The 127,724-nt window shown below is 43.1% G+C and overlaps 1 protein-coding gene across 4 annotated transcripts; it reads left to right on the forward strand.

The window, feature by feature from the left end:
- The first annotated feature begins 7,850 nt into the window (after nt 1-7,850).
- ZDBF2 (zinc finger DBF-type containing 2) lies at nt 7,851-102,601 on the forward strand. 4 transcript variants are annotated; one of them, XM_073633379.1, is made up of 9 exons: nt 7,851-7,977; nt 11,640-11,674; nt 36,739-36,839; nt 50,550-50,601; nt 53,516-53,558; nt 56,651-56,781; nt 61,976-62,081; nt 87,484-87,611; nt 99,591-102,601. In XM_073633379.1, the coding sequence occupies exons 8-9, from the start codon at nt 87,553-87,555 to the stop codon at nt 102,259-102,261; spliced, it is 2,730 nt and encodes a 909-aa protein (XP_073489480.1). In that variant the 5' UTR covers nt 7,851-7,977; nt 11,640-11,674; nt 36,739-36,839; nt 50,550-50,601; nt 53,516-53,558; nt 56,651-56,781; nt 61,976-62,081; nt 87,484-87,552; the 3' UTR covers nt 102,262-102,601. The 4 variants fall into 4 exon arrangements, with proteins under 4 accessions (XP_073489480.1, XP_073489478.1, XP_073489481.1 ...); XM_073633377.1 differs by lacking the exon at nt 56,651-56,781; XM_073633380.1 differs by lacking the exons at nt 56,651-56,781; nt 61,976-62,081.
- Nucleotides 102,602-127,724: the final 25,123 nt, after the last annotated feature.

The raw sequence follows: 127,724 nt of genomic DNA on the forward strand, positions 1-127,724 counted from the left end.
TTTTTCGTGTTGAAATTATTGGTGCCATTATAATATTTTCCAATTCTGATTCTAAGTGGCCGAGACTTGTGTTTCATAATGGAACAATATTTTGTCTAAATGTTCTCTGGATTTGATGAGATTGATTGTTACCTATGAAGAATTTTTTTTATCTATGATCTAGAGATTGACTCTGCTAAATATCACAAGCCTGGAACAAAGAAATAATGGATACTTAAGCCCCATACACACTATCAGATTTTCTGCTGGATTTTTGTATTCAGATTAAGAGATCTTCAGGATTACAAGGAACCATGTACATTGAAAAAAAAAGGTTACATTCTATTTTGAAGAAAAACAAATCTGGTTCCCCCAGTGACAGAAGGGTTAACTTCAGTTCACCGGAAGCTTTGGACATAAAATCTGAGGTGTCTGACACAGTGGAGTCTAGGTCTTCAAGGAGCTCAGCAGAATCAGTGTTTATGAGAAAAGGGTCTCTGCATACAGTGACCCAGTATATAAACTTATTATTATTTTTTTTTCTAAAGATCTGTTTATTAGTACTCATGGAAAGCACAGAACAAATTAAAAACAAGGAAAAACAAATGAACAATGAATACAATGCACAATCAAATTGTAAGTAAGTGGAAATAAGTAGCAATGAGAGTACCAAAGAACAGGTGAGGGTACTACTTGAAACACTTGGGTGTGGCTCGACCGTGAAGAAATTAAATGTAAAAATATTACACATCAGAAACAGGTGGGTGTCTTAATCAGTAGGGGAGACCAAGGCTGTAGCAGGTTCTGCCAACCACTTAGATCATATCCAGTAATATTTCTTCGGGCAACCTTGATTAATGTAAGTATCCTTGTATAATGGTAGGCTAGTATACAGTAAGTGTTTCCAAAAGGAAAGGGAGGGAGGTGTGGATTTTTTCCAAGTCATAGTGATGGCCTTACGGGTACGAGTCCAACCCTGCTTCTTTCTGCTATTGTGGGGATCGAGTCTTCTACCAGGACCAACAGGCAAAGGCTCACAGAGGGCTTCAAGGAAGTATGTGCTATTGTATTTATCACCCCCCATTACTTCCTCCCAGTATCAAGCGATCACAGGACATGCCCAAATAATAATGTGAGAAATCTCCCAAAGAAGAGCTGCACTCTTGAGAATGCGAGACATTCATTTTATGAAGCCCAGAGGGGGTGTAGTAGGCCCTATGAGTAAAGGACTCTCGATGAAACTAACATAATTAAAGGTAGACCCCACATATCATCCCAATCATCATTATTGAGTTCTGGAATGACCAGTACCCACTGACAGCAAAGCCCCACCAAATCCAATGAGGCCACAGAGAAGAGGTGAGTATGCAAGTGGGAGGTTGGTTTTTCCTCAAAATCTGCTCAACCTGCAAAATGTTTTTTTATCTTGTGTTTGGCCCAAGCCTCCGGCTCAGGTAATATATATAAGTGAGACAAGGTAGGATTTAGCCATAATGAGGCATTCTAAGATACCACCAGTTTTGGATAGTCCTCACATGCCAGGCCCACCTGTCAAGCCTGGAGCGTAGTGCCCATAGAAGGGGTTAAGGGGTAGGAACCTCTAAATAAAAGAAACTGGAGGGCTTCTAGGGAGTACACCACTGCAGCATCCAGTATGGTGGAGGGGTTGGATGTATCCGGGTGTAACCACCAGGCAGCCGTGAATAATTGGGAAGACAAAAAATACTTGTATCAGTCTGGCAGGGCCAAGCCGCCACGAGAAGTAGGGAGCATTAATATAGACTTATTTAAAAAAATAAATATATAATAAATATGTTTCCATCATTGTATCAGAGGATTTTTTTTAGGAGACCTGCAAACGGTAGTCCTTGTCCTTGCCTTATAACAGGATCACTTTAAAATGTATGCAAACACTAATGCCCCGTACACACGGTCGGATTTTCCGATGGACAATGTCCGATCGGAGCGTGTTGTCGGAAATTCCGACCGTGTGTGGGCGCCATCGGACATTTTCCATCGGATTTTCCGACACACAAAGTTGGACAGCAGGAGATAAAATTTTCCGACAACAAAATCCGATCGCGTCAATTCCGACCGTGTGTGGCCTGTTCCGACGCACAAAGTGCCACGCATGCTCAGAAGAAATTCCGACACGGGACAGCTCGTTCTGGTAAACGTAGCGTTCGGAATGGATACAGCACTTTCGTCACGCTGCAATGTTCAAAATGGTTTAATACAGCGCACTCTCTTCTTCTTTATAATGTGACAAGAATTAAGTAGTTTTGCTGCTCATATTCACACACACTTCTCACAAACTTATTTCGTTACTATTTATCGGGATTCCCTCAATATATTTTGATTTCTCACATCTGACAACAACATTTTTTTTTTTTTTTGGACTTTAATGTAGATTCTTTTTTTGTGTTTCTCTTTTTTATTTTTTTATTTTTTGGTGATTTTGATTTGTATTCCCGAAAATGTTTGTGTGTTTTTTGTGACAAGTTCCCACAACACCGCTAATATGTTGTTCTATTTAATCTGTAGGAGATTGTTTGGTGTTGTTGTCCCTTGTTAATTTCACATTGTACTTTAGAAATGTACCTGAATCGTCACCAACAAACTGTCCTTTTTGGATGAAAACACACACAGGAGAGTAGAATTTACCCCAAAAAATTTTATTAAGGGCTCACAACTAAACAAAGAGGGAGGCAACGCTGGAGAAACTGCAGAAGTGGGCGAAGCCTTGCACCCCCGGGGCAGACATCAACTATTTAAAAGCAAAATTGGTGGCCTGAGGAGTCCATATCATAAGGGAGGGCAGTCTGGTCCAGAAGTCCCAGAGATCCGGAAAGCAGCAGATGACATCTGTGTCCCCAGGCTGTGGTCATACGAGAGACTGCAGCTTCTGTCAGACCAGACTGAACCCAGGGCAATCACTCTCAGGTCTTCTTTCCACGCTTCCTTCCAGCCTTTGGCTGTGGTGGTGTAGTTGTGGCAGCAGGAGGAGGAGGAGGAGGAGGATCGTCGATCTCAATGACATCCGTCTTGTGTGTCAGTTCCCCACTCTCCCCCTTACGAAGGACTTTATAAATCAGGTCCTCAGAGATCTTGCGTTGACCCTCCTGTATGCCCTGCAATTTTGTGGCAGCCATGCAGGCAAAGGCCTCTTCAGGACTGGGGAAGGCTCGTAGGGACGCCGAAGCCTCCTGGATCAGCCTGTACGCTGAATCCTGCACGGGACTCGGAGTGGCCTTCCTGGCTCGTTTATATGGCAGGCGGAGGGGAGGGACCTGAGACTCAGTCAGGCTGCGACTTGTCCCTGGCTTCTCTTGGCTGACACTTAGCCCCGCCTCCTCCTGGCTGCCACTAATCCCCGCCTCCTCCTGACTGCCACATTCCACAACCTCCTCCTGGCTGAGGTCTTCCTGTGTATGAAAAAGGGACATAGTTTTAGTTTTTTATTCATCAATCACACACAATTTTCACCTCCTGACTGCTGCAAATTGAATGTTAACAAATATAACAGACTATCCTTCTGAGCCCAGCAGTTTTCATTCTTTTCCCAATTTTGGGTGCCCACTACTGTCTATTGATATGTAAAGCACTTTTTTTAATCAGCAATTAGTGATCAATAATAACATCTAATAAACATCATTTATTTATTGCCCAGAAATCTGTAGAAGAATGCTATACCTGACTCCAGCTGGGCTCCTCCACTTCTTCCTGGCTGGAAGGCCCAGGTTGGACATCGGAAGCCTCAGCTGGGGTGGAAGGAAGCGTGGAAGGAAGAGTGGAGAGGGATTCCCTGACTTCAGTGTGGTCTGACAGAAATCGCAGTCTCTCGTAGTACCACAGCCTGGGGACATAAACGTCATCTGCTGCAGCTCCGGACCTCTGGGAATCTGTGACCTTCTTGCGCTCCCTAAGATAAGTGCTCCTCAGGCCACCAATTTTAGCTTTCAAATAAGGGATGGTTGCTGTGGGGACCACCGGCTTCACCAACTCCAGCAGTTTCTCCAGCGCTGCCTGCCTCTTCTGTTTGTGATTATAGTGGGGGTGTCTCACTTGCCACAGACAGGGCAGCTCCCTGTACTTGTCTATGAACAGGGGCAGGAAATTGTGGTCATTGAACCCATCCATTTTCTCTGTAAGACACAACACAAGACAAAGCTTAATGTCAGGCCAAACTCCCCTAATCTTGTTACAATATAGGCTTCCATTTCGAAGCAGTATAGGCCCAAGTTTAGATCCTACCTTCGTTAGCACGATCGGCGTCTCCGATGCTCCTTCCTCTGCTCACAGATCGTACGTAAGACGCGCGCGTTACGATTTATACACACTGCGCATGCGTATAACTCCGCCCGCCCCTGACGTTCTTTCTAGTCTATTCCCCGCCCCTTTTTGTTCGGCGCAGTGGGGGAAGAGCACATGGCGGATAGACAGCAGGATCATGCTAATTGTAGCAACGAGGAGGAGGAGGAGGAGGAAAGGCCAGAGCCTGAAACGTCCCGATCCAGAAGGAGATTAAAGGACTCAAATATGTCCTTTGGGGAGATGTTGGAGATGGTGGACATCCTGAAGAAGGCCGACTATGATGGAAAGTATGGGCCTTACCCCAACTCCAATGTCCGAAAGGCCAAGATCATGGCGAAAGTGGTCAGGAGTCTGCACCGGAAATTCGGGGTACGATGATCGAAAGATCAGCTCAGGAAGCGGTGGTCGGACCTGAAATTATGAGAACATGAGCAGTACAGAAAGATCCGGAGAGTGCTGCAAAAAAGTAAGTAGTTGTGCTGTGTTCCTATTCTTTATGTTTATTACGTTCGTGCTGCTCCATGTGCTTTTAGGAACTGTTGTACAGTTTAAAATGGCAACTTTCGTGTTCATGGGCACATTATTCGTTCGGATCACACATTGTTATTTCGGACTATAAAATACCATTGTTTAGGCCATATGCATTTGGCCACCATTTTGACGCCCTATACTTGTCTTCAAAGAATTGGGTTGTGTAGATGGCTTTGTTACTAGAATGAAATGCAAACTAGATTGTGTGTAAGGAGAGGACACTCAGCAGCTGTTTTCACATCTGGACACTGGAGCACTATAGTGTGGGACACAAGAACACCATTTTTATTAGGGGGCCACACAGGTGCTCCAGTGTATACTATAGGGGGGGCTACATCTGTGAAGCTTGTACTAAACAGGTAAAGTATTGCAGCTTGACAAAGGACACTAAAAAAGCTACATCTTGGAACTCTGCTAAAATAGATAATTGTACCCCACTTCCAAGCAATGTTTCATCTTTATAGTTCTGCCATCAAATATCTGTGTGCTAATTATACCATTTTTGTTTTACATAGGGGAGAAAAGACTCGGAAGACACCCCTCATCCGAGGAGACCAGAGCCCCCCCCCTCTGGAAGAAGGGGAAATCCCCCCAAAGACAAGATGAGCAGGAGGATGAAGACGTGGTGGAAGTAGTCACCACAACAGGTGAGTGTCTGCGACCACAGGCTCCGATAAGAGATGGATTGCGGCATTTTTTTGAAACCTAATTTATTTTGGGGTTCCTCTCTTTTTAGGTGATCGTGAGGTTGTGGATCCAGATCCTTTCACATCCGAAAGTGCCCAGATCCTGATTGGGGAGATCATGGGGTGTAATTTACAATTGGAAAACATCAAGCAAAACATCAATGATGTTATTCCAAAATATAAAAACATCATTGATGTTTTGGGGCGAGTTTAAAGCCCCTCCAAATCACTTTCTTCTTTTGTGTGCTACAATGTGCGAAATGTTTTTGTGATTTTTCCCAAAGCCAAATTTGGAAGATGCACACAGTGTGTCAACATGTGCTATCTGCCATCACGGGAGATCAATGGACGCGTTTTGGGGGTGCAACCCCTTCCTCAATAATAAAGTAGCGGTGAGGAAGGGCTTTCTCCCCCAAAACACATCCCTTGATCCCCCATGATGGCAGCTAGCACATGTTGACATTGTGAAATTTGTGTGCATCTTCCAAATTTGGCTTTTCCAGGGGTGATTTCCCCCCATCTGAACGCTATATCAAACACAGTTCCTAAATACTCATGTCTGATATTGCCTTCCAGTTCTACCAAATGTGAACTTTGTAAGATCAAGATTTGTGTCTTTCTTGTTGGTTTTACACAGGCCTGTTTTCTATAAAATGCACATTTTGATTTTGGATAATGACACCACAAAAATTGGTATACAACAAACATGTTGGTTTGTCAGAAAAACCTTTGGTGAATGCACATGTGATTGTGCAGGTATTAAAAAGATTGTTCATCAAGAATGTGTGGATTATTGTCTCACGCTACAACACTTTTGGGGTGATGTAATTGTTGTTTTATGAGAAAATGGGGGTTATTTCCTAAGCAGAAATCCACTTTGCACTACAAGTGCAGTTTCAGTGCAGTTGCAAGTGCACTTGTAGTGAAAAGTGTCTTTGCATTTAGTAAATAACAGCCAACAGTGCTTTGTATAAGGTTACACAATCACGATATTTTCTGCACTCCACACATTTCTGTCAGGGTCAGCTCAAACAAACACAAGCAGTAAATGTCCACAAAGAAGAGCCTGGGGGGAGATGCCTGTCGAGAACTTGAGGTCCTGCAGGCTTCTCCCTGTGGCCAAATACCGCAAGGTAGCGACCAACCTCTGCTCCGGAGTGATGGCTTGCCTCATGCAGGTATCCTGCCTGCTAATATAAGGGGTCAGCAAAGCCAACAAACGGTGAAACACGGGGTCCGTCATCCTGAGAAAGTTCCTGAAATCATCAGGATTATTCTCACGGATCTCACGGAGCAAAAGCATATGAGAGAACTGGTGACGCTGAAGCAACCAATTCTTGGTCCATGAACTCCTCCCCACCCTGTTCATGGACTGGACTTGTGTCAAGGTCAGGACCCCAACACCAAGCCCCCGCACAGCACGAACTCTACGAGGAGTACGCATACGAAACATGGCTAGAAAACGGTCGGCTGCTCAGAACGAAGTAACAGAACGCACTGAAGAACAGCAAGGCCTGTGAAGAGCGACCTGAAAAACAGCAACGAGCAGGCAAGATCACACAGAAAACTCTCATACGAACTGACTGCACTGAAGAGCAGATACAAACCCACAAGCACAAACTGAACAGCAGAAAACGATCTGAAAGCCAGGAGTCTGAAAAAGCGCGAATCGTCTCTCACCAAACTTTTACTAACACGAGATTAGCAAAAGGAGCCCAAAGGGTGCCGCGCTTGGTTCTGAACCAGCCTTTTTTAGTCTCGTCGTACGTGGTGTACGTGACCGCGTGGTTGTCGATCGGAAATTCCGACAACTTTGTGCGACCGTGTGTAGGCAAAACAAGTTTGAGCCAACATCCGTCGGAAAAAATCCTAGGATTTTGTTGTCGGAATGTCCGAACAAAGTCCGACCGTGTGTACGGGGCATAAGAATTAACTTATTTTGGTCTGTTAAATATACCATTGAACGTGTTTTTCTATATCTGTTTTATAAGTGCAGAAACTACCTGTCACTGTTGGCAGATATATTGTGGATCTTGCCCAGGACCTTGCCCATCTATGTAATGTACAAGTAGATAGACGAGTTCCCAATAGTTCTGTTTTGTTTCTGTTGTCCTGAAGCAGCACAGAGAGTGAAAGTTGTCAGACAGAAGATATATTACTAGGAGAATCACTAGGTGAATCTAAAGGGAAAAAATCTAAATAGAGAGAAAATAATTGGAGCCACTGCATTTCAGGATTGGTAAGCTGCAACGAAAACCATTTTGTTTTTAGATACCCTTTAAGTGAGTGAATGATTGCTAGATGTGCAGCACCACCTAGTGGGTGGAAATGTGCAACACTAAAGGGATGCTGGGGGTCCCTGTTCTCAGATGAAACCCGGAAAGAGATGGATGGAACCTGGGAAAGTAGTGGAAGAGAGGCCTGCTAATTCGGTTCAACAGGATCCCAGCTCTGTCCATCACTAAGGGTGAGATATGGTGGGACCATGAACTAACCATCCACGCCCAACACAAATCCTGTGTTTACTAACAGCCCTGGCTTTCCTGATGATCTGTAAGCTAGCATGTGTGTATGTAGTCTTGCTATGTGTATATACAAACCAGCTAGAAAGCCTGGCTGACTGTATATATGCATACTACTCTGCTTGTTAAAGGGGCACTATCACCCAAATAAATAGTTTTTAATATATTTTGTATTTTAATAGTATTGTAGTTGTTTTCCCATATTTGCATGGTGTGTCCAGTGATATATTAGTAATAATAGATCTTAGTGTGTGGGAGCTTCTCTGTCACATTTTAATGTGCATGCCCTTCTCGTAGGCAGGGCCAGAGCTGGATTACGGATTATCAGGGCCCTAGGCAAGTTAAACACTTTGGGCGTTTTTTCGTAGAGCTTCAGTTTTAAATGTCTGTTTCTTTACTGCTGCTCTGTAAGATCATTGTAACCATTCACTCTCTATAAAATGTGACTTTCATTGTATGATTCATCATACATAGCCCGGTATTTAGACACAGTCCTTGGAATTCTTAAAGCAGTTCTTCAGTCTTAACTTAAAAACTTAAAAGCCAGCAGCTGCAAATAACCTGTGTCCCTAGAGCTGGCATATTTACTAAGGGAATCCGGCTGTGATTCCTTGCGGCTTCCACATGTACATGCGTGACCCGTGCTGTGCTTTATGAATGGTCACGCAGCCTTCTGGGATCTGTGACGTGTCCTAGAGTCCCTAGAATCCTAGGCGCTCAGAACAGAAGTGGGAGCAAGGTACCTGATAAAACTAGGCATCCGCGCCCCCCCCCCCCAAAAAAAAAAAAAATTCAAAAGTGGGAGAGGAGGGGGAAGGAGGTGTTAAATCTGAACTTCCCTTTTAGGGTGAAGTTCCGCTTTAAAGAGTGTCCTAGTTATCTGTCTTAGATATCTGTCTTATACTAGTGCAACAAATGATGGAACGTGCGACAGATTCATGAGCATTTTGGTAAGTTGTATATGAATTTGTAACAAAAAAACTATCTTAACCACCTCTCCTTTGAAGTGGCATATCAATTCTAGAGGCGGTTAAAGCTCAGCTCTGGGATGGAAAAAAAAATCCCTGCAGTTCCCCTTGCAGCAACTAGGGGGTAATGTAAAGATGGCTTTGCTTAGCTTACCCCTGTTCTGGCACTCCAGGCTGCAAGCAGTCCTTTGGCATCATTACATAGAGTGCAGAGCTATTACCCTGCATTATACATGGAGAAAGCAGGAGTTTGATAGCCTTAGAGAGTAGCCTTTGCGGGACCGTTTGCACCAGGAACCCTGCTGAGTGGATATGAGGGTAAGTATTACACCTTAGTCTTCGAGGAAAAAAACAATCATTTAACTTTTGCAGTGTTGAGGCCACTGCAAGGGTATTTTTTTTCTGTGTCCTGAATTGGGCTTTAAAGATACATTTTGTTGCAGAATTACACACAAAAATTACATGTGCAATATAGTCAATTGTGCAATAAAGTCAATAATCAAATATGAAAGGGGCTTTATTTAGCTTCACTTTACTTCTCACCAATATAACATTATTTCTTTCTAAATTTATCACAATAGCTTCAAACAGTAAAAGTGCCACAAACATAACTACTTAACAGAGTCGGGGGCTGTCTCTCTCTTTTGAAACCAATCTCCCTTTCTACCTCTTTTTGGCCTGATATATAGACTTTTGTAAAAAGGTACTATATACAATAACCACCTAAAGTGTATAGCACACACAATCTTTCATATATTCATTCTCTATTTTCAAAAGCCAGCATAAAGGAAGTGGTGGAAAAACACTTATAGGTTTAACCAATCGCTTTCTGCATTATAATTCTTCCTGGTCTGTGTAGCTGGGGCATGACAGTGGTGGGTCCTTTGTCTACATTCTAAAAGGTGTTAACATGGGAACTAAGGAAGTGTCTGGAACTATCTTTACCCACCAAAATAAAAGAATGTTAAAAACAGAGCCCAACCGCACATGGGGTCACCCAGGATACTGGTAAAAAAATAGAAACAAATGGCCAAAGATACATATGAGACATTTAGGTTGGGTGCACACTAATTTGAATTAGATGTGGGTTTCGATGCATCAAATTCACAAGACTGGAGAGTATGCCTGGCTTGCAATGGAGCCGGTTCACACATGTCTGGGGCGGCTGCATTTCTCTGCGTCTTTGGTTCCAATCCAGGTGCGAATTCAGGCAAAAATTCAGACCTGGTTCCCACCTGAATTAGTGAACAGGGACGCACCGGACCCCATGCTGTGAGCCTCGGGTGCAGCATATGTGAACCCAGCCCTAAAGTGTTACTAAACCTGTAAATGTTTTTTTTCCTTGAATGACCTTCAGTAATTTTTTTCATATTTCCATCTATTAAATCTTCTGATCTTGTTGTTTTAACTTTGGATAGTAAAACATTTTTTTCTGCCAGTAAATACTTTATACAGCCCACTTCCTGTTTCTTGTCTGGTCATTAGCCTAGGCTTTTGACATCATGCACAGCTCCCTCTCTCACTCTCATGAGAGTTTGCCAGGAAGGGAGGGGGGATGAGTCATAAGAGGGCCAATGAGAGCTGCAGGGCTGCAGAACTGGAGGTGTGCCTCTGTGTGTCTGTGTAAATCCAGGAAGTGAACAGGCAGCAGCTTCAGCTGCCCACAGTTAAAGTAGATGAAGCCAGACTCACTTAGCGGGAAGTACTTGGCAAGTACAAAATCACAGTATATATAAAATAATATGCAAAGTGGTTGGAGGGAAGCTTTAGAATGGCAAAGATATTTTTATCACAAATTATGTGAGCAGACTGCAGTTACTGTTTAATGCATTGTTTGCAGTAAGGTAAAACAAATTTTCAGTTTCCCTGTTCCCCCCCTTCCCCTGTGTGAAGAGTAAGAGAGGGGAAAATAGATCAGCGCTGTGCACGGCTGCATCTATTCTCCCTTTTCTTCCTCTTCACACAGCATTTGAGAAGCATCAGGAGCCATTGGCTCTTGCTGCTGTCAATCAAATGCAGTGAAGAGGAAATGGCGCGGGCCTACGTACTGCTGTGTAAGTCTATGGAGCATGGCTCCATAGACACATGGGTCAGGATTGTGCAGACCATGCTTCTCCTTATAGCAAGCGGCTGGCTATGGTGGATATAAGAAGAAGAGGAGGAGCCAAGACCACCACCGGAGACCCCAGAAGAGGAGGATCGGGGCCACTCTATGCAATACCAATGCACAGAGCAGGTAAATATAACATGTTTGTTATTTTTATGTAAAGGTCTTCATATGCATAATAGAAATTCGCAAAGAGATCCTATGATCAATGCCTTGTCATCATTATTGATAGTATTTAAATGTTTTTATTTTGTTTCGTAAAGATCGTTCCAAATATATATTTCTAGAATAATACAATTTTTTGGATAAAAAATTATTTTGAATGTGTTAATATTTATTTTCTATTATAAATGAATTATATATATTTTTAGCTTACTGTGTGTCATTAAGCCTTTATTTTGTATTTTCACATATTTATTTTTTAAAGGTAAGACTGCACAGTAATTTTTATTTGTAATTTCATGCACTGATTTGGGTAGACAAGAAAATTTAACCTTCCATAAAATACTAAAAGGTGTCTTTCTCATCTTAGAAATTTGGAAGGTATGCCTACCTCTTCCTGTTGGAGTAAGTACAATTTCCACAGCTATATTTGTATATTTGGAACATTTGGTTTAAAAAATCTACCTGTATACCCATCCAAAAGAGGGACAGTTGAGAGCTATGTACAATCAAAAGAGGGAAGAACTGCAGGGGCATTGGGAATAAGGATGATTTTTTTTTGCTTCTTATTTTGAGACACAAGGGAGAGGAGAGCTCTACAAAGTTAGGGTAAATCTTCTTTTAGTTGTCCCTGGAACCAGCGTCCCCATTGGAAGGTTTCACCCCTGCTTCTGTTCCACTGACAACTCAGAATTTTAGGTCACTTTTATCTCCTGTAGCAATGTTTACAAAAAAGACAGAGAGGGTGAGTCTTCCCAGCATAAACACAAACGGTACTAGAAACCTGACAAAGATTCTAACCTTTCCCTACTCAATCCAAAATGAAAAGAATGGCTTTAAGGTGCACTCACACTTGCAGATTTATCTGTGCCTGGGTAAGATTCACCCCCTTGGTCAAGTTTGTTTGTATAGTGTGAGTACTCCAAATCTTGCCCAAATACAGTTTAGTGCAGTGTTTCTCAACTCCAGTCCTCAAGGCGCCCCAACAGGTCATGTTTTCAGGATTTCCCCCAGATGAAACGGCTGTTGTAATTACTAAGGCAGTGAAACTAATCAAATCACCTGTGCAAAATAATGGGTAGCCTGAAAACCTGACCTGTTGGGGCGCCTTGAGGACTGGAGTTGAGAAACACTGGTTTAGTGTACTGTGCCCAGGACAACTTGGAAGAGGTGGTCCCAGGCATGGTTCACTTGTTGTCCAGAGCAATTCGCTTTAGTGTAAAGGCCCATACACACAATAGGACTTTTTGACAACAAACATGCAAATTAGCTGTCTTAAGGCAACATCCTACCGTGTGTACGCTCCATTGGACAAACTTTTTCGGTTTTCATTTGACAAATGTTGGCTGCGCAAACAGACAAACTTTACGGCAACAAAAGACCTATGGTGCAAAATCCTATCGTGTGTACACAAGTCCATAGGACTTTAGTCCAAAGTACAAACACACATGCTCAGAACCAATGCAAAAGATCAGACAACAATACAGAAGTTGACCAAAGGGCGGCAGTAAAGAGCTGAAAAAAACACGTGATTTGGTAAAAGTTGGCTGAAAAAGTCCTGCCATGTGTATGCTTATTTCGTTTACAGCCAACGTCCTTTGTACAAAAATCCACGGGAAAGTTTGTACAAAGTCCGATTGTGTGTATGAGGCTTAAGGACAAACCATATTTGTGTACAGAACTTTCCCTAGATCACTAAGCACAGAAGTAGGGATCATTCTGGTGTCAATGTTGTGTTTTTAATTTATCCATGGGTTTACTTATTTTATGACATACTTTTTCTATAACCTGATGTAAAGGGGTCTTATCACATATAAATATTAGGTTATATACTACAGATCTTCCAAAAAGTTTTCATTTATAGGTAGAATTTGATTGTATAGGTTTGCATTAAACTTAATCAACAGTGTCACAAAAGTCTTCAAAAGTCCTAGACGTTTCCTCACAAAGCTAGGATTCAGTGTAGCCATGTGTGTAAAATCAGCCATCTATAAACTATGTGTAAATGTGTTCACTAAGCCTAAAAGCACACACCAGTAATTGGTGGGTGGAGGGTATGGCACAATAGCCCAAAACCATTTGCAGTAGTTTGGGTGTGGTTCAGTGGCAGACACAATTCTGCCTGCAAAAGATTCTGGAATCTGGATTCTCTTTTGCATTTGGTGCAGTTTAAAGCATTGAAGTCACTTTAAGCTACCAAAAAAAAAAAAAAACAAGCTAAAGCTCCATTACAAGAAGACAAGGAAAAGGAGGCGCCTCTGGGTGCAGACTGTTAAAACAATTTATTAAAACGAAACAGCAACAGCTGGTAATACACTCACATTTGAGTAGAAAGTATCAGGCATTTAAAATTGTCCCAGGGCAATCCAGGGGATCCGTGGAGTCATCTCTCGGCTGGTGGATGTTAAATAGCTCTGGGCAGTCTAAGAACGCTGGATGTGGACGGCCGAGATACACATCCGGAGACAGGCACCAAAGGGAGGCTTGGTAAGCAGCCGATCCAGACACGGGATGATGACGTCACACGATATGCGACGCGTTTCCTGAGCCGGCACGCCGTGAGTGGTGTGACGGTGGCGCTCCTTTGTCAAGCTGTTGCTGTTTCGTTTTAATAAATTGTTTTAACAGTCTGCACCCAGAGGCGCCTCCTTTTCCTTGTCTTACAGTGCATTGGGATAATGGCTTTCACTCCCTCCGGAAGGCTGCCCTGAATGTGGACTCTACACATTACCCCTGCCTTTTCCACCTGCGGCTCTTATTACGGACTCACCCTCCACTCATTGCTACTATGAACTGTTAACCCTTTCATCCATTATATACCTTTTATGTGCATCATTGTATTATTGGATTTCGCTGTCCATTGTTGCGCCGAATACTTGTTATAAAGCTCCATTACAAAGATGACATTAGACATTCCACAAATTCCTTCATCACCCCACCACCACTCTCTCTGATTTTCTGATCTGCATCCTACTGACCTCATATAACTTTCCAGGCAGCTCAGGAAGACAGGCTACAGAGCTAAAATAGATTTACTCTGGCTGCTCTCTCTTAAGCCTCATACACATGATCGGACTTTATACAAACGTTCCCGTGGTTGGCCGTGAACTTGTTAAGCATACACACGGCAGGACTTTTTAGGCAATAAACACGAACGCAGTGATGTTTCAACGTACTGACGACACTTCAAAAGAGGACATTCAATTCTCTGGCGCCACCTTTTGGTCATCTTTTGCATTGGTTCTGAGTGTGCGTGTTTGTACTTTGTACTAAAGTCCGATGGTTTTGTGCACACACGATCGGACTTGTTGCCGCCAAGTTTGTCTATTCGCACAGCCAACATTTGTCCGATGAAAACCAAAAAAGTTTGTCTGATGGAGTGTACACATGGTCGGATATTGCCTTAAAACAGCTAATTTGCATGTTTGTTGTCAAAAAGTCAGATCGTGTGTATGGGCCATTAGCTTCTCCAGTGATAGCAGCATGAAGGCACAGCAGTAGAGGGAGCAGAGGAACTCTGAGGAAGGCCCAAGCACTGTCAAAAAACCAAGGAAGTGATGTCACTGCTCCACTGGGTCAGCGACAACACTTAGTACAGGGAAAATGGCAAATGAACACCCCAAAAACATGAAAACAGTATAAATACTACTGTTTGAGTGCCAAAACACCTTTTTCCCACAAAAACACAGTGTGTTTAATGTATAATGTATAAATGAAAGATAGCACAGCTTACTGTTTAATCAGTTGCTTTTATTATTTATACAGTTAACAGTACAAATCAGAACTCGCCATCAAGACCATGAGTCTAGGCATATGCAAATTATGATGTGTAGTACACATCAGTGTAATTATCAGGATGGTAGGATTCTGAGTATCAACTAGTGATCAGAAAGGTACTAATAATAAAGTAGCTACGGTTATATGAACACCTGGAAACCAGGGAGGAGGAAATGGACAATTTTTCAGGCAAACTTCTTTCTCAAGTCTGATCCACCTATACACACCTACGGTATATATAAGCTGGTCCGGGGTACCCTTTTGCAGAGAGCATGCATGGCCAAGGCAACAGCATTTCTTTAGGCACTGGTAAAGTAAGCCTATCAGAAAAGTGTAAGTGATTAAAATTTGGACTTGGGATACACTTATTGCACTTTTTGAGCCTCCTCATTGAAAAGAGAGACTGTCCGTCACAGTGTGTCCAATAGGCAGTTTTGGCAGGTCATAGTTGGTGGAGCCAAGCTTGGTGGAGACAATGTGTGCAAAAAGTACAATAATATTGCACGCATAGTACTAGGCGGTTATACCAGGTCTTGCTGTACACACTTTTGCATGCCCTTACATGTATTAATAAGCAGTTTCCATGGTGCAAAAAAGCACATTCATTTCAGTGGGTCTGCTATTAGTACATTAAAGTGTCAACCCACATCATAAAAAAGCTATCAATACATGGTGTATTACATGCTGTTCATACTCACTCAGTCACTAAGAAATTTGTTTTCTGTATTCAGAATAAAACTTGTTTGATCCTGCTGCTCTCTATCTCCTCCTTCTATCCAAGTCCCCAGTTCAGCTAGGGATTTTTCAGAGCAATGTTTGCAGCTCTGCATATGCTCAGTTTTCAGTGAGTTTCTATGCTGAGCATTTCCTATCACATCTGAGCAGCCCATGTGACTATAGAGTCACACATGTGGGGGTATACACAGTGGTAAATGAAAGTTCACTCCCTCCCTCCTCCACCATAACCGCGTCCCAGCTAAACACAATGAGGGTGAGATATTATATGTAGATTGATGGAAGCTTCACCTCCCTCTTATTCTAGGACACGGGCTGGAGGGGCGTGACACAGTCTGTAACTGGCAGAAATTCACCCACGCCATGTTATTGCCAAACAATAACGAAGATTTGATTTCAAATATATATTTGTATGACAATTTAAAACAGTCTATTGATATTAAATATTTTTACTCTGTATTCCAAAGGCTGTTTTTTTTATTTTAAACATGAGGCTAGCAGCAGAGGACTAGAATTTACTCCTGATTATGTTTCCCTGCAGACAGGATGGGAAAGATCTGAGTGACAGCTGTATATTGATTAGGAAAAAGGTACTTAGATATATATATATTTTTAATAATTACAGTGTCATCAGTCACACACAGAAATAGAAGGGACAATGTAAATTAAAGTGTGTGTTTAGTATCACGTTAACACAAAAACGCAGAATGTAGTTTTTGAAATGCACCGCATATCTGCATGGGATTCCTTACTAAACACACTTGTAATGCACTAATTACCTTCCCTGTAATCAAGAATACATTGTAAAGTGATACATATTTTATTCTTGTCATCACCTGAACACCAGCTAAAATTTCACATCTGTCTGAAACTGAGAGGACCATTGTAGGCTGTGGAAATGCAGAGGGATTATAAACAGCAGGAACACAAATCTGCAGTCTCCATTAATGACTTTGTAACTGAAGTTCCAAAGCTTGGCTCTTGTTGCAGGGATCTTTAAGCCTCACGTAGCTTGGACCCTCACTGGTACAATGAGGTTATCATGCAATGCAATTATATTATCATATTAAGTTTGGCAAAGATAGCAGTTGTAAGTCTCCAGTTGATTATTAGAAGTGACTAAGACTTAGACTATGACTAAGTGCTGTTTAGCGTGTAATGTATCAGAAGGTCATGAGTTCTTGATGTAATGAAGCATCCATAAACATTTTATGTCAGCATCTTGCCGGTGTGTGCTATCAAAGCCTTTGAATGTCCTACAAGCTTGACAAGCACCCGCAGAAGCTGCAGTGGGTAAACAGCGGACTGACCTGGAGCAGAAACAGGTGTAGGCACTTTATTATATAGCAGGAGGCTTGTACCCTTTCCTGGCCCACCTACCACAGCCCATGGGCCTGATTCAACCCATGTTCCCATTTAACTGCTGCTGCTCTAAAAAACTAAACTTCAGTCACTGGATGAAGGAGTCAGAAGTGTTTAAAGCTGGGAACCATGCCTTTTGTAGCCATAAAAGTGCTCTGTACTTCCAGATAAGGGTGAGCATGTAACCTCAGTACCTGCACAACCAACTGGCAGGGTCAAGATCTGTCATGTGGGTGGTGGGGATCTACAAATACAGACATGAACCTACATGGGCTTACACAGGGCTTTCTAACTCCAGCAGAGAGGTGGAAGAAGCATAGGGAAGGTAAGTATAAGGGGAGGGGCTATCAAGAGAACCTGCCAAATTGACATGAATTCAAGGCTCAGATAAGTTCAATCATTGATAAGCTAGACCGTATAGTTACAGTATACTATATTAAAGGGGTTGTAAACGCTTGTGGTTTTTCACCTCAATGCATTCTATGCAACTAGAAAAACTAGAGATTATTAGAACTCTGAAACCTCACACTAAAATAGTAACACCAGCCTCAAAGTCTAAAGACAAAAAACAGGCATTTCAGGAGAACTTTGAAGGCGTGTGGCTTCTAAGACTGGGCTTTTGGTAAAGCAACCACATGCTCAAGCTAAAACACAAGAATGTTCAACAGAGGGTAAAAGACACACAATAAAGTACTCATATTTGTAGAAAAACATGCAACACATCCCTGTGTTGTATAAGCCCAGCCAAGCACTGATTTGATTCGGACAGCGCCATTGCCGGCAATAGCCGCCGATTTGGCATGCGATTTGACGTGTCAAATCGCATGCCAAATCGCTGCAATGTGAACCAGGGCTTAAAGGTTGGTCTACAACTCTATTTTATTTGCTTAAATTGCTGCAGGTGAGTATCTATTAAACTATCCTGATACCTTTATGTTATTTGTGAATCTTTTGATACCAGATTTGTTTAAGCGTTTGATACATAAATATGGTTTCTCAGTATAACATTCATTTTTGCAGATTTATACTTGGCAAAACTTACATTTTTACATAAGCATCAGTTATTGGTACAATTTTGCCTAATCTTTGCAGACTTCCTCTACAATTCTTTTGTAATTGTATGGTATTTAAATGCTCCTGGATGATTGTGAATGATTCACGATAATTTGTACATTCAGAGTGAAGAAAAAAAAATAAAAAGTTAAACAATCTGCACCAAATGTGTGTTTTCTCTCTTTGTATGCTGACTTTAATTGAATTGAACTCAAAATTCTCACTTTGTGCTTGTGGATAATTATTTTTTGGAAATAAAAACCTACTGTATGTGCCTAGTTACGGCAGCTGTGTCAGTCTTTTGGCTGTTTAAGTATTTCTGTTAGCCAAGAGTTCTTATAACAAACTCAAGCACATTATTTCAACAGGAGTGGTAACTACTCATACAATTAAATTATGAGATGCTGTAACATTTGTATTTTGGGACTACTGGTGTGTAGGGATGGGCTTTATGTTTGGGTCGAACATGAGTTTGACTCGAACATTGGCTGTTCGCCCGTTCGCCGAACAGCGAACAATTTGGGTTGTTCGCGGCATATTCAAAAGCCGCGGAACACCCTTTAAAAGTCTATGGAAGAAATAAAAAGTGCCAATTTTAAAGGCTTATATGCACGGTATTGTCATAAAAAGTGTTTGGGGACCTGGGTCCTGCCCCAGGGGACATGTATCAATGCAAAAAAGAGTTTTAAAAGTGGCCATTTTTTCGGGAGCAGTGATTTTAATAATGCTTAAAGTGAAACAATAAAAGTGTAATATTCCTTTAAATTTTGTACCTGAGGGGTGTCTATAGTATGCCTGTAAAGGGGCGCATGTTTCCCGTGTTTGGAACAGTCTGACAGCAAAATTACATTTCTATAGGAAAAAAAGTCATGTAAAACTACTATCGCTAGCGCCGGCCATAATGAATTGTCAGTCCGGCAATACACATAAACATTTATTGATAAAAATGGCATGAAATTTCCCTACAGGGGAACCCCGAACCAAAATAAAAAAAAAATGCATGGGGGTCCCCCTAAATTCCATTCCAGGCCCTTCAGGTCTGGTATGGATATTGAGGGGAACCCCGTGCCAATTAAAAAAAAAAAATGGCATGGGGTCCCCCCAAAAATCCATACCAGACCCTTATCCGAGCACGCAACCTGGCAGGCCTCAGGAAAAGAGGGGAGGATGAGAGAGCGCCCCCCCTCCTGAACCGTACCAGGCCACATGCCCTCAACATTGGGAGGGTGCTTTGGGGTAGCCCCCCAAAGCAAGTTGTCCCCATGTTGATGGGGAGAAGGGCCTCATCCCCACAACTCTTCCCCGGTGGTTGTGGAGGTCTGTGGGCGGGAGTCTTATCAGAATCTGGAAGCCCCCTTTAACAAGGCTTCCCCCAGATCCCGGCCCCCCCTTGTGAATTGGTAATGGGGTACAAATGTACCCCTACCATTTCACAAAAAAAGTGTCAAAAAGGTTAAAAAACACAAGAGACAGTTTTTGACAAGTCCTTTATTAATTCATTCTTCTTTCATCTTCTTTCTTCTGGTCTTCCTTCGGTGTTCTTCTTCCTCCATCTTCTTCTTCTCCATCTTCTTCTTCTCCATCTTCTTCTTCCTCCGCTCTTCTTGTCCCGCATCTTCCTCTGGCTTCTTCTCCGCTCCGTCCGCACGATCCACCTCAGTGGGAGTCTTCCACCGTGTGACACTTCGGTTCTTCTGACACTTATTATATAACGGAGGGCAGGGCCACCCATTGACCCATTAAATTTTGGCGTGAGGTTCCCCTTAATATCCATACCAGACCTGAAGGGCCTGGTATGGAATTTAGAGGGACCCCCACGCATTTTTTTTTTAAATTTTGGTTCGGGGTTCCCCTGTGGGGAAATTCCATGCTGTTTTTATCAATTAACTTTTATGTGTATTGCCGGACCGACAATTCATTGTAGCCGGCGCTAGCGATAGTAGTTTTACATGACTTTTTTCCTTTAGAAATGTCATTTTGCTGTCAGACTGTTCCAAACACGGGAAACATGCACCCCTTTACAGGCATACTATAGACACCCCCCAGGTACAAAATTTAAAGGAATATTACACTTTTATTGTTTCACTTTAAGCATTATTAAAATCACTGCTCCCGAAAAAACGTCTGTTTTTAAAACTTCTTTTTGCATTGATCCATGTCCCCTGGGGCAAGACCCAGGTCCCCAAATGCTTTTTATGACAATAACTTGCATATAGGCCTTTAAAATGAGCACTTTTGATTATTCATGTTCGTGTTCCATAGACTTTAATGGTGTTCGCGTGTTTGAACAAATTTTTTGCCTGTTCGCATGTTCTGGATGCGAACCGGGGGGGGGGGGGGGTGTTCGGCCCATCCCTACTGGTGTGTGTGTGTGTATGTATTTATATATACGCCAAAGGGCTAACATTTTTGTGTGATATGTACAGTAATGTAGCTTTAATAAAAGAGCAGGGGACATAGACAGCAATACAATCTTAACAGAAAAATTGCTATAGATCTACTTTAAGGAGATACTGTCATAAACCTAAAAAATGCAGGTAAAACACAGAAAATCAAGTTTTTTAAAACAACAAGTTAAATTATTTTTTACAATTTTATCTCTTTTTACTATTTTATTTTTTAGGAGCCCCGTTAGGGGGCTTTGGTGAAAAATCAGGGGTCTAAACAGGGGCAATCTGCACCACAGGAGGTGATTAGGGTGTGCCCAGGCACATCTGGCACACCCTGTGCGCATGCCTATGCTGGTGACTGACACTGAAAACCAAGAGCTGAGTGGTTAGTGGTCTTTGATTACTCAGTTCTTGGCATTAGAGGGGACGGGGGGGGGGGGGGGGGGGGGCAAATGCAGCATCGGAAAAATGCTTCATCCACCTAGGTGGGTATATATATTTTTTTCATTTGCCATACTTCCTTTTACTTAACCCTCCCTCTCCCTTCACAGAAGCATACTTACCTCCATCTGATGGCAGTTGTTTAGCTGTTTGCTTACATAAAGCCTTGTAAGCTTTTGCTGTGCTGTTTATGTGTATTGCAGCTCTGTATACTTCTATGAAACTACCTCTGATCTTATCCTTGGTACACAGCCCTGTAAAAAATCATGGGGCTGCAATTTGCAAGCAAAGCCATGATAGTAAACAAACAGCAAAACTGCAGCCACTGGATCTAGGTATGTATGCATCTGTGGAGGGTTAGGTTTGATTACGGGAAAGAGGCAAAAAGGATACATGCACTTTGTTTTAAAGTGCACTTTCCCTTCATATGCTTACTTTCCAGTGCTTTTGCTTTTCCTTTTTTATTCAATTGCAATATGCACAGCCTCCTTCTTTGCATGTCATAGCATTCTCCTCTTCTGGGAGTGTCTAATTACTGTCTGTGACAGCCTAGCTCCTCTGCTCCTCCCCTCACCTCCCTGCTTAAAGATTTGTGTAGCTGCTGGGAAAATTTGGCTGTTGATATCACATCCAAGATAGTGTTGTTCAACATCAATCTCAGGCCTTTTGAATGTAAACACAAAGGAGACTTACAGGTAAATAACATACCTGGGTTCTCAACCTGTGGCCCTCCAGCTGTTGCAGAATTTTAAATTGCATCATGCCTTTAGGAGTCATACTTGTCATTGTCAGCCTTGCAATGTCTCATGGGACTTGTAGTTTTGCAACAGCCAGAGGGCCGAGGTTGAGCATCCATGTAATGAACATGTAATCTTTTGGGGAAAATTGAGCTGAAATAAATGGTCTGGCAGCAGGTAATCTTTAAATTCTCCCCACAGCTTGGGGCATCAGCTTTCTAAATCTAATCAGACGCTTCAGATAACAGAAGAGGGTAATTTACGTTGCCACGCTGCTCAGAGCTTGTACAGTGTATCATCTTTGGCAGAATACTATGGTATAACCATTGTTGTCTGTGGTGTCTCCCAAAACATGATCTTGCTTGCACAGCACAATACAGATGCTGATGATGCAGACATTTTGCTGACGTTGGAAAGCACTTCTTCTGATAACATTAGGTACTTAGTTATATGCTTCTATTTAGAAAGATGCTGCTATGGAGGGTGATTAAATTTAAATAATGAGTTTAAAAGGTGACTGCCTTAGTGCAATTACACATTAATGATAGATTATGCCAGGTAAAAAAATTGCCATTGTTTTCTAACAGATTTTAGAATTGGCCTAAATTTTCATTGCATGCAAAAAAGACAGTCAGATTCACAACATAAAATACACAGAATCATATATTAATTTAAAACTGAACTTGAGGCATATAAAAAAAAACAACACTTAATGCAGGCATGTGTTTATTTACTGCAGGTGACTCTTTGTGCATGCATTTAAATAACAGTGATTCATTCATGACTAGTGAATTTTGGTGAAAGACACCCTCGCTGCTTTATAAATATACCTCTAAGTGTACTGAAAAAGCAACTAGCTTAAGTGTCTAATTTTTTATGGTGGTATCAGTCTCTGGCAATCCTTTGTACAGCAGAGCCCAAATTGGAAGAGGGGAAAGCAACACAAGGTGCCAATCAGTTGTAAAACAATGGTCACAAGGGGAGTAGTGATAGTAAGAAAGAGCAGAGTGACAGAACGATGAACTTATTAGTCTCCAGCTTCTCCTTCACTGTCCAATCACAGGCTAGGGGTGGGGACAAAACCTAGCTTTCTTGCTTCAGTACAGTTCAGTAGAAAAGTGAGGTCTCTATGCTGACTGTGCTGTTTGGCTTGACTCTTTAAACTAAAGAATGAATGGGCATAAAAACAAATCTTTGCTATGTAAAACACCTCTCATGTGTATTTCCTCTGTGTAGTTACTTGTATGCATGGAGTTCACTTTAAAAGAGTAAACATATGGCCAAATCTTTTTTGCCTTTATTTCTGTTTAGAGTCACAGGAGTACATTCACTATTGTACTCCCATGACCCAGAGCCAGCTGAAAGAAAGCTATGGCCCCCTAGCAGCTGACGTGGCTCAGGAAGAATCCTGTGAATATTGTAGGGATCTGTCTGCTGCCTGATTGACAACTGAGTCCACCTTTTGGCATACAGGGAATGAGGTGCCATTAGTAGTGGTGCAGGATATTCACACGGACACAGAGGCCTTACAGGGTAAAAATACAATACAGCTCGCACACCTTTCTTCCATTCCCTTTAGTCTGCTTTAAAGTACATTTGTCACAAGACCTCTCAGGCTGATGCATTGGCTTAAAGTGATTGTAAAGGTTATATATATTTTTTAAATAACAAACATGTTATACTTACCTGCTCTGTGCAAAGGTTCTCCACAGAGCTGCCACAATCCTCTTCTTTTTGGGTCCCCCCAATGGTGATCCTGGCTCCTCCCCCCTACTGAGTGTCCCCAATAGCAAGCCTCTTGCTATGGGGGCACTTGAACAGGCTCGCTCCCTAGCCGTGCTCCTGGGAATGGACATTGTCCATCCACACCGAGACTGGCTCAGCACACCGAGTGTGGTTTACTGGCTGTGATTGACAGCAACAGGAACCAATGGCTCTCGCTTATGTGTGATCCAATGGGGAGAAAGAGACCTGAAAGAGCCATTGCTTTCATGCACATCACTGGATTAAGCTGGGGCTCAGGTAAGTAAAAGTGGGGGGCTGGAGGGGAGCTGCACCCAGAAGGTTTTTTATCTTAATGCTTAGAATGCATCAAGGTAAAAAAAACTGCCTTTAGAACCACTTTAAACACTTTGTGAATAGTAGACCCAAGACAAGTATGGAGATAAAGAATTCTGACACTTCTTTGAGCAAGCTTGTTCCAAGTCTGGTACTGAGACCAAGGCAAACTGTTGGTGCTTTACTCATAAATCCTGTATACAATTATTTTTATAATTATGATTATTGTCATGAAATCATGAAAGGGCAAAGACCTTAACCCCCCTGGCGGTATTCCCGAGTCTGGCTCGGGGTGGATTTTCAATACCAAAAGCGGTATCCCCGAGCCAGACTCTGGATCGCATCGCAGGATCCAGGAAGAGTTTAATCACCTTGTCCCCTGGATCCTGCGATGTCTCCCTGCTGTGATCAGCGAGCCGCTGTGTCTCGCTCGATTCACAGTGCCGAGCTCCGTTCCCTGCGAGCGTTGCGACACACGGGGACGGAGTTCGGCGGCAAATTCAAAAAGTAAAACACACAGTATAGCTACAGTATACTGTAATCTTACAGATTATAGTGCTGTATCAAATAATTACACGTCCCCTTTGTCCCTAGTGGTCTGCCCAGTGTCCTGCATGCAGTTTTATATTATAAAAACTGTTCTTTCTGCCTGGAAACTGGAGATTGTCCATAGCAACCAAAACTGTCCCTTTACATCAAAAGTGGCTTTAGACCAGCTAGAAAACAATGATAATAAATTAGAATCACTCGCAGAATTGAGTGATATTGATTTGTGGGGAAATCCATCACCAAACACTGAAAGTAATGACAGCGACAATTCTGCAACTGAGCACATTTCAGTGTTTTTGATTTGATTACATTATTGAACAATTTTTATTATTATTATATTATTATTTGTTATAATTATTTATAGTTATTTATTATATTATAATTTTTTATTTCGTTTTTCAAACTTTATCATACCCGGGATGTCTACTAGACTCCTTTTCGGACAGATTTAAGTGAATTATTCCTAAGAATTACAGGCCTATAATAAAAAACGCCAAATTTCTGTGCAAAATAATGGTACCGCTTTCAGTACCTAAAATCTGAAATAATCATACCGCCAGGGAGGTTAAAGCCCATATGAACCTACATATTGTCAAAGAGACATGCAGTACAGCTGCATAAAAAGTAAAGAATGTGTCTTTGGTTGTGTTAACCACTTCAGCCCCGGAAGGATTTACTCCCCTTCCTCACCAGAGCACTTTTTACAATTTGGCACTGCGTCGCTTTAACGGCTAATTGCGCAGTCATGCAATGCTGTACCAAAACGAAATTTGCGTCCTTTTCTTCCCACAAATAGAGCTTTCTTTTGATGGTATTTGATCACCTCTGCGGTTTTTATTTTTTGCGCTATAAATGGAAAAAGGCCGAACATTTTGAAAAAAAATGATATTTTCTACTTTTTGTTATAAAAAAAATCCAATAAACTCAATTTTAGTCATACATTTAGGCCAAAATGTATTCGGCCACATGTCTTTGGTAAAAAAAATGTCAATAAGCGTATATTTATTGGTTTGCGCAAAAGTTATAGCGTCTACAAACTAGGGTACATTTTCTGGAATTTACACAGCTTTTAGTTTATGACTGCCTATGTCATTTCTTGAGGTGCTAAAATGGCAGAGCAGTACAAACCCCCCCAAATGACCCCATTTTGGAAAGTAGACACCCCAAGGAAATTGCTGAGAGGCATGTTGAGCCCATTGAATATTATTTTTTTTTGTCCCAAGTGATTGAATAATGACCAAAAAAAAAAAAAAATGTACAAAAAGTTGTCACTAAATGATATATTGCTCACACAGGCCATGGGCATATGTGGAATTGCACCCCAAAATACATTTAGCTGCTTCTCCTGAGTATGGGGATACCACATATGTGGGACTTTTTTGGGAGCCTAGCCGCGTACGGGGCCCCGAAAACCAATCACTGCCTTCAGGATTTCTAAGGGCGTAAATTTTTGATTTCACTCCTCACTACCTATCACAGTTTTGAAGGTCATAAAATGCCCAGATGGCACAAACCCCCCCAAATGACCCCATTTTGGAAAGTGGACACCCCAAGCTATTTGCTGAGAGGCATGTTGAGTCCATGGAATATTTTATATTTTGACACAAGTTGCGGGAAAGTGACAAATTTTTTTTTTTTTTTGCACAAAGTTGTCACTAAATGATATATTGCTCACACAGGCCATGGGCATATGTGGAATTGCACCCCAAAATACATTTAGCTGCTTCTCCTGAGTATGGGGATACCACATGTGTGGGACTTTTTGGGAGCCTAGCTGTGTACGGGGCCCCGAAAACCAATCACCGCCTTCAGGATTTCTAAGGGCGTAAATTTTTGATTCACTCCTTACTACCTATCACAGTTTCGAAGGCCATAAAATGCCAAGATGGCACAAACCCCCCCCAAATGACCCCATTTTGGAAAGTAGACACCTCAAGCTATTTTCTGAGAAGCATGGTGAGTATTTTGAAGCTCTCATTTGTTTTTGAAAATGAAGAAAGGCAAGAAAAAACATTTTTTTTTTCTTTTTTCAATTTTCAAAACTTTGTGACAAAAAGTGAGGTCTGCAAAATACTCACTATACCTCCCAGCAAATAACTTGGGGTGTCTACTTTCCAAAATAGGGTCATTTGGGGGGGTTTTGTGCCACCTGGGCATTCCATGGCCTCCAAAACTGTGATAGGCAGTGAAGAGTGAAATCAAAAATTTACGCCCTTAGAAAGCCTGAAGGTGGTGCTTGGTTTTCGGGGTAGGCTCCCAAAAAGTCTCACACATGTGGTATCCTCGTACTCAGGAGAAGCAACAGAATGTATTGTGGGGTGTAATTTCACATATTCCCATGCCATTTTTGAGCAATATCTCATTTAGTGACAACTTTGTGCAAAAAAAAAAAAAAAAGAAAAAAATTGTCTTTTTCCCGCAACTTGTGTCACAATATAAAATATTCCATGGACTCGACATACCTCTCAGCAAATAGCTTGGGGTGTCTACTTTCCAAAATGGGGTCATTTGGGGGGGTTTTGAACTGTCCTGGCATTTTATGCACAACATTTAGAAGCTTATGTCACACACTCTTCTAACCACTTGAAGACAAAGCCCTTTCTGACACTTTTTGTTTACCTGAAAAAATTATTTTCTTTTGCAAGAAAATTACTTTGAACCCCCAAACATTATATATTTTTTTTAAAGCAAATGCCCTACAAATTAAAATGGTGGGCGTTTCATTTTTTTTTTCACACAGTATTTGCGCACACTTTTTAAAATTTTAATGCACTAAAATACACTATATTGCCCAGATGTTTGATGAAATAAAAAAGATGATCTTAGGCCGAGTACATGGATACCAAACATGACATGCTTTAAAATTGCGCACAAACGTGCAGTGGCGACAAACTAAATACATTTTTAAAAGCCTTTAAAAGCCTTTACAGGCTACCACTTTAGATTTACAGAGGAGGTCTACTGCTAAAATTACTGCCCTTGATCTGACCTTCACGGTGATAACTCACATGCATGGTACAATTGCAGTTTACATTTGACGCCAGACCGACGCTTGCGTTAGCCATTGCGCGAGAGCAGGGGGGGACAGGGGTGCTTTTTTTTTTTTCTTTATTATTTTTTTTGCTTTTTTATCTTATTTTTAAACTGTTCCTTTGATTTTTTTTGTAAATGTAAATGTAAATATCCCCTATGATAGAAATAGGTAGTGACAGGTACTGTTTTTTTGAAAAAAATGGGGTCTATTAGACCCTAGATCTCTCCTCTGCCCTCAAAGCATCTGACCACACCAAGATCAGTGTGATAAAATGCTTTCCTAATCTAGGCCATAGAGATGTTTGGAGCCACTCTGGTCTCTGATCAGCTCTATGGTCAGCTGGCTAAATCACCGGCTGCATTCTCAGGTTCCCTGTTGGGACAGGAGAGCCAGAGAAAAACATGGAAGACGGTGGGGGGCATTCCCTCCCACTGATTTTAAAAACAGTCTAGAGGCTAATTAGCTGCTAGGATTGCTTTTACATGAAAGCCGACCGCTGGCTGAAAAGAATGATACCAAGATGATAACTAAACCTGCAGGCATCATTCTGGTATAACCACTCAAAGTCCAGCAACATACCAGTACGTTGCTAGTCCTTGTTGGGCATATATTGTAATCTTTTTTTTTTCATGCAGCCTGTGGGCTGCACGAAAAAAAGACATTGATCGGTGGGTATGCCCACCATTAGAATACCTCCCTTCATCCACCCACTTCTAATGATGGGCATACATGCACCATTTATATATGCCGAAGCATGGGGGCATCTGCCCCAAAAGTTAGGAGCAAATCGCTCCTCCGCCCCTGCTGCCCCCATGCTTCAGCATATATCACCTCCGCTGGAGTCACAGCTTTATATATCGTGGGAGCAAACGCTGTTGCTGTCAAGATAAATAAATCTGCTCTGCAGCTGAATGGCGTACCTGAAAACAAAAAAATGGTTAACAATAAAACACAGTAAACAGTAAAGTATAAAAAAATTGCATATCTGAAAAGCAAACATGATAAAACATAATAACAATAAAACATTGCAGAATAGAATACAGTAAAAAAGAGCAGAACAATAGAGAGAGAATAGAGAGAGAGAACAATAAAACTATTTTTTTATTTTATATATTTTTTTGTGTTTTTTTTTTTTTTTTTTTTTACACTTTTTTTTGTAACTGTAACTTTTATAACTGTAAATGGTTCCAGGTTCAGGTCTCTCAAAATGCGATGGCATCTTGGGAGACCCTGTGAAAGTGTGCCTAGTCTGTGCAATGCTGTACCCTATGCTAATACTCAACTAGTGTATGGTAGCGTTCAAAACATTCACCAATGCAAAGACCAGGATTGTCAGGACAGGAGGGACAATAATAGCGGGTGTCATGCCTATATCCGTGCTTGCTGCAGACACAACATCTTTTTTGGGGGGGTTCGTTGGGTAGGGGTACTCGGGAGGACATAAAGAAAATGCCTCTCATGCAGCCGACTGCATTTGGTTGGGGATGTGAATGGGGGAAGTACGGGCGCTGCAGAAGTGGTGGGTTCCCAATTAGGATTGGCAAACGCAGCAGGAAGGGCATTATGGGCATGACGGGCCTGTGTTTGTCTTCTTCTTGGTGGCAGCGGGACACTACTTGTGCTTGCCACCTCACCAGCTTGAACTGCACTTATGGGACTCGCCACGTCACCAAGTGTTACTGCAGTGCTGGTTTGACTACGACCGGGGTGTACTAGGCCGCTGGTGCTTGCCAGTTCACCAAAACGCTACCAAAAAAACTGTTAGTGATCGCAGGGATCAGGCCTGACTCTGCGAACACTGCAGTTATGTGTTTAGTGTTTTGTAAGTGACAGTGATCGATCGATACTGCACTTGGGTGGGCTGGGCTGGGCCGGGCGGAGGGGCAAAACGCAGGTGCTAGCAGGTATCTAGGCTGATCCCGCTAACACTGCGTTTTTGGGAGCCCTAAACTGCTGGGGACGCTAGTATAGATCTGATCGGATCAGATATTGATCCGTTCAGATACTATACCACTAAGGGAGGTGTACGGTGCGTGCGTGGGTGTTAGCGCTACTGGCACTAACCTGACGCTGCCTGGGGCTGGTGCTTGCCAGTTCACCAAAACGCTACCAAAAAAACTGTTAGCAATTGCAGGTATCAGGCCAGACTCTGCGAACGCTGCAGTTATGCGTTTAGTGTTTTGTAAGTGTCAGTGATCGATCGATACTGCACTTGGGTGAGCTGGGCCGGGCGGAGGGGCAAAACGCAGGTGCTAGCAGGTATCTGGGCTGATCCAGCTAACACTGCGTTTTTAGGAACCCTAAACTGCTGGGGACGCTAGTATAGATCTGATCGGATCAGATATTGATCCATTCAGATACTATACCACTAAGGGAGGTGTATGCTGCGTGCATTGGTGTTAGCGGTACTGGTGTTAACCTGACGCTGCCTGGGGCGACGCAGAGCTTATCTGACCCTAAAACCTAAGTTATATCACCGCCGGGCGATCAGGGGGCTAAACGTTTATTAGGTAATAAACAGCGGGTGCCCTGACACTATAAAAAATTAACTAACCAGTGTCACCCGTAACAGTTATACGGTGATCACTGGTGAAAGGGTTAACTAGGGGGCAATTAAGGGGTTAAAACCTTTATTAGGTAGTATATGGGGGTCCCTGAAGCTATAAAACGCTGACGGCGAACCTAAATATTTACCTCCCTAACTAGCGTCACCTGTGACACTAATACAGCGATCAGAAAAACAATCGCTTAGTGACACTGGCGACGGGGGGGTGATCAAGGAGTTAAAACTTTATTAGGGGGGGTTAGGGGGGTATCCTAGACCTAAAGGGGGCTAACACTAACTGGCCTACCACACTAACTGTCACAAACTGACACCAATGCAGTAATCAGAAAAAAAAAAAACTGCTTGGTGTCACTGTGACGGGGGGGGGGGGGGGGGTGATTAGGGGGTGATCGGGGGGTGATGGGGGGTGTAAAGTGTGCCTGGTGTGTTTTACTGTGTGTGTAGTGTTTGTGCACTCACATCGATGTCTTCTCTCCTCGGCGCCGCAACGGAAAATACCAAGCCGAGGAGCGATGACATCACTTCCTCTGCCGCTGTTTACTATACAGCAGCAGAGGAAGAATCTCATTGGCTGGGAGCGATCGCAAGGGGATGGCCATGAATGGATGGCCTCCCCCTCACCTCTGATCGCTCGGGGACAGAAGCCGACTGCCTTGCGCACCGGGGGGGGGGGGGTCCGATCGGACCCCCCGCCCGCGGGAGGCAAGTAACATTACTTGCCTGCCCGTGCCATTCTGCTGCAGTATATCTGCTTGAGGCGGTCGGCAAGTGGTTAAAGTATAACTAAAGGCAAAACTTATTTTTTTGTTTTGTTAGAGTGGACAGGGATTAGAACCCCTGTCCATTTTTATTGATGTCTGTCCCTAAAAAAGTTTTAGAGGGGAAATCTTCCAATAGGGACAGTAGTTCTAGTGACCTGGGGGTCCCCAAGAAATTCCCTTCATTTGCAGGGATTTCCTATGCTTCCTGTTTTGGCTATGGGACAGGAAGTGAAGTTACATCTCCCCAATGGGACACAGATGGAAAAAACAAACCTTACAGGGGTTATAACCCTCCCTTACACTTTTCAAAGTGAAAAGTTTTGTCTATATTTCTACTTTAATACTTAACTACAATATGAAACTGCCCTGTAATGGCAGCAAATCCCACACAAAGCCCAGTGGACCAGGTCTCCAGTTGTGCAACACACTTTTGGCAATCAACAATGCTCATGTTTTCAAAGCAGCAATGTTGATTAAAGAACTGGACTGCTGGGTCTCCAGCATGCTACATGTACAAAGTAGTTTGATATATTAGCAAAGCAGTAACAGATTAAAAATATGCACAAAGATTCCATACTTTTTAGCCATATGATTAATTTTATGCAAGATATATATAGCACCAACAGTCTGTGCAGGATTTTACAAAGCAAAAGGAGACAGTACAGTTAATACAATTGAATAGGAGAATAGAGAATTAGGAGGTCCCTGTCTATGAGAGCTTACGGTCTAAAAATGAGAGAGGCAAATAATGGAAAAGGTAATGAGTGTGATAGGTGGTCTGATTGAGAAAGTAAATGTACAGTTTAAAGCTTAAGGAGAATGAAGATATGAATTTTCAGGGATCACCTGAAGGATGGCAAAGTAGGAAATAGCTAGGCAGATTGGGGTAGAAAGTTTCAGAGGATGGGAGTACATCTGGGGTAGTCCTGATGGCAAGCATGGGAGGAAGTGACAAAGGAGCAAGAAAGCAGGAAGTCCTGGGAGGAGTGGAGTGGACAATTGGTTAATACTTTGAAAAAAGACTGGTGATGTGGCTTAGTTACTCTCGATTTTGTATGGTGTTAATGTTTTTATTTTACACATTAGTCTAGCAGAAGCCATTGGAGGGAGTAGCAGAGGTGGGTGGTGGCTTCTAACTGGCCTGTAAGGTGGATGAGTCCAGCAGCAGTATACATAAGAGGCTGAAGGGGATAGTCTGTTTAAGGGGAGGCCAAGGAAAAGTAATTTTCAATAATTAAGGCGTGAGAAAACCAGGAAGTGAATTGGTAGTCCTATGGTATAATTTGCTTAAAAGCGGCACATTTTGCATATGTTAAGGCACAAGATATGAACAGTGATTGAATGTGGAGCCTCAAAGAGATGTCAGAGTCCAGAATTAAAGTGTAAAGTTGTATCGGATGCCATGGAAGGTAATCAACTGATGCAAGGAGAAGGTGTAGAGGGAGAATAGAACGGGTCTGAGGACAGAGGCTTGGGGGACCCATACAGAAAGAGTAAGAGGAGAGAAGGAGATAATGTTGTAGGTGACATAGAAGGTGTGCTGAAATAGGTAGTAGAAGAACCAGAATAGAACAGATGCTGGGATGTCCAGGGAGTGGTGTTTTTTGAAGGGGAGCGCATGGTCAACTGTATCAAAGGTGGCAGACAGGTTTAAGGCTAATGCCCCGTACACACGGTCGGATTTTCCGATGGAAAATGTCCGATCGGAGCGTGTTGTCAGAAATTCCGACCGTGTGTGGGCTCCATCGGACATTTTCCATCGGATTTTCCGACACACAAAGTTGGAGAGCAGGATATAAAATTTTCCGACAACAAAATCCGTTGTCGGAAATTCCGATCGTGTGTACACAAATCCGACGGACAAAGTGCCACGCATGCTCAGAATAAATAAAGAGATGAAAGCTATTGGCCACTGCCCCGTTTATAGTCCCGACGTACGTGTTTTACGTCACCGCGTTCAGAATGATCGGATTTTCCGACAACTTTGTGTGACCGTGTGTATGCAAGACAAGTTTGAGCCAACATCCGTCGTAAAAAATCCTAGGATTTTGTTGTCGGAATGTCCGAACAAAGTCCGACCGTGTGTACGGGGCATAAGAGTACGGAGTAGTGGCAATTGGTTTTAGCAGTTAGTAAGTTGTTATGACATATTGAGTATGCATTGTCAGCAAAAAAAGTCCACATGTCACCGTCTGCAAGGCATACTGTTGTGTGCATAAACCAACTCTGTGCTGAATTCCTATTGAAAAAAAGACTTATTTCCACAATTTAGCAAGCCATTGTATGTGGCCATTGTGGCTAATATTCATGCATCTAACTACTACTCACTCTTTTTGCAGTTCCATTTTTCTTATGTCAGCTGGAAAATAGCAAGAGGTGCCTCCTATTAACTGTGACTGAATTGTATTTCTAGGCAACGCACAGAAATAAGAACACAATTGTTACTTTTCTAAAATCATGCCGGGCACATAATTGCTGCACATTTTCTCACAGTTTGAGTTTTCTTTACATTTAGAGGCTAAAATCGACTCTCCACCATGCCACTGGTTTATAATTTCAATTTTTATTCCAAACAAACTCCTACCAGAAACTTGGATACAAGCCAATTAAGATGGCACAGGTTTTTATTTTGTGACAGATTGCACTTCAGGAAATTCTACACAATCCATATGAGAAACTTTGACATTAAAGGCTAAGTTCACCTTTCAAAAAAATTATTAAAAAAATAACATAATAAATGCAAATATTTTTGCAGGTAAAAAAAAAAAAGTGCATTTATTTATTTATTCATATTTACTGGAACCCACAGAGCACTGAATCCACAATCAGCAGATCGTGATTGCAGTGTCAGGCTCCTATACGGTCTTCCTCTAGCTTTGTACCTGTATCTTTGTATAGGCTTTCAGTTACAAAGCTAGAGGAAGACTGAATAAACTACAAGCATGCTGAGCAGGGCACTCGTAGCCCATTCATACTACAAGTACACCACGGTGGAAGAAGATACTTGTAATTTTTTCATTCACAGGAATCTGTGAATGAAAGATGCGGCTGCGTGGGTGGAGTCCTGCATGGCTGGGCTGTTTTCAAAAAGTGACAGTGGGTGCAGGGAGAAGACCCTCTGTTCGTTGTCACAGAGAGAGGCACGTTGGCAGAGGGAGGTAGGTGCGTAGGTGCATGTTACACCCATATATATATATATATATATATATATATATATATATATATATATATATATATATATATATATATATATATATATACACATATATATATATATACACATATATATATATATATATATATATATATATATATATAATCATCAGAAAGTGAAAGCGTATCCTTTAAATGAGCCTGAGCTTTTTAGGCTGGGCTTCTCCTCTGGGTCACAGGAGTGCAACACGTTTTGCACTCCTGTGACCCGTTTTCAGCGGAGAGCAGTCTGAAGTCCGCTCTCCGCTGACGTCACTGCCATCATTCGAGGAAGCGCGTTATCCCAACTTCCCAAGTCTAGATCCGCCAGCTGCCTTGATTGATGGCAGTCTCAGCTAGCCGCTGAGACGGCCACTCCCCGCCCCTCCACAGCTCAGCGCTTCAATGAGCGTGGAGAAGCAGGGAGGAGAGACGCTGACTGACAGTCCTCTCGGGAGGACCGGTGTTCGGTGCCTCGGTTCTCAGTGCAGAGATGGTGGGGGACAGCTGCAGTATTGGTCTGATGCTGCATCCACATAGGTAAGTATGAATAGGAAATAAAAAAAAAAAACACACACACTTCTCTTTTAAGCCCAAGCCCTGAAGAAGGAGATATACTTGGTCCCTGAAATCTGTTGGCTACCGTTGTTCTTTCTGTTGGCACATTAACACTATGGATGAGCTTCGAGTTCAAGTCGAACGTAAGTTCGACTCGAACATCGGGTGTTCGCCCGTTCGCCAAACAGCGAATTTTATGGGGCGTTCGCTGCAAAGTCGAGTGCCCCATAATCCATTGCAAGACCGCAGTGCATTGCTGTATGATGATTGCAGCATGCTCCTCAGCGAGAGCCATAATTGTCCATGCCCCACACTATATAAGGAGGCATAAACAGCGCCCGTATAGTGTGTTATAGTGGACGGAGATAGAGAGATTGAGCTAGATTAGGCAGGCAGGTTAGTTAGTATAATAGAATAATATATATATCATTGGCGTGCGCAGACTATTGCATTAGGGTGTGCACAGACAGACACACACTTATAGAAAATGACCTGGAGTCCTAAAAAAAAAAAAAAAAAAAAGAAAACATTTTAAAATGTATTAAAATGTGAACTGTGTCAGTAGGGCAGTGGATGGTATCAGGTGGGCAGTGTCAGTATTTTTTTATTTTTATTATTTTTTTACAGTATTTATTATTTACAATTATTTTAGGAGCCCTACTGGAAGCTTTGGTGAAATAGCAGGGGTCTAAACAGACCCCTGATGTTTCACTTGTGCGACAGAAAAATGGGCTAAGGACAGATATTCCCCTGCCCCTTTCTCTGCAGCGTCAGCTGCACTGGATAGTGCATGAATGGGAAATCCTCTGTACTGAGCAGCTTCCTGTTCATTCACAAACTGAAACCTAGTAAACACAGTTTACTAGGCTTCACTTATGAATTAACACAATGAGTGATCTGTACCAATCACTCTCAGTGCTCATTCAGAAAAGGAAGTGGGCCCAGGCAGAAGGAGGAATCTACGCCACACGGGGGGGGTGTTATTAGGGTGTGCCCAGGCACACCTGGCACACCCCCTGCGCACGCCTATGATATATATAATAATTATATAATTATCCGTCGGATAATTCGATCGTGTGTGGGCTCCAGCGGACTTTTATTTCCCAAAAGTTCGACGGACCTAGAAATTAAACATGTTTCAAATCTTTGCGACGGACCCGAGTCCGGTCGAAAAGTCTGCTCGTCTGTATGCTAGTCCGACGAACAAAAACTGAAGCTAGGGCAGCTATTGAACTTCCTTGTTTTAGTCCGGTCGTACGTCATCACGTACGAATCCGTTGGACTTTGGTTGATCGTGTGTAGGCAAGTCTGTTCATTTGGAAAATCCATCAGAAAGTCTGTCGGAAAGTCCGCCAGACCTAGTTAGTCGAAAAGTCCGCCCGTGTGTGCGCGGCATTAAAAGAGCAAGATGAGACAGGGAAGAGCAAATTCGTTCATATTTATGGTGGACTAACGTACTTCAGTTTAGCTTGGTTTATGCTGTGTTTTTGAATGTGATGTCTACCAGATTGCTGATATGACATCACTATTAGCACTTATTTTCATTCATGTTCCAAAGTCTGTAATAGGGCCTTTAAAGATGGGATGTGATTAGCACTAAAGCTCAAGAATGCCGATGAGTACTGAGGGCTGTTTGGTAAAGAAGTAGAATAGGAGAAACAACCCTAAAGAAGATTCTTCTTTGACTGGCTTCATCAGTAATCACGCTGACTGCTCTAGTAGAAGCTTTCCTCAACATTTGCTCTTTTGTGTTTTTTAAGCTCATTAATTAAAAATTTAGCATTCAAAATCCATTATATTATATGGTAAAGGGATTATAACAAATATATATTTATCTTATAAAATATAACTAGTATTGCTACAGAATCCTCACTTAATTTCTGGTATATTCATATCCACATCAACCATGTTCTCTAAATGCACTTACACTTGAATGTAGTTTGAGACAACTACATAATATATGTCACCTTTCATTGATACCTTACAGAGAAAGTAATGAAATAAGCAACTTAGCATTGGGGTTAATTTACTAAAACTGGAGAGTGCAAAATCTAGTGCAGCTGTGCATGGTAGCCAATCAGCTTCTAACTTCAGCTTGTTCAATTAAGTGTTGACAAGAAAAACCTGGAAGCTAATTGGTTTATCTGCAGAGCTGTACCAAGTTTTGCACTCTCCAAGTTTTAATCTCAGTTTTGCAAGAAAAACCTGATATAACATTGTTTTTTTTTTTTTTTTTTTTTTTTTCGTGTACTACAGATGAACCTCAGAGACAAAAGTGGCTGATGCGTTTCGATGAGAGGACATTCTTCACATCTATAAACCTTGAAAACTGATGTGCAGAACTTTTGTATTCCAAAGTACGTACTCTCTGACATCTAGGATTTCAAATCTCACAAGAATATGCTCCCGTAGCGTGTATTTTGATGATTATATGTAGCAATTTTAGAGTGTAGGGGAGCTACTACATAGTTTTCATCTATGTCAGATAGGAGGTTTGCTTTAAGCAGGAATGCTAATTGCATTTGCTGAGAGAGGATCATATGAGGGAACGTTTACAAATCTGTATACAAAATATAATCCTCAAGATATAAAAAATAATATATGGTCTAGTAAACTTTTTGCTCTTTACTATAAATAGATTTATTGCAGGCTATCCTTTAAAAACAATGGGGTTGATTTACTAAAGGCAAATATACTGTGCGCTTGCTCCAGAGCTTAGTAAATGGGGTAAAGCTTCACTTTGCAAAGAATAGTCAATCACTTCCAAGGGAACTAAAAACCAGCATTTTTGTTTGCGCATGATTGGATGATAGAAATCAACAGAGCTTCTGCTCATTTCAGACCTTCCCCTCAGATCTAGAGAAACTACACTTGCAGTGCACAGTATATTTGCTGTTAGCAATTCAACCTCAATGTATCATCCATAAATGTATGCAAAGAAACAATATGTAAACTAAACAATAGGGTTACACATATGCACTGATGTTCATGGAGGAAAGAAGCAATACACAATCCACTGTCTCTGCCTAATTTGTTACCGTATATACTCGAGGATAGGTTGATCCGAATATAAGCCGAGGGTTAGAAATGCAGCAGCTACTGTAAGTGGAAAAGAGGGTCAATAATGCCCACTTGCAGCTGCATGCCTCCCTGTGTCCTATGCATGTGTCCCTGTGTCCTGTGCATGCCTCCCTGTGTCCTGTGCATGCCTCCCTGTGTTCTGTGCATGCCTCCCTGTGTTCTGTGCATGCCTCCCTGTGTCCTATGCATGTGTCCCTGTGTCCTGTGCATGCCTCCCTGTGTCCTGTGCATGCCTCCCTATGTCCTGTGCATGCCTCCCTATGTCCTGTGCATGCCTCCCTGTGTCCTGTGCATGCCTCCCTGTGTTCTGCGCATGCCTCCCTGTGTTCTGTGCATGCCTCCCTGTGTTCTGTGCATGCCTCCCTGTGTTCTGTGCATGCCTCCCTGTGTTCTGTGCATGCCTCCCTGTGTTCTGTGCATGCCTCCCTGTCCTGTGCATACCTCACTGTGTCCTGTGCATACCTCCCTGTGTCCTGTGCATGCCTCCCTGTGTCCATTGCGGCCTACCTGTGTGCAGCCTACCTGTGCCGATCTGCAGCCTCTGTGTGCCGATCTGCAGCCACCATTGCCCGGTCAGCGTGTTATAAAAACATTTGGCGGCCATTCCAGTGTTCAAAAGCCGTGCCTCCTCCTCGTCTGTGATAGGCAGAATACTCAATTTCCCAGCAGTCAGTGTTCAGCCTATCACGGACATCCGCTCATCCTCATACCACGGACAAAGATGAGAGGATATCCGTGATAGGCTGAACACTGACTGCTGGGAAATTGAGTGTTCTGCCTATCGCAGACGAAGAGGAGGCACGGCTTTTGAACACTGGAATGGCCGCCGAATGTTTTTATGATACGCTGGCTGTCGTCTGTCTGCATAACACGCTGATCAGGTAGGCAGACAGCGGTGACTCGAATATAAGCCGAGGGGGCACTTTCAGCCTAAAAAAATGGCTGAAAATCTCGGCTTATACTCGAGTATATACGGTATGTTTTCCCAGTTTCTCCATTCAATTGTATAATAAGTAAGATTTAATTCCAAATGAAGAGTTTTCCAAGGTTTTAGTTCACTCAGCTGTGTATGTTTTAAGACTTTTTTGCCTGCTTTTTAGTAACAGTGTTCTGCCCACAAGGGGTTGTCCCATTATATACCCCCTGTGGGCAGCACTGCCACTGAATGTGACCCATTTAAGTGAAATGCAATGCACTCATTTGCAGCATGGTGGTGTGGTCTTGCAGTGTTCAAACAGGAGGCACAGAGGCAAAGTATTGCCTCCCATCTGCCTGTTAAATGTCCTCTGAAAAGTGACCCACCATGAATCACTTTTTTAGAGGGGCAGCAAGGGAAGAGCTGCCTCAATCTCATCCTCCCTGATGAATTAGTTCCATCATACACCAGTCTGGATCTGCAGTCTGCTGACACTCAGATTTCTTGCTTAGCTCAGGTCTATTGAGACAGGGACCACCCTGTCCCTCTTCCACTGTCGCTCTCAGACATCAGTCTAGCTCTGCGGCATGTGTGTTTAGGCTATCACAGCACATTGAAGTCCTGACCTATTGACTGTTTGGAAACTTTCTAATTTGTGGGTAAAATCAACCTGTATAAATTCATTATCCTCCCTTGGGAAGACTGTTCAAATTTTTTGAGGGATCATTTCACTTCTGATCTCTCCCTGTCACCTACTGCTCTCTACAGTGACAGACAATGCTTCTGCCAAATGACTTATACAGAAAGAATTCAATTGAATCGACTAAACATGCTTTACAAAGTGCATAGCAGTGTCAGCGAACCTTGATGCTGTAGCTTACATTAATTCTTATAAAGTGCATCACATTGAACTGTAAATGCAGTTTGAAATTGTCAGGTCAATAGAATCTTTAGGCTAAATGCACTGTGTGCACTGGGCACCAGGCGGTGTAAAGGTTCGGGATACACATATATGCACTGATGTTCATGGAGAGTCAGCAATTGCTGCAATTTCCTGAGGAGAGGATCATTGGATACTCTCTCTGCTCAGATGCAACTGAGCACCATGTATTGTATAGGGTTATTATTCCAAACCTGACAGTTCCAGATTCCACCATTAAAAATAATTGTTCACAATTGATGAGTAGCTTGAATACACATTCAGAAAACTAGGAGCTATCGGCTCAGATATTCTGGAAGAATGATGTATTATGAACTAGACAACTATAAGCCTGAAGGTTCTGGCCTGTGTAGCCAGTGACAATATGCTGCCATTTTGTCTGTGAAATAAGAGATGATGACACCGAGCAACATAATAACTGCTCTGTGCTTCTGGTTATTCCTCCTTGCTCTATAAAAAAAAAAAACACAGCCAGCATACAAAACTAGTATTTTCAATAAAGCAAACATACAAAAGACCAAGCCCCTTCCTACAAAATCAAGTGCTTATGGAATAGGTGAAAAAAAATAAAAAATTCCCTTAATGTGTTAATCTTAATGAGCTCACTTATATTGTTCTCAGCCTTCTCCAAATTCCTTTTTTTTGCTTCTGTGATCTGACACCTGGGGGTTGATTTACTAAAGGTCAATAGACTGTGCACCTTGGAAAGTGCAATTGCACTCTGCAAGTGCAGTTGCTCCAGAGCTTAGTAAATGAGGTAAAGCTTCACTTTGCAAACAATACCCAATCACATGCATGGAAAATAAAAAAAACAGCATTTTTGCTTGCATATGATTGGTTGATGAAAGTCAGCAGAGCTTCTGCTCATTTACTAAACTCTGGAGCAACTGCTCTTGCCGTGTGCAACTGCACTTTCCAAAGTGCACAGTCTTTTTGCCTTTAGTAAATCAACCCCCTGGTGTCCAACTTGCAGCCTTTGGACCTCGGCTGTCCAGCAGGTCACAGTCCACTTGTAGAGCCTTCTAGACAGTATGCAGGTCGCTTCCTCACTCCTAGCAAAACAGCTAAAATCAATAATTTTAATATATCCTTGTAAAAGCTACATGTATATAATCACTATGCCTTAAATCCATGTATACCTCTAGAGCCGCCAGTCACTTTTATGGGGTTCTGAAGATACTTACCCCCCTTCCCAATTCAGAGCTGCGACTGCTGTAGTCCATGAATGATTTGTGCATAGTCCCCTGATGGCTCAATAAAGAGAACCTGTCATCTTCCCATGCATCACATAGTGATAGCTAGTGTGATAGCATAAAGTTGACGGAAAAGTTCACTTTTTGTAACGTGTTACACCTATATTCAGGGTGTCACTCACAAAATTGCACTTTTTTTTTCCAAAAAGAGTTTTTTATTGAAAATTATACAGATAATACAGAAAGTACTATAAAAAGATTAATCAAAAAGGTGTATATGATTCCAAAAAGGAGGAGCATAGGTCAAATATTCATGAATGTAGGAACCAACAGTTGCTGTACTCTACAGTTAGCCAAAAATAAATCCGACATGCAGATACAAAGATTTTCCTAAAAGTTTGGTAAGATATAGTTATTTAAAGAAATAATACTTCAGTACATTATAAACCTGTCGGAGTAACTATGGAATGGGGGCCTTCGAAAATGTACTTAATCTAGTTTCTGATTGTACTATAAGTCATATAGAGAATAGGAATAGCGCCCAACCACCAGGTCAGCTCGCTACTCCATATCCTTCCTATGTGTGGATTTAGTATAGAAGGGGGACAAAAGAGAAGAAGAGAAGAAAGAGGACAGGATAGAGAGGCGGGGAGGTGAACCCCAGGGGAGTGTGTGGGGAGGGGGTGGGATTACCACCAGCTACCCTCTCCATTAACCCCCGAGTATTGTAAGTGATATATAGAATCCACTGTTCCCTAAAATCACCCTAATTAAAGGAGTAAAGACCCATATTACACAATTCAAGTGTTATCCCATGTCAGATCTTGGTATCGCTGTGAGTTTCGATATTCAAGCCAGGGTGCCAATGTAGCCGAAAATTTTGATATTCTGTCCTGGGTGGTGTAAATCAACTCCTCCTTCGCTGCTATATGGTTGACTCGTAACGCCCATTCCTTCATTGAAGGGGTCAAATTGGACCTTCATTGAATCGGTAAACACAACCTAGCAACATTATTCATATGCATAGCCATCGACCTATAGTATCTTTTGCGGGGAATTTTGGAAAGGTGAAGGAGGTACTGCGCTGGTGAAAACTCCAAAGGAAGCGATGAGATCTCAGTTGTCACTTCATGCACTTTACGCCAGTACGACTGAATCAGTGGGCATGTCCATCATATGTGGAGAAGAGTACCTAAGCCCTGTTCACACCTCTAGCACCGGCATGAAACTGTTGGGATGAATTTGTGGAGAACTTCCGGCGTTTGATACCACCTTGTGAATATACAGATGAACGCGGCCCCAACTAATGTCATCTATCACCATGTCCAGCTCAGTCTCCCAATAGGCATGTTCCGAGTGCAAGGAGGCATAAGGTTCCCCAAACATTAAGGCGTAAAGTACTGAAATCAGATGACTCTGGGGAGAGGAGCTAGAACATAGTGACTCCAGGACAGTAGGAGCTTTCATGAAGCTTTCTCTGCTCACAGGACTGTCTAGGTAGTGTTTTAGTCGAATAAAGGCCCAGAATGGGAAAGACTTATGCCCCGTACACACGGTCGGACTTTGTTCAGACATTCCGACAACAAAATCCTAGGATTTTTTCAGACGGATGTTGGCTCAAACTTGTCTTGCATACACATGGTCACACAAAGTTGTCGGAAAATCCGATCGTTCTAAATGCGGTGAAATAAAACACGTACGTCGGGACTATAAACGGGGCAGTGGCCAATAGCTTTCATCTCTTTATTTATTCTGAGCATGCGTGGCACTTTGTCCGTCGGATTTGTGTACACACGATTGGAATTTCCGACAATGGATTTTGTTGTCGGAAAATTTTATATCCTGCTCTCAAACTTTGTGTGTCGGAAAATCCGATGGAAAATGTGTGATGGAGCCTACACACGGTCGGAATTTCCGACAACAAGGTCCTATCACACATTTTCCATCGGAAAATCCGACCGTGTGTACGGGGCATAAGTGTTAGACATAGCTGTGAGCTCTCACTGCCGGGAGGAGCCTCCCCCTCGAGAAGAAGTGTTTGGCTTGCAAAGGCCATTCTGCTGCTAAATAGGCCCTCTCCATGCCAGGAGAAAAGTCTGGGTTACCTTTAATAGGCGTGATTGTGCAGTTTGTAGCTGAGAGCGAGTGTACTTTGCATGCCCTTTCAAAGACATGTAGGGTTGCTCTGATAAGAGGATGAGAGGAAATGATTGCCGGTATGTGCTTCTTCCAGAACCAGGCAATTGAGCGAAGTTCAGCTCCTGAGATCAGCGCCTTCAGCTCCAGCCCTTGCATCTTGTATGGAGCCTCCAATCCACTACCGGGTCAGATGGACAGCCCAGTAATACCTCTGCAGATCCAGAAGGCCAATTCCGCCCATAGATTTTGGTAGTACTAGCTTTGCCCAACCAATTTGTGCTGCCTTGGTTTCCCAGAGAAAAGCACTACACATCCACTTGCAAGCTGCAAAGAAGGAGGGTGGTAAGTGAATTGGGATAGTCTGCAGTTTATACAGTAAACGGGGGAGTACCGTCATCTTTAGAATTGTGGCCCACCCAAACCTGGAGATGGTGGGGGCTTCCCACCTGTGGAGATCCTGCTGTATGAGTTTCAATTCTGATAAGAAGTTCTTTTCATAAAGCTCTTTTAGATTACTAGGGAGTTGGATACTGTCAGGGCTGGGCTCAGCCCTTCCTTCTCTGAGCTGGCCGCTCAGCTGTTGGCTAATTGCCAGCTCCTATCTCTCCACAGGTACTTAGCTGTTGATGATATCCTGCTTATCAGTCCTGCCTACTTAAGCCAACCAGCCCAGAGGATTTCTGCCTTTGCCTGAGTCAACATCACAGAGACGCTCTCCTGCATTCCTGTTAAAAGACTTGCTTGGTTGACATCCCTTCTGGCTCCAGATCCTGCTTGCTGTTTTAATACGCTCATCTCTGGCTCCCTGACGTTTGGCTTGTCTGACTATCCTTTCCGGTTCCTGAACTTTGGCTATGTTTTGACTACGTTTGTTCTATTTACTTTTATTATTAAACAAGTGTGATTTAACTATACTTTTGTCTCAGTCTGATTTCATGGTTTCTGACAGATGCCTAAATAAGTGATGGCGTCCGTTTTCCTGCAGAACGGAAAGTTCATCTGACAGAGTTGTACTAGTTTAGGGGGTAGTGAGATGTTTAGTGCAAAAGATTTTTAATAATTAATTTTCAAGTTTGAGATAATCTTAGACTGTTCTAGCACTGGCATTAGATTGGGTAAGGACGTCAACGGAGATGAGAGGAAAAGCAGAATATCATCTGTAAAGGTGGCAATCTTATATTCCGGTTGATGTACCTCTATTCCTTTTATGTTCGGATTCGAATGCAGTGGAGAAGGGGTTCCAAGGTAAGGATATATAGTAAGGGAGAAATGGGACATCCCTGTTTGGTCCTATTATGGATGGGGAAGGCGTCTGACAAGTGGCCATTGATCCGAACTCTAGCCCTGGGGTTGGCGTAGAGCGCTCCAATAAAGGCCCCCCATACAGCTTCCCAGTCCCAGGCCTCCAGGACTGCGTCCATGTAGTCCCAGGCCACTCTGTCGAATGCCTTCTCCGCATCCATGGCTAAAAAGCAACCTTCCCATTTGGTAGAGGTGAGCCAGTGGTGTAAATTGAGAGCCTTGATGGTGTTGTCACTGGCTTCTCTTCCAGGGACAAAGTCAACCTGGTCCAGGCATACCCAAGCAGGCACATGATAGGACAGTCGGGTGGCCAGGACCTTGGCAAACAATTTGATGTCCACATTAAAAGGGAAATGGGTCGGTAATTGGCTATGTCAGTGGGGTCTTTATTCTCTTTAGGGATTACCAAAATATAAGCCTCTAATAGGCTATTCGAAGAGCAAGAGAGTGAGAGAGGGTGTTGAAGGCCTTAAGAAACCCTGGCGCTAAAGGATCTGCAAAACTTTTGTAATATTGTGCTGTGAAGCCGTCCAGCCCTGGGCTTTTGCCAGGCTTCGTGGCCTTCAAGGCCTCCTCCCACTCCTCTGAGGACAAGGGGGCTTCCAGGGCTTGCCAGTCATTAGCAGAAAGCACCCGATGGCAATATTTTCCCAAAAACTCCCTTATGAGATCCGAAGGTGTGTTCTCCGATACAGAGAATGCGCTTCTGTGTAAACCTTGCTAAGTGCCTTCCTGTTTTATTGCCCTGCTCATAAAACAGTTTCTGAGATAGCACCTGTCACTTCCGTGCCCTTTTAAATAGTTCCTCTAGTAGAAGCGCTCGTGTGTTGGCTAATTCCTTCGCTACCCTCATTGCCAGTGAGTGTTTATGCTGTGCTTCCAGCAAGGCTATTTTATCAGACAGATTTTGAATCATGGTTTGGTGTTCTTTTTTTTTCCTGGTTGCGATGGCTAATAGATGCCCTCGTACGACGCATTTATGTGCTTCCCATAGGGTCATGGGGTACACATCTGGTGTGTCATTATTCCGGAAGTAGTCCATAATGGTCTGTGTGATGTTAGCAAGATCCCCAGGTTCAGTAAGAAGGGAGGCATCCAATTTCCAGATCCTGGTAGCCGTCTACCTCTGTGGAAATTGTAAAGTCAGTGTCATCGGGTGATGGTCAGAGAGTACCATGCTCTCTATAGTCGCATCATGGAGGTAGGTCAGGTCTGTCTGGTGGATGAATAGATAATCATGCCTCAAATAGCGGTTATGCGGAGACAAGAAAAATGTATAATCTTTCTCCCGTGGATTCATAGTGCGCCAGGTGTCTTAGAGCACGAGGGAGGCTAAGTAAAGCTTCACTTGACGTGAAGCAGAGAATGGAAATGAGGAGGTACCAGTGGAGGTATCAAGCGGGTCCGGGGCCATATTGAAGTCTTCCCCCAGTATTAGAAGGCCTGACTGGAATGTCGTGAGCTTCAGGAGAACCTCTTTCAGAAAGGTCACCTGTCTAGAATTGGAACAGTATATGTTTGCCAGAGTCACCGGTCTATTTTTCCAAGTCCCTTTTAGGAAAAGGAATCTGCCATCTGGGTCAAGGACCTGGTCAGTAAGGTGAAACGCAAACGAATTTGAAAGCACTATGGATACCCTTTTCATTTTGGAGTCAGCACAAGTCGCATGATATACCTCTGGGAATCAGCTATTGGATATGGAGCCTGATTTAAAGTGGGTTTCTTGCAGAAATATCACTTGAGCTCTATGGCGGTGTGGTTCAGCAAGAACACTGCTAAGTTTTTTTCGGGATGTTGAGGCCTTTAGTATTAAAGGAGTAAACCTTGAGGGATAGAGGAGCTGATAATTGCACTGTAGAAGGCATGGTCAGCGGACAGGAGCGATTATCCATACCACCCCCAAGTTTTCAGTGGAAAGGGTCTAAGGGGGAGCAGGGGCGGATCCAGGGGGGGGAACGGGGCAATTGCCACCCCCTGAGAAATCTGTTGCAGCCTGGCCGGGCAGGTGAGCTCCGCGGGCGGCTCCGCCGCGAGTGGCTCCGCCGCAAGTGGCTCCAAGAGCGAGAGCGGGCGGCTCCACCACGGGCGGATGAGAGAGCAGGCGGCTCCGCGGGAGTGTCGGGCAGCTCCGTGTGAGGGCGGGCAGGCAGCAGGCGGGAGAGAGAGCGGATTGGCCGGGCCACTCCGTGTGTGGATGGGTGGGTGAGACTGAGGCTGAGCAGGCTAGGTGTGTGTGTGGGGGTGGCTGGCCAATCAGCGAGCTGACGGGCAGGGGAGCAGAGAGATGACATCATCTCTCACCGCCCCCACATCTCTGCATTAACTTCCGCCCTCACTGTGCAGGTAGCGTGGGCAGCAGGGAGATTACATTATCTCTCTGCTGCCTGTCTCTGGAACAAGGAAACAAGAAACAAGCAAAACACCACCTTACCTGGCATGTGACACTCCACATCTGGGTGGCAAGTGACAATCCGCATCTAGTGGCAGATGACGTGGCAAGAGACAATCTGCATCTAGTGGCAGATGACGTGGCAAGTGACAATCCGCATCTAGTGACAGATGACGTGGCAAGTGACAATCCGCATCTAGTGGCATATGATGTGGCAAGTGACAATCCGCAATGTATGGCATATGACGTGGCAAGTGACAATCCACAATGTGTGGCATATGATGTGGCAAGTGACAATCAGCATCTAGTGGCAATTGACGTGGCAAGTGACAATCCGCAATGTGTGGCATATGACGTGGCAAGTGACAATCCGCATCTAGTGGCAGATGACGTGGCAAGTGACAATCCGCAATGTGTGGCATATGACATGGCAAGTGACAATCGGCAATGTGTGGCATATGACGTGGCAAGTGACAATCGGCAATGTGTGGCATATGACGTGGCAAGTGACAATCCGCAATGTGTGGCATATGACATGGCAAGTGACAATCCGCATCTAGTGGCAATTGACGTGGCAAGTGACAATCCGCAATGTGTGGCATATGACGTGGCAAGTAACAATCTGCATCCAGTGGCAGGTGACGTGGCAAGTCACAATCCACAAGGTGTGGCAAGTGACAATCCGCATCTAGTGGCAGCTGATGTAGCAAGTGACAATCTGCAACATGTGGCAGGTGTCAATCTGCATCTGGTGGCAAGCAAGTGACAATCCACAAAATGTGGCAGGCGACGGTGGCAGGTGACACGCTAGGGGTTCCCATTGATTCTGCATTATGGTGAGTTGAATGATTTCATTTTATATTACAATGTAATAATAGAAATAATGCGCTTCAATCATCCTGACACCATAACAACCATGGTGCTGGGATGATTAAAGTACCAACAACAGCCATTTCCCCGATAAATTGTCCGCAAAAAAAATGTATATTTCTGGCAGTGCCGCTCCCGAGACTAGGCTCTGGATCCGCCCCTGAGGGGGAGGGGTGCAGGGGACAGAGGATAGAGAGGGAAAAAAAAGTATTGAAGAAGGGGAGATAAAGGTAAGAGTTAAGACTGATCCAGGAAGCCACTCAGGGCTCAGCAGCAACCTAAGAGAGGCTTAGCACTTGTGTGAGAGAACTACCCCCTATATGGGGTTCATGAAAGAAGTACTGGAGGTATTTCCAGTCTAGCTAAGTTACCTTAAAGGGAGAGCATAAACAATAAGAAGAAACCTTGGCCCTGCTGGATGGAGGGATACCGAACAGGCCCACCCACAATAGATGGGTAGAGTCCACATTAGCCTCCCACCATCTGGACAAGTCAGGGATCCCTGTCGGATTGGGGCAAACCATAACATCATATAATAACATGTAATAATATAACAAAGGACCACTAACTGAGAAACATAAAGAACTTACCTGCCACCGTGATTACCATATTAAGCTATCAGGACCTTTTCACCTGGGATCATCTAAATCATAGATGAATCCAGACACAAGAGGTCTCATCGCCCAGCATACTTTCAGGTTGTATTCCCTGGGATAATTATCGTAAGGAAGGTTATAGAGCGCTACACCTCCCAACTATGGGAGAGCACCTACTGCCCAGTGCAGACTGGGTAAGACTTCGAGATCTCTAGGTCATCTAACCTCTAGTATCTATGACCATTTATACAGCTAAGAGGTAGAGCTCTTCTTCTTCAGGGTAAACTATAAATTGTCATGGTGTTGAAAGAAACAATGTATTGAAGAACAACATGAAACAAACAACAAAACACATTCTTGGTAAGCTGTGCTAATTACTTGTCCCTCCAGAACCTATTGAATTGAAAACAATAATGGGTCTCTGTACTGCCAGCGTATTTCCTGCGTCAGCAGTATAGCATGCTAAAGCCTCCTCTACCCCCGAGAAAAGAGAGAAAAAATAGGGGGCGGAGTGGTTGTGACAAGACATCAATCGCAGTGTTTCTGCTACTTCAACATTTGTCAGGCACCTAACATACACGGATCCTTGCAGTAATAATAGCCAGGGATTCAGATACACTATAAGGATAACATGAGCTAGACAGGTAGCAGGGCATCTTTGGCCTTTTCGTGCAGTAGCTGTCCACTCAGTGTAGCAAGGTGGAAAGAGCATGGGAGAGATACAGATAATTCCAGCAGCAGTGTGAAGTAGGGCACTTATCAGTGCATGATAAAGTACATGAGCAGATGTCATATCAGTCGCTTGCTATGTGCAGGAAGCAGAAATAGTGTTACAAGCCGTTTCACTGGTCAGTACATGTCAATAAGTATTGGCAGGGACGAACTGAAGCTATGGAACAGCTCACCATACCATTCAGTGTGAACTCAATGATCAGTTCTGCGATGAGCAGATGATGGGAAGACGCGTGGGCTCTCATCGGTTTCCATGCCTCTGTGACGTCTCAGCGGAGAGTTAGCCGAGGGTCTGCAGCGGTGTTGTCTGCTTCTTTGTGACCTCGGGGTGTCACCAGGCTGGGTAGGGATCCAGGGCTCTGGTTGCAGAAGAACGCTCCATACCAGTCTGGAACGAGAACCACCGGGATGCCTCACAGAAAGGTTAAAGGTCTGCTGGTGTTCTCAGTTGCGTTGTGCGATTTCCATTAGTCGCTTGTACAATGGGAACTTCCACCGGTAGTGGATGTGTCTTTCCTGCAAGACTTGCAGGAGAGGGCGAAGATCCCTCCTGTGTTGTAAAGTAATGGTGGATAAGTCCTGGAACAGCTGGGTAAAGCTAACTAGACAGCAGACAGCATCCCTGGGTGGATCAGTGTCCCTTCCCCTAGGCCTCAGTGCTCTGTGACATCTCTCCATTTGAACAGGTGCATCTGGCGGCCTGCATAAAAGGGTATTGAATACAGCCCAAACAGCAGTTTGTAATTGGGGACCCTCTACTGTCTCTGGAATCCCCCTGACATGCAGATTGTATCTGCAACCCCTGTTATCAAGATCCTCCATGTGCCTATGCATGTCCATGAGGTGCTGGGTGTGCACATTTACCACTTGCTGTACCTGGTGAATAGCTGCTCTGTGTGTCATGGCTGCCGACCCCACATGCTCTAGACGTGAGGCAACAGCCTTAATGTCTGTTTTTAGATCTGAAATCGCCTCTGAAAAGGTGCTCTTAATGTCTAGAGCCACTCACCGGAGGTCCGCTAAGTATAGGAGAGGAGAGGTCTGTGAAGCAGTCAAGCTCGCCAGAGGGACTACAGGGGTGTCAGCGGTGGTGGCGTAGCCTGTTATACTACAGTCCGCGGCTTGAGATGCGGCTTGTGAGTCCGTGCGGAACACCTACTCAGCTGGATAGACGGGTCTAGCTGAGACCGGGTGGCTGACTGGGTCCTACCCATCATCTTTGTGCTCATGGGTCGAGGTTTGCTGAGATGCTAAATTGAAGCTCTGGATGGCGGAGCTCTTTCTCTAAGGAGTGCTGGGCCACACCCCCTCTGCACCTAATTTTTTATCTGGGAAAAGCATTCTTCATTGTCCTGTTTTTCCTCCACTGCACGTACTGTCCCATGCTGCCATCTTCCTTCTTTTCATCATCGGGAGCCAGCTGTCTCTTTTAGGTTCTTGCAGCCAGCCGCCTGATGACACAGTACCAGATAAATCTTACTAAGCTGTCGGGAAGATTCCTGCAGCCTGTCTCAGGAAGCTGTAGGAGGAGGCTTTACATAATTTTTGCCTAGGTGAGAATTGAGGCAGGAGAGAAAATAATAATAAAGGTAAGTAAAAGTGTAATAAAAAAACAACAAAAAAAACTATGGGCTTTTTATGTTGTGTAGGGGAAGGATTGGGGTTGAGTAAAGTGTCTGCACACTGTTGAGTGAAGGTCTGCTTTATTAATAAGTGCTGTTCCTTTTTTATTATACATTTTTTGTTTATTGTGATGTCAGAACGTATTAATGCAGATTTGTAAAGTTAATGAGAATACGTTGTAAATGAGGTAATCACATGAAAAAAATTAAAATAGTTTCACCTGTTTTATGATTGTTAAGATGGCGATTGTCAATAATATATATCTTAAATGTTTGTTTTAATACAGATGCATGATAAGAGAAGGCAATCTGAAGAAGGTTCATCTGCCTCAGCTCATGGTAATAGAATTCAAAAATAATAATCTGTTTACATTTCAATAAATTCATCTTTTTAATGTACAATGCTTTATAGGAAATACCATATGGTTTATACATGCTATACCACAACCATCATTTTCCAAAGTTCTGTAATTAGGCAAGCCTGATTTTCAAGCCTGACCTTCCTAATAAAATCTGTGGGCATCTTCCAATCCCCAGTAGTGGAGGTACCCATTTATGTGTTGAAACATGATTGCTAAGCGAAAAGCTAATTGGACCTTTTACTAGCAAAAAATGGAAATGAAAAAAAAAAATGTAAGTTTAGTTTCACAGCATAGCTTTTTTAGTGAGTCAAAATTGGACTGACAGAAATATTTGTATAGTACATACTTTGTACTCAACAATTTCATTCAGAGAAAAAAAAAACTCCATGTGATTGATTTACTAAAAGCAAATAGGCTGTTCACTTTGCAAGGGAATTTTCCCTTAGCTTAGTGAATGTGATGAAAATGTACTTTACAGAGAATACCCAGCCATGTGCAAGGAGAATAAGAAGTCAGTTGGGGTTTATTTACTAAAACCGAAAAGTACAAAATCAGGTGGAACTCTGTATAGAAACCAGACAGCTTCCAGTTTTTTTGCCAAAGCTTAAAGCGTAACTCCACTTTTGTTGAGAAAAAAAACTATCCCCTCTGGGTGATCTATGTACATTGCAGGGATTTTAACATTCCTACCTTTTGTTATTCTGACGAAATCATTGTTTGTTCCTTAGTGCCACTGGACTGAGTGAGTCACATGGGAGTGGTTTGATAATTATCAACCAAAATCAGTGAGCCAATCACACAAACAGGTAATGATGTCTCTGGGGGGGCATTCTGTACACATTATGTGTACAGAACACCTCCAGGTAGTCATATTGCATTGCACTTTACAGAATATTACAGAGCTGCAGATAGAATAGGAAAGGTAATTTTAAATAACATATATTCACAATATGACTTGTGTCGCAATTGTATATGCTATATTATTATTTTTTTTTATTTACTATTTTTTTCCCCATGAAAGTGGAGTTACCACTTGAACAAGCTAAAGTTAAAAGCTGATTGGCTACCATGCAGAGCTGCACCAGATTCCAAGTTCTCTAGTTTTAGTAAATCTCCCTCTGTATTTTTACTTGCATACAATTGAATGATGGAAGTCAGCAAAGCTTCACCTTTTACTAAGCTTGGGGAAAATTCACTTAAAACGTGAACAGCCTGTTTGCTTTTAGTAAATCAACCCCGAGATGTTGACCTTCTTAAAACAATTGATACTGCACTATTCTCACAAGAATATAAAAACTGTGTTGTATTACAGACATGGATTATATTTCTCTATTGCTCAGTACCTTTCCATCAAACGTTGGGACATGTAAGCCCTACTTCGGATCAAAGTAAACCTTATCTCAAACCCACCTCTATCAGAACTGTCATGTTGGCTAATGCCGCGTACACACGACCGGTCTTTCCGTCGAACCGAAGTCTGACGGTCTTTCCGACGTAGTTCTGCTGAAACGGACTTGCCTACACACGATCACACCAAAGTCTGTTAGTTTAGAACGTGATGACATACGACGGAACTAGAAAAAGGAAGTTTAATAGCCAGTAGCCAATAGCTGCCCTTGCGTCGTTCTTGGTCCATCGGACTAGCATACAGACGAGCGGATTTCCCGATAGGATCTGAGTCCGTCGGAAAGATTTGAAACATGTTCTATTTCTAGGTCTGTCAGATTTTTCAAAAGAAGAGGTCCGATGAAGCCCACACACGATTGGAATGTCCGACGGAATCGTTCCGTCGTCCGCTTGTGTGTACACGGCAAAAGTCTAAATATATGTGGGTAGAATAAAAAACAAGAAAGGGGTAAGCAGGGGCAGAAACGACTAGAGTTGACAAGGCTGAGCCACTTGAGCTGAGTTACTGGAACTAGATGCAGAGCTGACATAATGCTCCTGTTATTTTTACTACCTATGACTGTCCTACATATAAGATTACATAGGCAACTATGCTATTTATTATGTAATGGCAGAGCAGGTGATGACATTTCATTTTCACTTGTTAATATACTACTATTTCATTGTATAAAATGACTGAAAACGGTCTACTATTACAATTGTAATAGTGATGCCATGTAGAATTATTGTCCTGATCGATCTGAACATTGTTTTTCACTGATAGGCAAGCTGACAGACATATTTCTAAAGGTTAGAAAGGAAGATTTGAGTAAAAAAAATGAAGAAAGTCTAACAAGTCTTCCTTATAAATGTTCAGGGAAAAGTATAGCAATTTTTATTGTTTTGGCAGCTACAGAGCTGGTAATTAGGAAAAATGGCTGTAGTAGAGTAGAACTACTTCTAAGCAGTTTTTGAACTGGACTGTTTTCTGTAATAAATCTGGAGGTGTAGTTGGAGTTTTTGGACTTGCCTGGAGAGTAAGGTTTGTTTGAGTTCCAGACCAAACTTGGAGGTAAAAATCACCATACACTAGACATTGCTCCAGGTCAGTCCACCACAACAAGCATTAAAAAAACTGGTCAGGTTCCAGTCTGGCTCTTACCATAGAAAATCAAGAAGGCAGGGATGGATGACTGCAGGCTGATGACTGTAAAATTCTGGCTTCTTTGTTGCAATGATTAAAATATCCATAGAATCACAACACACACTTGAGGAGCAAATGTTAATGTGTTTCATGCTACATGCACCAAATTATAACATACCACTGACAGGTCCACAGCCATTTAAATCACATTATACCTAATTACACCTCACAACCTGACCCAATAAGTAATCAAAGCTTCCAAATTCACAAACACTAATAATATTTAATATTATAATATATATTTATATAAAATAGTATATGTTAACATTCTCTAATATGTATGTGTGTTCCTTTGCTGCAGATGTGGATAAGAAAAATGAGGTTACATTGGATGGGAGTAACAGGTAAGTTTTATCTGTGGTAGTTACATAGCCTTACTATTTACTATACCATATCTGTATGTGGCTTATAATCATTGGCCACAAATCTTCTAGTTATCAAACTGCACTGGACACACAAATTGTTGTTGTCCTTGTTTCAACATTCTGAAACTAACATTGGTAGTAGTTTTTAGCTTTAATCTGAATAATGGGTTCAAATTGAAGCTAAAGATAATAGGATGGGTTGGAAAACTCAGATTAGTGTGAAGTCGATCCACTTATATATGGGTCCAGTTATTGAAAGTGAAATTGTAAGTGATTGGATTAATGAAGGCAAAATTACCATTTCGTTTGCAGGGAACTATTGTTTCAGACATCATATTGATTAAAACAATTGTATCCAGTGGTGATGCATGAACAATTGATTGGTATATGGTGAGAAATACTTGGTATGGTCAGCAATACTTAGAGGGGACTAGACAGGGGAACAAAAAAGAAAATGTTCTGGGGTTGATTTGCTAAAGCTAAGTAGGCTGCATACTTTGCAAGTGCAGTTGCATTCATTTAGTACATGTGGTGAAGCTTCACTTTATAAAAACAATTCCCACTCAAGTGCAAGGAAAAAAAAAACAAAACAGCATCTTTGCTTGCACATGACTGATTAATTGAAATCAGCGGAACTTCACACATTCACTAAGCTCTCGGGAAAATTAGTGCAACTCTACTTGCAAAGTGCACAGTCTATTTGCCTTTAGTAAATCAACCCCTCTGCATCTATTAAACTGGATATCTGAAACAGTGCATGCCAATAATTCTTCTATTACCACTATCGTTAGCTCTTCCAAATGCCATTATGGACTTGCACTATTTAAAGTGCATTTAAAACCAAAAATATAGTTTTCAGTATGTTTGATATTATGGGGGAAATTTACTAAAGCTGGTGCACACAGAATTTGCAGAATTTGGTGCATTTGTGACCAATCAGCTTCTAGGTTTTATTGTAAAAGCTGAAGTTAGAAGCTGATTGGTTACAATGCACAGCTGTAACAGATTCTGTGTGCACCAGTTTTAGTAAATCCCCCATTATGTCTCATTGTATAATATTTTTTCTGTAAATCTATTGTTCGGCCGGCTGGCAACACTGCTAATAATTTGTGAGGCAGTGGTTCAACTTTGTTAGCCTGCAAAAGGAAAATCTGATCCTAACATGATCCCCGGATTAGAAACTTTGAAGAAGAAAAATGGATAAAAATGATTTTCTGACAAAAACTGTATACAGTGAAGCATGTTGCCAGATATGCTGAAAAAGTAGGACTCTGCTAATGTCTATCTAGCTGTCAATTGATACACAATGGGGATGATTTTCTAAAACCAGAGAGTGCAAAATCTGGAGCAGCTCTGCAAAGAAACCAATCAGCTTCCAGGTTTTATTGTCAAAGCTTATGTGAACAAGTTGAAGTTAGAAGATGATTTGCTACCATGCACAGCTGCGCCAGATTTTGCACTCTCCAGTTTTAGTAAATCAACCCCAGTGAATAAGTATTTTTACTTGGCCAGTTGTTGAATGGTGAGGACAACTATTGATCTTAAAGTGGATGTAAACCCTCGCATATACCTAGTGAAGTGAACTGTCAGATGATACACAGAGATGAAATAAATCTCCTTATATAAGTTTTACATGTATATCTGCTGTCATTATCTTTATATACTGTTTAAAAACTGCACCTTGTGTTAGGAGATTTTCTCTTCCTGGTTACCACTGCAGTGAAGCCTGGGCACACAGCCAAGACAGCTGATTGGAGGAAAGGCACACACCCCCTCTCCTAATAGGTAGAGACTTTCAGCTGTTTGTTGAATCCTTCAGCTCTGTGCTAATCTATTTATAGCATCCTCCCCAACAAAAAACTCTGGCTGCTTTTATCATATGTGACAGAGAACTTGTCTAGAGTTATCAGGCTGATAAACCAAGAACGGAGTAGGAGACAGCTACGGGACACAGTGCTTTGAAGAGAGATAACAAAGCACTGCAGATATATGTGCCCAGTTCCAATTTCATGAATCGGGTTTACATCCACTTTAACACAGAAGTCCCTTTGCAACTCTATCCATCACTTATACAACACCTCTATCTAAATCCAGTTCCAATGAAATGTTCCCTTTCCAAGACTCATAAAATATGTGTAATTAAGGCAGGTCATACATGGGTCGAATTTCAAAAGAATTTTCTTTCAAAAATCTTATCTAAGAATTTTCGCTCGTATTTCACACCATTAGTGGCCTGCAGCAACAGCTGATTTTCGTGTGGCCATCGAATTTGAGCAATCGGACGTGTTGGAAATTGTTTGAAAAACAAACAATTTTCTAATCAATGATGGGAGAAGCGAGAAATGTAATCGAAAAAGAAATGCACATGTGCAAGAAAAGAAACTTCCTGGAAAGAAAAGAAGATTCCCAGCCATGAAAATTTTTTTCTGTAGCAACATGAGGTGAAATTGAAGGCTTGGTTGGTTGAATTTCGAAATCAATGGTGGCACCATCAGATCACAAAATGCACAAATTTTCTGATTTTCAAAAGAAAAATTATTTTTCGAAATTCGACCATGTATGGCCAGCCTTAGTGATGAATTGGATAGCGAACATGATTAGTAGGAATAATATATATGGTTTAATATATATGGTTATACTTGTATGATATGTTTTTTAAGATTTCTTTTCAACTGTTTTATTAGATCATGTTCAGCTTACATGTTATGTTTAGATTTATCCAAAACACAATTACATTTTAACATTCTTGTACAACATACAGCCAAGTAGTGCCATTTGAACTTCATAAGTCAAAGATCCTTTGAAGAATTTACATTTTATGCTAAACATGTTTGAGCAAGTATTTGTAAAGGACTCTGCTTGACATGAACCTGTGCTAAAGTGGCCGATAATGACATGTATAAAGAGGTGGATTCACCAGTATATTTTAAGTGCCTAGCAGAGATAATATTTTGAAGTATAAATGAGAGCAACACATTATTGTACTTCTCAAATCAGAAGATGATCTTTTCAGAGAAGATATCTTTGTTTTAATTCTAAATCCACATATCCATTATTTCTTGGATGTAAAGGAATAAGATTATCGGATTCTATATTGCCACTTTACGGATGTTGCCCGGTCTATAACAAGTTATCATTTTGTTCTACCCTAATGTATTTGGATCTACAATGCAGTGGACTTCAAACACTTTTCTAATGGATGGTAACTATACAATATTTTTTAGAAAAAGATGTTGGTGGAAAAATAGCTATATAGGACATTTGAGAGCCGAAATCTGTCAAACCTGTAATGTTTTCCATGCATTATTAAAATGATTATATATATATAGAGGACATTAAGCTAAAAGTGTGGATTCCATTGTAGATTAAGTAATAAAAATATATGTAAGTAAGTTTAAAAATGACAGCATTGCAAGCTTTCCCTGTACCCCAACCCTCAGCTCACTAACTTCCACAGTAAAGGCAGAGGCGTTCAAGATTTAAAGTGAAACTGCAGAAAAGTGAAGAGTTATAATCTCTATCATAGTTTTTTTGTTATCTGTGGCCATGTTGTGAAAAATGTTCCTTCCATTCTGATCACCCTGACAACACAGGAAATAAGGAGAATCTACACAACGGGGACACATACAATAAAAACCTGTTAGATGCAGTGGTGGCTGATGGTATATTTTTTTTGGGGGGGGGAGCGACAAACAATGCACCCGAAGCCACCCCCCCCCCCGGTCGGTCAGGTCACCTAATGCTCTAATCACGTGCTTCTAAAAAAAAAAAACCCATTGAAATCAATGCTTTCGGCACCCTGCATGTAGATTAGGAGCCGGTCGCATGGATTAGGGAGGCGGCGCCCCTGCGCCCTATATGGATGGGCCGCCACTGGTTAGACATTATAAGCCTTTCTCGGTCCACTAAAATAAATGTTTTTATTGCTGTCTGTACCCTGTAGTAGAGATTCTAAAAGCCAAAGTTCCTCAACAAGCCCTTTTTTAAATCAGCTTTGCTGAAATGATTAGTGGAGATTTTGCCATTAATGCTGATGGAACTGAACTGGCATCTTTAGCAGCACCTGCTCTAAGAAACAATCTAGCACAGCAAAGAAGTCCCCGTCCCACTGCTGGAACACAGCGCTGTATACCTTCATGGAACTGATGCTACATACAGTTTATACAGTGCACACAGCTGCTGCAAGTGTTAGCAAAGGAAATTGTTTTGACCAGCTTGATCTAAACAAACTATTTAAAGTTTACTAGAACCTGGAGTTAGGATAAGGCTTTAAACAGAGAGAACTTGGTACACAACACAATGTGACCTGCATTTTACGAATGGGCTGCAAAAAGCAGGCCACAGTATGGAGTAACCCTGAGGAGTATAAGGAAGAGTGGATATTTATATCCACATTCTTCGTTATAAATGAACCCCTAAGTGTAGTTGGAATGTGTTTGATAAGAGAAGAGTACCAAGCTGTGCCCGTGAAGTCACACATAGCTCTGTACTTCCAGTTCCACTGTTATTTTTAGCTATAGTAGGAATAGACAGTGAATGTGAACCTGCTCAAGCACAGAATTTATGAATACAAGTGTCAGTGATATTCACTTGAAAAGCTGCCTAATTAAAAAGTCAACTGCCTGTTTAACTGATACATCAAGGGCAATAAAATGCCACTTCTCTAGCTTGATGCATATCCCTTCTTCGGTATTAAATGTGTGTGTTGAATGCTACACATTAGATTTGACCTGTGGCTTTTACCTTTCCTGTGGCATGGTGAAGGTCTTGAATTTTAAAATACATTTCACCGCTCTTTTTAGAAAACTCCTCCAAACCATGCAGAGTGCCTTTTCTACAGCAGAGAAAACCAGATAGAACAAAATGTTACTGTGGTCTTAATGACAATCCGCTTTTCTGCCAATCAGACCTGACCTTAACCACTTCAGGCCCGGAAGAATTTACCCCCTTCCTGACCAGAGCACCTTTTGCGATTCGGCACTTTAACTGACAATTGCGCGGTCGTGCAACTTTGTACCCAAACAAAATTGACGTCTTTTTTTTCCCACAAATAGAGATTTCTTATGGTGGTATTTGATCGCCTCTGCGATTTATATTTTTTGCGCTATAAACAAAAAAAGAGCGACAATTTTGAAAAAAAAACAATATTTTGTACTTTTTGCTATAATAAATATCCCCATTTTTTTTTTTTTTAAAAAAAGCTATTTTTTTCTCAGTTTAGGCCGATATGTATTCTTCTACATATTTTTTTTTTTTTGGTAAAAAAAATCTCAATAAGCGTACAATGATTGGTTTGCGCAAAAGTTACAAAAATAGGGGATAGATTTATAGCATTTTTATTATTTTTTTTTTTTTTTACTAGTAATGGCGGAGATCTGCGATTTTTATCAAGACTGAGACATTATGGCGGACACATCGTACAATTTTGACACATTTTTGGGACCATTGGCATTAATACATAGATCAATGCTATAAAAATGCATTGTTTACTGTAAAAATGTCACTGGCAGTGAAGGGTTTAACACTAGGGGGCGATCTAAGGCTTAACTGTGTACCCTGGAAGGTGATTCTAACTGAAGGGGGGGGGACTGACTAGAGGCAGTGACGGATCCTGGTTCCTAGCTAATAGGAACACACGATCTGTCACTTCTGTCAGAACAAAACAGGGAAGTGTGTGTTCACACACACTCGTCCCTGTTATGTGTCTCCTGGTCACGATCGCTCTTGGCCGGCGGTCATCGCGACCGTCGGCCACGAGCATCGGCACCCCCGCCGTGCATCGTACGCCCGCGCCTGTTATCCCGACCCCGTGAGCCGACGTATAGCTACGACGGCTCACGCAGGGGAGCCAACCTGCCGCAGTATAACTGCAGTGGTTGGTTGGCTAAAGTGATACTAAACACACACTGTTTCATTTATGTTATCCCTTCTCTGTAATTATTTAATATTTCCAGAGTAAAAATAAATTACTAATATCAATAAACTGTTTTAAATTGCCATACATATATATATTATTTTTTGCCAATAACATGGTGTGGGTGGATTTCTGCCAGTCACAGGCTGTGTCACGCCCCTCCAGCCCCTATCTTAGAATAAGTGGGAGGTGAAGCCTCCATCAATCTACATGTAATATCCCACCCCTATTGTGTTTAGCTGGTTAGTGTGCATAGAGGAGGAGGGAGGGATCGGGCTGTCATTTACCACTGTGTGATTCTGTAGCCACAGCGGCTGCTCAGATGTGAGAGGAAGGAAATGCTCAGCATAGAAAATCACTGAAAACTGAGCATGTGCGGAGTTGCCAACAAAGCTGCAAAATATCTAGCTGAATTGGGATCATGAACAGAAGGTGGAGATAGAGAGCAGCAGGATAAACCAGGTTTTTTGTAGAATACAGAAAATGAATATCATAGTGACTGAGTGGGTGTGAACAGCATGTAATACACCATTTATTAATAGTTTTTTAAGAAGTGGGTTTAGTGACACTATTTACTTGAGCCACATACCTATTCATCCTCTGTGAGGACTGATCCCATGTACAGTGTGCCAAAAATGCTGATATCTTGATATTATACAGTATCTCACAAAAGTGAGTACACCCCTCACATTTTTGTAAATATTTTATTATATCTTTTCATGTGACAACACTGAAGAAATTATACTTTGCTACAATGTAAAGTAGTGAGTGTACAGCTTGTATAACAGTGTAAATTTGCCGTCCCCTCAAAATAATTCAGTATGCAGCCATTAATGTCTAAACCACTGGCAACAAAAATGAGTACACCCCTAAGTGAAAATTGTCCAGATTGGCCCAATTAGCAATTTTCCCTCCCCAGTGTCATGTGACTTGTTAGTGTTACAAGTTCTCAGGTGTGAATGGGGAGCAGATGTGTTAAATTTGGTGTTATCGCTCTCACTCTCTCATACTGGTCACTGGAAGTTTAACATGGCACCTCATGGCAAAGAACTCTCTGAGGATCTGAAAAAAAGAATTGTTGCTCTACATAAAGATGGCATAGGCTATAAGAAGATTGCCAAGACCCTGAAACTGAGCTGCAGCACAGTGGCCAAGACCATACAGCGGTTTAACAGCACAGGTTCCACTCAGAACAGGCCTTGCCATGGTCGAGCAAAGAAGTTGAGTGCACGTGCTCAGCGTCATATCCAGAGGTTGTCTTTGGGAATTAGACTTATGAGTACTGCTAGCATTGCTGCAGAGTTTGAAGGGGTGGGGGGTCAGCCTGTCAGTGCTCAGACCATACAAAACACACTGCATCAAATTGGTCTGCATGGCTGTCATCCCAGAAGATGATGCAGAAGAAAGCCCGCAAACAGTTTGCTGAAGACAAACGGACTAAGGACATGGATTACTGGAACCATGTCCTGTGGTCTGATGAGACCAAGATAATCTTATTTGGTTCAGATGGTGTCAATCGTGTGTGACGGCAACCAGGTGAGGAGTACAAAGACGTGTATCTTGCCTACAGTCAAGCATGGTGGTGGGAGTGTCATGCTCTGGGGCTGCATGAGTGCTGCTGGCACTGGGGAGCTACAGTTCATTGAGGGAACCATGAATGCCAACATGTACTGTGACATACTGAAGCAGAGCATGATCCCCTCCCTTCGGAGACTGGGCCGCAGGGCAGAATTCCAACATGATAACGACCACAAACACACCTCCAAGATGACCATTGCCTTGCTAAAGAAGCTGAGGATAAAGGTGATGGACTGGCCAAGCATATCTCCAGACCTAAACCCTATTTAGCATCTGTGGGGCATCCTCAAATGGAAGGTGGAGAAGCGCAAGGTCTCTAACATCCACCAGCTGTGGAAGAGGACTCCAGTGGCAACCTGTGAAGATCTGGTGAACTCCATGCCCAAGAGGGTAAAGGCAGTGCTGGGAAATAATGGTGGCCACACAAAATATTGACACTTTGTGCCCAATTTGGACACATTCACTAAGGGGTGTACTCACTTTTGTTGCCAGCGGTTTAGACATTAATGGCTGTGCGTTGAGTTATTTTGAGGAGACAGCAAATTTACACTGTTATACAAGCTGTACACTCACTACTTTACATTGTAGCAAAGTGTCATTTCTTCAGTGTTGTCACATGAAAAGATATAATAAAATATATTTACAAAAATGTGAGGGATGTACTCACTTTTGTGATACTGTATATCCAAATTTTGAAAAGCTTATGAAACTCATAATACTTAACCTTGCTTTTTTGTATAAATATTTTTTTTTTAGCTGGAAAACACCCTGCACCATTTTAGACAAATAAGGTGGAATTTAAATAATAAATATTTGCAATAATGCTGACAGTTATATGATTCTGAAAATATCTGTGATTTCCAGAGACAGTATAAATCTATGCATGTTTTTTTTATTTTTTAAGTGGTAATGGACAAGTCCAAGAGCAGTTGGGAAGCAATTTACCCCCAGGGTATTATAGACAAGGATACTGCAGCTGCTGCCAAGTACATTACATTAACCTAGAAAAGGTAAGAAAATGTAACATATTAAAAGAACATAAAGATAGCTGTAACCTAGATTATAGTAAATGGTATTTGATAGTGTGCTCAGTTTTTCGGTGATTGAGATACATTCTACAGTGTGGTGTCACACTAAGCTTTTTGTACCTCTCCAAGGAGATTTTGGATACACGTAAGTATTTTTTATTTTTTATTTTGAGCAATGGGTTTATTTACAAATGGCTTGTGTTCAAGGGCCAGGGGTTGGCAATTAAGCGTGCCTTTCATTTGCCATGAAAGGTATGCTCTAAAGTGGTTGTAAAGTTTTTTATCTTCATGCATTTTTATCCAGTACATGAAGGTAAAAAACCTTCTGTGTGCAGAAGCCCCCCCCCCCCCCCCCCCATACTTACCCCCATCTCTTCCCCAAATACTATCCCCTAAATACTTGCCCCATCTGGATTCAGCAATGTGCATGAGAGCAGCGGCTCTCCTGGGTCTCTACCTCCTCATTGGCTGAGACAGCAGTGGGAGCCATTGGCTCCCGCTACTGTCAATCCCAGCCAGTGAGCCAATGAGGAGAGAATGAGGGTGGGGCCGAGTCAAGCTCTGTGTGTGAATGAACACACAAAGCAGCATCTTGGGACCAAACCTGCTTGCTATGGGGGCAGGAGGGAAGGTCCAGGAGTTTTGGCAGGGGACACGAGAAGTGGAGATTGGGGCTGCTTTGAGCAAAACCACTGCACAGAGCAGGTAAGTATAACATGTTAGTTTTTTGTTTTTTTTAATCTGCCTTTAATATCACTGGGCGGGCCAGGGAAGAAAGGAGTAAGTGATACTGGAGTCCTCAAGCCAGGAGATGAGGCAGACTCTTTCTGATTTCCTCTAGCTTCTAAGGCATGATGAGAAGCTCACAGTGTGCAGTGAAACCAGAGAGGATCTCAAATTTTCCGACAACCAAATCCGTTGTCGTAAATTCCGATCGTGTGTACACAATTCCGACGCACAAAGTTCCACGCATGCTCGGAATCAAGCAGAAGAGCCGCACTGGCTATTGAACTTCATTTTTCTCGACTCGTCGTAGGGGTTGTAATCTCCGACAAGATTTGTGTGACCGTGTGTATGCAAGACAAGTTTGAGCCAACATCCGTTGGAAAAAATCCATGGATTTTGTTGTCGGAATGTCCGATCGTGTGTACAGGGCATAAGAATGCAATAAAGATCATACCTGGTGTTCAGAGTCAAAGCAGAACCAAACCCATCAAGGCATGCCATGAATTTCTGTCACAGTTGCTTGTGTTCTCTACGTAACTGTCAAGCCATCAAATGACTGTTGCCATAAATAATCAAATGTGCAGCACTGAGGAAACTGCAGATCAAACAGAGTCTAAAGCTGGATACACACTATACAATTTTCTGTAGATTGTTTCCTTCAGATTTACCAAAACCATATAATATGAGGTTAAACCTTAAGTAGTTAGTGGTAAAGTGGCGCTAGTTTTAGCAGCACTTTACCGCTGTTATATCGGTGCTTTTCAGCCGCTAGCGGGATGCCTTTAACCCCCGCTAGCGGCTGAAGAAAGGGTTAAAAGCTCCCGTGTTGCGGCGCTGCTGAAGCGCTTTGCAATTGGCCGGGCGTTTTGGGAGCAGTGTATACACCGTCCTGCAAGCGCACCGCCCCAGTGTGAAAGCACTTGGGAATTCAAAGCTGGGAACCTTTTCTGGAAAACAGCCAGTTCCTGTCAGTAAAGAGAGTTTTGAGAAATGGCTGTAGCAAGCCATGCAAGCCTTAGATGAGTGGAACATCCATGAAGCCCAGAAAAATCAGAGAATCACAGAGAGTTTGAGGGGACCAGCATTAGAAGCTGTTTGCAACCTGAAACTTAGCCAACAGGACTGTACTGCTCATGACTACTTAGATATATTGCAAGACGTGTTTGGGAGAACAGAAAAGGCCTCTGACCTTGTGTACCAGTATGAGCATACCTACCAAGATAGGGAGAAGACAGTGTTTATCACCCCAATATGGTTCTTTGAGATCGACATGATGCCTCACAGTCTGTCTGGCACTCTGGCAACATTTCAGAGACTGATGGAGAAGACAGTAGGAGACATGAACCTGATCGAAGTGTTGGTATACCTGGACGATATCATCATCTTCGGCAAAACCCTCGAAGAACATGAAGAGAGTCTGGAGAAAGTCCTGCAGAGACTCCATGATGAGGGGTTGAAGCTGTCCCTGGAGAAATGTCAGTTTTACCAGCCTTCAGTTAATTACCTCGGCCATGTTGTCTCTGCTGAAGGAATAGCTACTGAGAAGTTGGAAGCTGTCACCTCTTGGCCAAGGCCTACCGATGTAACTGAGCTCCGGTCATTCCTGGGATTTTGCTCATACTATAGAAAGTTTGTCGAAGGATTTGCTAAAGTAGCTCGGCCCCTTAATGAATTATTGAAGAATGAGGATGTTTACGAGGATCCAAACTCAACAAAGCCAGTTAGATGACCCAGAGGGCCCAGGAAGCCTTGGGAGTCAATCCAAGACCATTGGACCAACCAGTGTGAGCCAGCCTTTCAGTAGTTGAAGTGGAGTCTAACGACTGCTCCTATTCTGGCTTATGCTGATCTAACCAAGCTGTATGAACTGCATGTTGATGCCAGTCGAGATGGGCTGGGTGGGGTACTGTATCAGGACACCTGTGGCCTGTTGCTTATGTGAGCCAAAGTGTTGCACCTGCTGAGAACTACCCTACTCACAAGTTGGAGTTCTTGGCTCTGAAGTGGGCAGTGATGGACAAGTTTAAAGACTACTTGTATGGTGCAGACTTTGTAGTCAAGACCGATAACAACCCGCTCACATATTGTACATGCCTATAATAGCACTGAAAACGATGCCACAGGCTATTCACAATATAGGCTAATGTTCAGAAGAGAAGCTCGACTGCCAGTTGACCTAGCATTCAGCACCTCTTTAGATCATACCTCGATGGTGTCACACAGAGGATATGTGGAATGCGTGAGGAAGAGTCTGAAAACAGCATATGAAAAAGCCCAGGTTGCCTCAGACATCCGGGGCCAGCGAAACAAGCAAAACTTCGACCTGAAGGTGATAGTACACGATTTACAGCCTGGCGACAGAGTGTTACTGAGAAAAATGTGTGTCCCTGGGAAGCACAAACTGGCTGATTGCTGGAACTCACAGCCCTACATCATTTGTAAGCAGTTGCCAGGATTACCAGTATAGATTCGGCTAGAAGGGAGCACGGGCTCGCTAAAGACCTGGCACCGGAATCATCTGCTACCTCTATCAGAAGCAGTTCATATGCCTTAACAACCAGATCCACAGCTTGCTCGAACTACTCAGAGATCATGTCCAATAACCAGGTCTCAGTCTGTGCCACTGAACCCAGATGAAGAAAACAGTAAGGACGAAGAACTGGGCATGGACTGGCTGTGGCAGTCTATGCTATCAGAAACTGCCACTCTTCTTCCTTCTAGAGAAATGGATACTGGAACCCTCAGGCCTGAGGCACCAGAATTCATACCACAGAGCCAATCATTGACAGGCAAGGAGGATCTTCTGATTTCCCTAACTGCAGAGGACACAGAGACTCTTCAACCTTCTATTGTGGAAGAAGAAGAGGCTGTTATACCAGAACTAACTGAGCCCAAAAAGCAAGGGAAAAACGCACAATTCACCCACCAATATCTATACCTCTCAAAGAACTCACAACACGCCAACCCTTCCCACTACAATTTTAGAGGAGGGCGACTCCAACTCACCCCCTGGCACATCTGGGTGGGCCATCCCAATATCGGTGGCTTGTGGGCAAGACAACCTCACCTCTTATGACAAATGGTGGGAGGTTCCCTTGCCAGGTTCATACGTGCATGCCAATTACTTGTTTTTTTTACATGTACTAACATGTTTTTGTCTCCCATTGTATTTTGAAAGCATGTAACAGGTTGTGGATATTATATGTTGATAGACTCTGTCCTTCCTTTGGGGATCAAAGGTTCTTTGGTGGGGGGGGTGTGTAGCAGGCATGTTGTAATGCTTCTCCTTTTGGTCACAAGATGGAGACAGGGAGATGCTGACTTTTCCTTCCAGAAATTTCAGAGACACAGAGCACACTGGGAAAAAGGGGAGTTTCAGGAAGAGTTGAGAAGGCTGAGGAGATTTGAGAGGGAGACAGAGTCTAGGAGCCCAGGAAAAGAAAAGGCTCTGGCATGACAGTGCAGGGACAGTGAGAAGAGAACAACCTTGCCCAAGATTGTCAGCCAGAGAAAGTGAGAGCCTGAGTTGGCAGAAATCCACAGCCATTTGGGGAATCTCCTAAGTCTGCAGCAAGTTATGGGGCCAGTGTGGAGAGAGGACGAGGCGCCATTGGAAGCTACTATAGTGTGGGGATGCAGTTCTGGGACCGGATCGTGGAGAGACAGAGCCACTCCCGGGATGCTATCTTTGCCGTGCTGCCTGCCAGAGTCACCCTAAGCAACCTAAGTGAGTTGATACCTGATCGGAGGGGCAACTAAATCAGTGTTATCATGACTGGTGAGTGGGCCTTGCAGCCAATACTTGCTACCACTGCTAGGGAATACAGTCACTAAGAGCTACTTAACCAGTGACCCCATAGCTCTAATACTGCCTGCAGGCCTTACTAACGGCCGCAACGTGTTCCAACGAGCTCCAACAAAACTTAGGACTAAGGACTGCCCCTAGAAGCTCTATCTGCTGGCCAGTTTTAAAAAGGTACTATACCTCTGTGTCATATAACAGATAAGACCAGAACTGTGTGGACTGCAACAGAGTGAACCAGACATAAAAAGGTGAAAGTTTATTAAGGTAAATGCATATACATGTGAACACACCACCAATACAGAGTGAACAAACCAAACAACCAAACAGTGATAATACACAACTAGCATATGTAGCAAAAGGGAGTACCAGAATTGTAGTCAAGCAAGGCCAGGGTCATAAACAGGAGATCAGTAGCTGGGAAGGGAAACAACAGGACAAGAGAGGATGGATGGATCACAGGAGGGACGGGTCAGGTACAAGGCTCAGGGTCCAGGGTTCAGGTAACAGGATCAACAGGTTCCAGGAATCAGGCTTCAGGTTCAGGAATCAGGGTTCCAGGATCAGGGTTACAGGATGCAGGCTGCAGGTTAGGGCTCAAGGACAATACCAGGGCAACATGAGTGTGCACTTGCCGGGTATTTATACTGCAGCTGCTAATTAAGGTCAGGTGACACCTGTCTGCAGAGGGGAATACCTGCTCCACACTGCCAGGATTCCTCCGCTGGTGGACGCCAGTACTGCGGCCCAAAGGTGACAGAATATCAGCAGGAAAAAGCCCTTCTGACAGCTCAAACTGCCAGGAGACACCTGCTGGTGGACCTCAGTACTGCATGCCAAATGATCAATATTACCAGCGGAGGAGACCTTTCCTGACACTCTGTCTATTAGTTTGAGTGCACTTAAACCTAATGTGGATTTTCTAAGTACCTTTGTTGCATTTAAAGCTTATATGCATTGTTTATTGCTAACCTGCCTGCTGAGTGTGTTCAATTCAGTTTAACTGTTACTTACTTATAATAGTCAACCAATAGGTTAAGCGTATTTACCACTAAACAGGTGTGTGTGTATTTATTGCCATATCCCACAGCCAGGGAAAAGGTATTTCTCACTTGTGTTATAAATCGTGCTTGCAGTAATTTTATTCAACCAGGTGTACCGGGGGCTGAGGTTGTTCTTTGAGTCTAGGAGCAGAACAGAGAACGCAAAATTTAACCAGCGGCTCCTTCGGGGGTGGCGCTAGAGAAACATAATGCAAGTGCAGAACAATCCAAAATGCTAAATTGTCACAGGAATAGAGGGGAAATCTTCCAATGGGGGCACTTCAAATGACAATTTTCTAAGCAGGGATTTACCTTATTCTGTAAATATTTCCTCTTCCTGCCTGCTATGTCTGTGGGATAGGAAGTGAAAGCAATTTTTCCACATAGGACTCAGCAAGCAATGATTGTGGGATTGTTTTAAGATGTTTTAACCTCCCTGGCGGTAATCCTAACTGTGGCTCGGGGTGAATTTTCATTCCCGAAAGGGGAAACCCCGAGCCACACTAGGGATTGCATTGCAGTGTCCTGGGAAAGTAACTTACCTTGTCCACAGGATCATGCAATGTCCTCCCGCTGTGTCCGCGGGCTGTGTACTCTGCCCGATGTACTGTGTGTCGGGCTCCATTCCCTGCGAGCGTGGCAACGCATGGGCACAGAGCCCGGCGCCAAATTAAAAAAAAAAAACACATACAGTACACTGTAATCTTACAGATTACATTAGTGTATGAAATCATTTCACATCCCTTTTGTCCCTAGTGCTTTGTCCAGTGTCCTGCATACAGTTCTATCTATATATATATATATATATATATATATATATATATATATATATATATATATATATATATATATATATATATATATACTGTTCTTTCTGCCTGGAAACTTGAGAATGTCCATCCCTTTACGCCAAAAGCGATTTTAAACCAGCTAGAAAACAGCGATAGTAAATTAGAATCAATTGAAGAATTGAGCGATAGTGATTCGCGGGGAAATTCGTCATCAAACACTGAAAGTAGCGACAATTCTGTAACTGAGACAATTTCGGTGTTTTTGATTTGATTACATTATTTTTTTCCTTAAGCAAAAATCTTTTATTGAATAAAGAGAAAAAGTACATACATCAGGCCATCGTGACAAACGTCAAGTATAATGTATAGTAATTCTTGATAAACATCATACGACATCCCTTATTATTGTACAAATAAACACGACACTTAGTGATCGGTACCAATTTCATAAAGTTGCGTCCATGTGATAAATCCGGTATGCCCCACATGGCATTACCCCTACTTAGTATACACATTTTGCAGTTTGATTACATTATTGAATACATTTTATTATTATTATATTATTAATATTTGTTATAATTATTTATAGTTATTTATTATATTATATTTTATGATTTTGTGTTTCAAACTTTATCATACCTGGAATGTCTACTAGACTCTTGTTTGGACATATTTAGGTGAGTTATTCCTAAGAATTACAGGCCTACAATATAAAACGCCAAATTTCCATGCGAAACAATGTACCGCTTTGAGATGCAAAAAGCTGGCATAATCATACTGCCAGGGAGGTTAAATTCCCAGTGACCACTAATGAGTGTTGGATTGTTTTGGGGGTGGTTTAATGTGTCTTGGGTATATCCGTGACATCTAGCCATTGCACACAATGCAATTTTAATGCAATACAATTTCATTCTTTACTTTCTGCCAATAATAACAGAAGACTTATGCTTGCAAGTTTCTTTATATCCAAAAATGTGTAAAAAAAAAAACACATTTGGGGGGGGTCCACTTCCCAAAAAGGGGTCATTTGGCGGTGTTTGAAATATTATACCATTTTTATTTGATATGTTTTATAACAGAATGTAAGGGAAACAGTTTTGTTTTTCAAAATTTTGTGGCTTTTTTCCTTTATATAGGTGAGAAATAAAAAACAAGTGTTTATTAAATATTACCAAAATAAAGCTCTATCTGTCACAAAAACTTATTTGGGTACAGTGTTGCATTACTGATTTATTGTCAGTCAAACTACTACAGCACTGAAAACTGAAAAATGGGCTGTAAAGGAAGGCGGGGTAACATGTTGGTATAAGGTGGTTAAGAGCAGTGTTGTCAACCTCCCGAAGTGAAATTTAGGCCTCATGCCCACGGGCGTTTTAAAAATCAAGCTGTAAACCCAGTACCGTCACCAGGAAAAAAGGGGCGTTAAAAACGTGATTTTATCTGCACTTTGCATTGGCGTTAACGTGCGTTTAGACACGTTTTAACGCGTTATCGCTAAGCAGCGTTTTTATTTTTTTAAAGACATCCCTCTGCTATTTTCCACTCCTAAATTACCCACAATGCCACAGAAAATAAAAATAAAACATGTTAGAGAGCATGTGTCAGTGCCATTTTGAGAGTTTGTTGGAGTTTTTTTTGCGTTTATGTGATTTTTCTGAGTTTTTAGTATGGATCCTGTCATCTAGAAGATAGATGAGGCAATCCTGCTGATTTCCTTGCAGAGGCTGCAGAGAAGGAGACAGGTGGAGGAGGAGAGAAGCAGCAGGCTTCGGCAGTTTTGGATGCATCCAATGGTATCCTGCCAGGGTGTCTACGGGGTACTTTACAAATATGTATGCCATACTGCGCTCATATCCGGCAAAATTCCTAAACTTCACAAGGATGTCTGTGCCGGTCTTTGATGAGCTGCTGGAGAGGCTCAGGCCAAGGCTTGCCAGGATGGACACCGTGATGCGGAACTCTGTGTCACCGGAGGTTGCTAGTGACACTCAGGTAAGTGCAATTTTAGGAATATGTACACATATGGGTTAGGGTTAGTGGATAGGGTTAGGGGTAGGGGGTAGGGGATAGGGTTGGGGTTTAGGGTTAGGGGATAAAGGTAAGGGATAGGGGTTAGGGATAAGGGGATAGGGGTTGGCGTAGGGGTTAGGGTTAGTGGTTATGGTTAGGGTTTAGGGTTGGGGTTTAGGGTTAGGGGATAGGGGGTAGGGGTTGCATGATTGGGTTAGGGATAGGAGTTAGGGTTAGGGGATAGGGGTAAGGGATAAGGGTAAGGGATAGGGGTTAGGGGTAAGGGATAGGGTAAGGGGATAGGGGTTAGGTTTTAGGGTTAGGTGTTAGGGTTAGGGGAAAGGCTAAGGGAAAGGGGTTAGGGGTAAGGGATAGGGGTAGGGCATAGGGGTTAGGGGTTAGGGTTAGGGGATGAGGGCTAGGGGTTAGGGGTAGGGGTTACGTGATCGGGTTAGGGGTTAGGATTAGGGGATAGGGGTAGGGTTAGGGGTAGGACTTCTTATTTGTATGCAGTTTTTTTTAATATGTTCAATTTTTATGTTATGTTAGGTTCCTTGCCACAGGACAAAGCTATGTCTCGTTGCCTCACTACTTCCTCCTTGGCCTCACAATGGTGGCCAGAGTGACGAGAGAAACAAGTGTGGCAAGATTGGAGGAGTTTCATGAAGTTGTAATGCCGGAGCCCACATCTGGGAATCAGTTGTCGTCACCTTTTGGGAGAAAACTCAGTTCCCCAATTCTATTGGTGCCCTTGGTGGGAAACACATCAGGACGAAGAAGCCTCCCCACTCTGGATCATCGTATTTCAATTATAAAAAATATTTTTCGGTGGTTCTCCTGACATTGGCTGATGCACATCTGAAATTCCTTCAAATTCTGTGGATGTGGGAGCATATGGCAGTCAAGGTGACGCCCGCATATTCCGTGAGTTGGCCTTCGGACGTTGTCTACATGAAGGATGGCTCAATATTCCTCCCAGCAGGCCTCTACCCTGCACTGAGGAACCTAGCTTGCCATTGGTCATGGTGGCAGATGGGGTCTTTGGACCGGCCGAAAATCTCATGAGGCCATACAGTGGCTATGGCCTCAGCCATCAACAAAAAATCTATAATTATAGGCTCAGCCGTGCACGCCGTGTTGTTGAATGTGCTCTTGGTGTGTGCACGGCCAAATGGTAAGTTTTGCTGTCCTGTATGCAGCTTGATGTTGAGTGCTCCTGGCATGCTGCGTACTGCACAACTTTCTGCAGGACAATGACAAAAGCAATGTTGAACCGGAGCCTAGTATCCAAGCTCAGAGAGTACAATTTATGGACTTGCGGTCAATGGCACATGTCATGACCATCCAAAATAAATTTGCTGAATTTTTTGTATCACCTGATAGAGAGGTGTCATGGCAAATTGATTTTGTGTAAAAAAGAATTTGGAATACATCATTAATGAGCTCTGCTTTCTTGTATTTTTCTTTAAATAAAGCTTTTCAAATTCATGTTATTCCTTTTTATGTCCATTTTTTGTCAATTGTTAAACAAGTCCTTTTCACTCTGCGTGAGGCAAGGGTATGCTTGGCCTTTTTGGGCTTAGCATACGTTTGTCTCAGGCAGAGTGCAAAGGAGTGCTGTTGTGCATCATATAAAACACGAATAATAAAACAAAATGTTTTTCTGAAAAAAAAAAATATATTTTTCAAAAATAAATGAACAGGGTTCATCACAACTGGTGATAGGTGGAGGTGAATGCTTGATCACCATGGGGATGTGGGGATTGGGGACAGGGTAATAATGATTGGGGCTGGCATTCAGGCACAAACTCATGCTGGTAGTGGGGTACACGATATGAGGGAGGTGTTAGATCATGGTGAAAATTGGGGGTAGAAGGTGCAAATTCACCGTAGGAGTTTGGGGTATAAAATGAGGTCTGGGATGGGATAGGTGGTGGCTGGCGTTGAGGAGGCGGCTGATATTGAGAGGGGGTGCTAGCACTGCTGAGGTCCCGAGGGCCATTGGGGGATCATGAGAAGCATTGTATGGATCACATGGTGGTGGCACACCCCTTATATTGGCATGTCTGTATTGCATAGCAATAGCATACATGCGATCCATACAATGCTTCTCTTGGCCTCCCCGAATGTCCTCCAGGATGTGATATAAGCTGCGGCAGAAGCAGGCACGTGGGTTGCTGGTATCCAAGATTGCATCCACACTGCACCTCTCCTGCCGCACTTCCTGCAGCAATGCTAGCACACTGTCCTCAATATTGCAGCCGCCCCTCCTCTGACGCCCACGGCCACAACCACAAACAACCCATGTTCTTGCCTGCCAGCTGACAACTCCAAAGCCCTGGATTCCTGCAAAAGAACAAAATTTTTAGATTGACATGTAGATAGACAGACAGACGATGAGATAGGCAGACATACCGGACGGACAGTTACCTCATGTGGAGACTCGCTATGACATATGCCACACTGCTGTCATGGGGTGATGCGTTGGCAGTGCTCTCCTAGGGACTGGTGGGTCTGTCCACATGTGCCTCTTCCACAGCCTCTTCCCTTTGCCGAGCAATGTTAGATGTTGTCCTGCAGAGAATACAATTTAAAAAGTTAAACAATATCCCTGGAAAATTTAAACTGCCTGCAAAGCAATGCACGTAGGGAAATATATGATGAAAAAATAACACAAAAAAAACCTTACTGTCTGCTGCTATTTATCATGTTTTGGCACAAGAAAGCCAAATTGTTGTGGTATACGTAGGTTTATTTTGTAGGGGCTGGTGCTCCACTCCGTGATGCCTTTTCCACCTGCGCTGCAAAATTTTGCCCCAAAAAAAATGGAAAAGAATTGTTAATAATCTAATATGCATTCTTCATTTACATTACACAACAAACAGATCATGCATTCAATGAAAATAGACTTACTTGTCTCCCCATGTCCTACCCACAATCACACTGTGGCAGATGAGGTTTAATGTTGAGAAATGTAAAGTTATGCACTTGGGCGCTAAGAATATGCATGCATCATACATGCTAGGGGGAGTACAACTGGGGAATCCGTGGTGGAGAAGGATCTGGTGGTTTTGGTAGATCATAAGCTCAATAATAGCATGCAATGCCAAGCTGCAGTTCCAAAGTGAGCAAAGTCCTTTCTTGTATTAAGAGAGGTATGGACTCTAGAGAAAGAGATATAATTTTGCCCCTGTTCAAATCATTAGTAAGACCACATCTGGAATAGGCAGTTCAGTTTTGGGCACCAGTTCTCAAAAAGGATATCGGGGAACTGGAGAAAGTGCAGAGAAGGGCAACCAAACTGATAAGAGGCATGGAGGAGCTCAGCTATGAGGAAAGATTAGAGGAACTGAATGTATTCACTCTTGAGAAGAGGAGAATAAGGGGGGATATAATCAACATGTTCAAATATATAAGGGGTCCATATAGTGAACTTGGTGTTGAGTTAATCTCTTTAGAGTCAACCCAGAGGACACGGGGCACTCTTTATGTCTAGAGGAAAAGAGATTTCATCTCCAAATAAGCAAAGGTTTCTTCACAATAATGCCCTGTACACATGGTCGGATTTTTCGACGCAAAATGTGCGATCGGAGCGTGTTGTCGGAAATTCCGACCGTGTGTGGACTCCATCGGACTTTTTCCATCGGATTTCCTGACACACAAAGTTTGAGAGCAGGCTATAAAATTTTCCGACAACAAAATCCGATCACGTCAATTCCGACCGTGTGGCCAATTCCGACGCACAAAGTGTCACGCATGCTCAGAAGAAATTCCGAGACGGAACAGCTCGGTCTGGTAAAATTAGCGTTCGGAAAGGATAGAGCACTTTCGTTAAGCTGCAATGTTTCAAATAGTTTAATACAGCGCACTCTCTTCTTCTTTATAATGCTAGAAGAATGAAATTTTGCTGCTGATATTCACACAGACTTCTCACAAACTTCTTTCTTTATTATTTACCATGATTTCATCAATATATTTTGATTTGTCACATCTGACAAAAAAGATATGTTTTTTTTTTTGGTTTGTATTGTTTTCAAGCCTGATCGTGTTTTAAATTTTTTTTATTTTTTTATTTTACATCCAGAATATTTTTGGGTGTGTTTTGTGTGTCAAGTTTCTACAACACCATTATTATCTTGTATTATTTAATCTCAAGGAGATTGTTTGGTGTTGGTGTCTCTTGTTAATTTCACATTGTATTTTTGAATTGTACCTGCCTCCACAAACAAACTGTCCTTTTTGAAGGAAAACACACATAGGCGAGTATAATTGAAACAAAAATTCCTTTATTAAGGGCTCAGAACCAAACAAAGAGGGAGGCAATGCTGGAGAAACAGCAGAAATTGGCGAAGCTTTTGGCCCCCAGGGCACACATCAATTATTTTACTGCAAAATTGGTGGCCTGAGGAGTCCATATCTAAGGGAGTGCAATCTGGTCCAGAAGTCCAAGAGATCCTGAACAGCAGCAGATGACATCTATGTCCCCAGGCTGTGGTCATACAAGAGCCAGCATCTTTTGACAGACAAGACTGAACCCAGGTCATCACTCCCTGGTCTTCCTTCCACGCTTCCTTCCACGCTGTGGCTCTGGTGGTGGAGTTGTGGCAGGAGGAGGAGGAGGAGGAGGAGGATGGTCAAACTCACACAGGTGGGTTTTGTGTGTGATTTCGCCCCTCACACCCTTAGTTAAGACTTTATAAAGAAGGTCCTCACACATGAGGCGTTGGCCCTCCTGCATGCCCTGCAGTTTGGTGGCAGCCATGCAGGCAAAGGCCTCTTCAGGAGTGGGGGTGGCTCTGAGGGATGCAGAAGCTTCCTGAATGAGCCTGAGCACTGAATCCTGCATGTTACTCCCCTTCCTGGGTCTTTTGTTTGGAAGGCGGAGGGGAGGAACCTGCGATTCGTTCAGGCTCCTACTGGGCCCGACCTTCTCCTGGCTACCACTTAGCCCTGCCTCCTCCTGGCTGCCACTTAGCCACACCTCCTCCTGGCTGCCACATTCCACAGCCTCCTCCTGTGTGGCACATTCCACAGCCTACTCCTCCTGGCTGAGGTCTTCCTGTGTATGAAAAAGGGACATAGTTTTAGTTTCTTCTTCATCAATCACACACAATTTTCATCTCATGACTTTTGCCAATTGAATGTTATCAAATTATAACAGACTATCATTCTGAGCCCAGCATTTTTCATTCTTGTCCCAATTATTTTTGCCCACTACTGTCTATTGATATGTAAAACACTTTATTAAATCAGCAATTAGTGATCAATAATAACATCTAGTAAACATCATTTATTGCTTGCCCAGAAATCTGTAGAAGAATTCTATACGTGGCTCCAGCTGGGCTCCTTCATTTCTTCCTGGCTGGAAGTCCCAGGTTGGACATCGGAAGCCTCAGCTGGGGTGGAAGATAGGGTGGAAGGAAGAGTGGAAGGAAGGGTTGAGAGGGATTCTCTGACTTCAGTCTGGTCTGACAGAAATCGCAATCTCACATAGTACCAGAGCCTGGGGACATAAATGTCATCTGCTGCAGCTACCGATCTCTGGGAATCTGTGACCTTCTTGCGCTCCCTAAGATAAGTGCTCCTCAGGCCACCAATTTTGGCTTTTAAATAGGGGATGGTTGCTGTGGGGACCACCGGCTTCACCAACTCCAGCAGTTTCTCCAGCGCTGCCTGCCTCTTTCGTTTATGATTATAATGAGGATGTTTCACCTGCCACAGACAGGGCAGCTCCCTGTATTTGTCTATGAACAGGGGGAGGAAGTTGTGGTCATTGAAGCCATCCATTTTATCTGCAATACACAAGACAAGACAAACCCTAATGTCAGGCTAAAGTCTCCTAATCTTGTCCCAATATAGGCCTCAATCTATAAGCAGTATAGGCCCAATTTTAAATCTTACCTTCGTTATCACGATCGGTGCCTCTGATACTTCTTCCTCCGCTCACAGATCGTACGCAAGACGCACGCGTGTTACCCTTTATATACACTGCGCATGCGTGAAACTCCGCCCACCCCTGATGTTCTTTCTAGTCTATTCCCCACCCCTTCTCGTTCGGCGCAGTGGGGAAGAGCACATGCGGAGAAACAGCAGGTGTCAGATAATTACACCAACGAGGAGGAGGAAAGCCCGGAGCCTGAAACGTCTGGATCCAGAAAGAGACGATTTAAGGCCTCAAATATGTCCTTTGGGGAGATGTTGGAGATGGTGGATATCCTGAAGAAGGCCGACTATGACGGGAAGTGTGGACCTTACCCCAACCCCAAAGTCCGAAAGGCCAAGATCATGGCGAAAGTGGTCAAGAGTCTGCACCGGAATTTTGGGGTACGACGATCCAAGGATCAGCTCAGGAAGTGGTGGTCGGACCTGAAATTAAGGGAGCACAAGCAGTACAGAAGGATCAGGAGAGTGCTGCAAAAAAGTAAGTAGTTGTCCTGTGTTCCTATTCTTTCTTTTTATTACTTTGGTGCTGCTCCATGTGCTTTTCTTTACCGTTGTACAGTTTAAAATGGCAACTTTCATGTTCATGGGCACATTGTTCGTTCGTATGAAACATTGTTCATTCAGCCTAGAAAACACCATTGTTTTGGCCATATGCATTTGAATACATTTTTTCGGCCCTACTTCTATTCAAATAATGTTGGTGCCTAGATGGGTTTGTAAGTAGAATGTAATGCAAACTAGATTCTGTGTAAGGAGAGGACACTCAGCAGCTGTTTACACATCTGGACACTGGAGCACTAGTGTGGGACACCAGAACACCCTTTTTATTAGGGTGTCCCACACAGTTGCTCCAGTGTATAGTATAGGGGTGTCTCCATCTGTGAAGCTTGTACAAAACAGGTATTCAAGCTTGACAAAGGGAAAAAATATTTCTTCATCTTGGAACTGTGCCAAAATAGACAATTGTACCCCACTTCCAAGCAATGTTTCATATTCCTATTTCTGCCATGGAATATCTGTGTGCTAAGTATACCTATTTTTTTTTTACATAGGGGAGAAAAGACTCGGAGGACACCACTCACCCCTGGAGACCAGAGACCCCCCACCTCAGGAAGAAGGGGAAATCCCCCAAAGACAAGCAGAGCAGCAGGAGGAGGGAGACGTGGTGGAAATAGTCACCACAACAGGTAAGTGTCTGCGACCACAGGCTCAGGTAAGAGATGGATGCTGGCATATTTATAATACATGGTATGTTTTTGTTTCTATATTTTTAGGTGATCATGATGTTGTGGATCCAGATAATTTCACCAGTGAAAGTGCACAGATCCTGATCGGGAAGATCATGGGGTGTAATAGGGACTTGGAAAACATCCAGAAAAACATCAATGATGTTAAAAAAAAAATGAAGAACATCATTGATGTTTTATGGCGAGTTTGAAACACCTCCAAATCCCTTCCCTCTTTTGTGCTTTTTGTAATCTCAAAATTTCTCTTATTTTTGGACATATTCGAGAAAAGCCAAATTTTGAGGATGCACACAGTGTGTCAACATGTGCTATCTGCCATCACGGGCGATCAATGGACGCGTTTTGGGGGTGCAACCCCATCCTCAATAATAAAGTAGCTGAGAGGAAGGGGTTGCACCCCCAAAACATGTCCCTTGATCCCCCATGATGGCAGCTAGCACATGTTGACATTCGGCAATTTGTGTGCATCTTCAAAATTTGGCTTTTCCAGGGGTGACTTCACCCCATCTGAATGCAATATCAAACACAGTTTAGAAATACTCATGTCTGATATTGCGTTCAACTTCTACAAAAGTTGAACTTTGTAAGTTCCAGATTTGTGTATTTCTTGTTGGTTTTAAACATGCCTGTTTTACCTTAAATGGACATTTCTACTTTTAGTAATGTGACCAAACAAATTGTTATACAACAAACATGTTGGTTTGTTTTAAAAACCTTTGATAAATGCACATGTGATGGGCTGGTATTAAAAAGATTGATAATCAAGAATGTGTGGATTATTGTTTCAATGTTCCAAAACTTTTGCTGTGCTAAAATTGGTGCTTTCAGTGACAATGGGGGTTATTTCCTAAGGGCAAATCCACTTTGCACTACAAGTGCAGTTTCAGTACAGTCTCAAGTACACTTGTAGTGCAAAGTGTATTTTCCTTTAGTAAATAACACCCAACAGTGCTTTGTAATGTTACACAATCAGGCCATTTTCAGGACTCCCCACATTTCTGTCAGGGTCAGCTAAATAAAAAACACAAGCAGTAAATGTCACCAAAGATTTTAGTAGTTAAAATGATTTTTTTATTTAAAAAATGTTTCAGACATTGTCTGGCATATTGATGGCCCCCTACCCGCAAAGTATTCTAGGTATCTAAGACGGACCTCGTGGGCACTCAGGGGGGGCAAGCCAGGACGGCCACTTTCAAGCGCCGTCAGGGTTGGTTCATTATGAATTCCGGCTTCAGGCCCAACTGAGCCAGCATAGTTGGCAGAATTTTTCCTTAAAAAGTTGTGTAGAACACAGCACACCAGGATGATGTGATTGAGTTTATACTCCGCCATATGTATGGGTGTAAGAGATAGGCGGAACCGGCTGGCCATGATTCCAAACGTGTTCTCCACCACTCTTCTGGCTCTGGCCAGCCAGTAATTAAAAACCCTCTGGTCCGGGGTGAGGGTCCTCATAGGGAATGGCCGCATAAGATGGTCCCCCAGCGCAAATGCTTCATCCGCAACGAAGACGAATTGGAGTCCTTCCACATTGTCTTCTGGAGGTGGCAGATCCAAGCTGCCATTCTGGAGATGCCTGTAGAACTCCGTCTGGGCGATGACTCCACCATCGGACATCCAGCCATTCTTCCCCACGTCCACATACAGGAACTCGTAAGTAGCCGACACCACCGCCAACATCACAATACTATTGAACCCCTTATAGTATAGCATGACCCTGAGTTGGGTGGTGGGACGATGTGGACGTGTTTCCTATCAATTGCCCCTCCGCAGTTAGGAAAGTCCCACCGCTGGGCAAAGTGGGAGGCCACAGTCTGCCATTCCTGTGGGTTGGAAGGAAACTGTGGAGTCAAACAAGAAAAGGAAATTAATCATTTTGCACATAAACATGGAAAGCAGATTAGACACAAACATTCTTGGCCAACATCAGTATAACATTTATTTTAGGGAGTATTTAAAGACAAAGGTATAAGGTCCACCTATCAGATTCCCCCCCCCCCCATGGGCCATTTCTAACATTTTAGGGGGGGAGATGTTTTGGACAGGTAACCCTCTCCACTTCATTTAGAGATGAATGCCTAAATAATGTGTATTACTTTGGCCAGCCCCTCCTTACGTTACAACTATTGGCAGCCCAATGGACAGGTAAGAAGTATCATAATACAAAGAGATAAATACACACTGTACACATTTTAGCACATTTTGACATTCTGCTATTACCTATCAAGATAATAAAAGGATACAAAAACTTTAAACATTAACATTTAAAAGTATTCAGGCAGGCCCTTGCACTACATGCTTTGGGGAATTCATCCATAAATATGACCACAAAAAAGGTAGGTATAGTGTGTATGGGTTTTGCAAAGTCAGCAGATACATGATTGGTATAAGCTGACTTAGCAGTTGGGGGGAGGGAGGGTTCCAAATGATTTGGGGACACCAAAAAAAAAGCCTCTGGTACTCTGCCTGAATTTAAAGCACAAATCCCAATTTACCACATTTTAGGGGGTGTTTGGGGTACAGCACTACTATGGAGCTGACAAAATACATTGTTAAGTGACTACACGAGGTAAATATAGGGCCAGGAGAGCATGCTGGGGAGGTAAGTGAAGGCAAATATGCATGAAGGACAAAAAAACAAATAAAAAAAACAGCATGCATGAGGACAAATGGGACATTCACAGCATATTACAATCATGGTAATTAGGGAATAAGGAAAGAAATACAATACATTAGCAAACATTAAATACAATAAAATGTGATGTTAAAGGATAAAAATCTTACCTTAATATAGTCCTTCTGCAGGACCTGGATGATGGCAGAACAGGTCTCTGGGATAATGATCCCCAGAACCTGGGGGGAGATGCCTGTCGAGAACTTGAGGTCCTGCAGGCTTCCCCCGTCGCCAAGTACTGCAGGGTGGCGATGAGCCTCTGCTCCGGAGTGATGGCTTGCCTCATGCAGGTATCCTGCCTGCTAATATAAGGGTCAGCAAAGCCAACAAACGGTGAAATACTGGGTCTGCCATCCGCAGAAAGTTCCTGAAATCATCAGGATTATTCTCACGGATCTCACAGAGCAAAGGCATGTGACAGAACTGGTCACGCTGGAGCAACCAATTCTTGGTCCATGAACTCCTCCCCACCCTGTTCATGGACTGGTAAGGACCCCAACACCAAGCTCCCGCACAGCACAAACTCTACAAGGAGTACGTATACGCAACATGGCTAGAAAACGGTCGGCTGCTCAGAACGAATTAACAGAACGCACTGAAGAACAGCAAGGCCTTTGAAGAGTGACCTGAAAAACAGTAATGAACGAACAAGAACACAATGACAGAGTCACACGTAACTCGCTGCACGCACTGAAGACCAGATACAAACCCACAAGCACAAACTGAACAGCAGAAAACGATCTGAAAGCCATGAGTCTGAAAAAGCGTGAATCGTCTCTCGCCAAACTTTTACTAACACGAGATTAGCAAAAGGAGCCCAAAGGGTGCCGCGCTTGGTTCGGACCTGCCCTTTTCTAGTCTTGTCGTACGTGGTGTACGTGACCGTGGTCTTGGCGATCGGAACTTCAGACAACTTTGTGCGACCGTGTGTATGCAGAACAAGTTTGAGCCAACATCGGTCAGAAAAAATCAATGGATTTTGTTGTCGGAATGTCCGATCAATGTCCGATCGTGTGTACGGGGCATTAGAGCTGTGAAAATGTGGAATAGACTCCTGCCAGAGATGGTTCTGGCCAGCTCAGTAGATTGCTTTAAGAAAGGCCTGGATACTTTCCTAAATGTACATAATATAACTGGGTACTAACATTTATAGGTAAAGTTGATCCACGGAAAATCCTTTCTTGGGGGATCAGGAAGGAATTTTTTCCCCTGCTGTAGCAAATTGGAGCATGTTCTGCTGGGGTTTTTTGCCTTCCTCTGGATCAACTGAGGGTATAAAATTGGGTATATTGGATTGTACGATATTTTTTATTTTATTTATTTATTGTTTTTAAGGTTGAACTGGATGGACTTGTCTTTTTTCAACCTGACTAACTATGTAACTATGCAAAGGACTTTTGGGTAATGTCCAGACAGGAATTTCCTGTGATTCCAGACATTACAGTGACCTATCAAATTTTTATAGCTTAAAAACGCAGATGCCAAAAACACAGCTTAACATTGTATACAGTGTTAGCCCGTGTCTTTGAGTGTCTGGCATTTTTATAGCTCTAGCGTCGCGCCTCAGAACGCGCTGGTTGTGGGGTTTTTTTGGAGCTTAACCTCCCTGGCGGTATGATTATTTTGGATTTTAGGTGCTGAAACGGTACAATTATTTTGCATGGAAATTTGGCGTTTTATATGGTAGGCCTGTAATTCTTAACAATAACACACTTAAATCTGTCCAAACAAAAGTCTAGTAGACATCCCGGGTATGATGAAGTTTGAAACACAAAATCATAAATTATAATATAATAAGTAAATATAAATGATTAAAAAAAATAATAATATAATAATAATAAAATAAATTTCCCCACGATTCACTATCGCTCAATTCTGCAAGTGTTCTAATTTACTATCACTGTTTTCTAGCAGGTCTAAAGCCACTTTTGACATAAAGGGACACTTTTTGGTTGCTATGGACAATCTCAAGTTTCCAGGCAGAAAGAACAGTATATATAATATAAAACTGCATGCAGGACATTGGACAAAGCACTGGGGACAAAAGGGATGTGCAATGATTTCATACAGTACTGTAATCTGTAAGAATACAGTACTGTATGCAGGGCTGTGTTTTGGCCTAGGCCGACAAGGCCTAGGCCTAGGGCGGCACTTTGCGGGGGGCGGCAAAAAGGGCCGCCCCCCGCATGAGATAAAGCCCCCCCCCACCCGTCTTGCTGATTCCCGGCTCCCGCTGCCGCCTCCTGCACACTTGCAGCCCACGGCGGCCGGCTTTCTGTAGCGGCGCCACTGTGTATGGGCGTGCTTGGCAGAGGATGGGGGCATGTATCTCACGCCCCCCTACTCTCCGACAAGCATGCCCATACACCACGGCGCCGCTACAGAAAGCCGGCCGCCGTGGGCTGCAAGTGTGCGGGCAGCGGGAGCCGGGAATCAGCAAGACGGGTGGGGGGACTTTATCTCATGCGGGAGGGCGGCGTGTGTCACTCGCGCCCCCATAAGCAACAGGTGACAGGTGGAGCCTTAAGCTCCGCCTACCCTCCCCTGCACTGCATCTTCTCCTTGGCCCTGGGGCTGTGACGTCAGGAGGAGAGAGAGGAGCACGAGGGAAACCCCCAGGACAGCAGGTACAGTGATTTAATAAAGTATATCAATGTTATGGGCACTGGCAGCATTTGATGGGCACTGGCAGAATTTGATGGGCACTGGCAGCATTTGATGGGCACTGGCAGAATTTGATGGGCACAGTGGCTGCATTTGATGGGCACAGTGGCTGCATTTGATGGGCACAGTGGCTGCGTTTGAGGGCACAATGGCTGCGTTTGATGGCACAGTGGCTGCATTTGATGGGCACAGTGGCAGCATTTGATGGGCACAGTGGCTGCGTTGGAGGGCACAATGGCTGCGTTTGATGGGCACAGTGGCTGCGTTTGATGGGCACGGTGGCTGCATTTGATGGGCACAGTGGCTGCATTTGATGGGCACAGTGGCTGCATTTGATTGTCACAGTGGCAGCATTTGATGGGCACAGTGGCTGCGTTTGAGGGCACAGTGGCAGCATTTGATGGGCACAGTGGCTGCGTTTGAGGGCACAGTGGCAGCATTTGATGGGCACAGTGGCTGCGTTTGAGGGCACAGTGGCTGCGTTTGATGGCACAGTGGCTGCGTTTAAGGGCACAGTGGCTGCGTTTGATGGCACAATGGCTACGTTTGATAGCACTGTGGCTACGTTTGATGGCACAGTGGCTGCGTTTGATGGGGCACAGTGGCTGCGTTTGATGGGCATAGTGGCTGCAATTGATGGGCACAGTGGCTGCAATTGATGGGCACAGTGGCTGCAATTGATGGGCACAGTGGCTGCGTTTGAGGGCACAGTGGCTGCGTTTGATGGGCACAGTGGCTGCGTTTGATGGGCACAGTGGCTGCGTTTGATGGGCACAGTGGCTGCGTTTGATGGACACAGTGGCTGCATTTGATGGGCACAGTGGCTGCATTTGATGGGCACAGTGGCTGCATTTGATGGGCACAGTGACTGCGTTTGATGGGGCATAGTGAGGCTGCAATTGATGGGCACAGTGAGACCCCCCGTGATAGCATTAAAACTCAGCAGCTAAAAATACTGTAGCTGCTGACTTTTAATATTAGAACACTTACCTGTCCAGGGATCCAGCGATGTCGTCACCTCAGCTGATTTTCGGATTGGCTCTCGGGTTTTGCCACTATCATTCATGGTAAGGGAAACCGACCGGTTCCCTACTGCACATGTATGAAGCACGTTGCACTTTCTGAATGGCCCAGTGGAGGAAGGAGGGGGGGGCAAACTTCAGAGGGGATAGCACAGTCTCCCGGAAGGGGGGAAGGGTACCTGTCAGAAACAGGTACCCGTTCCCCCCCTGAAAGGTGCCAAATGAGCCTAAAGAGGAAGGGGTGTTGTTTACAGATGATAGGGTGGGTCTTAAACAGGAAGGGGTGTGGCCTCGGCAGGATGGGGTGGGTCGTATTTAAATTAGGGGGGTGCATGCGTTTAGTCAGGCCTAGGGCAGCACAAAACCTAAATACACCACTGACTGTATGTGTTATGATTTTTACATTTTCTGTAATTTGCCGCCAGGCTCCGCCTCCGTGCATCGCAACGCTCGCAGGGGACGGAGCCTGGCATAGAGATGCTTCGGGCACAGGACAGAGCCTGCAGACACCGCAGAGGGACATCGCAGGATCCTGGGGACAAGGTAAGTAACACTGCACCAGGATCCTGAGATGTAATCCCGAGTTTGGCTCGGGGTTACCGCTAATGGTGCCGAAATTTAACCCCGAGCCACATTCGGGAATACCGTCAGGGAGGTTAAAAACGCCTATGCCATTTACAGCTCAAAAACGCCTTGGTGGACATGATGCCATAGGCTAACATGGAGAGGCATTTTTAAGCTTCAAAAGACGCTCCTAAAAGCGTCTGTAAAAACGCACATGAGCATAAGGGCCTTACTGGCAGGATGCCAAAATTTACAAACGGCACCAATTTTTTTTACTGGCGAAAATCATGACATTTACTGACAGATCCGCATTTTTTTACTGACCCTGCAAAAAAATACATAAAATGGCCATTTTCAGTGCAACACAATGCAAATATCAATATTTCAACTATAATCATGTAGCTAGTGCTATTCGCAATGTGTTAAAGGTAAAACAAAAGTCAAAAACTATATTTCTCAATTTACATGAAGGTCAGGTTACTATAACCTAGCAGAGTTCCCCCATACATCAGAGTATGCAGGATTTCCTCTTACAGTGCAAGGTGAACTCTGATGTAAAGGGGAATGCTGCAGATCATGATCTACGGGGGAACTCTGATGTAAGAGGGGGCTCTGGGGACCAGAGACCACCTTATATCAGAGTCCACTGCATTCCCCTTTACATCAGACTTCCCACTTATATTAGGGTCTGCAGCATTGTCCTTTACATTAGAGTTCCCCTTTACATCCAGGTCTGCAGAGTCCCCCCTTGCACTGTAAGAGGGAATCATGCAGACTTAGTAAAAAGCAGGGTACTCTGATGTGGGGGGGGGGGGGTGCACCACTCTGGTGACCAGAGACCACCTTCCGCAGAGTGAATACACTAAGGCAAGGGGGGGGGTTACTGATATGAGGGAACCCTTATATCAGTTCCCCCTTACGTTATTGTATTCACTCCCACCTTACACTGGCCTTGCGACTCCTCCCCATAGTCCACACACATTTGACTCCTCCCGTGACCCCCATCCCGGCAGCGCCTTCACTCTTGACTCCTCTCTGAGCTCCCCTCAGAGACTACATACATGATTCAAGACAAGAGATGGTCAGAGATTGCAGACATGATATAATAGATAGTCAGAGATTGCAGACATGATACAATAGATAGTCAGAGATTTCAGACATGATAGAAGAGATGGTCAGAGACTGCAGATATGATACAAGAGATGGTCAGAGACTGCAGACATGATACAGGAGAGGGTCAGAGACTGAGGACATGATGCAGGAGATGGTCAGAGACTACAGACATGATACAGGAGATGGTCAGAGACTGAGGACATGATAGAGGAGATGCTCAGAGACTCAGGACATGATACAGGGGATGGTCAGAGACTACGGACATCATACAGGAGATGGTCAGAGACTAAGGACATCATGCAGGAGATGGTCAGAGACTGCAGACATAGTACAGGAGACGGTCAGAGACTGAGGACATGATACAGGAGATATTGAGAGATTGCAGACATGATACAAGCATTGGTTCAAGGCTGTGGACATGATACAGGAGGTGGTTAAAGGCTGTGGACAGGATACAGGAGATGGTGGTTAAAGGCTGCGGACAGGATACGGGAGGTGGTTAGCGGCTGTGGACAGGATACAGGAGGTGGTGGTTAAAGGCCGCGGAAAGGATACGGGAGGTTGTTAGCTGCTGCGGATAGGATACAGGAGGTGGTGGTTAAAGGCTGCGGACAGTATACAGGAGGTGGTGGTTAAAGGCTGCGGACAGGATACAGGAGGTGGTGCTTAAAGGCTGCAGACAGGATACAGGAGGTGGTGGTTAAAGGCTGCAGACAGGATACGTCAGGTGGTGGTTAAAGGCTGTGGACAGGATACGGGAGGTTGTTGTTAAAGGTTGCAGACAGGATACAGGAGGTGGTTAGCGTCTGCAGACAGGATACAGGAGGTGGTGGTTAAAGGCCGCGGAAAGGATACAGGAGGTGGTTAGCGACTGCGAACAGGATACAGGAGGTGGTGGTTAAAGGCTGCAGACAGGATACAGGAGATGGTGGTTAAAGGCTGCGGACAGTATACAGGAGGTGGTGGTTAAAGGCTGCGGACAGGATATGGGAGGTGGTGGTGGTTAAAAGCTGCAGACAGGATACAGGAGGTGGTGGTTAAAGGCTGCAGACAGGATACGGGAGGTGGTGTTTAAAGGCTGCGGACAGGATACAAGAGGTGGTTAGAGGTTGTGGACATTGATCTGTGATACTTTAAAATCTCATCAGGCACTGCCGCTCATCTGGTAACTGCTTTCTATGCAGTAAAACCACGGACTCTCCCAACCTACCCGTCCCATACCAATACCTTTCTCTTACCAGACTTGTCTCAAGAGAGCCATGGAGTCAGCAGATGCCATTCTACCAGGAGTGTGAGTTCTAAATAGTCCCCACTAGAACACATGACCATAAAGCTGCACTCGCAGCACAGACTCCCAGTATCTCACACTCAATAGCAGCACTGCAGCCTTCAGCTTCGGCTCGCTCGGCTCCTGGGCTGGCGTGGTGTGGTGGTGACATCTTTACTCCGTGCCATGCTCGCACAGCCTGGTCTGTCAGACCTGCCCCCCGGTGCCAATGAAATACAAGATCGGTTCGGATTGACTTGGGCATCTCCAGGAAATGCGCATGCGTACTTCCAATCTGAGCTGATCACAGCCATTTTTACTGGCACTTTTCTCCTGCTACGGGCTTTTACGGGCAGGAGAAAAGTGCCCTGTTTTTACGGGCTGCACGTGAAGATACGGGCGGTCAGCAACACTGGTTAATGATACAGAAAATACATTTTGTTTTGCATTTGCATTTTTTTTTGCCTGGTATTAATGTAATTTAATTTACTATATTTATTGTTTAATCTTCTCTCTAGCACCTTGCAAGTGACCAGCACAGACGAGTATCCAGGCTGCATAAGAATCGATTTACTACAAGCGCATTGATGGAGCGATTCTTGCAGGATGTTCATCTCTACCATCCTCAAAACTACCATGATACTAGGTAAGAGATTATTTTGTCACAACATACCTTCTGCTATCTTAGTATGGTATTTATGAGAACCTACAGAACCAAAATTGGTGGTTCATTTTTAGAACTAAAGTGGAAGCCTTGTTAAGTTTTATTTGTCTGAATAGGGTGGAAAAAGGGTTTTTGTCATGCTGCCCTAATAAAGGGACCCTACATGGTTCTAAAATGTTGGCTTTTTGTACTGATCATTCCAGTGAAAATCGACATCCTTTATAATGAATGGACCTATACCTGGACATGCACCTTTTTTCATGAATGATTGTGCCATCAATTAGATTCTTTCAGCACTCCTATAAGTAAAATTGTTATATGTACCATATGGTGTGTAGCTAATGTATATATCTCTTTGAACCTTTGATTAGAATTCCCTTCACTTCCTGCCCAGTTGACAACTGTCCAACAATGTCCACCATCTCTAAAAAAATAGCCCCCTTTTGCCTAGTAAATAATCCTAGTTTTCAGCTGAGAGTGAAATTTAAAAAAAAAAAATATCCACAGGTTTTCCACCAATAATTTTGAAAAAAATTATTTGTTCTTTAACGTTTGATCTTTTTGATAAGACAGAAACAATTGCCTCTAACCCTACAGGATAAAAACTGGGGCTATGTTTGCAAATAACCAGAATGATAGAAAACAATGAAAAATAAAGTTACTTTTAAAAAGTAGTGGTTAAGAAGTACAAGGCACAGAAATTGAATGAAAAAAAGAACACACTGCATTTCTGCATTCATTTGAAAATGTATTTTAAGGTATTCTGACAATTAAAGAACTCATATGAGTTTCATAGATTAAATGAATACAAAAAGATGTACAGTAAAATCAATGTAACGTTATACAGGATACTTGGTTCATTATTCATAGCATAATATAAACAATATATATTCACAGAGAGATGAAAGTACAGTCATCAGAGACAATATAAGATATTATCAGGTTGATTAAAACATTTTTACTTATGATTAAAAATTGGCATTTGAACCAAAAATGTATGTAATCATGTATTTGGCTTCACAGTTTAGATAGGAAAGCACTCATTGTGGAAGATGGTCACATATTAAAAAACAGCAGTTTGCAGAGTGGAGGGAGGTGCTTCCAAAAAGACCAGCATCACAATCTCTACCAAATGATGGCTTGGGGTTAGCTTATTTTACTATGGCCATGACTGCTTTACCAGCTAATCTAACAGTAGGACCGTAATTACTTACTATTTTACTGTACCTAGAATCAATTTTAGCATTTTACAGACAAGTTCAGTTAGACCCCTTTCACACTGGGGCAGTTTGCAGGCGTTATTGCGCTAAAAATAGCGCCTGCAAACCGCCCCTAAACAGCCTCCGCTGTTTGTTCAGTGTGAAAGCCCGAGGGCTTTCACACTGAAGCGGTGCGCTGGCAGGAGAAGAATAAAATCTCCTGTCAGCCGCTTCTTTGGAGCGGTGAAGGAGCGGTGTATTCACCGCTCCTAAACCGCTCCTGCCCATTGAAATCAATGGGACAGCGCGGCTATACCGCGGTAATACCGCGGCTATAGCCACGCTATACGAGGGGTTTTGACCCTTTTTCGGCCGCCAGCGGGGGGTTAAAACCGCACCGCTAGCGGTTGAATACCGCGGTAAAACAGCGCTAAATATAGCGCTGTTTTACCGCCGACGCCCCCTACCGCCCCAGTGTGAAAGGGGCCTTAGGATTTAAAGTGTATTTCCCAGAGGGCAGTAGCCTCCTTGCAAAATAGCAAAACGCCGGGCCCGGACGGGATCCCTGCCGAATTCTTTAAAACTTATGCAGAGGAAATACTACCATCGTTTAAATTAGTGCTCCAAAAAGCCATGGAAGAGAATTCATTACCCCCGACAATGGCTGAGGCAGTTATAGTGGTCATCCTTAAACCTGGTAAGCCCCCTGAACAGTGTTCTTCGTACCGCCCAATTTTCCTCCCTAATGTAGACGCCAAGCTGTTGGCTAAAGTACTGGCCGGTCGATTGAACACTGTGATTACGGCATTGGTGCACGCGGACCAGTCTGGATTTATGCCAGGCAGGGGGACCAACATAAACATTCGACGCCTCCTTATACATCTCTCTAGGGCAAGCGGGGACGGCCCGGAGGTAGTTGCCTCCTTAGACGCCGAAAAGGCTTTCAGCTCGGTCGAGTGGCACTACCTCTGGGCAGTCCTTTGCAAATTTGGGTTTGGCCCCCATTTTATCAGATGGGTTCAGATGCTATACCATAATCCCACGGCCCGTATACGCACAAATAACTCGCTGTCCTCGCCGTTTCCCCTGTCCAGGGGCACCAGACAGGGTTGTCCACTTTCCCTTGGATTATTTGCGCTAGCCATGGAGCCATCGAGCCCATGGCAGCTCGCATTAGATCCGCCCCCTCAGTAAAGGGTATCCAAGTCGGTGTAAAATCCATATCCTTATATGCCGATGACACCCTCCTCTTATTCAAGGACATCTCCTCCCTCCCACCAGCGCTTCAAATAATAGACGAATTCTCGGGCATCAAGGTTAATTGGGGGAAATCACTCCTTTTCTCACTAAATGCGTTGGGTTACCACCTGCCAACAGGCACCCCCCTGAACTGGATAACTAAATTTAAATACTTGGGAGTACGGGTTGGTACTCTGCTGTCCTCATACTATGAGCTGAACCTCCAACCACTACTTAAAAACTTCTCGCAGAAATGTATAACCTGGAGGACCTTCCCCCTGTCACCGCTGGGTAGGGTAAACTTAGTTAAGATGATTTATCTCCCCAAATTCCTCTACCTTTTTCGAAACACCCCTTTGATCCCCCCAGCCTCATTCTTCACCAAAATAAAAAGTATAATATCCTCCTTTTTTGGAACGGAAGGCCCCCACGATTAGCCATTACCACCCTTCAGCTGCCCGTTACCCAGGGAGGCCTGTCCCTACCAGACTTTCAGATCTACTTCTGGGCGGCTGTCCTGCTGACGGTCAGATGGTGGTTCTTCCAACCACAGGACAACCCAGCAGTGGCCCTGGAAGCAGCCATAATGGGCTCATACTCCTCTCTCGTTAACGTGGTGTTCAGGGGGGCGAGATCTCACCCTGGCATCACGGCACTGATGAGCACAACCATTACAGTATGGAATAAAGCTAGGACCTGCTTTAGCTCCCTTGAGACATTTTCCCCCCACATCCCTCTTTGGGGCAATCCCAACCACACATGAATACTGTTCCAGACCCCCAGGTCTGAGCAAGGAAGGGAATAGTCAAACTGAAGCATTTTGTTACGGGGGGTAAATTGAGATCCTTCTCTGATCTAAAAAGTGCCTACTTACTAGCAGGGTGGATGCTGTTTCGATACTACCAGCTTTGACATGCTTATAGGAAACAGTTCCCAGTGCACCTCATACTGAAATCAGACTCTGTGGAGGGACTACTTACTGCCAAGATTGTAGATAAACCCCTTTCCTCCCTGTACTTTCACTTGTCCATAGTTCCTTTGAAGAAACTTGAAAAAACCCTAAATAAGTGGAAATTAGACATCCCAGGTCTGTCAGAGGAGGAATAGGAGACATGTGTATCTTCCTTTGTCACCAACATGATCTCGGGCAGAGACCGTTTTATGCAGGTCAAGTTTCTCCACAGAGCCTACTACACTCCAAAGAGGTTAACAATTATGAATCCTAACACCCTGGTGGCCTGTCCTGGATGTGATCAGAGGTCTTCTTCCTTCTTTCATATGATATGGTCCTGCCCCCGCCTTGGAGACTATTCGTCAGAGATAGCTGACACCCTTAGCCAGAATACCTCCCTAAAGCTGGGAACAGACCCCAAAACGATGCTGCTAAATGTTTTCAACTCTAGGGTAAGGGGCAAATATACTAAACTATTCCTGAATTATGCTACCTTTTATGCCCGTAGAGAGATATTCTTCCACTGGAAGGATGCTATACCTCCCAGGGTGTCTTCACGGTGTCTAACACTGAACTTGGTATTACCACTGTATAAGCTCACCTATGCCTGATGTACCTTCCCCACAATAATATACCACTGCTAGGACCTCCTGAATGTTTATCCATTGGTCGGGCTCTGTGAGCTTAGCAAAGTAGATGAGGTCCCTCCTTCGCTCCCCTTCCTCCTCCCCTCCCCCCTCCCCCCTCTCTCTTCTCCCCCTCCCCTCCTCCCTCTCCTCCCCACCCCCCCTTATCTTCCACGTATCCTGCCTTTTTCTGACATCCCCCCTCCCCCAGGACCTCCTTAAATAGTACTGCTGAAACTTACTACCTACGAACCAATATCCTAATGTGATGTAACTTAACAGCTCTACACATCTCTCCTCTGTTTAAATGTGCAAACCAATCATCTTGTGACATTTTATGTAATAATATATCTGTGAACAACTGTGTACTGTAAAAATCGAATAAACATTTTTCTTGTGAAAAAAAAAGTGTATTTCCACTTTTGCATCCAAATTGGGATAACACCTACTTAATTTGTTCAATGTTCTCATTCACATAGAATAACTGAACAAAAAAATTACAAATCTCTCCCTATGTTTTACTTGTTCTCTTAGGTTAGGTTTAAACACTGTCTGTCCCAACAAAGGGTTAAAGATCTTGAAGCTGGGATTCTGTGTTCTATGTTGATGAGTGGAAACTCAGAGTGTCCCTCTTTCTAAGTGGGGACAAATTTTCTTTTCATTTTAAATTGTTTGTTTGAGTAGCTTGTTTGCAGTTTGCACAAAGCCTGCTCCAAACAAACATCTAGAAAGATCAGATTTTTTTTTTTATTACAGGTATGTGGTGTGAATGGGAACACATAACAAGCATGTTGTCACCTACCTGTATTCAGAGCTTGAGTGTCAGGGCTGAGCTCAGCCCTTTCTTCTCAAAGCTGGCCGCTCAGCTGTCGGCTAATTGCCAGCTCCTATCTCTCCACAGTGACTCACCTGTTGATGATATCCTGCTCATCAGTCCTACCTATTTAAGCCGTCAAGTCCAGATGATTTCTGCCTTTGCCTTGGTCACATCTCTAATCTCTAGAGACGCTCTCCTGTGTTCCTGTTAAAGATTTGCTTGGCTGACATTCCTTCTGGCTCCAGATCCTGCTTGCTGTTCTACTACGCTCATCTCTGGCTCCCTGACGTTTTGGCTTGTCTGACTATCTGTTTCTGTTCCTGAACCCTGGCTATGTTTTGACTACGTTTACTCTGTTTACCTTTTTTTATTATTATTAAACAAGTGTGATCTAACTGTACTTCTGTCTCAGTCTGATTCTTGGTTTCTGACAGTAGGCAAAGGCACTGAATTCAGAAGATGCAGTGAATCCACTTGTTGGTAATATTTTTTCCAGATTGGATGAGCAGAATCACCGCATGGATCAGTTTGCCATGGCGTTACAAACGCTCCTGAGTCACGCGGCTCACCTGGAATCTCCCACTGTGGCTGCTCCGGTACAGCCTGTGTTGCAGGCCGTCCCTGCTGCTGCTCCAGTCTCTGTGCAGGCACTCGCCTTGAGTATTACCTCTATAAGAGGTATGTCTGGTTCCGCTCCGCTTCCCCATCGATTGCGGGGGCGATCCAGTCCAATACAGAGGGTTTCTCAACCAGATTGAGATATACTTTGAGATGCTGCCCCAGGCGTTTCCCACGGACAGAGGCAAAGTAGGTTTCGTGATATTTTTGCTTTCTGAGAGAGCCTTGGCCTGGTCAAACCCTCTATGGGAGACTCAAAAACCTGTTGTCTTGAGTTACCCTGAGTTTGTGACTTCTTTTAAAAGGGTATTTGACATTCCCGCATGCTCCGCTTCTGCTGCCAAGTGCCTCATGTCCATCAAACAGAGTACGAGAACTGTTGCCAATTACGCCATTGAATTCTATACTCTGGCAGCAGAGGTTGCTTGGAACAATGGGGCGCTCGTGGCTGCTTTTTCTCATGGTCTCTCGGATACCATCAAGGATGAGATAGCAGTCCGAGATATACCCACTGAGCTGGAGAGGTTGATCACGTGCCATCTTCATTGACTCCAGACTCAGAGAAAGACTCCCTTTTAAGGGGTGCTTGTGGAAGCCTCCTGTACATTTGTTTATGAACTTTGCAGTCCCACCCTTGCCTCCCTCACCTCCCATGCCTCCTGGTACTGAGTCGTTCTGCGAAGATGAACCCATGCACTTGGACTTCACGCGTCTCCCTGCGGATGAGAGAACCCTTAGGAGGAGGCAGAGATTGTACCTTTATTGTGGCCAGGCAGGTAACTTTTTGAAGTCTTGTCCTACCCATCCAGGGAATGCTCGAACCTTGAGATCCTGTTACGGACAGACCTTAGGTGGTGTTTCGCTGCCGGTTATCCAGAAGGATAAGCCCATGGTTTCGGTTACCCTTTCTTGGGCTGAGTCGTCCGTCGAGATACAGGCTCTAATCGACTCTGGGGCTGCAGGCCTGTTCATTGATACTGCCTTTGTATCGAAGCGCTCAATTTCGCTGCAGCCACGTGACACTCCTCTTGCCATTGAGGCTTTTGACGGAAGACCTCTACAGCCTGGCCATGTGACCCATGAGACTGTTCCGTTGTCCATGGCCGTAGGGTCTCCTCACCATGAGATAATCCAATTCCAAGTTATTTCCTCACCTAAGTTTTTGCTGGTTATTGGTTATCCTTGGTTACAAAGGCACAACCCCTCTTTTGATTGGCTCCATGCTGAGGTTCTCTCCTGGTCACCACAATGCAGTAAGACATGCTTCCAGAAGGTAGCAAAGATCCTGTGCACCTCTTCACTTACCTCCCTGCCGGAGGTGGAGGAGCACCGTGATTTTAGCAATGTCTTTGACAAAGGTCAAGCTAGTTATTTTTCCTCCACACCAGTCGCATGATTGTGCAATTGACCTTCAACTTGGTGCCATACCCCCTCGTGGCCGGGTTTACCCTTTGTCGGTCTTGGAGGATAAGGCCATGGAGGAGTATGTTGCAGACGCACTTTTTTGAGGTTTCATCCGCAAATCCTCGTCTCCTGCTGGTGCTGGTTTCTTCTTTGTGAAGAAGAAGAGTGGTGAGACCTTGTATTGATTATAGAGGTCTCAATCGTTTCACGATTAAGAATTCCTATCTGATTCCGTTGATTATGGAGTTATTTGACCACCTCAAGGGAGCAACGGTTTTCACAAAGCTTGATTTGAAAGGGGCATACAATCTCATGAGGATTAAGGAGGGTGACGAGTGGAAAACTGCGTTTAATACCAGAACAGGCCATTATGAGTACCTTGTAATGCCTTTTGGCCTTTGTAACGCCCCGGCAGTTTTTCAGGAACTTATTAACGATGTCCTCTGAGATTTGTTGCAGTTATGTGTGGTGGTTTATCTCAATGATATGCTCATTTTTCAAGTCCTTGGAGAGCCACCACACAGATGTCTGTCGTGTGCTTCAGAAATTAAGAGAGAACAATCTCTATTGTAACTTGGAGAAGTGCGAATTCCATCATGAACGGGTTAAACTCCTGGGTTATGTCATTTCCACTGCTGGTTTTTCGATGGACCCAGAGAAACTTTCAGCAGTCCTACAGTGGCCCTGACCCGTGAGTTTACGTCCTCTGCAGCGTTTTCTTGGCTTTGCCAATTATTATCGGATGTTTATTCGGAACTTCTCATCTCTGGTCAAGCCCCTGACTGATATGACCAGAAAGAACGGTAACCCACAGAGTTGGTCTCCGGAGTCCATTAAGGCCTTTGAGAGTCTCAAGGCTGCCTTTGTTTCTGCTTCTGTGTTGGCACACCCTGATCCTACGTTACCTTTTATCCTTGAGGTTGATGCTTCTGAGACTGGAGTTGGCGTCCTTCTGTCTCAACGTCCTACCTCTGAGAGCGCTATGCATCCTTGTGGCTACTTTTCCAAGAAACTGTCACCTGTGGAGTGCAATTACAAGATTGGTGACAGAGAGCTGTTAGCGATCATTTTAGCCCTGAAAGAATAGACATCTCCTCAAAGGTACCACTGTGCCGGTTCTCATTCTTACTGACCATAAGAATCTCACATTCTTGTCCGAGGCTAAACGCCGATCTCTCAAAAGGGCGCGATGGGCTCTTTTTTTGTCAAGTTTCAAGTACATTGTTTGATTCTAACCCGGTACAAAGAATGTAAAGGCTGAGCGCTTTCTCACAACAATTTTCCTCCACTTCCAAGATGGAGTCGGTTCTGGTTCCTGTGATTCCTCCTGGTCGTATTCTGGCTACGGTTCGCACCAGTCTCACTTCTCCTTTGGGTGACAAAATTTTTGCTGCTCAAGTCCATGCTCCTCCTGAGAAACCTTGTGACAGCTGCTTTGTCCCAGAGAGTCTCCGTACTGCCGTGCTCCAGACTTACCATTCTCCCAAGGCTGCTGGCCACCCTGGGAAGAATCAACTCTTTTGGGCCATTTCCCAACAATTCTGGTGGCCTAGTCTACGTGCTGATGTACCCGCCTTCATAGCTGGCTGTTCCATGAGTGCTCAGAGTAAGACTCCACGACACCTTCCAGTGGGCCTCCTACAACCCATACCCAATGGAGAAAGGCCCTGGACCCACCTATCTATGGATTTCATTGTGGAGTTACCCAACTCCCAGGGCAACACAGTTATCCTTATGATGGTTGACCAGTTCTCGAAAATGTCCCATTGTATTCCACTTAAGAAGTTGCCCACTTCTAAGGAACTGGCTTCCATTTTTGCTCGGGAGATCTTTCGCTCACATGGGCTACCCAAGGTGATTGTCTCGGAGAGGGGTAGTCAGTTTGCGTCCCGGTTCTGGCGAGCCTTTTGTGCACAGTAAGGAATTCAGCTTGCTTTCTCCTCTGCGTATCACCCGCAGTCTAATGGGGCCGCAGAATGAGCCAATCAGTCCTTGGAGCAATTCCTACGTTGCTATATTCCTGACCATCATAACAAGTGGTCAGACCTCTTACCGTGGGCGGAATTTGCTCACAATAGAGCCTTGAATTCTGCTTCCCGATTGTCCCCGTTTATGGCGAACTATGGTTTCCAACTTTCCATGTTGCCTGACTCATTTGTTCCACAGAGTATTCCTGCGTTAGAGGAGCATCTCTGTGGTCTTCGTTCCATTTGGGCACAAGTCCAGGAGGCTTTGCGACATGCTAATGATAGGTACAAACTCCATGCTGACCGCAGACGCCTGCCTCCATCTTCCTACGAGGTTGGGGACAGGGTTTGGGTGTCAACTCGCAACCTCCGACTTCGTGTTCCCTCTCGGAAGTTCGCACATCGGTTTATTGGGCCTTTCTGTATTCTTTGCAGGATTAACCCAGTGGCTTACGCATTAGACCTTCCTTCTAATATGCGTATTTCAAATGTATTTCATGTCTCCTTATTAAAACCTTTGGTCTGCAACTGCTTTACCACCTCGGTGCCTCGTCCTCACCCTCTACAGGTTGAGAACCATGAGCAGTATAAAGTACAGTCCATTGTTGACTCCTGTAGGTTCCGTTGGCGCATACAGTATCTGGTGCATTAGAAAGGGTGCTATCCGGAGGAATGCTCTTGGGTCTCATCCTCGGACGTACATGCCCCTGTCCTCCTCCGTGATTTCTGTAGACGTTTTCCCCTCATGCCTGGTGGTCCTACAGGGGGGAGGGGTCATTGAAGAGGGGGTACTGTCAGGGCTGGGCTCAGCCCTTCCTTCTCAAAGATGGCCGCTCAGATGTCAGCTAATTGCCAGCTCTTATCTCTCCACAGTGACTCACCTGTTGATGATATCCTGCTCGTCAGTCCTGCCTACTTAAGCCATCCGGTCCAGATCTCTGCCTTCACCTTGGCCACATCTCTAGAGATGCTCTCCTGTGTTCCTGTTAAAGACTTGCTTGGCTGACATTCCTATTGGCTCCAGATCCTGCTTGCTGTTCTAATACACTCATCTCTGGCTCCCTGACGTTTTGGCTTGTCTGACTATCCGTTCCAGTTCCTGAACTCTGGTTATGTTTTGACTACGTTTGCTCTGTTTCCCTTTTTTTATTATTATTAAACAAGTGTGATTTTAATGTACTTCTGTCTCAGTCTGATTCATGGTTTCTGACACTGAGATGACGAGGGTGGCCTCTTGCACAGTTCACGTCTGAGCACCCCTGGATGTTAATACAGGGTCTGCAAGGGTGAAGTATAGGCACAGGTGCCAAGGTGTAGACACTGGGGAGCACTGGTATCTGATGAGCAGAGGTATAGCTGGTGATATGTAAAGATGCCAAATCCAGTTCATGGTGGAGTCAGGTCACACATCTGGTCAAGTGACAGCCAGATGGAAGAACACCAAGGCATAAGCAGAGTCAGGAACAGGCAGGATTCTGCAACAATTGGGCTGTGAGGTACATATTCACTAGGCAGAAGCGTGGTCAGTAGTCCAAGCCGGCATCCATTGTGGAGGCAGACAGCTAACATGAGCAGACAAGGTTAATCCAAGAGCAGGGTCAGAGAGGAAGTTGGGTCAGTAACAGGATCAAGAATATGTATCAGGAACTGGATCACAAGAACAAGGCTGAAGACCATACAGCAAAGAACTAGTGTAGAGCTCAGGTTTAATTAGGCTGCTTGGTGCCAGTGGACATGCATGCACGTACCTGTGCACACATGCACATACTTGCACATTTCCCCCTCACTTTTGTTTGTTTGCAACAAGCAGTGTATGTTAGTTGTGGTCATGTGCACTGCTCTATGTATACTACAAATCCCATATTCCATGGTCCCTAGTCAATATTTGGAGCAAGCAAAAGTGGGTGACTACAGTCCTACATACAGTGGAACCATGAACAACAAATGTAGCTACCCTCTAAAAAGAAGTTTGATCACCACAGCAAAAAAAAAAAAGAAAAAAGAAATTTGTAGATTTGGAGGAGACTGAAAGCAATAGAAGGTACTAATTTGACTTAAGAATACATACAGTACTTGAATAGAATTTGTTCTTTTTAATTGAGTTGCATTTCAGTTTAATCAGAAATTGAAATGTGTGGGGTTACTCTTTGTTCTTCTGCACAGTGGATTTGGACACGAGATTCTGGGTAAAAAAAAATGTCAGCACGTCTCTGCGGTGCATGCACATTTCCCCATGTTTTGTCTCTTTAAAATATATCCTGAAAGTACAGAAAAATACCAGTTGACCCTGCCAGAAATCCAGTGAGTTCCTAGCTTACTCTACACATCAATGTTTCTCAAACTTTTTTTTTTAATCAAGGGACCCTTTAAAATTATGTAAAATCTCAAGGCACCCAATTCTAAAATGTATAAACTAAACTAATAGTTTTACATATTGCAGCAGCATCCACACATGTGGGACACCCAACATTAGGGTAGATCAATTTTACAAAACAAAAACACCTTTTCACATTGACTTTGACTAGTATTCCAGCATTTCTGTTTTCTCTCCCTCACTCAACTAATGTGATTCCATGGCTGAGGGGAGAGGCGCAGGGGAGGGGCACATAAAGATGCTGTGCAGGCTCCCTACACCCTCCTTATCAGCCAATGAAGTCTCTGGTTCTTAGAATGCCAACAGCAAGGTTGTAATGCTGCGCAGTAAAAACCTGTGGCTTTGTGTAATAAAAAGGCAGGCTTGAATGATCTGCTAGTTTGTACATAAGTTTTGGGCAGTTTGGGGCAATTTTTATGCATTTTGCCAAGACACCTGAAGACTCTGACAGCATCCTGGTTGAAAAAGGCTGGACTACAGAACATATCCCTCCTAAGTTATAGAGAAGAAAAGAGGGGTGAGTGTTCTTTAGTCATACTAAGGAGTGGGCAGTCTAGGTTGACAATGCTGCTGATTCACAGATGCAGTACAATGAGTACACGTTGTCACCCAAGGACCGTGATAGTGTGTTATTGGAAGGATCACTAAATGAAAATAAAGAAAAGAAAAACTTTAAAACTCTTCTAAGGACTGCAATATATATTTTTTTGCTCCTGAGTTTAAATACTCTTTAATAAACAATTGATTCACATTTGCCTTTTTCAGACCAACATATGATGATATCCCAGAAGTTAATGTGCTTACTTCCTCGTGTGAAGACAGAACATGTACTCTCTCACAGGAAAATCAGGGTGCTGTTTCCAGCAGTGGAAGATTAACTGGTTTGGACAAGCATTGTATCTCCGACTCATATAGATCACGGTTCAATTTCAATGAAGAAAAATTCACACAGTCAGACAACACAAACCACGAAGAGGGCCAGTGTTCCAAAACTGGGGAAACCCAGCAAAGCATTTTCAGAAGTTCTCTGACTACTTGCCAAAAAGCCTTACATAAAACAGTAAATACCATACCTCGCACCTTTCACTATAGCACTTTACCTTTATATTCTACTAGCGAGTTGACTGCAAATAACAGAAACAGAATAACAGAAACTCCGCATGCTGTGCTTTGTTCAGGGTCCACTAATAACAGAGAGACAAATTATGAGAAATGCAAAAAGTGCCTAGCTACAGCTACATCAAAAAACCCTACAAATGACTTACAAAAAAGCCAGTTACATTTTCAAGGCAGCTATCATCATCTGACCTCAGGCACTTTGTTTAAGAATGAAAAGATATTCATATCTCAGGAAAAGAAGGAATGCTTTCTCAGGGATAATGAGCTATGTAACAAAGCAAAAGAAAAGAAAATTTATGGAAAATGTAAAGGATTTTCCGACTTCAAGAACAAAGGCATTCACTTGAGCAAAGGTGATGGAACCTTAGTAGATAAAACCATTGAGGCAGTAATTAAAAAATACTGCCATGAATCTTCATCAGACAAGACAACAGAAAAAGATGAAGAAAGTGTATTGTCCTTAAATGTCCCATCCATTACTGAAGATTCTACTCTAAGTTTTGATTGTATTGCACTTTCAGAGTTAAAAGAAGATCACGTAAAAGTTGCAATGACAAATATAGACTTGCACAAACAGTCTGTTGTAAACATTGATGAAGAGTACAAATCAAAACTTAAATGTATCCTGCGTGAAAGTCCAACAATAGAAGTACAGGCTATAAAACACGAACAGGATGAGGAAGTTCTTCCAGCTCTGCCTCATATTCCTCTATCATTTGTTGGTAAAACTTGGTCCCAAGTAATGTATGAAGATGATTTAAAGATTGAAGCCCTGGTCAAAGAGTTTAGGAAGGGAAAGTTCCATTGTTACTTTGAAGATGATTGTTCTGTGAATGTGGGCTCTAAGAGAAAACATACAAGCAGACAAATAGAAAAAAAAGTAGAGACAAAGACAGAGGACTTAGATGAGTCCCAAAAAATACATTTGCTGCCATTATTTGAAGATTTTTGTGAAGACCATCACCCTGATACAACTAGTATTAAATCAGAAAGACTTTTAAAAAAATCTAAGCTTCCTAAACCATGCAAACGAGTGTGGAGGCAAGCTTCAAGATGCCAAGTTGTAAAAGTCAGCCATGGTACTCAGACAAGTTTGGTCAACTATCCAGTGGTAAAAAAGAAAGTCCTGAAAAATGATTCACAAGGAGTTTTTGATGACCTGGAGGACGAAAAGACTCCAGACATGAAAACTAGAATGTGTGCTTTAAAACTTCCAGAATCATACACCAAAATTTTAACTCCATTGCAACCCAAGACAATGGTATATGTTCTTTCCCACCCAGACATAAAACCAAGTACTTGTAGGAGAAGTCATAATCGGTGCTCCACCGATAGTAGAGACTCTGTATTTTATAAATATAAGCAGTCACCTCTGAAGTATTATGACCCTTCGACTAATCGTATTCTCAAAACCCCTCCCAGGAACTCAGTACGAGGAATGAGTAGCAAGGCGCTCTGTGTTCGAAAGCTGTTCAGAAGTCTTAGTAGTGAAGGAAATGTTGATAAAGTAGATCCTGAACAAAAGGAATCAAGCACCTCTAAGAAGTCTCTGAGCAGTTCTTCTGCTGCTTCTTTACACTTTGGATCTGTTAAGGGAAAGGATTTAGGCTCCAGCATAAAGGGAAGTGGATCTTCTGTGAACTCAGAATACATAGGCACTGGCTTTGTAAAATCAGGGCATTCTGAAAAACCATATGCACACATTACCATTTCTCAATGCAAAGCAGCTAACACCAAGGCCAAGGAAGATACCCAATGCAGTATTTTGCTCTCAAAATCGAAAAGTAAACCTTTGAAGCAGCAGAAGTTGATCAAAAGAGACCCTCATAACTCTTCAGTTAGGCTTAGGAAGTCACAAATGGAATCTAGAAATGCTGTACGCTCTAGACATAATCCCCACAGGATGGTGAAACATTTGGGAAAACAAACACAAGGAGTATCCAAATGTAGGAAACGGCCAAGCAAAAAAACGTCTTCAGTTCTTCCAAAATCAAACAAATCTTTTGCTCGGGTGCATCAGCCAAATAAAGAAAAAGTGAAAAACCAGAGGAATGAAATTACAGTTCAGGATCATAAGAAAAGACTGGTAAAGTCACAGTTTGTTTCACTCAATCACCAAAAAAGAAAACAAAGTATGACAAAAAACAGTTTGCAAAATAAGTATCAAGAGAAAAATATTACTAGATCGCGGAGCAAAACCTCTGAGCTTATAGTGCAGAACACAATGCATTATCTAAGGAGTAGACATGCAGTAGCAAATAAAGCATATAATACTAGAACTTTTACTAACACACTGACTAGAAAAAAAGTCAGGTGAACTTGTATTAAAATGTCATTGTTTATGGACTAATAAGACACTAAAACACTGTGTGCTGGAAAACGGGTATTAAGGTACATTTTTGATACTTTTTTTATAGTTTAGAATATTTGCTGAGATAATTTTCAAAATATTTTACACTTTCATAATCTATTAATAATGTTTATTGTAAGATATATTTCTTTATATAAAAATATGTAAAATGAACTGACCCTAAGCATAGTTGTCTTTTTGTACATTAATGTATTAAGATCAGAACAGGGCTCCATATTCATTTTACTGATTTCTATAAATTTTATTAAAAGGGGTATTTTAAATGCCATAAATGGCATGTAATGGACACTGGTTATAATTAGAATACTGAGATGTAAAAGGGTTGGCCCTAAGTTTATAAAGTCATTTATAAAACATTGAAGAAGGATCAGAGTGTTTTCTGGCAACCTTTAAAGGGTAGGGAAACTTTCCCACAAAGTTTTCTTATCCTTTTGCCCCCATTTCCTAAGTGGGTCAAGCTCACTCTCCCCCACCCCAAATTGCTATACTTCACTAGATCTTGTTTACATCCATCCTCCAGCTTCTTGATCTGACATCTGCATCTGCACAATTCTGCCCGTAGACTATGCAAATGTAGATGGATAGGAAACGATGAGTTGGGGCTAGACCTACTGTACTTAGTAGGGGGTGTATGAAAAAGAATAAGGAAACTTTGGGGGACAGTTTCTTTACCCTTTAAAATGCATGTATAGGCAAAACTATTTTTGGTTAGAATAGAAGGGAAAGGTGCTCAGTCTGAAGCTGTGGAGCTTGGTGTAAGTGAAGCTGGAATAAGTGAGAGTTAAAACCAGAGTTAGAGTATACAAGTCTTGCTGTCTGTTTGCTGTTTGCTGTCTGTTTGCTGTTTGCTGTCAGTTTGCTGGGTTACATTTTTGGGGCTTTTCCTTTTAGCTTTTAATTTGCCTTTTGCTGTCACTTTTTAAATAGCTTTTTTTTTTTTTTTCCTGGTTTCATCAGTCTATCAATTAAGGGGTGTGGTTAATTGCTCACAGGTGATTATTTAACTGGTTGTAGGACTCAGTCTGAGCGTGCTCAGTCTGAAGCTGTGGAGCTTGGTGTAAGTGGGAGTTAAAAACCAGAGTTTAAAACAGTTGGTTATAACAGGGGTCATAGTACCTGTGTAGTGTGAGTATCTGAGTGTTGTCTGAGTAGTGTGTGTGGATCGTTAGTACTTGTGTATTGCGAGTGCACGTAGGTCTGTGAGTACCTGTGTATTGTCTTGTTGTGTACCTGTGTATTGTCTTGAGTATTAGTGCCAGGAAGCTAGCTGTTAGGTAATTTGGACAGGGTAAAATCCCCAAATCCTCACTAAATTTAATAGGTACGATGCCCGGCGGGTGTGGAGAGGCGACTCTTTGTACATCTTGCCGCATGTATGCGTTCCTTGATCATCCGATCGAGGGCGAATACTGCTGTGCAAAATGTAAGCACATTGTTTCCCTGGAAGCCCAGGTTCTGAATCTGGGGAAGCAACTGTCAGCACTGAGAAGTCCCTCCATACTAAAGGTGAGCCAGGAACGTACACGGCAGGTGCCGGCAGGGGCCAGCACAGAGGCGGGTGGAGACAAAGAGGTTCAGGCACTAGCAAAGAGTAGATGGGTGACAGTCAGGAGGGGTAGAGGGGGAAGTGCCAGAGAGGCCGATCCAGGACTGGAGCATCCCAATAAGTACGCTCCATTGAGTGACATTGGTGAAACCGGTCAGGGACCAGCACTGCTGGAGATGAGGGACTCTCCTAGCTGCCAGGGGAAGAACTCTTCCAGTGAGAGTGGGGGGGCAGCAAAGGAAAAGGAAAGACAGATTCTGGTGGTAGGGGACTCAATTCTTAGAAGGACAGAGAGGGCAATCTGTAACCAAGACCTGAAGCGCCGAACAGTATGTTGTCTACCGGGCGCTCAGGTTCGGCACATCACGGATCTTGTGGACAGATTACTGGGAGGGGCTGGGGAAGACCCGGCTGTCATGGTGCACGTTGGCACCAATGACAAAGTCAGAGGCAGATGGAGTGTCCTAAAGAACGATTTTAGGGACTTAGGAGCTAAATTGAGGAAAAGGACCTGCAAGGTAGTGTTCTCAGGAATACTACCGGTACATCGAGCCACACCAGAAAGGCAGAGGGAGATTAGGGAAGTAAACAAGTGGCTGAAGAGCTGGTGTAGTAAGGAGGGGTTTGGGTTCCTGGAGGACTGGGCCGACTTCTCAGTCGGTAACCGGTACTATAGAAGGGACAGACTGCACCTAAATGAGGAGGGTGCAGATCTGCTGGGAAGGAAGATGGCCAAAAAGTTAGAGGGGTTTTTAAACTAGGCGATGGGGGGGAGGGTCCAGAGACAGTGATAGCCAGCGCGGAAGATATTCCAGAGGGTAGTATTGGGGGCATTAGTGGTAGGTTAACCAAAGCACAAAAACACAAGGTGAGTATAGTAGCAAGTCCTAGTTGCAATCTTGAAACACCCAATACGAGGACAATATGCGACCGGTCTAAACTATGTGGCATGTTCACCAATGCCAGGAGCATGGCGGACAAGATGGGTGAACTAGAGATACTGTTGTACAAGGAGGATTTGGATTTTGTGGGAATTTCAGAGACCTGGTTCAACAGCTCTCATGATTGGCTGGCAAACATTCAAGGGTATACCCTATACCGCAAGGATAGAGAGGGTAAAAATGGGGGAGGGGTATGCCTATATATCAAGAATAATGTACAAGTGAATGTGAGAGATGACATCACTGAGGGGGCTAGGGAGGAGGTGGAATCTTTATGGGTAGAGCTCCAAAGGGATGAAGCTAAGGGGAAAATAATACTGGGAGTATGCTATAGGCCCCCTAACCTGAGGGAGGAAGTGGAGACGGATCTCCTATCACAAATTGGATTAGCAGCAAGGATGGGAAGTGTTATCATAATGGGGGATTTTAATTATCCAGACATAGACTGGGCGGAGGGAACCGCGCATTCATTTAAGGCTCGCCAGTTCCTTAGTGTCTTGCAGGACAATTTTATGGGTCAGATGGTAGACGCATCAACTAGAAATAAAACATTACTAGATCTACTGATTACCAACAATACAGACCTGATAAAAGATGTGGAAATACGGGGCAATTTAGGTAACAGCGATCACAGGTCAATTAGTTTCAGTATAAATCACACAAATAGGAAACATGAAGGGAACACAAACACACTGTATTTCAAAAGAGCCAACTTCCCTAAACTACAAACCTTGCTAAAAGGCATAAATTGGGATAAAATATTAGGAACAAAGAATACGGAGGAGAGATGGGTTTGCTTTAAGAGCATATTAAATAAGGGCATTAGCCAATGTATCCCATTGGGTAATAAATTTAAAAGAGCGAACAAACATCCTGGATGGCTTAACTCCAATGTAAAAATGCATATAAAAGCAAAGGAGAAGGCCTTCAAAAAATACAAGGTTGAGGGATCATCCTCAGCTTTCAGAATTTATAAAGAATGCAATAAGAAATGTAAGGGTGCAATTAGGATGGCTAAGATAGAACATGAAAGACACATAGCGGAGGAGAGCAAAAAAAATCCCAAGAAATTCTTTAAGTATGTAAACAGTAAAAAAGGGAGGACAGACCATATTGGCCCCATAAAGAATGAGGAAGGACATCTGGTTACAAAGGATGGGGAGATGGCAAAGGTATTGAATTTATTCTTCTCCTCAGTCTTCATGAGTGAATCGGGGGGCTTCAGTAACCAAAGCTGCAGTGTTTATCCTCATGACACAACACAGGAAGCACCTACATGGTTAACAGAGGACGGAATTAAAATTAGACTTGAGAAACTTAACATTAATAAATCACCGGGAACAGATGGCTTGCACTCGAGGGTACTTAGGGAACTCAGTCAGGTGATTGCCAGACCGTTGTTCCTAATTTTTACAGACAGTCTATTGACTGGAATGGTACCAGCTGATTGGAGAAAAGCCAATGTAGCACCAATATTTAAAAAGGGCCCAAAAAACATCCCTGGGAATTACAGACCAGTTAGCCTAACATCAATAGTATGTAAACTCTTGGAGGGGATGATAAGGGACTATATACAAGATTTTAGTAATAAGAATGATATCATTAGCAGTAATCAGCATGGATTCATGAAGAATCGTTCTTGCCAAACCAATCTATTAACCTTCTATGAGGAGGTGAGTTGCCATCTAGATAAAGGAAGGCCCGTAGATGTGGTGTATCTGGATTTTGCAAAGGCATTTGACACAGTTCCCCATAAACGTTTACTGTACAAAATAAGGTGCGTTGGCATGGACCATAGGGTGAGTACATGGATTGAAAACTGGCTACAAGGGCGTGTTCAGAGGGTGGTGATAAATGGGGAGTACTCAGAATGGTCAGGGGTGGGTAGTGGGGTTCCCCAGGGTTCTGTGCTGGGACCAATCCTATTTAATTTGTTCATAAACGACCTGGAGGATGGGATAAACAGTTCAATCTCTGTATTTGCAGACGATACTAAGCTAAGCAGGGCAATAACTTCTCCGCAGGATGTGGAAATCTTGCAAAAAGACCTGAACAAATTAATGGGGTGGTCGACTACATGGCAAATGAGGTTTAATGTAGAAAAATGTAAAATAATGCATTTGGGTGGCAAAAATTTGAATGCAATCTATACACTGGGGGAGAACCTCCGGGGGAATCTAGGATGGAAAAGGACCTGGGGGTCCTAGTAGATGATAGGCTCAGCAATGGTATGCAATGCCAAGCTGCTGCTAATAAAGCAAACAGAATATTGGCATGCATTAAAAGGGGGATCAAATGCAGAGATAAAACGATAATTCTCCCGCTCTACAAGACTCTGGTCCGGCCGCACCTGGAGTATGCTGTCCAGTTCTGGGCACCAGTCCTCAGGAGGGACATACTGGAAATGGAGCGAGTACAAAGAAGGGCAGCAAAGCTAATAAAGGGTCTGGAGGATCTTAGTTATGAGGAAAGGTTGCGAGCACTGAACTTATTCTCTCTGGAGAAGAGACGCTTGAGAGGGGATATGATTTCAATTTACAAATACTGTTCTGGTGACCCCACAATAGGGATAAAACTTTTTCGCAGAAGAGAGTTTAATAAGACTCGTGGCCACTCATTAAAATTAGAAGAAAAGAGGTTTAACCTTAAACTACGTAGAGGGTTCTTTACTGTAAGAGCGGCAAGGATGTGGAATTCCCTTCCACAGGCGGTGGTCTCAGCGGGGAGCATTGATAGCTTCAAGAAACTATTAGATAATCACCTGAATGACCGCAATATACAGGGATATGTAATGTAATACTGACACATAATCACACACATAGGTTGGACTTGATGGGTCTTTTTTCAACCTCACCTACTATGTAACTATGTAACTATGTTAAACCCCTGTTGGTTTATGTTTTGCTGTCTGTGCACCACTGAGGACATTTCCCTTCCCTTTCCCACCTGTCCTAGAGATGCAACAGGCATTTAGAGAATATCTCCCAAAGTGAGGGGACCTCTTCTTAGACAATTGTTCCAGAAACAGGTGTCCTCATTGGGAGATTACCCCCTTACCTCTTGTTTTAAAGACAACTCTAACATATTCATTTCCCCTCAGTTCATTCTCAGTAATAATAGTTATGTGATAAGTACAAATACAGAAGACAAATCTCACGAGAGAGGACACAGGGTCTACTCCTTACCCACTCTTTCCAAAGCAAAAAAAGGTTTTGGGTAGAAGTAAACTTTATCAATGTAAAAGTGACTTTATCTAGCCATCATTGCCAACTGTAATGAAATTAGAACGTTCACAGTAAAGTATAACTAAAGGAAAAACTTTTATTTTAGTTTTGAATGGAGTGGAAAGGGATTAGAACCCCCAGTAAGTTTTTTGCTGTTTGTGTCCCTGTTAGGAAGATTCACTCTTCATCAATTCTATTTGTTATGTTTACTGTTATTATTACAAATGAAAGTAAAAGAAAAACACACATTTTGGGTTGGCTCCAGAACAGTAATAGAGGGGGAAATCTTCTAGTGGTAACACTAGTTTTAATCATCATGGTGATAACCAGGGATTCCCTCACTTTGGGAGGATTTCCTCTCACTTCCTGTTTTGGCTATGAGACAGGAAAATGGTACACAGATGGCGAAAAAAAAACTGACAGGGGTCATAACCTTTTCTCACACTATCCAAAATGAAAACAAAGTTTTGTCTTTAGTTCTACTTTATCTGAATTCTTTCTAGTTCACAGCAATTTAGAGAAGAGCTGTTACACTGTCATTGTACTTTCTTGTGCTTTGTAACATTTTCTCTTTCAGCTTCCTATATCAACAATCACATTTAACTACACCAGGGGTAGGCAACCTTTTGAGCACAGTGTGCTGAAAAATGTTTTCAAAGAAATTCAGTGTGCCGATTTTTAGCAAAAAAAATGTCAACTTCACACTCTTAATCACGAAAAAGGATTTTTTTATAAAGTAAATGCTGTAAACAACTTTAGTAGTGTGAAATTAACATCCTGCACTCTCACGCCTCAGATCAGCCCCAATTCCTGCAACTCCACACCTCAGGTAAGCCCCAAATAAAGGCACCGTCACACCTGAGATCACTGTCCCCCCTGTAAATCTGTTTCACCACTGTACCCCCCTGCTCATCTGCCCCACCACTGTAACCCCCTGCACATCTGCCCCACCACTGTACATCTGCCCCACCACTGTACTACCCTGCTCATCTGCCCCACCACTGTACTACCCTGCTCATCTGCCCCACCACTGTACCCCCCTGCTCATCTGCACCACCACTGTACTCCCTGCTCATCTGCACCACCACTGTAACCCCCTGTACATCTGCCCTACCACTGTACCACCCTGCTGTTCTGTCCCACCACTGTAACCCCCTGCTCATCTGCCCCACCAATGTTCCCCCTTTCTCATGTGCCCCACCACTGTACCTCTGTGCAAATCTGCTCCACCACTGAACCATCTTTTCATCTGTCCTAACACCGAACTTATCTGCTCATCTGCCCCAGCACTGTAACCCCCTTTGTCATCTGCCCCATGACTGTACCTCCGGCACATCTGTCCTACCTCTGTTCCCTCTGCTCTTCTGCCCCACCACTGTAACCTCCTGCTTATATGTTCCACTGATGTACCTCCTTTCTCCTCTGCACCCCTCTGCACATCTGTCCCACCTCTGTACCCCCTGCTCCTTTGCCCCACCACTGTAACCCCCTGCTCATCTTCCCCACCACTGTAACCCCCTGCACATCTGCCCCACCACTGTACATCTGCCCCACCACTGTACTACCCTGCTCATCTGCCCCACCACTGTACCCCCCTGCTCATCTGCACCACCACTGTACTCCCTGCTCATCTGCCCCACCACTGTAACCCCCTGTACATCTGCCCCACCACTGTACCACCCTGCTGTTCTGTCCCACCACTGTAACCCCCTGCTCATCTGCCCCACCAATGTTCCCCCTTTCTCATGTGCCCCACCACTGTACCTCTATGCAAATCTGCTCCACCACTGAACCTTCTTCTCATCTGTCCTAACACCAAACTTATCTGCTCATCTGCCCCACCACTGTAACCCCCTTTGTCATCTGCCCCATGACTGTACCTCCTGCACATCTGTCCCACCTCTGCTTCCTCTGCTCTTCTGCCCCACCACTGTAACCTCCTGCTTATGTGTTCCACTGATGTACCTCCTTTCTCTTCTGCACCCCTCTGCACATCTGTCCCACCTCTGTACCCCCTGCTCCTCTGCCCCACCACTGTAACCCCCTGCTCATCTGTCCCACCAATGTACCTCTTTTCTCCTCTGCCCCAACACTGAACCCCCCTGCTCATCTTTCCCACCACTGTAACCCCTTTCTCATCTGGCCCAACACTGAACCCCACCTCTCATCTGTCCCCCCCACTGTAACCCTCTGCTCATCTGCCCCATCACTTTACCCCCCTGCATTTCTGTCCCACCGCTGAACCCCCTTCTCATCCCTCCCACCACTGTACATCTTAAAACTGGAGTATGCAGAAGAAAACCCATGCAAACACAGGAAGAACATATACAGTACAGAGCATGAATATGTTGTCCTCGTTAGGAGGTAGGAGGAACTTTGCTAGTCAGTACCTCTAACTTTGTAAAATTGCCTCTGTGTTGCTGCTCAAAGTGACATGTTTCCCAAGACAATTTAGCCAGAAGACAAACAAATGTGCACCTGAAAGGTGAAATTCTTTCATATTCGAGAATAATGATTTAAGCGTTCTGGGGCAAACTGCCTGGAAATTGATAAAAACATACATTTCAGGTACTTTTCGTGAGGCCATCCCTTAGTACATACTATGAACTTTTTTCAGTACATATAGGTTGGGAGTTCTACATTATTACATGGAATCTATTGTTTCAGACAGATAGATAGATTATTTTTTTCGTGGTTGGGGGATTAAGCCTTGGGCTTCTAGAGGAGAATAATAAAGTTGCACATTGCATGCTGCAGCAAATTGCGGGTGTGGCAACATGAAACTTTTCTATTACATATGGCTTACAAAAATACCCAAGGCTAATTGATCTTAGATAGAAATATAAACACTTACTTATATAAATGTGAAAACAGGTGCCAAATAACAATCAATTTGTGATATTCTAACAATCAATAATGATAAAAGTACCTAAAGTTTATAGTGAAAAAAGTCCTCCCGAACTGAAAACTCCACCTTAAATGATAACGCAAAGTACTCCAGTGTATGCTCAGTTCTTCTTTAATGTGCAATACATGTCCATGCAAGTGCCTGAAACACAGCTCACTTAGCAGATTTCCATTACCTCTTTTTGCTAAGTAGATCTAAATACATTCCATATAGATACAGTTCTACCTGTACCATTCTGGCTCTAATATTAACGGTTCCAATTCTCACTCACATGGGAAGCTTAAAAAAATGTCCATAGTGTAAAGGTCTTTAACAAAGCATAAAACAACTCACAATCGTGAGTGCTGTAACCACACTAATTTTTCAGACTTGTGTACTGATGTTGAATAATCCCAACAGAGTGGCCAAGTCTGGAATTCCTGGTAAAATCTGACATCACACACACCTGCCTACTAAATGTGTTTCATCCAATGGATTTCCTCAGGAGTATGCTTGCCATGTAAGTGGAAAGTGAAACTGTGAATGTTAGAGTTGGAATAGTGCATGTGGAGATTTATCTATATAGAGCTTATTTAAACCTACTTGGCAGTAAGAGGTCACAGAAATCTGGTAAGTGAGTTGTGTTTCAGGCACTTGCATGGAGGTGTATTGCACTTTGGAGAAGAATTAAACACACATTGGAATATTTTTGTGTGATCTTTCAATGTGGAATTTCAAGTTCAGGAGGACGTTTTTCACTAAAAGTTGTCTGGACTTTACATTAACATTATTGATTTTTACAATATCACAAAAAGTTAACTGACATGTGTTTTCACATTTATAAAACATAGTGCTGGTATTCCTAATTTAAATTAGCACTGGGTATTTTTGTAAGCCATTATAGGATTATCCAGGATTATAAATTTAACTCAGCAGAATAGGGAGGAATTTTGATTGGGTTTTTGCAGTTGGCACAAGGTGTGTTCTGCTTTCCATTAGGTATCTTTTCCTTCACACAGCCTAAATTGAAGAAGAACTTCATTAACATTGTCAAAGACTACTTAGCAACCAGCAACTGTTATACAATATGAAAAGTGCCGTGGTCAGGATAATGAAATACATAGCACAGTGCAACCAAATTTGGCATATCACCATAAAAGAGTTGCATAAAGATGGTGGTGTAACATGCGTTGTGGATTAGACACATTCTATGATATATCAGGATTAAGTGTATAACATATACACCTGCAGTCTTAGTTGTAAATCATGTAGCAGGATCAATACCAAAGGTCTATGGGAGATATTTTTCCCAACATTTCTCCAGCAAAACTGACCAACGTTTATCTAGTGTCACTAAAGTATGCAACTGCTCCTCTATATGTATTAAAGCCAATTAGTCTAGTATAGCAAGACCAGATAACAATTCACCCGACAATCACCAGCACTTGTATCCCACCATCAACTGTTATTTTATACTATACAATGTGTGGCCGTTCCTCTGTTGGTACCAGTAGTCCAATACAATAAGGTTCTTGTTCTTTGGTAAGTTTTGAAAATGAAGGAGGTACTATTTTATTAGCCTAAAACGTTTTAAGTTTAGATAAAATAAAGCACACCAGGACTAAACTGTAGCATCAGATGCAGCAGTTATAGGTCTAGCTTGGGCCTTTATAAGGAATGTCAGGAGAAACCAAGGGAGCACACAAGGGTGCAAGGCACATAATGCTGTTGAGCAATAGGACACTCAACACCATCCATTGGGACTGGAGAACTCCTCTTCATAACTATCATGGGACGCCAACAAGCCTGGTGGCAATTGCAAGGTTATAAATAGGTATCTGGGCTCTGATATCATCAGAATGTAAGAACATAGAAGGCAGCCTTGCTACATCACACAGATTTTTGTAAACTGGTTTGTTTATTTAGTAAAGATAAAACATTGTTCAGTGTCCAATATTGACCATTTAGGATTCATGTTTTACTTGATTCACTGATTACCCTCACTGCAAAAAAGTAAAAACCTATTGACTGAATGATTAGTGAATTTTAGGACAATCAGAAGACATTAAGGATGATTTAGTAAAGGCAAACAGGCAATGAAAAATGCAATTTTCAAGGGAATTTACCCTTAGTTTTGTGAATCAGATGAAGCTCTGCTGATGTATCTAATCATATGCAAGGAAATGTACTATATTTCTATTTTTTTTTGCACATAATTGGGTATTTCTTGCAAACTGAATCTTCACCAAATTCCCTTAAAATGTGCAAATTCCTTTGCAATTTGAACAGCCTATGTGCTTGAGTAAATCAACTACAATATGTCCAACATTCATATGATGCCAAAAGTCTACTTTTTGAATACCAAGAGTAAGATGTTGTTAGACTCCAGATCTCCTGCACTGGCTTATTGACATACCTGCAAAGAGGAGCTCCCTCATCTATGTGTATTGTGTTTTGTTTGTTGCTGATCAACAACAGCATGACATGCATTGCATTCTTACACACTCCCTATCACTGTTGCTTCCCATACTAAAAGTGAATAACTAGTTTAGTCTATTAATGTTTAATAATAATGTAAAATCTGAATATGGAGGCTTATTTCATACATTAGTATTCAATGGGATACTGCACATAATGCCAAAATATGTATGCTTTATAGATTGTAGGACCTTCTCATGGCTCAGTAGACTCCCTTCACTTGCTGAAATGTTGATTATCCCTTGTAGCACCCTCTACCTTAGGTAGGTGCCAGAGTTAGATTTTTGGCCAGTGTAGGTAAATTTAGGCAGGCCTAGGCCTGTTTGTTTTGATCTGTGTGCTGGGGAGTGGTTTAGTGTAGGCTGGTGACTCACAGGCAGTGTCACTTCTTGGTTATCTCCCTTTGGCTTCGAGAAGATTCTGGAAGCAGAGGAGGGGAAGAGAGGTGGAGGTGTCTGGGGTGTGTTAAGGGGCCCTGACCAATCCCCGACTAGGATTGGCAGGGGGCAGGCCTCCTTAAATAACTTGGGTCAGCCCAGCTGAGGAGGAGTTGTGTGGGTGGAAGAACTGAGAGATGGAGTGTTAGGCTGTCGGGCCTTGGAGGAAGCCCCCCAGTCTGGGGGGTGACCTTGGGCCAGGGCTCAGAGCTGTGAGGGAACCCCACACAACCCAAGGGGTGTCCTGAACAGGAGCAGGAGAGGACAGTGGTAAAAAACTGCTGGGCAAGTCTTCAGGAGGTATCCACCAGGTGTCGGTGAATGACAGGCATGCTGGAGCGGACTGGGAGTCTGAGATGGATGTAGAGACTGTGATGTTACTGGCATTGAAGTCGGGCTGCTGCAGCCAGGAGGACTGGCAGAGTCTGCACAGGACTGACTGTGATCAGTAGTCCACCTCAATACAGCTAGCACTAAAGACTTTTTCTATTGCTATTGGCTGCTGCACCAAAGGGGCCCGCAGTCCCTGCTGGAAAATGGCAAATCCCTAAAGTTGGGCTTAATTCAGAGTTGGGCCTAACCATGTGCTAGCTAGCACATGGTTAGGCCCAACTCTGAATTAAGCCCAACTTTAGGGATTTGCCTTTCGCTAGCAAGGACCGCGGAGCACATGGTTAGGCCCAACTCTGAATTAAGCCCAACTTTAGGGATTTGCCATTTGCTAGCAGGGACCGTGGGCCCCTTTGGTGCAGCAACCGATAGCAATAAAAAAAGTCTTTAGTGCTAGCTGTGCACAGCTGTGCTAGGAACTGAGTACTGCACTGGAGAGAAAATAACAGTCTACAAATAAGCGTTGTGCTGGAGAAGTCTGGAGCTTTAGAGGATGTGAATAGAGGTTCCAATCAATCATTTCATCGTTTAATAATATTGATTCTGGGCGTCCCATAATCCCTTTACCCCATCCAAGTTTAATCCCTCAATAAAACAACAAAAACAAAGCTGATGGACTGTTCATTGTCTGGAGAGTGACTGGAAGTGAATGCCGGGCTGGGCAGGGTGACAAGTGGAACTTCTACACTCAGCGGCCCCACAGGGGTACCGCTACACCCTTTATACTTTACCTTAATGAAGGAGAATGTTAGTCCTCTAAATTAATCTGAAGATGGAGGCTTATTTCATAAATTAGTATTCAATCACTTTAGAAACCAAAAACAACAAGAAATGAATTCTGATTGGCAGTAGGATACTGCACATAATGCAATATTATGTTTGCTTTACGGATGGTAGGACCTTCTCATACTTCAGTAGACTCCCTTCACTTGCTGCAATGTTGATTACCCCTTTAGACATTACCTTCATAAAGGAGAATGTTAGTCCTTTAAATTAATTTCAGATACATGTGCTGAAGATTCTGCAAGTAGGTGTAACTCTGCAAGAGGATAAAGAAGCACAGGCAGCTGGACAGGTAAATGTTAATACTGTTCTTATGCAGGATGCTTTTTATTTTTTTCACAGCAGTTGCTTTAAACAATTTGTACACAGTATTTATTTTTACTAAAATCTTCTTTATTTTTTATAAGATATTTATTTGTGCTAAAATCTGTTTGTAAAATAGTAAATTTGAACTGGTCAGAAGCCAACATTGCAGTAAGCCAAAAGTGCAGTAATCCCCCCTCCCCCCCCCGGTAACACTTTAAGTATTATGGGGTTGTTTTACTAAAGGCAAATAGACTGTGCAATTTGCAAGTGCAGCTGCTCCAGAGCTTAGTAAATGAGGGGAAGCTCTACTGACTTCCATCATCCAATCATGTGCAAGCAAAAATACTGTTTTTTTTTTTTTTTTTCCTTGCAGGTTATTGGGTATTCTTGATAAAGTGAAGCTTTACCTCATTTTCTAAACTCTGGAGCAACTGCACTTGCAAAGTGCACAGTCTATTGACCTTTAGCAAGGCAACACCCGAGGGTCTATGACAGGTGTCCCCAAGTGAAGCAAACACTCTTGCTGAAACTGTAGGATCTCAGAATTAAGAGAGATCTAAGAATGCCTGGCTGACACACGGCCTTGACAGCCTGTAATATCTAGCAACACCAGTTTGAGCTCACCAATACATGGAAGAGGAACATAAAGACGCATCCCATAGTGTAGCAATTCTCAAATAAAATTTATTTTTTTTAAAGCCACTCCCATATACATAAAAAACAAAAAAAAACAGCAGAAGAAAATCCATAATGGCTGCTGCAGTACTTCTGGTGGATGTCTAGTCACCAGGGAATACAAGGGATGTAATAAGTCTGGTTGTGAGAAATGATGCCCCACAATTATGCAGTGATCATCTTTATTATGTTCTTTTATGGTGTCTGTGTAGGTTCATTCTTTTTCTGTAATTTCTGTCCTAGTTCACCAATATAAGATCCTTGGTTGCATTTTTTGCATTAATGTAGTACATAATTTATTTTTCTGAAAGGTAAAATATGCAATATCCCTTTTACTCTTGCTTATATTTATTTCCCCAATTCTAAACATGCCAGTTTTATTTGCAGGATCCGCAATAAATTGCAAGACTTTTTGTCTGGCCTAACAGTACTAGGAGGAGATCTGAACATTCCCCTTAACCCTTTACTAGATTCTTTCAACAGTAAATCTTCTCTAACCCTTTCCTTACTCTTTGACAGTTTAAGAAAGACAGATTCTAACACTTCTTGATACCTGGTGTTATCTCGATCCAAATACGAAAGACTACACTTTTTTCGATGTTCCACAGTAAAAAAACACATTTGGACTATTTCTCACCCAACCCAATCACCCAATGAGACCTTACTAAAATGCACACAGCCACCATTAGGAATATGACTTTCTTATATCATACTCCCATAACCATCACTCTCGACTTTTTTCAACCTGACTCCACCACCAAAATGTGAAGGTTGAACCCATCATTACTGAAGGATCCAGTTCATGTTGCTCAGCTACCTTGCCAGATTCATATTTCCAGTACAACGCCACCCCTGAAGTAACACCCCTGATATGTTGGGAAGCCCAGAAAAGTGTCATATGAGGAGAATTAGCAGTTATTCCCCAGTGCCAAAGCATCTTTCCTATTACCTGGGCCTCTAACTCTATAAAATATCTTGGAATTAATTTGCTGTAAAATGTCAACGATTTGTATTCTTTCAGTTTTGCCCATACGCAAACCCTCCTTGCCTCTGACCTGAAATCCTGGGATAAGACACAATTTTCATGGTTTGGCAGAGCAGCTATATTAAAAATAAATGCCTTGCCTAGGCTCCTGGTTTTCTTTCAGACCATACCCATCTTCCTTCCCAAACACTTTTTTGCTACCATACAGGCTGTTCTGTCCATTTCTTTGGAACAATAAACAGCCCAGAATACGAAATTCCACCCTCACCCTTTCAAAAACACATGGCAGAATAGGCCTACATTATAGATGGGCCAAACACCCCACAGTTCAGTTTGCGCTAGAACTCTCGAACATCGAAAAGTTTGGACCCAAACGATGAACCCCATTAAAGTCTATGAGACCCAAACTTGAAAAATCAAAAGTCCCCATATTGAAGGCTTATATGCAAGTTATTGGCCATAAAAGGTATGGGGGCCCAGCTACTGCCCTGGGGGACATGTACCTGTCATGATCAGGGGTCAGGCTCTAAGACCATTTGCTATAACAGTTGAGGACTACCACCTACCAGCAGGATAAATACACAGGCAGTCACCCTGGCAGATGATGCAGGCTCACCTGAGGTGCGGAGTACTAACCGGTGTTCACCAGATCTCCTGATGGTGGAGATGGATTTTGCTGTGTGTTAGTACCAGGTCGCGGTCCTCAGGATCGCCCCATCAGGAGGTGAGAAAGCTGGGGTCCAGTAGTGGATAAGCAGGTAAGGATCAAACAGAAGTATGGTCAGTAAACAAGCCAAACGGTCGCTAATGAGTAGTTGCTGGTTGGGATCAGGCCGAAGCGTGGTCGAGGCACAAGCCAAGGGTCGATAATGAGCAGTAGCAAATATGGACGGCAGCAGGGAAGACAGGAGCGAGATACAGGCTGGAGATAGCACAATATTCTGGCAAGGAGAAAGTACAGAGACATGGCTTATATCAGGAAGTTCGTGGGAGGAGCAAAGAGTTCAAGGTTCAGCAGAAATCAAGGCACAAGGCAGGGTTGTCCAAAGGATGTGACAGGGCACTGTGCAGCATCTCAGATAACTCAGTGAGAAGTTTCATTGCCAGACACAGCTGAGGTCCCAGGTTCAAGTTCAGATCCTGACACTATCAATGCAAAAAAATGATTACAAAATAGTTTTTTTGTATTGATACTGTCAGGACCTGGACTTGAACCTGGGACGTCAGGTTTTTAAAAGAGTAGTGGTTTTATAATGCTTAAAGTGAAACAATAAAAATGAAAAATTCCTTTAAATATAGTGCCTGGGGGTCCCCTTAGTCTACCTGTAAAGTGGCGCATCTGTACCATGTATAGAACCTGCTGTAGCAAAAGTGAAATTTAGTGCCGGTTTACACCAGCGTGATCGTCAGACATCACATGTGATTCACACCGCATTAATGTACAGATCGCATACCATGTCTGTGTGATGCGAATTCAGGCATACAGATTGTATTGCTGAATTTGCATCACATTCGGACCAAAATCGTGCAGGACCCTTTTTTTGTCTGCGACATTGCGGCGGACAGATCAGACACTTTTGACACTTTTTTGGGACTATTAACATTTATACAGCGATCAGTGCTATAAAAATGCACTGATTACTGTGTAAATGTCACTGGCAGGGAAGGGGTTAACACTAGGGGGCGATCAAGGGTTTAACTTTGTTCCCTCATGTGTGTTTCTAACTGTGGGGGGATGGGACTGACGGGAGGAGGAGGCAGATTGCTGCTCCTGATCAGTAGGAACAGCAGATCTGTCTCTCCCCCCCTGTCAAAATGGGGATTTGTGTGCCCTGCAGCGGGCGCACCTGCTATGGCTCTTAAAGGAGCCGACGTACCAATACGGAGATTCGCTGGGAACAAGTCGACCTGCCACTGTATAATGACGGCAGCTGGTCGGCAAGTGGTTAAATCAACACCAACAACAACATCAAACACCAGAATCGCAGTCATAAAAACTGCCGCTGATAAAAAAAAAACAAGGGGCAGGTAGGGGAAATAAGAAAAAACAAAAGAGAAAAAAAAACAATAAAAAAACACACAACAACCAAAAAAATAAAATAAAAATGGCTATACAGCACTGAATGTTATGTAATGCTGTGTTAAACACTGCACTACACTAACACACTTCACTATACTGACACACTATACTAACACTCTTCACTCAGAGTCACAGTAAGAACGCACTAACTCGCTAGCAGCAAACAGAGCCCTGCGCTATCTATCTCCACTCCAACACAATGCAAAAGCTTCCTATGGGAAGTTACCATTTACTGTATAGTGTGGGGTGGGACTATAAGCTCTGAGCCTTGATTGGAGAAAGCCATCACCACTTTGTCCAATCAGGGCTCTGACAGTGTTCTGTGCCCTAACTGACAAAGCCTTGCACCTGACCAGGGGGCCCTGACCAGCGGGCCCTAGAATTAGGGCCCTAGAATGCACTGTAAAGTGCACAGTGCATTGTGGAGCCCTTAGAGGGGGAATGTCCTGCCGAGCGCCACACAAATTCGGGTGTTCTCTGATTTCTTGCTCAGCTCTAACCGTTCGCCCAACACTAGCCTACATGATATTTAGAAATACGTCACTTAATCAGAATTGTAGACTGGCCAGTAAACTCCAAAGTCAAAGATTGGATAGCACTTGAACGATCCTTTTTGAATATACCGCATCAAGTTTGGCCTTGGCGTAGGAAATTTTGCATACCTGACGTGCTTACGTTACAATCTCTAATTGAAACTTGCCTCTGCACTTTCCATAGTCTGCGTCTAAAAATACAATCTCTCACCCAAACAAAACTCACTGACCATTAGGCTTTACTTTGGGCACTCATCTTTTTTGACCAAAGCAATTTCCAACCCCTGCAGGATTTGCAAGACCAATCTGAACAATTCCCCTACTGGTTGTAGTTTCAGATGAAACTAGGCCCCTTACTAAGTTTGAGAAATTGTGCACTTACACCAACCCCTTAGGACACCTAGTCTCATGAGCCTACGCTATACTCTTTCTCACTCAGAAGCCCAATGCAGACCTTCCAGCAGTTGCATGGATCAGGGACTTAGACCTAACTTTGCCGTAGATAGCTTTCGAACAAATGAACACTATCCTTAAAGGGTCTATTAATGTGAACATACAAGAAACACATTACAAACTTCAGAGTAGGTGAAGAATAGATCAAGTTGCAGAGATAGAGGAATTTTACATATTAGCAGAGAAAAAATAACCTTACACACTAAAAACTGGATGTGTTGGATGCTCTTTAAGGATACTGATCTATACAAACGCTAAATGACTACCAATGTTTGAAGCGGAATCTACATGTATGTATGCAAGTGCAATGTCCGTCTCTCGCTTTTCAAGTGGCCCAGAGAATATAAGAGATACATCATCACTGGAAGCCCCAGTTCCAGCTATTTTTTCAATCCCTATTTTTTCTTTTTTCCTTCTCTCCCTCCCCTTTTTTTCTCTCTCATGAGTCTCTTCTCTCCCTTTGATCTCTGCTTCTTCCTTTTCCTTCTTATACTTCCCTCTCACGTTTTACTATGTTTTATTTATAATTATATATAAAATTTATAAAATTTCTATTTATGGGTAAACTACGATTGTTTCCAAACAATGTTTACTGGATGTCTACCCCTTTGGGATACACATTCCCTCTCACTTCATTAGCCATTTTAAAGAGTACTCTTATTTTTACACACCTGCATCAATTCCTATTCCCATTTCATAAGTTCATATTTTAACCACTTCAGCACCGAAGGAATTGGCCCCTCAATGACCAGAGCACTTTTTACAATTTGGCACTGCGCTGCTTTAATTGGTAATTGCACGGTCATGCAATGCTGTACCCAAAGGAAATTTACGTTCTTTTTTTCCCACAAATTGAGCTTTCCTTTGATGGTATTTGATTGCCTCTGCGATTTTTATTTTTTGCGATATAAATGGAAAAAGACCGAAAATGTTTTTAAAAAAATGATATTTTCTACTTTTTGTTATAAAAAAAAATCCAATAAACTCAATTTTAGTCATACCGTATATACTCGAGTATAGGTCGTACCGAATATAAGCCGAGGCCCCTAATTTACCACAAAAAACTGGGAAAAATGTATTGACCCGAGTATAAGCCGAGGGTGAGAAATGCAGCAGCTACTGTAAGTGGAAAAAGAGGGTCAACAATGCAGATTTGCAGCTGCATGCCTCCCTGTGCATGTGTCCCTGTGTCCTGTGCAGCCTTCCTGTGTCCTTTGCATGTGTCCAGTGCAGCCTACCTGTGTCCTGAGCAGCCTACCTGTGTCCCTGTGTCCTGTGCAGCCTACCTGTGTCCAGTGCATGCCTCCGTGTGCCGATCTGCAGCCTCCATGTGGTGATCTGCATCCTCTGTGTGCCGCTCTGCATCCACTGATCAGCTTGTCATAATAACATTCGGCAGCCATTCCACTGTTCAAAAGCCGTGCCTCCTCCTCCTCTGTGATAGACAGAACACTCAATTTCCCAGCAGCGGTCAGCCTATCACGGACATTCTCTCATCCTCAGACCATGGACGAGGATGAGAGAATGTCCGTGATAGGCTGTACACTGACTGCTGGGAAATTGAGTGTTCTGCCTATCGCAGACGAGGAGGAGGTGCGGCTTTTGAACAGTGGAATGGCCGCCGTCTGTCTGCATGACACGCTGATCATGTAGGCAGACGGCGATGACTCGAGTAAAAGTTGAGGTGGGCACGTTGAGCCTAAAAAAAAGGGCTGAAAATCTCGACTTATACTCAAGTATATACAGTACATTTAGGCCAAAATGTATTCAGCCACATGTCATTGGTAAAAAAAATGTCAATAAGAGTATATTTATTGGTTTGCGCAAAAGTTATAGCGTATATAAACTAGGGTACATTTTCTGGAATTTATGCAGCTTTTAGTTTATGAATGCCTGAATCTCATTTCTTGAGGTGCTAAAATGGCAGAGCAGTAAAAACCCCCCCAAATGACCCCATTTTGGAAACTAGACACCCCAAGGAAATTGCTTAGAGGCATGTTGAGCCCATTGACTATTTTATTTTTTGTCACAAGTGATTGAGTATGGGGATACCACATATGTGAGACTTTTTGGGAGCCAAGCCTGGTACAAGACCCCAAAAACCAATCACTGCCTTCGGGATTTCTAAGAGCGTGAATTTTTTATTTCACTTCTCACTACCTTTTACAGTTTCGAAGGCCATAAAATGCCAAGATAACACAACCCCCCCCCCAATGACCCCATTTTGGAAAGTAGTCACTAAATGATATATTGCTCAAACATGCCATGGGCATATGTGAAATTACATCCCAAAATACATTCTGCTGCTTCTCCTGAGTACGGGGATACCACATGTGTGGGACTTTTTGGGAGCACAGCCGCGTACAGGACCCCGAAAACCAAGCCCCGCCTTCAGGATTTCTAAGGGCGTAAATTTTTTATTTCACTCCTCACTACCTATTACAGTTTCAAATGCCATAAAATGCCAAGATAGAACAACCCCCCCCCCCAAATGACCCCATTTTGGAAAGTAGACACCCCAAGCTATTTGTTGAGAGGCATGTTGAGCATTTTGCCGATCTCGATTTTTGTCACAAAGTTTTGAAAATTGAAAAAATAAAAATAAAAAAAAATTATTTTCTTTCTTCATTTTCAAAAACAAATGAGAGCTGCAAAATACTCAACATGCCTCTTAGCAAATACCTTGGGGTGTCTATTTTCCAAAATGGGTTAATTTGGGGGGGGGGGGGTTGTGCTATCTTGACATTTCAGAGCCTCTGTAACTGTGATAGGTAGTGAGGAGTAAAATCACAATTTTACGCCTTTAGGAAGCCTGAAGGCGGTGCTTGGTTTTTGAGGTCCTGTATGTGAAACTTTGTGCAAAAAAAAAAAAGTTTGTAATTTTCCCGAAACTTGTGGCAAAATATTAAATATTCCATAGACTCAACATACTCTCAGCAAATAACTTGGGGTGTCTACTTTCCAAAAAGGGGTCATTTGCTGGGTGTTTGAACTGTTCTGGCATTTTATGCACAACATTAGAATCTTATGTCACACATCACCCACTCTTCTAACCACTTGAAGACAAAGCCCTTTCTGACACTTTTTGTTTACATGAAAAAATATTTTTTTGCTATAAAATTACTTTGAACCCCCAAGCATTATATATATTTTTTAAAACAAAGGCCCTACAGATTACAATGGTGGGGGTCACACAGTATTTGCGCAGTGATTTTTCAAATGCCATTTTTTTTGAAAATGCACTAAAGCACACTATATTGCCCAAATGTTTGATGAAATAAAAAAGATGATCTTATACCGAGTACTGTACATGGATACCAAACACGACATGCTGTAGATAGCTTTCGAACAAATGAACACTATCCTTAAAGGGTCTATTAATGTGAACATACAAGAAACACATTACAAACTTCAGAGTAGGTGAAGAATAGATCAAGTTGCAGAGATAGAGGAATTTTACATATTAGCAGAGAAAAAATAACCTTACACACTAAAAACTGGATGTGTTGGATGCTCTTTAAGGATACTGATCTATACAAACGCTAAATGACTACCAATGTTTGAAGCGGAATCTACATGTATGTATGCAAGTGCAATGTCCGTCTCTCGCTTTTCAAGTGGCCCAGAGAATATAAGAGATACATCATCACTGGAAGCCCCAGTTCCAGCTATTTTTTCAATCCCTATTTTTTCTTTTTTCCTTCTCTCCCTCCCCTTTTTTTCTCTCTCATGAGTCTCTTCTCTCCCTTTGATCTCTGCTTCTTCCTTTTCCTTCTTATACTTCCCTCTCACGTTTTACTATGTTTTATTTATAATTATATATAAAATTTATAAAATTTCTATTTATGGGTAAACTACGATTGTTTCCAAACAATGTTTACTGGATGTCTACCCCTTTGGGATACACATTCCCTCTCACTTCATTAGCCATTTTAAAGAGTACTCTTATTTTTACACACCTGCATCAATTCCTATTCCCATTTCATAAGTTCATATTTTAACCACTTCAGCACCGAAGGAATTGGCCCCTCAATGACCAGAGCACTTTTTACAATTTGGCACTGCGCTGCTTTAATTGGTAATTGCACGGTCATGCAATGCTGTACCCAAAGGAAATTTACGTTCTTTTTTTCCCACAAATTGAGCTTTCCTTTGATGGTATTTGATTGCCTCTGCGATTTTTATTTTTTGCGATATAAATGGAAAAAGACCGAAAATGTTTTTAAAAAAATGATATTTTCTACTTTTTGTTATAAAAAAAAATCCAATAAACTCAATTTTAGTCATACCGTATATACTCGAGTATAGGTCGTACCGAATATAAGCCGAGGCCCCTAATTTACCACAAAAAACTGGGAAAAATGTATTGACCCGAGTATAAGCCGAGGGTGAGAAATGCAGCAGCTACTGTAAGTGGAAAAAGAGGGTCAACAATGCAGATTTGCAGCTGCATGCCTCCCTGTGTCCTGTGCATGTGTCCCTGTGTCCTGTGCAGCCTTCCTGTGTCCTTTGCATGTGTCCAGTGCAGCCTACCTGTGTCCTGAGCAGCCTACCTGTGTCCCTGTGTCCTGTGCAGCCTACCTGTGTCCAGTGCATGCCTCCGTGTGCCGATCTGCAGCCTCCATGTGGTGATCTGCATCCTCTGTGTGCCGCTCTGCATCCACTGATCAGCTTGTCATAATAACATTCGGCAGCCATTCCACTGTTCAAAAGCCGTGCCTCCTCCTCCTCTGTGATAGACAGAACACTCAATTTCCCAGCAGCGGTCAGCCTATCACGGACATTCTCTCATCCTCAGACCATGGACGAGGATGAGAGAATGTCCGTGATAGGCTGTACACTGACTGCTGGGAAATTGAGTGTTCTGCCTATCACAGACGAGGAGGAGGTGCGGCTTTTGAACAGTGGAATGGCCGCCGTCTGTCTGCATGACACGCTGATCATGTAGGCAGGCGGCGATGACTCGAGTAAAAGTTGAGGTGGGCACGTTCAGCCTAAAAAAAAGAGCTGAAAATCTCGACTTATACTCAAGTATATACAGTACATTTAGGCCAAAATGTATTCAGCCACATGTCATTGGTAAAAAAAATGTCAATAAGAGTATATTTATTGGTTTGCGCAAAAGTTATAGCGTATATAAACTAGGGTACATTTTCTGGAATTTATGCAGCTTTTAGTTTATGAATGCCTGAATCTCATTTCTTGAGGTGCTAAAATGGCAGAGCAGTAAAAACCCCCCCAAATGACCCCATTTTGGAAACTAGACACCCCAAGGAAATTGCTTAGAGGCATGTTGAGCCCATTGACTATTTTATTTTTTGTCACAAGTGATTGAGTATGGGGATACCACATATGTGAGACTTTTTGGGAGCCAAGCCTGGTACAAGACCCCAAAAACCAATCACTGCCTTCGGGATTTCTAAGAGCGTGAATTTTTGATTTCACTTCTCACTACCTTTTACAGTTTCGAAGGCCATAAAATGCCAAGATAACACAACCCCCCCCCCCCCCCCAATGACCCCATTTTGGAAAGTAGTCACTAAATGATATATTGCTCAAACATGCCATGGGCATATGTGAAATTACATCCCAAAATACATTCTGCTGCTTCTCCTGAGTAAGGGGATACCACATGTGTGGGACTTTTTGGGAGCACAGCCGCGTACAGGACCCCGAAAACCAAGCCCCGCCTTCAGGATTTCTAAGGGCGTAAATTTTTTATTTCACTCCTCACTACCTATCACAGTTTCAAATGCCATAAAATGCCAAGATAGAACAACCCCCCCCCCCCCCAAATGACCCCATTTTGGAAAGTAGACACCCCAAGCTATTTGCTGAGAGGCATGTTGAGCATTTTGCCGATCTCGATTTTTGTCACAAAGTTTTGAAAATTGAAAAAATAAAAATAAAAAAAAATTATTTTCTTTCTTCATTTTCAAAAACAAATGAGAGCTGCAAAATACTCAACATGCCTCTTAGCAAATACCTTGGGGTGTCTATTTTCCAAAATGGGTTAATTTGGGGGGGGGGGGGTTGTGCTATCTTGACATTTCAGAGCCTCTGTAACTGTGATAGGTGGTGAGGAGTAAAATCACAATTTTACGCCTTTAGGAAGCCTGAAGGCGGTGCTTGGTTTTTGAGGTCCTGTATGTGAAACTTTGTGCAAAAAAAAAAAAAGTTTGTAATTTTCCCGAAACTTGTGGCAAAATATTAAATATTCCATAGACTCAACATACTCTCAGCAAATAACTTGGGGTGTCTACTTTCCAAAAAGGGGTCATTTGCTGGGTGTTTGAACTGTTCTGGCATTTTATGCACAACATTAGAATCTTATGTCACACATCACCCACTCTTCTAACCACTTGAAGACAAAGCCCTTTCTGACACTTTTTGTTTACATGAAAAAATATTTTTTTGCTATAAAATTACTTTGAACCCCCAAGCATTATATATATTTTTTAAAACAAAGGCCCTACAGATTACAATGGTGGGGGTCACACAGTATTTGCGCAGTGATTTTTCAAATGCCATTTTTTTTGAAAATGCACTAAAGCACACTATATTGCCCAAATGTTTGATGAAATAAAAAAGATGATCTTATACCGAGTACTGTACATGGATACCAAACACGACATGCTGTAAAATTGCGCACAAACAATTGCGCACAAACTTGCAGCGGCGACAATCTGCATACATTTTTAAAAGCCTATAAAGGTTACCACTTTAGATTTGTCTCTTTACAGTTAAAACAGGCAGTGAAGAGGCAACAAATCGCTTTCCAGCCACATGTCAACCACCTTAGGAAAGAGATTTACCACGGATTGATTTTTGGACGGCTGGCAAGGGCTGCCGCCAGTGTAGATGAGCCCTTATGGACACAAAAAAACACAGCTCTACACATTCTCCAGGATGTGTATTTCTCATGTTGTTACTTCTTCCTCCCCAAAGTAGGATAGCATTGGTCTATGTAAAGGAAGGCTACGATAGGGTATTATATTTTGAGAAGGATCACAGGTGGTGTTCATACTGGGATGTAAACTGTGTATACTGGAGTATGAATCAAACTAGTGACATTGATAGTGTAGAGCAGGGGTCTCCAAACTTTATAAATAAAGGGCCAGTTTACTGTCCTTCAGACTTTAGGGGGGCTGGACTGTGACCAGTGGGAGTAAACAATACCCCAGCGTTCATGGGAGTAAACAATGTTCCATCATTGCTTTTATTGGGAATAATAGCACCTCATTGTTGGTATCAGTGGAAAGAATAGTGCCCTATTGTTGGTATCAGTGGGAATAATAGTGCCTCATTGTTGATATTAGTGGGAGAAATAGCTACCCATCATTGGTGTCTGTGGGAGAAATAGAGAAATAGTGCCCTGTCCTTGGTGTCAGTTGTGGATGGAATAGTGCCCCAAGGGCTGGATAGAGGCAAGAAAAGGGCCACATCCCGCCCCAGGGCCGCAGTTTGAAGACCAGAGAAAGCTTTGTCTGCTGTAGTGTGTATGGGAGGGCAAAAATCAGTAATGAAATAAACACAGGAGTGTAAGCTGTATGTTTTGAAGCACTGATCTCATTTGTTACATGGAAATCTAGGGGAAGAGCTACATGTACTGGAATTCGGATCTCACTAGTGAAATGCATCCTGGGATTTAGCGGTGTGCACATATTGGATTAAGGGCAATACAAGGAAAA

Source organism: Aquarana catesbeiana, linkage group LG06 (genome assembly GCF_042186555.1).
Source record: "Aquarana catesbeiana isolate 2022-GZ linkage group LG06, ASM4218655v1, whole genome shotgun sequence".
Classification (NCBI taxonomy): domain Eukaryota; kingdom Metazoa; phylum Chordata; class Amphibia; order Anura; family Ranidae; genus Aquarana; species Aquarana catesbeiana.

What these genes read in the sequence shown, in the direction of transcription:
- ZDBF2 (XM_073633377.1), top strand. Translation starts at nt 50,550, where the DNA reads ATGCATGATAAGAGAAGGCAATCTGAAGAAGGTTCATCTGCCTCAGCT. An exon ending in TTCATCTGCCTCAGCTCATG is followed by an intron (nt 50,602 to 53,515) that starts GTAATAGAATTC and finishes CCTTTGCTGCAG; the next exon opens with ATGTGGATAAGAAAAATGAG. An exon ending in ATTACATTAACCTAGAAAAG is followed by an intron (nt 62,082 to 87,483) that starts GTAAGAAAATGT and finishes TCTTCTCTCTAG; the next exon opens with CACCTTGCAAGTGACCAGCA.